This window comes from Schistocerca gregaria, chromosome 5 (assembly GCF_023897955.1).
Source record: "Schistocerca gregaria isolate iqSchGreg1 chromosome 5, iqSchGreg1.2, whole genome shotgun sequence".
Taxonomy (NCBI): Eukaryota; Metazoa; Arthropoda; class Insecta; order Orthoptera; family Acrididae; genus Schistocerca; species Schistocerca gregaria.
In genome coordinates, this window is record NC_064924.1 from 608670765 (window position 1) to 608814943 (window position 144179).

Genomic DNA, 144179 nt, shown 5'->3' on the forward strand with positions numbered 1-144179 from the left:
TTCGCCTCAAAAGATCATTATTTTGGAGGAACGAACTGTCACCAGTAACTGGAATCGCCGTATCTGTTTTAAGAGTCGAGAATTATTCCTGCACCGATTAACTAAAGTTACCGATACGACACTAACATTACGAAAACAGTTCACTAATCCTTAAACAACTAGCTCTATCAATTACCATAGAATAAGAATTAGACTTACTCTACATTTAAAAACAATAAAAAGAAATTAAAAAGTGATAGTTGTGTAGCCTACCAATAAAAAACTGTGTAATAAATTTTACAAAGTTATTAACAAAACCCAACATAGTGAAGAATTACTTCTTTAAATTCTCGGACTTCTTTCTGCATCAGTTCAGATCTGTCGACGATTACCTCTGTCATCTTCGCCAAGACTTTTTGGAAAACGACGATTCAAACCCACACCCACCCTTCCAGATTTGGGTTTCCCATAAATCGCTCTTGGCGAATGCCAAGATGGTTCCTTGGGGAGGTCACTGCCTATTTCCTCCCCCTCCTCGACACAGTCTGAGCTTGTGCCTCGTCTCTATTGACCTCAATGTCGAACGAACATTAAACCCAATCTTTCTTCCTTGCTTTTTCGTCAAGAGCAACTAACTGTCTAAACTCGTGCTGTAGTGCCCTTATAAAAATTTTCGAATGTGTGTGAAATCTTATGGGACTTAAATGCCAAGGTCATCAGTCCCTAAGCTTACACACTACTTAACCTAAATTATCCTAAGGACAAACACACACACTCATGCCTGAGGGAAGACTCGAACCTCCTCCGCGACCAGCCGCACAGTCCATGACTGCAGCGCCTGAGAGCGCACGGCTAATCCCGCGCGGTGCCCTTATACAGCATAGAGTCATCTTGTGATTGGTCGATAACTGAGCAGTGCTGTCGCAGTTGGTGTCAAAGTCCATGCACTCCTAAGATTGTATCCGTTGTCACTGTTGAAGCTCTTCTCGCATATTGTTATTTCTGCATCCTCTTTAATTATAGAATCCCACAGTGTAAGACCCTTGGACAAAATGTTCGTTTCATCGAACAGTATTTAGTGTTTACTTTTGAGGCTGTGCCCAGTAATTACAGGTACCTCCCGTCCTCGATTTTTAATATGCCGCTGATGTTCTTAACAGCGATCAGGAAGGGTACGAATCGACTGACGGTTGTAATTGCTTCCGCGTTCGCAAGGGATGTAATAAATCACAGGAACCCTGAAGCAAAGAAGCAGTAAATTTTATGAAAAAACCGACTGAATGGCAACGGGTTCTCCATTGTCCCTGTCTTTGTCAATGGCCAACTTTTTAATGGAACGTTTCGAGGAACGTGCATTACATTTAGGTCCTCTTGTAAACGTATTGTCTTAACGCTGGCTAGGTTGCGGAGTATCTCTACGAGTGGCTGCATTTGCAGAGTAGAGGACGGGACACAGAGATCCTACGTTGTGTTGTGGGTAGCTCTGCGTAATAAAGGTGTTATTATGGAAGTTCAAGTGTGGCTGCAAGTACTATTATTTTAAGTAATGAGATATGGAAGTGATTTCAATGAAAAGTACATAAAGAAGTAATTAATAATGAGCAGTGCCGCCGATAACGTATTTGAGTATCTGCCCCCTTGCATATCGTACCGTACAACATCAAACATCCGCGGCGTGTTCGGCCTCCCAGAATGAAGCTACTGTGAACCAGTAAAATACTTTAGCACAAAGGAGAGCAATTGAGTACTAGTGTCTTGTAAAAAATGGCTCTGAGCACTATTGGACTTAACATCTGTGGTCATAGGTCCCCTAGAACTTAGACCTACTTAAACCTAACTAACCTAAGGACAACACACACATCCATGCCCAAGGCAGGATTCGAACCTGCGACCTTAGCAGTCGCGCGGTTCCCGACGGCGCGCCTAGAACCGCTAGACCACCGCGGCCGGCTAGTGTCTTGTAGCGTGCTTGAGAACGTGCGTACGGTCATCGCGTTTCCGCATCACTAACAATCGGCCGCGTCGCTTCTGTTACGCGCACGCTCGTACGAGTGAGAACGCTGAAGTGTAAATTAACTTTCATGAACAGTGTTATATTACTATAAGTGTCAAGAAGGAATGGTAGCGGCGCGGGATTAGCCAACCGGTTTAAAGCGCTGCTGTCGTGGACTGTACGGCTGATCCCGGCGGAGGTTCGAGTCCTCCCTCGAGTATGGGTGGGCGTGTTTGTCCTTAGGATAATTTTGGTTAAGTAATGTGTAAGCTTAGAGACTGATGATCTTAGCAGTTAAGTTCCATAAGATTTCACATACATTAGAACAAGGAATGGTACCGGATATCTGTGTGCACGCGGCGAGCGTAAGAAATTTCGTTCGACCATTTGGCTTCCGCATCATCAACAATCGCTCGTCCAAATGATGATTGTCGACAGATAATCATCATCATTGGCTGTGTATCTATCACCGAAGGTTCGGCCAGAGTAAGACTGCGGAATACGTATGACGGTGTCAAGTACAGCAGTGACAGACATCTACATCGTCAAGAATAGTGTACAGTGATAGGGAATGATAATTGTGACCTCTCATCAAAACAGCAAGAATGTTGATTGGCATCAACACTTACGACTTAGTGTTTAAAAATCCAACCTGAGATTTTCTTATCATCCCAGAATATACCTCAGTAGTGTGCGGCTCGCGTTGATGCCGTTCATGGCTTGGCATCTTGTAATAGCGATAGTGGCGCCTCGTTTTCATAGTGTGTTCACTGGCGGCACTACGTTCGCTCGCCTTGTCTGTCCGTGAGTGGCACCAGCAGAGCTTATCGATAGAGCGTACTGTGGTAGCATCTCTGGAGTGGCCTCTAGTATTTCTGGGTCGTAGTGTGTCGAGCGAGTTGAGTTGGGACGGAGCAGCAGTGAGGTCCGGACAGCCAGTACCGCTGGCGGCACACATGCACTGTCCTAAGGAAGGATGTGGTCGCGAGAGTGCACGGCCACGTCCAGGACCTGATTCAGCCACTTTTAGTTGAATGGACCGTCATATTCGAGTAGCGCTACTTTCACTTGTATGTGTGTGTGTCCGCCCATCGAAGTGACCTTGTGGCAGTAAGTGGTCAGTCGACGATTTATAGTTGGATCTTTCCCGTGCCTGGCTTGAGTGGGGACGACCGTTGGTTAGTCGTTCGGTCGGTCGTCGCAGCGGACGACGTGCATTTGGTCTCCCGAGTTTCTGGCTTATCTGTGTTTGGACGACTTATAATTCGTCCGTGTTTTTAACAGTGACTGGTTTTAGTATTGTGAGTTGTTGGTGGAATTGTTTTCCCGGATCCTTGTGTATCTGGTGGTTTTGAATGAGCAGTATTTTTAATGCTGTCTGAGTACTGGATTTTGTGAGGAGTTGCGAACGGACACCAGGTCGGTGGGGGCGCAGCGCAGGCAGGCCCGTGCAGCCGGGGGCAAGCCGGGAACGCTGTCGGCGTGCTGCCGCTGCCGGGTAGAGGAAGGGTAGCTGCGAGAGCGACCACTTCGTTGCACACCGAACCCTGGACGTTTATGTTAAGTGAAGAGCTAACTGCTAGTGAAACCTCGACTATTGTGAGATCTCGCCTTTGGTCGGCGGGTTGTTGCCCCCAGAGCCGCTGAGCCTGGCGGCAACGAGTGAAGTGTTTTGAAGAAGTGAAATATGGCAGCCATCTTTCTCTATGTGTTATTCATCAGTGAATTTAGTATTATTCTTTTTAGTGAAGTACAACCAGCAGTAATTTCTGCCTCGTGGCCACTAACGCCCCAGTTACCTGCCCTGGGGGCTAGCGTACTTTTCTGGCAGTGTTCCTTTCCTCGTCACGTTGATGGTGTCCTACACGGCGTGTAGTTCGACAGTCTCTTGTATTCTACTGTGCATATTTTTTTGTGAGGTCTGCCTTGGTTGTAGTGTTTCCCTCTGCTTTGGGTGTTTTATGAAGACGTAGTGCTGTATGTCTCTTCGCCCTTGCCTAAAAACATTCCATCGTTGTACCAGTGATCGGACGTTAGGTGAATTGGATAGTCGGTCGGTCGGTCGGTGCTTAACCTGCCCCTAGTTTGGGTTGCAATCCTGTTACGTGAGTACAGCTCTTGGCTCTCTGTCTCACCTTGTGTTTGAGTTACCTTCCCAGGCTGACTCTTGGAACACTTACTGAGAACCGCTTGTCCTGGTTCCTTAGACTGTGATGTTTTCTTAAGGATATTTTGTAATTTTCTAATTATTGTTGGTGTGGCCTTCAGCCGAGCAATAATTTCACTTCATTGATGATAAGGCCTTCAGTCGTGTTACAGTAAGTTTTTTTTAAAATCAAACTTGTTTTAAAAGCAAGGGAATTATTTTAAAGGTTCTATTTGGAATTGTTTACCTGACTTCTAATTCAGGCCTCCAGCCGTTTCTTATTTGAAATTGTTTGTGGCGTTCAACCGAGTAATAATTTCACTTCCTTTATGATAAGGCCTTTAGCCATGTTACAGTTATTTTGAAAATGAAGTATTTATCTCAATATATGCTATTTGGAATTGTTCTTCTGACTTCTAATTCAGTCCTTCAGCCGGTTGTTGTTTGAGGTCATTATCGGTGGCTTCAAATGGTTCAAATGGCTCTGAGCACTATGGGACTTAACATCTATGGTCATAAGTCCCCTAGAACTTAGAACTACTTAAACCGAACTAACCTAAGGACATCACACAACACCCAGCCATCACGAGGCAGAGAAAATCCCTGACCCCGCCGGGAATCGAACGCGGGAATTATCGGTGGCCTTCGGCCATAAAATTGTGGAATTCTTTTTCTGTGATAAGGCTTTCGGCCGTCACATAGTCAATTGTGGTTTTTTAAGAGATCGTTTTAAAATTTCAATTTCTTTAAATAAAGTTTACGTATTTGTTGTGCAACCAAGAGTAACCGATTACGTCCCCATCCACAGTCGTAACCTTATCATGCCACATCCTGAGAATCCAACTCTCAATAATTGTTCACACCAGAGGTAGGACATGTTGTGTTTAGTGTTGAGTGGCTTCACTAATCCCTGTTGTGTATTTATACACATAACGCAGGCAAGCAAGCAGCAGTGTGGAGCAGAAATAAGACCGCCGCGGGAGTACCAGGTAGGTGGTGTGGACACAGCGCACGGTCAGAGCGAGAACAGTTGAAGGGTCCCGACCAGTTGCACCCCCTGTCGTGTTACACTCTTCGTCCATCTACATTTTATCGTTATGTTAGTGTCACGTTCATGTATGCACCCAAACATCCAGTTCACTGTCGAGGTAGAGAAAGAAAGAAGACTGACATTTTTAGATGTTTTTGTACAGCTAAAGTCGAACGAACGCTTCGACTTCTCATTGTACCGAAAGCCAATACACACCGATTTATATCCTAGCGCACAGCCGGCCGCGGTGGTCTCGCGATTCTAGGCGCGCAGTCCGGAACCGTGCGACTGCTACGGTCGCAGGTTCGAATCCTGCCTCGGGCATGGATGTGTTGATGTCCTTAGGTTAGTTAGGTTTAAGTATTTCTAAGTTCTAGGAGACTGATGACCACAGCAGTTGAGTCCCATAGTGCTCAGAGCCATTTGAACCATTTGAACCTAGCGCACAGAGCTACTTTCATCCAATCTAGCAGAGAGTTGGCTTAGATGTATTCCTAAACAGAGGAAAAACAGTCTCTGACAACGGCCGCTTGGATCCCGAATTAATCATCTGACGTACGTGTTCAGAAAAAAACAACTATGGATCACATGACATGGAATGAAGTTGGCTTTCACCAAGAAACAGAAAGTGAAAATGTTGAACATACGCGAGATGGGCCACCGATCATATTCCTTTCTCTCTGTGGCGCTACGTTTAGAAAAATAGGTAGAGTGCTGGGAAGACGAGATGTAAGATCTGTTCTCCACCCTCCTAAGAAGATAAAGAGGATGCTACGCCCTGCTAAGGGTAGGCTCGGTTTGAGGATACTAGTGGGACAATGACGTCGGTCAGTCGAGCGGTACTGCTTCCTACGACTGGGTAGAACATCAACGGTATATTAAGGACCGAGAACTGGAGAAATTTGCAGCTGCTGAATACAGCTTCTCAGCAAACACAAAATACTGCCTGACGGAAAAGAAGGTTTGGCCCAAGGCTCCTACATAGAGCGACTGTTAATCAAAGAGGATGTAGAAATAAGAACTTGAAAGAACTTCAACTGTGGCAGTGGATATAATTTTAGTGGTGTATGGAAGCGAACTCTCGATGCAGAGAAGAGCCAGAGATATCCGTCGCAGTGTTTACGGTACTAGGGAAACGGTGGCACCACCAACACAGACATTGAGGCGATAGCATTACGTGGTCGCCGAAAAACCAGATGTCGTCTGTGGACTTCCAGAGATCACACGGGCAGCAGTTTAGACAGTAAGTTGCTCCTGACGAAGACGATGGAGGTTACTGTCGTAAGCTCGAGGGCTTACGCTGAACTGACGGTGCAGGAAGTCCTAGAATGTTTATACAACAGCGCCTTCGCCAAAAGGTACGTTCTCACAAAACATAATCAGAATCGTCATCAGACATCTCCACTGTCGGACAGACGACACTTGTATACTTCAGATTTGTAGATTTCAGATTTCACATTCATGCGGTTAATGGATTTTTCTAGTATCATACACGCATCTTGCATTTCGGGGTCATTAGGCCTATTATCACAAGTCGGAATACAGCAAAGAACCTGCAATCTACACTCCTGGAAATGGAAAAAAAAAAAACACATTGACACCGGTGTGTCAGACCCACCATACTTGCTCCGGACACTGCGAGAGGGCTATACAAGCAATGATCACACGCACGGTACAGAGGACACACCAGGAACCGCGGTGTTGGCCGTCGAATGGTGCTAGCTGCGCAGCATTTGGGCACCGCCGCCGTCAGTGTCAGCCAGTTTGCCGTGGCATACGGAGCTCCATCGCAGTCTTTAACACTGGTAGCATGACGCGACAGCGTGGACGTGAACCGTATGTGCAGTTGACGGACTTTGAGCGAGGGCGTATAGTGGGCATGCGGGAGGCCGGGTGGACGTACCGCCGAATTGCTCAACACGTGGGGCGTGAAGTCTCCACAGTACATCGATGTTGTCGCCAGTGGTCGGCGGAAGGTGCACGTGCCCGTCGACCTGGGACCGGACCGCAGCGACGCACGGATGCACACCAAGACCATAGGATCCTACGCAGTGCCGTAGGGGACCGCACCGCCACTTCCCAGCTAATTAGGGACACTGTTGCTCCTGGGGTATCGGCGAGGACCATTCGCAACCGTCTTCATGAAGCTGGGCTACGGTCCCGCACACCGTTAGGCCGTCTTCCGCTCACGCCCCAACATCGTGCAGCCCGCCTCCAGTGGTGTCGCGACAGGGGTGAATGGAGGGAAGAATGGAGACGTGTCGTCTTCAGCGATGAGAGTCGCTTCTGCCTTGGTGCCAATGATAGCCGTATTCATGTTTGGCGCCATGCAGGTGAGCGCCACAATCAGGACTGCATACGACCGAGGCACACAGGGCCAACACCCGGCATCATGGTGTGGGGAGCGACCTCCTACACTGGCCGTACACCTCTGGTGATCGTCGAGGGGACACTGAATAGTGCACGGTAGATCCAAACCGTCATCGAACCCATCGTTCTACCATTCCTAGACCGGCAAGGGAACTTGCAGTTCCAACAGGACCATGCACGCCCGCATGTATCCCTTGCCACCCAACGTGCTCTAGAAGGTGTAAGTCAACTACCCTGGCCAGCAAGATCTCCGGATCTGTCCCCCATTGAGCATGTTTGGGACTGGATGAAGCGTCGTCTCACGCGGTCTGCACTGGTCCAACTGAGGCGCCAGGTGGAAATGGCATGGCAAGCCGTTCCACAGGACTACATCCAGCATCTCTACGATCGTCTCCATGGGAGAATAGCAGCCTGCATTGCTGCGAAAGGTGGATATTCACTGTACTAGTGCCGACATTGTGCATGCTCTGTTGCCTGTGTCTATGTGCCTGTGGTTCTGTCAGTGTGATCATGTGATGTGTCTGACCCCAGGAATGTGTCAATAAAGTTTCCCCTTCCTAGGACAATGAATACACGGTGTTCTTATTTCAATTTCCAGGAGTGTATATACTGTACATACAACCCGCTCTATGTGCTACTAACCTCACTACAATTTGAATTAAGTCTTAGCCTCGAATCAGTTCTTTGATTCATTTGTTTGTTTTCCTATTCTCCTAGAAATTCTCGACACGCTTTTCTGCAGAGCTTGCCGAACGACCCTGAGTTTTTCAATATACGTCAAATTAACCACTGTCATAAGTAAAAGCTTGTAATACACACTGATTTTAAATTTTCGTTTGAGACACACACGAATCTAAATATATTTTCTTTATTTGTTTTGTAAATAAAAACTTCTTCTTCTAGCTGTACGGTGATTTATTTCTTCCAAATGCTATTCGCATTTTTTTCGCTGTAGGATATTATCTGTGGGATCTAGCCTTGATAAAATGTTGTTCTGGTATGTGTTACTTGTAGATTATAAAAAAGGTCACATCTCGTTTCTCATGTAAATAAGTGATTACTTATAATTCTTCGCGTTTTTAGTAAGCATATGCGTTTCCTCTCTTCTGGTCACATATGGAGGTGGCATCGTCTTCGTCAGGAGCAACTTACTGTCTAAGCTGCTGCTGTGGTTACCTTCTATAGCCCACAGCTCCATTTTCAAAGCATTAGCACGTTTTCATGTTCCTAACTTTTTCTTCCCACTTTTCAATTTGTTTGCTCTTACTGTTGTGGTAAACTATCGGTCTTTAGTCACTAATTGTAGGTATTTGATTGGAACTGATATGTGCAATTGTGGTGTGCATTCTGTAAGACCTTCAGTACACACACCATCAGATTATTTAACTTGTCGCTCTAACGGAGTAGGCGAGTGTTAGCAATATGTCTCGTGGTCTTATCGTGGCTTGTTTATCTTCTGCCAGTAGGTCAGATGATAGAAATGACACTTGCACACTTAGAGTAGCAGATTGAAGGTGACCAACTTTAAACAGAACTTGATTAATTTTCACACACATTTATTAAAATAATAACAAGCGTAAGAATTACTTAATTTGTTTCTGGATGCTATTTACAATTGACAATCTGAAGTTCCTTTGGTATTGGTACGTTAATCTTATTCTCACATATATCTCTGATACTTCACAAAAGTGTCTATACATGTATCTTCATGGCTATGTATAGGAATATGTTAATCTTACTAGGCGCATACCGAAACTTGAGTATAGACTGGTACAGACTAATGCAGGCTGGTACAGACTGGTGCAGACAAATGCAGACTAACTAATCAGAGGTCTTTACACTCGTTAAATACCTCGCGTGTTTAGGTATCACTGCGCGAGTGTGATCCGTGAGGAGAAAAGGTTCTACTTTAGCAGCAATCTCAATGGGTGCGTTACATATTAATATACAGATCGGCGGAAGCAGATTTTGGTCCGTCTCTATGGCAGCGCCATCTCGTAGTGCGGATACGGACGTGTGCTGCGCCTGAGCTGTTGTGCTTAGCGAGGCGCGCTCTAGTGGCAAAGTTGTGTACGCGCTGACTCCGCAGAAGAGAAAAAAAGTTCGCTTGAAAAGCCTGTTTTTTTTTTCGGCGTGCGTATGTCTGTGTGTGCACACATGTTGTTCCTCGTGTCATTCACCTGCGGTCCGCTAGGAAAACCCACTGATAACCTACGGAGCAGGGAACCGGAGAAGCAAAAATTTGCATTTCAGCATCGGTACATTCGTCATAGCTTAAATCTAATTTTTCTTCGACGTCCAGCTTCTCTGGGGATGTCGGCTGTGGACCGCTGGTGTAGTCGGCTGCCCATGAAGGTGCTGCGTCGGCGTCGGCGGCGGTGTTTGTGTTGGCTGCGGCGTCGGCGTCGGCGTTGGCTGCCGGTGACTGTGTCTGATAGCCTGCGAGATGTTCGGTGTTTACATCTTCGGAGTCTGCAAAATGAAACAGCCTAGGACTGCTACTATATGTGACTGCTGTCTTTGCTGCCGTAATTGATAAGAATGGCGAATAACTATGTCGCTTTGCATTCTTATTCTATACATGACATTTCCAATACATTCTACAATGATTCTTTGTGTCCAGGTATGTTTTCCTCGACTGTAGACATATATGAGGACTTTATCGGGTACTTTGAATTGTCGTCCTTTCGACGTTCGTTGATCATTTTCTGGATCCATTGTAGGTTTTAGGACAGACATCAAAGTTCTGTGTTGTCGCCAATGCAGTTTTTCTGCTGGTGACTGTGCCTCGTGCGGAGTAGCTATGTATTGTGAAAAATTAATAAGGAATTCTCTTTGTTGTACTGTTGCACCAACTTTGTCATGTGTGCCCTGAACGTTCGTACGAATCGTTCGGCGAGTCCACTAGCCGCAGGGTGAAATGGTGCCGTCCTGTAATGTGCAATTCCGTTCATCTGACAATATGACTGGAATTCTTGCGACGTAAATTGTGTGCCGTTATCAGTCAGTATGGTTTGAGGCAATCCTTCAATTGAAAATATCTGTGACAACGCTTGAATTGTTGCCGCTGAAGAAGTTGCACGCATTTGTAGTACAAAAGGGAATTTTGAAAATGCATCAGTGACAATTAACCAAGAAGTTCCAAGAAATGGACCTGCATAGTTAATATGCAATCTTGACCACGGTTCTGTTGCCTGTGGCCACGTAAAATATTGTCTTGGCGGAGCTGATTGATGCGTCTGACATAATTTATAGTTGGAAAGCATTTTTTCAATATCTTTATCAATGTTCTTCCAGTAGCAATGTTCTCTGGCCGTGCGTTTCGTGAGTACTATGCCCCAATGACATTGGTGTAACATTTTTAACACTTTATTCCTGAGAGCTTTGGGTATAACTACCCTTGTTTTTCCCATTCACTGTGAACTAATATGACGCCTTTGTGCACTATGCGAGCATGTCTCATGTTCCAATAAGATTTCACTTCTGGCTGAGCTAACGTATTCTTATCGGTTGGCAATTCCTTAAGAATATACTGCTTTATCTTTGGTAACACTGGATCTTTGGTCAGTAACTTAGCTATTAAGGTGGCATTGACGGGGAAATTTTCCACGACGACCTCACTGATTACGTCTATCTCAAAACATACGTCCTCTGATTTGTCAAAATGTTCATCTTGACCCGCCAGTAGACGTGAAAGTACATCGGCGTTGGCATGTTTTGCCGTCGACCTATATAAGATCTCGTAGCTGTAATTAGACAGTAGCAATGCCCAATGTCGTAAACACTGTGCTGACTTAGTGTATGGTCTGTGAGCAGAATACTTTTTCTTCCGTATACGTAGTCATGAAATGTCTTCACTGCAAAGATAATTGCTAGTGCCTCTTTTTCTACTTGGTTATAGTTTCGTTGACTTGAATTTAACGCGTATGCAATCGGTCGTTCAATTCCTTGATGTTTATGGGACATGACTGCTCCGATCCCGTAATCTAAGGAGTCCACTGCAATAGTGATCAACTTTTGTGGGTCATATGTCGTAACACATTTTGCGTCTACTAAACTTTGTTTCAGTTTGTCGAATGCGTGCTGGCTTTCTTTGGACCAATTCCACGTGGTTCCTGTGTGAAGCAATCTGTGCAACGGTTCGGAAATTTCAGGAGCTTTCGGCATGAATTTCCGGTAATAATTAATTTGGCCTAATAAAGCACTTAGTTGTTTTACGTCTTTCGGAGCTGGCAATTTATGTATTGCTTCTATATGCTGTAGTGTCGGACTGATTCCGTATTTGACAATATATGTTCTAAATACTAAATTTTCTTGACAAAAAATATACATTTGTCCTTGTTGCACCTGAGATTGACCTTTCTGAGATCCTTGAACAGTTCTTCCAGGTTATCTAGTTTTACGTCTTTCGGAGCTGGCAATTTATGTATTGCTTCTATATGCTGTAGTGTCGGACTGATTCCGTATTTGACAATATATGTCCTAAATACTGAATTTTCTTGACAAAAAATATACATTTGTCCTTGTTGCACCTGAGATTGACCTTTCTGAAAACCTTGAACAGTTCTTCCAGGTTATGTAGTAAATCTTGTAGAGATTTTCCCGAGACGATTTTGTCATTGAGATAGTTAAGTGCGTTACGACAGTTTCTAATTAATTGTTCCAAGTAACGTTGAAAAATGTGTGGTGCGCTAGCGATACCAAATGGTAAGCGCTTGTATCTGTACAATCCATAAACTTTTGTGTGTCTTTGTCTAAAGGGATCTGCAGATATGCTTCCTTTAAATCCAGTTTGGCGAAATACACCCCGCCCCCTGCTAATTTATACATCAGTTCTTCCGGTTTCGGAATCGAGTATGTATCTATAATGCACTGTGAATTGACAGTATTCTTGAAATCTCTACAGATACGTAATGATCCATTTGGCTTTTCTATTACAACGATTGCTGTTGCCCAGGCGCTACATGTGACTGGTTCGAAAATACCATTGCCTTCTAAACGGTCAGTTTCTTGTTTTACGCGTTCTTTAATTGCGTATGGGACAGTTCTAGCTTTGCAAAACTTCGACACTGCAATCGGTGTCAGCGTAATGTGTGCCTGGTAGTCTGTTGCACTGCCTGTCGCGGAGGAAAAAATATGTTCGTTCTTCTGCAATACTGTAATTTTCCTTTCGGAACTTCATGTGTGACCTGTTTCGCTTCATGGATTTTGAAGCCTAATTCGTTAAAGAGATCCAGACCCAGCAAGTTTGGTGCCTTATGGATGTTAACTACTGATAAAGTAGCTGTCTTGGTAAACTCTTCGTAAGTTAATTCCGTCGTCAGTGCACCTTTGACTGGAATTTGTTCATTACTGTAACTGTACAGTGAGCTTTCAAAATGCTGCAATTGAGGAGAACCTAGTCGTTTATGATAGAGATCGACGATCCTTTGTCAGTCTGGAATTTGATAGGTATTTTGTTCACCAGTAATGAGACATACAAAGATTGGTTCCTGTTTTGTACAATAGCATTAATTTTATGATTAACTTTTGAAACCTGAATATTGTCTTGCCTATGCATATCGTCATACGCATCAGAAGTATACTTCCTAAAATGAAGCACTTTCTCATTGCTAAACTGATTTCTAGACTGTGCACTTTTCTTATTACACACTTCTGATTTGTGCCCTTTTCGTTTGCAAAATCACAATGTGCGTTACGATAGTAACAGTTCTCTCTGTGATGATTGATTTGACATTTAAGACATGATTTCAACTTTAGTCTTTTATTTTGTGTGTGTAACCGTTCTTAGATGGCGTGAGCCTAGCCTTGCTGTCCTGTTTACGGCCTTGGGTACGCGGGCCTCGTTGCCCCGTTTCGCTTGCCTGTGTCACGAACACGTCACAACCGTCGTCTTGTGCCACACTCACAGAAGCTTGGCTTTGTTCGTGTGCACGAATGATTGGTAAACAATCTTGCAAGCAGGCATTGATTAAACTAAGGAGCTCTTTCCATAATTTCTCGTCTGGTGAATGCATTAAGAGCATATCACGTATTAAAGAATCTGCATTGGACTTCTTACAATTTTCGTTTTCACAAATAAATTTGCAGTTGCTAGTTAATCCTTGCAACTGTGTAATCCATTCCGTGTATGTCTGCTGTGCCTTTTTCTTGCATAAGTAAAATTTATGCCTTGCAGCAGCGACATGCGTTTGCTTGTCGAAGTATTTTTCGAGCAAGTCTTTAATAGCTGGGAATGACAAATTTGTCGGTTCACAAGTCGGATTCAGTTTTAAGAGAAGTTTGTAGCTAGCTGCGCCACAATTTGCCAAAAAATAAGATCTTTTTTCTACATCACCTGATATCTGGTGTGTGAGGAAGTGCTGTTCCAGGCGTGCTGCATAGTATGGCCACGCTTCTTCCTTTCTGTTGTAAACTGAGAAAGGTGGTGGCGGAAGTTTAATTTACAGCGGAGACGCTATGGCAGGCTGCGACTCCAAACGTTCCACTCTTGTAAGCAACGCCTGTTGCGTCTGTTGTATTTGTGCCATTAGACTTACGATCTGCGCCGTGAGGTCCATGGTTATCTGAAAATTCCAAGTGCGACTACATTACTTCAATAACGATATTTTAGCTGCAAGAGAGCGGGTTAGCAGTCAAGTATGTATCTTCCAGAAGTCTACTGTAATTCTATTTCATTTTAGGCTCACACGTGGTCATCCGTAATTGTGCTCCAAGCTTCCGTTTACTTAGAACCTCGTCGCCAATGTAAGACCCTCAGTACACACACCATCAGATTATTTGACTTGTTGCTGTAACGAAGTAGGCGAGTATTAGCAATATGTCTCGTGGTCTTATCGTGGCGTGTTTATCTTCAGCCGTTAGGTCAGGCGATAGAAATGCCACTTGCGCTCTTAGAGTAGCAGATTGACTTTAAACGGAACTTGATTAACTTTCACACACATTTATTAAAATAATAACAAGCATAAAAATTACTTAACTTGGTTCTGGATGCTATTTAGAATTGACAGTCTGAAGTTCCTTTGGTATTGGTACATATATCTCTGAGACTTGACAAAAGTGTCTATACATTTATCTTCTTGGCTATGTATAGGAATATGGTAATCTTACTAAGCACAGCCTGAAACTTGACTATAGACTGGTACAGACTAATGCAGACTGGTACAAACTGGTGCAGACATATGCAGAACTCGTACAGACTGTTGCAGACAAATGCAGACTGACTAATCAGATGTCTTTACACTTGTTATAATACCTCGCACATTCAGGTATCACTGCGCGAGTGTGATTTGCGAGGAGAAAAGGTTCTACGTTAGCAGCAATCTCAATTGGGTGCGTTACATATTTATACGTGGATCAGCGTAAGCAGAATTTGGCCCGTCGCTATGGCAGCGCCATCTCGTAGTGTGGAGATGGATGAGACTGCGCTGTTGTGCTTAGCGGGGCCCGTTCAAGTGGGAAAGTTGTGTACGCCCTGACTACGCGGAACTATGTACACAACAATAATGCACTATCAGTGTTCTGTCGCTAATTGTAGGTATTTGATCGAAATTGATATGTATATTTAATGACAGAAGACTGACAAAACATCAAAAGTGGGTAGAAAAAGGGCCAGAATATGAAATCATGCTTATGTTTCGTAAACACAGCTGTAGTGTGAACTCCAGCATGTGACCAGATGAGAAGAAACGCAGGTGCCAACCAAAAACCCGAAGAATTGAAAGTAATCACTTATTTACATGAAAAACTAGAAGTGAACTGGTCCATAAACTACAAATAACACACATCAAAACAAAATTGTGTCGTTCTAGATCCCACTATCCCTCTGGTGATGACTCAAAATGAAAAAAGTGCGACGTGTCTAGGAGAAATAAAATAGAATGTAGAAAGAAAAGGTGGTTTTTATTTACAAAACAAATATTTCTGTGCTTGCTGTGGAGGATGGCCTCGCAAACAAACTCGTTATATTATACTTAGTTTTTCATAACAGCTCCAAGCCATATTTACATATTTACTTCATTCACTGCCCATGAAATCTTTATATGAAATTGCCCAATATAGACAAACTCATCAATAAGTTATGATGTATCGACGCTGTGTCCTCCCTCGTAATCTTTGAATAGACTTGTGAACTAATTCTTCGAGGAAAGCTTTTGCAAATTTTGGTTATAGTGAATTACAATGACTGACAAAAACTGAAGCACCCAGAATGGCAGGAGGAACCTACATGATTTTTTGCAGATTGAGAGGATATATAGGATATATATTGTTATTTCTATTATTACAATACCTATTCAGATTTACAAGGAACTTGACACTGTGAGCGTATTTTCAATATGACGTTGCACTGCCTCTGGCCTGGGAAGATGTCCCTATTCGGTTATCTGCGCGGGGTAGCCGCCCGGTCTTCAGCGTCTTGTCACGGTTCACGCGGCTCCCCCCGTCGAAGGTTCGAGTCCTCCCTCGGGCATGGGTATGTGTGTCGTCCTTAGCGTATGTTTAAGTTAGGTTAAGTAGTGTGTAAGCTTAGGGACCGATGACCTTCGCAATTTTTTGGAAATTTGTGGTAAGGTCTTCTGGGACCAAACTGCTGAGGTCATCGGTCCTTAAGCCTACACACTACTTAATCTAACTTAAACTAATTTACGCTGTGGACAACACACACACCCATGCCCGAGGGAGAACTCGAACCTCTGACGGGTGGAGCCGCAGGGACCGTGACAAGACGCCTTAGACTGTGCGGCTTGACCTTATCAATTTGGTCCCATAAAACATTACCACAAAATTCCAAGTTTTTCCGATTCGTTTGGGAAAGGCTTCATACAGCAGATGTATCCTCTCCTGAGACAAGGTGACCCAAAATTATAGTATCATGTCCTCGATATCCCGGTTACTATCGCAGGAAAGGAGTGGGGGACTGATCTCGCTCGTGTTCTATTGAGTACAGACATGGGGATCTTGCTGGCCGCGGGAATACCTCAACATCACCCAAACACTTCATAAAGACACGTGCCATGTGCGAACGAACATTATACTGATGTAAAGTGGTACCACGGTACTGTCGCATAAGAATTCCCACTTGAGGACGCAGGTTGTCCGTGACGTACCGTTTGTAACGCCGGAAATGCATATCCTCCTATTTTCATCGATTGTACTAAAAAATTTTTCATTATTTTTTTACCTGAAGATATGACGTTTCTGAGTCTTTGTATATTGTAATTGTTTTACTATTTGTATATATATGCATTCATGTCGATGTATAATTGGTTTGTTGTGTAAAGATTATTTGTATTTTTACGCTGGGTCTGGCCTAGGGAAAACTATGCTATCGAACGATTACATCGATAGGTTGTGTGGAGAACCAAAGTGTTTAAGATCTTTGGTAGTGTTAACTCTGCCGCGTGGAGCGCGGGCAGAGGAAGTCTGGCTGGTGTGGAGAACCAAAGTGTTTAAGATCTTTGGTAGTGTTAACTCTGCCGCGTGGAGCGCGGGCAGAGGAAGTCTGGCTGCGGGGAGCAGGTGTGTTGTGTAACGCTCCCGTGAGTTGCCGCGCTTTCGTGGTTTGGCATCATGTAATTGCTCTCGATTTGCTATAATAATTTCTGACACGGAGTCGTGGACGGGAAGCTTTAGCTGGCGCACATCAAGAGCCAGTTTCGCCTGGTGACCGTGTCGAGAAGGAGGCGCGCCAACATCCAGCTTCTGCAAAAGCGACGGCCGACAATGAGTGACTGTCGCCACCTCCTCGATCGACGGCTTCAAACCTTCAGTCCTCCAACAAGGAAGACTGGAAGCATGTAAAGTTTTAGAACTGTATGGCAGACCTCAGCTTTTAAAACTGTTCAAATCACAAAATTACAGCAACGTAGCATGAATCTTTGGTGCTCATTGTCCCAATTGCATTACCAAGCAGGGTCCCTTCCTTTTCCGGAATGAACCAGAGTGTCGTTGAAATTCAAACGCCAGCATTAAAGTAATATCATTCCATTTCACTGTGTTAATTTCAAAGTTCAGTTTAAGTATTCATAGCTGGCTACAATATTTAGATTACACAAGCACAAATTAAGAGTGCGAGTATTGTACCATATTTTAGCTTACCTGTGACTGCAGCTCAGCTTGATACGTACTAAATATTACTATTGTTAATTATTCAGAATCATTTAATTAAAGTTCAAAGTTAAATCTCTTATTTCTGAATTGCGTAGATGCAGGTAGCTTTTGAAATGATTGTTGAGGTAGCCCAAGACTAACCTTATTTTAATGAATTTCGTAGTGCTTCAGAAACAAATCTGACTATTAATTTCGGTCACTAAATTAACTTTAAATTTTCTGGTTTTATTAATTCTTTTGCTAAATTAAGTCGGAGTGTAGCGAAATTTATTACTTCTGACAAACTTTCAGTTTTCACACTACACGTGTCAACCTTCAGTTGCCACGCTTCTAGTGCTAATTATATGTGCAATAACCTTTCTTTTTCAGTTACTATAGTAATTGCCCATAGGACTAGCGACCGTAATTTTCCCCAAATCTCAAATATCCAATTACCGCTAATTAACTGTTTACGTAACGGCCGCACATTTACTTTCTTTACTAACTTTAACCCTTTTGAAAATTAATTTCCACCAGTTTCATTTGCATTTTTCATTTCATTAAGATGTAACCCTTTTCTCCCTCTTTACCGAAAGATTAACTTCGGTGACGATTGCTTTTCCCAAATTTCCATTAGGTACACGCGGTTTACGTGTTTTACGGACTGCTTAATATGAACATTTGTGACTCTTTGACGTCCCCACACCCTCCGAAAGATGGCGCATGCTGTCTTAACCATAAAAGGGGAGAGTTTTAGCCGGACAAATTACTAAATAAAAGCGATAACAGTAACAGCAGTAACAGCAAAACACAAGGCCCGCACCTCATCGGAGAGTCGTCGCTGTCACTTCGGGGAGTAAAGCCGGAAAACCTGCCGACGATACGTATCTACGGTCAGACGTCGATTTGGAGCACCTAAAACGGGAAGCACAAGAGAGTTTGGGATGCTTCATACTGCCTGTTAGTAGTTAGTTTCACTGGAAAGACTATTACCCGTGTACAACATTTGTCTATGTGTAGAAAGATTTTCAGACATTTATACTTATAATCATATGATTTTAAGAACAGGTTAACAAATATTTATATCTTACGCCAGAGTTTTAAAATACTGTAACAGTATGCAAAAGCATAATTTGTACTGTAGCCCAAGAGGCAAAGTTTAAGCTCTTCTTTTATGTATTACAATGCGTTTTGAAAATTGCGAGAAAGTAGACACAAATATTAGTAAAGGGAAAATAAAAGGAAAAAGTGTAAATTTTCTTCAAAGAGATCCCTCTTAAGTGTGTAGTTTCTTTTACTTTACACTGTATACTTATTTTCCAGTTTTTGGAATAAATGGTTTAATACTTATTTCAAAAGACAGTTATATAATGCAGTAAAGAGTGACAGCAGGTAAGCAAAGACGCGTTTTCATAATATGGTCAGTTTCGGCCAATATAGATCATCATCAGAGCAAGCAGGAAAACATAAAAAGACAAGAAAAAAAGATATTAGGTACCACACAGATTACTTAAAGGTAACTAGTGAGCAGATAATGAGTAGATGTGTCTAAAACATAATTTAGATTACAGACTGGGCACTACACTTGAACTGGCCAATCGCTTGAGCAAGCTGGGTTCCACACAGCGTTTAGTACAACTGATCATATCGTCACTCTATGTGAATCAATTGGTCAATTGGTAGAAAAAATGAGTCCAATGTACCTATTTGCCTTGCTCTCACAGATTTTGAAAAGGCATTTGTGTCGACCAGTCACCAAAATGTGTTTGAAGCTCTAACAGAACAAGGAATCGAACAGGCCAATATCAAATTCTTATACAACATATACAAAACGGCCACAACTTTTGCGAGTGTAGTTGAAGAAGCCAATAAATCCTCCATCGAAAAGAGTGTGAAACAAATTGTGTCTACATCCGGCAGTTTTCGAGAAAACAATGACTAAATGCGATTGGAAAACAAAGGCAATCTAAATTTTGGGAAACATTGAATAACCTGAGGTTCGCTCATGATATTGTTCATTTTGCAAAGAAAATAACTGCCGGGCGAGGTGTTCGAGCGGTTCTAGGCGCTACAGTCTAGAACCGCGCGACCGTTACGGTCGCAGGTTCGAATCCAGATTTGGGCATGGATGTGTGTGATGTTTTTAGGTTAGTTAGGTTTAAGTAGTTCCAAGTTCTAGGGGACTGATGACCTCAGAAGTTAAGTCCCATAGTGCTCAGAGACATTTGAATAATTTTTTGAACAAAATAACTTCCCCGGGAAGTGAATATATGCTCCACGAGAAACTATTAATAATGTGGCTTATTTTCGGCACTTGGCGGTTAGTAACTGTTTTATAAAATTTGTTTGTTATTACTTATGATTGGAATTTCAAACATTAGCGAATAGAATAAATTTCTTCTATCAGTTTAAAAATTATTATGAACCTCCAAAATAAAAGCTTGTTCCTCCAAAATCTCAGAATTCTCAAAACGTTCCGTCAGAGTAAAAGTTTGGGAACCTTCCATATATACTACCCCTAATATGTAATGGCTCTCTAAACCATAATTATTTTAGATAATCTGATATATGAAGTTATTTCATCTACTACTTAAAAAATATCTTGGATAACGGGCCATCAGCTTTTTCCCCACTATTTTACCTGCAGTACTGAACACAGTCGAAGAAAGAAGAATGACTAGACCTTGAATCGAAAATTGTAATACTAGTATTTGTAATTGTAGATCTGGCGACACAATGCCACCTTTCTCACAGTTACCCTCTGTTTGTCGAATCACCTTACGTTGTCGTGCAGTTCTCTCTAAATGTATAATGACCAGCTTCCTGTCCTCAGGTCACGAAAAATGGAGTGAGTGCCATAACTCCACCAAAAATCAGAAAGCACCCTGCATGCGTGACTTTGTGTGTGTGTGTGTGTGTGTGTGTGTGTGTGTGTGTGTGTGTGTAAGGCCGTTCGTTCCCGTGCAGCAGCTGTTGCTGACGTGGCAGCCGTTGCGAGTTATTTGTTGCTCGCTGATCTGATCCGCCGGCGCTGTTACTTTCAGAGCAGAGCGGCGAGTTTCTTTGACACGCTTCAGCCTTACTGCGCAACCAATTTGTCGTTTACTCGCTGATAACCGTACACAGGCGCGGAGCTTGGCAGCTGCTATGAAACTCGAATTGCCTTTTGTCGTCAGGTCTTCAGACGTCATTTGGAACTTCAAAGCCCTGTTTCGTTCCGAGAGAAAGGGAAACTGAAAATAGCGCACTTTATCATCCAAGCACGTGCTTTATCGAAAAGTTATTAGCAGTCGAGAAAAAGCGTTTGTCAGAAGCAGCCGTAAAAAAGTAATCAACACGTTGTTTCAGGTGACACAGTAGAGGCGGACAATGTTGGCAATGTTTAAAATCGTCTTTTATTTCCCTCTCACTTCATGCCATGACTGTTTTACTTTCTACGTCGTCCATTTACCATGAAATACGTGAAATAAAAATGAGTAATGGAGTACATCAGCAAACCAAAGGTCGTTTCCTCCCAACCTAGGCGGTTATGTATACTGCAGAAACAATTTATAACAGTCCAGGTTCAGATTTCAAGTACACTCTTGGAAATGGAAAAAAGAACACATTGACACCGGTGTGTCAGACCCACCATACTTGCTCCGGACACTGCTAGAGGGCTGTACAAGCAATGATCACACGCACGGTACAGAGGACACACCAGGAACCGCGGTGTTGGCCGTCGAATGGTGCTAGCTGCGCAGCATTTGGGCACCGCCGCCGTCAGTGTCAGCCAGTTTGCCGTGGCATACGGAGCTCCATCGCAGTCTTTAACACTGGTAGCATGACGCGACAGCGTGGACGTGAACCGTATGTGCAGTTGACGGACTTTGAGCGAGGGCGTATAGTGGGCATGCGGGAGGCCAGGTGGACGTACCGCCGAATTGCTCAACACGTGGGGCCTGAGGTCTCCACAGTACATCGATGTTGTCGCCAGTGGTCGGCGGAAGGTGCACGTGCCCGTCGACCTGGGACCGGACCGCAGCGACGCACGGATGAACGCCAAGACCGTAGGATCTTACGCAGTGACGTAGGGGAGCGCACCGCCACTTCCCAGCAAATTAGGGACACTGTTGCTCCTGGGGTATCGGCGAGGACCATTCGCAACCGTCTCCATGAAGCTGAGCTACGGTGCCGCACACCGTTAGGCCGTCTTGCGCTCACGCCCCAACATCGTGCAGCCCGCCTCCAGTGGTGTCGCGACAGGCGTGAATGGAGGGACGAATGGAGACGTGTCGTCTTCAGCGATGAGAGTCGCTTCTGCATTGGTGCCAATGATGGTCGTATGTGTGTTTGGCGCCATGCAGGTGAGCGCCACAATCAGGACTGCATATGACCGAGGCACACAGGGCCAACACCCGGCATCCTGGTGTGGGGAGCGATCTCCTACACTGGCCGTACACCTCTGGTGATCGACGAGGGGACACTGAATAGTGCACGGTACATCCAAACCGTCATCGAACCCATCGTTCTATCATTCCTAGACCGGCAAGGGAACTTGCTCTTCCAACAGGACAATGCACGTCCGCATGTATCCCGTGCCACCCAACGTGCTCTAGAAGGTGTAAATCAACTACCCTGGCCAGCAAGATCTCCGGATCTGTCCCCCACTGAGCATGTTTGGGACTGGATGAAGCGTCGTCTCACGCGGTCTACACGTCCAGCACGAACGCTGGTCCAACTGAGGCGCCAGGTGGAAATGGCATGGCAAGCCGTTCCACAGGACTACATCCAGCATCTCTACGATCGTCTCCATGGGAGAATAGCAGCCTGCATTGCTGTGAAAGGTGGATATACACTGTGCTAGTGACGACATTGTGCATGCTCTGTTGCCTGTGTCTATGTGCTTGTGGTTCTGTCAGTGTGATCATGTGATGTATCTGAACCCCAGGAATGTGTCAATAAAGTTTCCCCTTCCTGGGACAATGAATTCACGGTGTTCTTATTTCAATTTCCAGGAGTTTATAATTGTCCTTCTGATCCATTTTATTCATTTTGTCCATGCTCGGCAGCTCTCAGGAGACCGTCCCTCAGTCAGTACAAACGAATCACTTCTTACCGCCCGTCTGTCTGTCTATTAAGAGGTAGAGGTAACAAGTTGAAATTTACGTCAAATAACTAAGGCCTACGGTCCCATGCCCATACAATCAAAGAGTACGGCCATGTATGTAACATATGTTGACATTCGCAAACTATCTCATCAAAACTTATAGATGAACTGTCGGACCTGGTGGCTTTCCGGTACAGGGCATGTTCGGAGATCGACAGGTAATGGGGCGGAGTAGGGCAGCGGATTTTCCAGTCTCCGTTCTAAACTAGCATTCACGTCTCAACGATGTGAAGAGTAGCTAGAAACATGTAAAGGATGAGCCAGACAACAGGGGGAGTTTACTTTATTATGTGAGCTTTCAAATGGTAACTTCATTTTTCCATGATGGCCCAGCCACGGCCGGCAGTGTTAGCTGCCTGTAAATTCGTTCGTCCCACGGTCCAGCATCAGGAAGTCAGCACCCAGGAAGGGCACCTTGGCCGCGCGTCTCTCTCATGTGCTTACGAGGTAACGCCTCCCAGGCGTCGCTTAGCAGGCAACGCTCTGGAAAGTTCCATGCCGCCCGCACTGTTTGCTCGGTCCTCACCAATCAGTGCGGAGGAATCCGCGTGGTGCGTCGAATATACCCAGGCCGCCCGTCGCCGGGCTCGCTCTCTTGTATTCTTGCTCACCCGCGGGTCGGAAGCGCGCCCTGTAGCATTGAACATCTCCCGCTTTTCCTGGTGCGGCGGCACTGGGGAATTAGTTTTGGCAGACAACAATTTTCGGTAGCCTCGCGAGCTGTGTTTCGCCAAACTCTACGCTCTGGCTGACCCTCACCTTCATAGGCCCATGTGACCATTTTTTGACATGCTTTCGCCAATAAATGATTTTTGTCTAAATTTTGTCCTATTCATTTCATAACGCCCACTGCCTGCCCATACGTCATCCTGTACAAATAGCACGTGACTCGGATTCAATGATGTTATGCAGGTCGTCATTCCCTAGTTGGATGTCTGGGCATGTTAGGGACAGGCAAGTCGCCAAGTTGGCGTCGAGTAGAATGACGTGCAATACGCCCTTGAGCCAGACGAAATTACCATAACTATCATCTGTATACACAATTAAGTTTGTACTGAACCCCCAAATGTTGGTCTTACTGTCACTCGTCTAATTTTCTTTGGGAAGGATGTGAGTGCCTCCAGAAGGAACACTCCTGTAACACTTAAATGTTGCTGCCTGAAGATGTATCAGACCCACCCGAAGCGTGATGGACCTTAACAAAAACTGTTGCACACACCGATAACCGTTTGGTATTAATTTGATTATTCTTGTGCCAACTGGATGGAACTGCATTTCTGACTTAATATTGCTACTCACTCTATCTTGTGTAAGGTCGGATGGCATTTCATGTTTCTGTGGGTTGTCGCACGTATCTGTAGTGGATCGTCTCTTACGAAAGTGAGAGTAGCGTAGCTTGGAATATTCTCGATCATGTTGTCAGTTTTCAGTTAAGCTGGATGTTTTTTTTTTAATTCTGTTACAGCCACTACCACTGCAAGTCGTAAAAGAATCTTCGATTTTTCTCTTACTTTAGTTTCATAATATCCATACCTCGCTATGGTTACTGTAATAGAGCGTAAATTTCGGGACAACACTACGCATTCTCATTTGAAAATATTCGACTACCTTTTTCTGTACTGTTGCTGTATCAACTGAGATTGTTGTATGTCGTAAATCTCCTTCTCAGTATCCGTTAAAGCTGTTTACAGGAGCAAAGCATTCCAAATATTTGAAAGAAATTTCCAACACTATTACTTGCTAGCTCAACGCTTTTTTGTCCCTTCTTAGCTATTTATAATTTTTAAAATATATGACTTTAATACTCTCTTATGTTATGGTACATTTCTTTATGCGCTGACCTTCGCATCCACTGTTAGTGCTTAATTAATAGTCAACCGGAGTATGGTAGTAAATTTGTTACTTACGGGGTGTAGATAACTTGGAGTTGTCTCGTGCCATTAAAGTAAAATTACGTCGATTAGAACCAAAACAAAGAACTAATTTGTTATTGACTGCAAAGCTTTGCTTTCTCGATGATGAGATGGGATAATTTTAATAGATCTGATTGGACTGGTTGCATTTTATATCTTCTAGTGTTTTCCACAATGTAACTCGTCTCACTGCGTCATTTACTAATACGTAACATGAAAGTAGCATCTAAAGTGACTAATTATTTGCTACTTCCTACGTGTTTGTCTAGCAGTTCTTTAACTATAAAGACTGCATCCAAGCAGCAGCTTCCCTTTACAAATCAGCATTTGTGCTGCCGTATCTCTTCAGCTATCGTTTGTAGTTGAAATGGCTCTGAGCACTAGAGGACTTAACATATGAGGTCATCAGAACTACTTAAACCTGACTAACTTAAGGACATCACATACATCCATGCCCGAGGCAGGATCCGAACCTGCGACCGTAGCGGTGGCGCGGTTCCAAACTGAAGCACCTATAACCGCTCGTCCATAAAGGCCGGCTATCGTTTGTAGTCTTTCTTTCTTTGTTAAAATATTAGATTTATCGTTGGAATTCATGAACGTGACACTTCCATACGAGTCGAAGCGTTTTGGTTCTAGTGGATGATAATCATGTTTCTAACTACACGCTACCCTGTGGCCTTCCCAATGTTCGAGATCAAATTGAGTGCATGTACCATACGGGCCTGTAGCTTTCAGTTTCATATTTAGACATTACAGGCTTATGTGATATTGCAGTGCCTGTTTTATTCAGATTACGGTGCAAAGCACCTTTGGACATGCGTATATGCGTGCATGTCTAAAGTAACTTTGCATCATAGTCAGAATAAGACAAGCACTGCAATTTCGTATTTATCTGCCGATACCGGGCAAGCGAATTTTAAGTGCAACGTCTAACCTGTACGGGAGTATGCATACTAGAAGCACGAGTACAGCACTTAGCCGCATGGTTGACGACATATGGAAGTTTGGGTGAGTCGTGCATGGGGGGTGTCCAAATGGTCATTCCCATTTCACACGCCGGGCGAGAAGGTTCGGCCTGTTCCCGCCTCTATCGTTGCGTTGAGAGAGCTTCCTTGTTTGTCCTTAGTGTCGTGTGCGTCGTTGTGAGCGACAGATCGTTGTCTGTCTCTCGGCGTCTCGTGTTTCTTTATTCCATTCTGACGCGGCGCTGTGTCTTGTGGCATGGTGTCGTCCATGGCTCCCACGAACATTCCACGCACAGGTACCGCAGTTTTAGTTTTGACAAGACCACGCGCCATGTGCAGCCGAGTTGGTTGGAACTTAATGATTGGCTTGCAGATAGGATCCGGACGGTACAGGAGAGATGTAGTGAACATGAACGCCGCACAGCCGATCAAGTCCGCCGTGGCAGAGCACTGCATCTCACATGGACATGACATGAACTACGATGGCACAAAGGTGTTACAGCAGTCGAACACCTTCTGGGATTGTCCCCTCAAAGAGGCAGTGGAGATCCGGCTGCATGACGAACTAATAAATAAAGACAGTGGTTTCCAGTTAAGCGAAGCCTGGGATCTAGTTCTGAGTATGAATAGAACACGGCGACAGTCTACACGGAAATCCGCTCCCGTCAGGACACCTGAAGAAGAAGAAGCATTGTCACCACTACGGCAGATTTCCGCAGGCGGCCGTAGCCGCGGGAGGACTGCGGCCCATGATCTGTCGCCTTGCGCCGCGCTTCCCCCACCACCCAGCGCCGCCCTTCCACCACCACCGGCCGCGGAAAGCTCGGAAGCGCCCAGACGGAGGCTGCGGGAGAGGGGTGGAGATTATATAAAGTCGGCATCCGCTGCTCGACTCGCCTCTGACCACCGGCCGGTCATCTACTCCATCGATCTCGTTGGAGTCCCGACCGCGCCGAGTGAAGGCCTGAACATCCGCGGTATTGACTGGCAGTCCTACCAGCGACGGGTCGAAGCAGCCCTACCCACAATCCCTGCTGCCGATCAAACTGACGCAGATCGCACCCTCATTCACCTCACCACCATAGCCCTAGATGCTGCAGTAGCAGCGACCCCTCACCGTCCACTTCGGCCCCCAGACCATCTGCGTCCGCTCCCCCCCCCCCCCCCCAACATCCTTGCTCTCATCACAGAGAAAAACCGGACCATCCGAGAATGGCAGCTCACTCGGAATCCGGCAACCAAGCGCCTCATCAATAGACTACAGCGCCAAATCAAGGCTGCGGTGCAAGACCACCGCAATCAGGCATGGGAGAACAAAATCTCTGCCATTGACCTGAGTGACCCGTCCGCTTGGCGGCTCACAAAAAGCCTTCTGAGAAGAGAGCAAAGGATTCCCCCCCTCCAGGTCGGCAATGATTTTGTGTCCGAACCAGACGCCAAGGCAAATGCCTTGGCTGATGCCTTCGCACGCAACTTCACCCCGGTCAATGACCCCGACCACATCCGCCTGGTAACGGCACGCCTCCCACAATTCCTTGCCGTCCAGGACCTTGAGGATGAAATCACCCCCATCAATGAAGAAGAGGTTGAACTGCAATTGCGGTACCTCAAATCCAAGAAAGCTGGCGGCCCCGATAAGCTGACGAATGCCCTCCTCAAGCAGCTACTCCCAGCTTCTATTCCCATCCTGACGGCCACCTTCAACAACATCCTCACAACCAGGCAATATCCCACTGCCTGGAAACATGCTGAGGTGGTCGCCATCCCCAAGGCTGGGAAGGATCTTCATTCCCCTGCCAGCTACCGCCCCATCAGCCTCTTGCCCGCCATTTCCAAGGTGTTCGAGAGGCTGTACCTTAAACGACTGCTCATCCACATTGCTCGAGAACGAGTCCTCCCTGATGAGCAGTTTGGCTTCAGGCAGGGACACGCAACCACTCACCAACTCCTGCGCCTTGTAGAAGAGGCACTGGGCGCCATAGAACGTAGGGAGTACTTCGGGGCCATACTCCTCGACGTGTCCAGAGCGTTTGACTCGGTCTGGCACGAAGGGCTGCTCTACAAATTATTTTCCCTTGGCTTTCCAGTGTCTCAGGTAAGGCTAATAGCCACATACCTGGAAGGTCGCACCTTCCACGTTAGGATCCCTGATGGGAAATCTACACGACGACGCATTAGGGCAGGAGTACCACAGGGCAGCGTACTTGGGCCGCTACTCTACTCCCTCTTCACAGCCGATCTGCCCTCTGCGCCGAGGGTACATTTAGCTCTCTACGCAGATGATACTGCACTCTTCTCTCGTTCTCGGAGTGCGGCAGGTCTACAACAGCGGCTCCAGGGGGCTACAGAATCCTTAACCGATTGGGCTAGGACCTGGCGTCTGGCATTTAATCCCTCCAAGACCCAAGCCCTTATCATCTGCCGACGCCATATTCCCATTCGGCTCCCTCAGGTGACGGTCCTTGGTACCCCAGTCCCCTGGACTCGTACTGCGAAGTACTTGGGTGTTACCCTGGACCAGCGTCTTACCTGGCGCCCCCACATCGATGACGTGCGTCGTAAGGCAATGGGGCGGCTCTGCCTGCTCTACCCTCTCATCAATCCAACCTCTTCACTCCCCACACACCTTGCTGTTAGATTGTACACCTCCCTTGTTCGTCCCATCCTTGAATATGCGGCGGTGGTGTGGGGCAATGCTGCCCCCACCAACCTCCGCCGACTCCAAACCGTCCAGAATCGGGCTCTCCGGCGTGCCCTCCACCTCCCTTTCGACTTCCCAACCCAAGAACTCCATAACCTGGCCGACGTGCCGCTCCTTCGCACCCGCATCCTATCTGCAGCCAATTCCTTCTACCAACAAACACGTCACTCTCCTAATCCCTTAATCCTCTCCCTGGGTACCCGTGTACATCGTCTAGCCACTACTCGTTTGCCAGACCTTCTTTTCCGCCCCCCCCCCCCCTCCCCATGAATTCGCATGCATAAGCCACCTCATCTCATGTCACCTACTCTTTCTCACATCATCGATCATCCACCAACATGTCATGTCATCACCCTCACAAGCACGCCACCCCCCCCCCCTTCCTCCCACTCTGCCCCCAATGATGGCCTAATCACGACAGGCCCTTCCTCTTTCCACTTCTCAAGCTGTCACTCTCTGACTACTTTCTCTTCCCCCCCCCCCCCCCCCAAACCATTACTTCAAAATTGTCTGCCACCATCAAGACGCCGCTACGAGGAAGAGGAGGCCAGGATAATGGCCTTTCGATTTCACTCACTCTAACTATTCCTCCTTCTATCTTTATTCTATAATTTAGTATAATAATATTCCTGGCTAGTCAACGGGCCGTTCCTTTCCCGCCATCTTCTACTGTCCCTTTCTCTGTCCTGTCTTCTTTTATTAAAAAAAAAACCAAGCACAACAGTCAAAAGCAACAACAACAAATCACGACATCCCATCTCCCAACATCATTCCAGAAGGAGAAGCACCTTACAGGTGCTAGAACTTCGGTAACAGCAGAGGGTTCAACCCTCCACAATGTGCGCGGCGGCGGTGGCGGCTCGACTCGCTGCGGCTCGCACCGTTGTCGTTGACCGTTACCGTTAACGCCACTAGCCCATCGCCATGCCGAGAAGTAGGAATGGAGGAAGAGGCAAGATTGCTGCTGCTGTGGAGCTCCTGCTAAACGCAGTCGGGAGCAACGGTTGTGGCAACAAGAAGAAGAAGCGGAAGCCTGTGGCACAATTACAGTGCTATAAGTGTCAAAAGCTTGGACACATAGCCAAAGAATGCGGCGGCGTGGTTGCGTGTGTCAAGTGCGGGAAACCGCACGACACGCGCAACTGCACAAAACCAAGAGGTACTGCAGCGCGGTGCGTAAACTGCGGTGGCACGCACGCCGCAAACGCGCGCAGCTGCAGTTACCTGAAGACGTGGAAGCAGCGGAAGTCGGCCACCACGCACGAAGAGGTGGCCCAAGAAGATGAAATGGTGGTCACCCCGCCCCCCTGTCTTAGTAAGGGAAGTGGGCCGCGCCACCAAGACGACGTGGACGCCTTCCGCCGAGCATTGCAGGAAGCCAACGAGGACGCAATCACCGCGCTCAAATCCGCCATGGCGGAGGAGAGAGCGGCCATGAGAGCGCAACTCGAAGAGATTCGCGATGAGCTGTCTCAACTAAGGTGCACCGTGTATCCCGCGGCCGGCATGTAGAAGGGCTTGGCGGGGGTAGACGCGGCAACACAAACGACCGCCTCCCTGGCCGACGCGGCAACGCAGGTTGCTAGGGAGGTGGCCATACAGTCGGCGAAGATCACCGACAACAAGAAGACGGATCTCTCGGAAGATGTCGTCACTCCTGTCTCTGCGGAAACGCAGACGACACGGGAAATGCCGATGGAGACCGAGGGAGAAGAAGAAGAGGAGCCATTCGAGTGCCTCCCCCTCCCCAACAAGAACTGTGTGAGGGAGGTGCTCACCAAGATCGCCGATTCCCTGCGAGACGGTAGCTATTACCCCCACCATCCGTAGCCTTTCACGGTAGATAACATCCCTCCCGTTCCCCACAACACTTATGATTTCCACTGGGGATGCGAACACTTAAACCAGAGGCTGCACGGGGGGTAAATCGTCAGGCGTGGAGATCTGGAGCTCATAAACAAGCACCCGATCTTCACGGACGAGGACTGGAAATACATGACTGAGGAAGCAGTCGAGTATATCCGGACGCATTCGCCGCCAGTGGACTTCTCTTGCCTGAAGAGAATAGAATTCGGGCAGACAGGAAGCAGTAAGAAGGAGAACAAGAAGCCGCCGGAATCAGCTGGCAGATAAGCTGCTACATCCATAGAAACCTGAGGACAGACCAACACGCGAAGAAAAACCATTCCAAACCGAGAGGACTTCAGGAGGAACAGCTCAAAACAGCTTAAACTCCGCTACCTCGGGCCAAGGCAGGCCCCTCATTATAGTGAGTGAGTGAGTGAGTGAGAGATCAATCATACACCAAGAACGCCTGAAGATAGTAAGAAGTAGGCTTGCCGAAGTATCGCGCCTTTTTGACGACGCTACCAGACTGAATACCCGAGAAATTTTCAAGGATCAAAGTCACCAGAACAGGTTCACACTGCTTTCTTCGATTTTGACCGTACCTGTTTTATGTCAAGTTTGTAGACCCGCTCCCGGTTGACAGTTTCCTTTTGAGGCACGCACAAGAAGTCCCTTTCACTTATCGCGATGGCTCCAGTAGCATGTTTATTCTGGTCAACGTGGAGGTAGAATACACGAAAGTTAGTGTGTTTAACCTACCGCCCGAAGTTGATGACAGTTTCCTCAAGTCCGTCCTGCTTCCTTTTGGGGATATACGGAATATACGGTGGGAACTCTGGGCCGCTCGAAATCGTTTACAAGTTTATAGCGGAGTTCGATCCGTGGACATAGTAATTAAGATGGTTCAAATGGCTCTGAGCTCTATAGGACAACATCTGAGCAGCGCGGGATTAGCCGAGCGGTCTAAGGCGTTTCAGTCATGGACTGTGCAGCTGTTCCCGGCGGAGGTTCGCGTCCTACCTCGGGCATAGGTGTATGCGTTTGTCCTTAGGATAATTTAGGTTATGTAGTGTGTAAGTTTAGGGACTGATGACCTTAGCAGTTAAGTCACATAAGATTTCACACACAGCTTTGAACTTAACACCTGAGGTCATCAGTCCCCTACAACTTGGAACTACTTAAACCTAACTAAGCTAAGGACATCACACATATCCATGGCCAAGGCAGGATTCGAAGCGGCTACCGTAGCGGTAACGCGGTTCCAGGCTAAAGCGCCTACAACCGCTAGGCCACACCGGCCGGTGACATGGTAGCCGAACGGAATATTTCCTCTCACTTGCAGGTGTGTGGACACCGAGTACATACAATTTCCACAGGACAAGGAGGCGCCTGTTTTACATGTAAAGAGAGTGGACAACTTCGTACAAATTGACCGCTTCCTGTCATGGTCTTAAAATATAATTATGAACAACTTAAAAGGCTAACCTTATAGGATCTGGTTCCTCAAGTGACTGCCATTGTGCCTAAGAACGTTTCTGAAGGGCAAGGCGAGTCATTGCGAGATGGTACTGCCTCGCATTGGGACTTCGCCACTGCAGCTTCTGTGCTGCCACCACCTTCACTAGCAAATCAACCGAAGACGGACGCAAGATGGCGAGGAGCCAGACGATTCCCTTTTCGCTTCTCCGGTCTACTGAGAAGATTCTGGGGTAGGAGGCCTCCCCCGCCCTGAGTTTAGACCGGATGATAACAGGATTAGAATTCGTCCAGCATTCCCTCCGACCTGACTCACGAGACGGAAACCGCCTCTTCAGAATAACAGAGGATGGACCTGTTCCGGAGCTTCGTACGATAATTACGGACTTGCCAGACCTCCCTGCGTCTAAAACGTATTCCCACCCTCCTTCTGCGCCCCGGAAAGAGCAAAGCGTATCACAAGCCGCTGCTGATCTAACTTCCATCGGTCCAAGTGTGCCAGCGGCACATGAGGTGACGGTACAAGACTCACCGTCATTTTCCGATTCCGTTGAAATCCAGGAGCCGGTCCGCACACACGCGGGATCCCCGCTCCACGTTTCCCTATGCGGCAGTCGCCTTCCCGCACAGCCGCAGCAATCACCGTTTTAACCTGAGGGCGCGGCATCGCGAAGAGAAGAACGTGATTGGAATAGAGGGATCCATTTCTTTACATTCGTACGATATAGGAGTGCATGTGTTATTATGATTACGATGCAAAGTTCCTTTGCTTGCATGTGCAAAGGAACAGGCACAGCGGCGACTGCAGCCGTTATGAAATACATTAAATTAATTCGCTACTGTGAATGAGGACAACCATCCGTTGTAGGATGGAATGACCACGAAACCTGGATTTCTCCTTATCGCTGGACATGCATGCATGTCCAAAGGAAATTTGCATCGTAACCAGAGCAACACACGCCCTCCAATATCGTATTTATCTTCCGATACCGGGCAAGGGACTTTCAAGCACAGCGCCCGAACTGCACTGGTATATACATAATGGATGTATGGATGTACGAGTACAGGTCGCAGACGCATGATTCACGAAATATGGATGTTTGGGTTTCGCCGGGAGTCGTAACGGATAGCCAAATGGTAAGGCGACCGCTCCCGATAAGCGGCGTATATGGGTTCGAGTCCCGGTCCACCACAAATTTTAGTTGTCGCCATTCTAGTCTACAGCTGATGGTTGTGCTTACTTGCAATTGCGGATTCATTTAATGTCTTTACATTCAGATTCATCCATTGACTCTGCCATGGACTGTTAACATCCGGCCGGCCGGAGTGGCTGTGCGGTTCCATGAGCTTCAGTCTGGAACCGCGGGACGCTACTGTCGCGGGTTCGAATCCTGCCTCTGGCATGGATGTGTGTGATGTCCTTAGGTTAGTCAGGTTTAAGTAGTGCTAAGTTATAGGGGACTGATGACCTCAGATGTTCAGTTCCATAGTGCTCAAAGCCATTTGAACCATTTGTTAACATTTGCAAGTAATGCAACTGCATAGTTTTGGTAATCGGTAGTCACAGCGCTATAGCTTCCTTAGGTCGAATGTGAACAGTATTAGTTCCGAGCTTAGACTCGTGGCGTTGCGGCAATTTATTTACGATTCAGGTCAGATATGATATTTTGCAAAGAAGTGTTGTTTGAAAAATTTTGTGTTCCCGGCCTTCCTAATTTCTTTAATTTGGCTGCCGAACTATCTACTGGCACTACGTTATGCTACAGAGAGGGAGTACCACCGACTGACCTCGAAGTTCTTGATAACGGCTGAGGAATAGTCTGCACTGTGATTCTTCTTTATGGCCATTCAGGGCCTGGTCATTCCACACATCGTGCGAGATTTTTGTGAAGAGGTTATAGGTTGTTTATTTCGTAAAATTCAGCAGAAAACTCAGTTAGGCGGAGATCTTAATTGCGTTTTGTCTCCTGTGGATCAGATCCCTAATTTTAACTGCAGTAAGGAACTAGAAGATTTAGTGCGCTCTTCGAAACTACGATATGCGTGGATCTTTCAGCATCCCACTCTCGTCAGGTACACGCCTCTTACAGCTACTTACAGCTCAATCGCTTTTATCTTTCTGACTCTTTGTCTGGACAGCTATCAGCGACAGACGTGATACCCGCTTGTTTCACTGGTCACTGTGCGTAGCAGTAACTTTAAATCATTTGCCGCAACCAGTAGAACTGTATCGCCTACCCTGGGTGTTGAACACATCCATCTTAAAGCGTGCTTCCCTCGAGATTATCTTTCGAATTGTTTGACCTCGTAGGTTGCGTTCGCACTACCGTTATGCTTCTCTTATGAAATGGTCATTAGGGCATGCCAAACCTTTGTTCTGGAAAGCAGGGCATGCCAAACCTTTGTTCTGGAAAGCGTCAATGTCATCATGTTAAAGGGAATCTTCTTGAGTTAAAGAGGCAACAAGTGGAAGGACTCAGAGTGCCATCAAAGTCCTTCTCCTTCCTACAGGATGAGCTGACGTCCTGATATCACCTTATCCGGTTGCGGACGCGTCGCAAACGGGCATGTTATCATGCCCCGTAACTCACACCGACGGTTACATGCTGACATCCCAACGTGACATATCCACAATAATCTGTAATTACAAATCCGACCTTTATGATGATCCTGCTGCTCATACGATTGTCCCTAATGGGTTAACTACTCCCTCATTTAATGATGACTTTCTAAGTGGCTTTACCTGCGATGGTATATGTCGTCTTATTGTTCATTCATCATCGCAAAAATCATCGGGACTCGACGGTATTCTTAAGGCATTTTATGTACGTTTTTGGCCTCTTCTAAGTGATACCATTATGTCATTAGTAAATGTGGTGATCGGGAGGGGGGGGGGGGGGGGAGGTGTTTGATTCCTGACCCCTTCAAGGCTGGTAAAATCCTGCAAATTCCGAAGACAGCAGGACATCCAGAAATTGATAAATCTCGCAATGTCGATTACAAAACTAACTGTCACCGAGGCGGTTAATAGCCGTTTGTCGATACCTCTCCTGAAAGCTGTGTGCCTGGGCGCACTATTCTGATTTCTTTAGTCGAATGTCGCGACGTTGTCTAGATGGCTGCAGTTACTTCAATCTCTGGAGCGTTGCTCTTTTTTGATTACAGTAAGGCATTTGAACGTGTCAGTCACTGTTTCGCAAGGCGACCGTTCTCAATTCCACTGCGTGTCAGGTATTATCCATTCTTCTTACTGGTATTCGCGCATCTGTAGTAGTGAATGGACAACTTACTCCCCAGATCAGCATCCGGCGGGGCTTACTGCAGGGAAGCCCCCTATCCATGTCACTTTTTGTCTTCCTCTTAGAGCCTCTGCTTCACCGTACCGCTGGTCAGTTATGCGGCTGGAAGATGTTAGGAGAAACCTTCTCGATACGAGCGTACGCGGATAATGTTACGCTATTGCTAAGTCAAGTCGATGGTACATTCGTGCTCAAGGACATATTGGACTCCTTTTGGTCTCTATCTAGGCCCCGCATTGATGAACGGAAATGTACCATATTGTGACTGCAAAGGTTTCAACATGTTGTCATTCCACTGACAACGGTTGTTGATCGCCACAAATCTTTGTGAATTACAAAGAATCGCTGACCGATGAAAACTGCTGCACTCAATTGGCGGAGGTAACGAATCGAATTCAAGGGGGAATCCGTGAACACGAATGCCGTTTCCTTAGTCTTCTTCACAAAGTGTGGATGTCACACTCGTATATTTTCAGCAAAGTGTACTATGGTGCACAAATATTCCCACTCCCCGCGATTTTGGCACGCATATTGATGTAAATGTCCGGTCGTTTCCTTTCAGAAAGTGGTATTTTTCGACTTCGACATGAAGCGGTTGCAATGCCCAGTCTCCTTGGATGGTTGGGATTTCCTTACATCCAAGTGGAGGCTTCAGTATAGTTTATACGGCGTACCGTTTTAAAATGTGCTCGAGCAACTCATTCTATTACATCTTACTTATTTACGTGTCTTCGCCCGGCCAGTCTGATTCCCTCTGCTGATGTTGGCCGGATGGCCTCGAAATTGCGGCAAGTACGTTAAATTATTATTATTATAATAAGTTTCCTGGGAGCTGACGTTTTATCAGTGACACACCTTACCACCAGATTCTTGCTTTCTCGTTGGAGAGTGCAATCATCCCTCTCCCCAGTTGAAATGGAAGCGGCATTCGTATTCTGGAAAACAGTGTGGTTTCACTTCAGCTTTCTTGTCATCCAAGTGGAATTCGCCTCACCGTCGTACAGGGTCATACACAATCCGATCCCGACCAACGAACATCTCCATCACATTGGTGTTAGTAGTACCGGTCTTTGCGTCACATGTCACCAACCTGATACAGTACCACACAGGTTTGTCGCTTGTGGACGACAACACTGGCATTGGATTCGCCGACAACTGGCCTTCTTTATTCGATTAGCTGAAGCTGCTTTCTCGGTTGATCTTCTTCCGAATCCCGACTTCTCCGCTTTCCCTCGGGCCAAGACTTATTCAATCGTAGGGCTTCTTGGACACTACGCCCACTAAGTAGCCAGGTGTGCCAGCCGCTGTGGCCGAGCGGTTCTAGGCGCTTCAGTCTGGTACCGCGCGGCCACTACGGTCGCAGGTTCGAATCCTGCCTCTGGCATGGATGTGTGTGATGTTCTTAGGCTAGATAGCTTTAAGTAGTTCTGAGTTCTAGGGGACTGATGACCTCCGACGTTAAGTCCCATACTGCTCAAAGACATTTGAACCTTTTTTTTTGTGGTCGGACGTGATAACGATCCCGAACCCGTTGTTTTTCGCCAATACGTGGTGAATGCACATTGAAAGCAGCAGAGGCTTCCACGTTATCATGTTTTATTTGCTAATTTGTTACACCTTAGTCGTCAAGGAATTGGGTAGCTTTCTTTCCTTTTGAGTCGACGAATTGTGGAATATTTGTCTATCTATTTTTCTTCCCAGAAAACAAATAACCACAAAAACAAAGAAGAAATTTAAGAAAATTAAAAAAAATGCAATAAAATAAAGTGGGATAAGAAAACGTGCCCTAGTACCATGTCCAAGTGAGGGATCAGCACAGTGAAACGCGGGGTGAGGCTCCGTGGCCAGGCCTCGGGTTTCGATCCCCGCCCACCTTGTCTCCACCCGGCCTGAAGCTGACTGTGTTCGTTCATTCCCGTAGATAGAAGAAAAAAAAAATATGTTAAGGCGACCGGTCGCGATAAGCGGGAAAACCCCGGTTTTTAGTCCCGGTTCGGCACAAGTTTTCATTTTCGTCATTCCATTGTACACCTAATGATAGACCTTATTCGTAGTTGCGAATTCATTTGATGTATTGCGGGTTTAGGCCAGCACGTCCTGCAAAATTCATGTTCCTTTTATGTCAGTAAGTACTGTTCCATATTTTCCACCTTTAGGGGACGGCAGCTTCCTTCATGAAGTCGACTACAGATGCTGTCAATTCGACGTAAAGCTGATACTGTTATCCGGTTCTAAGGAAAGATTAACTGATGAAACAGCAGTGCTCTAGGCTTGCATTACGTAACGGTGTAAAAGTATCTCGGCGTGTAAAACTTAGCAGCGATACTCATATTTCGTTACCATCTCCTTTTATTATTCGAGTTAATTAATGACAGGTTATACTGTCATTTTGCACGCGAGCGTAACACCAGCTTCTTCGCTAAACATAACGGTATTTTTACTTCAATGTCTTAGTAATAGATATTATCAACCGTCGTTGTTACGCATATAATTTGTCCTTCGTTATTCGCTATTTTCTCTTTTTATGCTCCATGCATTTCAACCCAAACATTTTCTGTCGAAATGGCCTACTTCAATTCAGCAAAATATATTCTCTGATCATTATCATCAATTTTAACAAATAGTTGGTGAACGTTAATAAAACCGACAAAATTCAGGGACTGATTAACGACTGGAAATGGAGGAAAAAAGCTCGTATGGACGTTTGGCAGGAAATGCATCGTTACCACGGTAGACGGTGCTGACGGATGGAAGTTTTTCTGTTCGCGTGCCGTGTATTCCGTGTTGAAGACTCTGTGTGATCGTCGCAGCGTACTGTAAGGTGTAGAATGGCACTGTATTCATGTTAGGAACAAGCCGAGATGGTGTTGGTGACGGCCAACTAGACTGAAACGGTCGAGATGCTGCACGGCTATAGCAAAACAGTTGTACTTACAGACACTAACCGCTACACTACGTTACACTGCACTATACTACACTTCAAGCCCTTTTTGGGCGTTTGTGTGATCGTGGGTCCTTTCAGAATGACGAACGTACAGGGAGACACGGACGATGCGCACACCAGATCTGGGGGACCAGATTCTAGAGAATATTGAGACAAATTCTAGATCAAGCTCCAGGCAAGTCGCCCGCCAACATAGTGTAAGCCAAAGAACGATTTTGTATATCGTGCATGACAACAGCTACTATCCCTGTCACCTGCAACGAGTGCAACGATTATCAGTAGCGGATTTACCTTTACGGGAAGGATTTTGTAGATGGTTTTTGCAGCAGACAATCACAAGTATGGCATTTCAGTCATAACTCCTGTTTACCAGAGAGCTATTTTGCTGCTTACGCTAGGCGGCGTCAGTCTCACAGCCCACAACTCACATGAAGCACACGGCATGTTGTCAGATGAACTTTCATTCGTTACCGCCACTCTGTTTTCCGTTCAAACGAAGAAATCTTTCTTTCGTTACCGCCATCTTCTGTGGCAACGTTGCATTTCCGGCCACATATTCTTACGACCTTCTTACCTCCATTTCCAGTCGGGAACCCGCTCCTGTAGTTTGTCGGTTTCAAAAATGTTTCAGATGGCTCTGAGCACTATGGGACTCAACTTCTGAGGTCATCAGTCCCCTAGAACTTAGAACTACTTAAACCTAACTAACCTAAGGACATCACACACATCTACGGCCGAGGCAGGATTCGAACCTGCGACCGTAGCAGGCACGAGGTTCCGGACTGAAGCGCCTAGAACTGCTCGGCGAACGTGGCCGTCTTGTCAGTTCCATTAACGTACACCCTGTATATATTTTCTTCGTTGTGATTCCAGAGCTTCTGTATATCTACTTATCCCTTACAAGCTGGTACGTTGTATTTATTTAATGTCGATGTAGTTCAGTTGACGTATTCTTGAATTGGTTTTCTTTCCACGTTCACATAAATCTCTTGTGGTTCTGGGTCATTATAGTTAAGGAGCAGCTACAAGCAGAGGCCCAGTATGGCTGATACTAATAAAATTGGTAGATACTGCAATGCGTTAATGCGAAACCGATTTATGCTAGAAAAACACTGTTCTAATTATGGCCTATAGGTGCAACTCTGACTCGTGATTGCGAGAGAGATGAACAGAAATAATTCAGTAAGTAATGGATTAGGAGCGGGACATGGGCAGGAAAGGACTAACTAGTGTCAGAGGCATAATGATGATTTAGTTACAAAGCGCCGCTTACATAACTGTTCAAAAGTAGCACCGGAAAAGTCGACGAGATATTGAATCTGCGAAAAAACATCATCAACAGTTGCTGTCAGCGTTTTCCTTAGAAAGTGACCGAAGCGGTCCTGTCTACTGGCCGTCAGATAAGGTGGAGAGCGAACGTGTCTCTAGTAACCGAGTTCTGTTAGATTTCTCCACAGCCAAAAGTAACATGAGTTCAGATCAGATGATCTTGCAGGCCATGAGATCTCCGCTGTGTGAGCGACATGAGGTGTTGCCCCATATTGCATGATAACAGGGGTTCCCACGTCCTTCCAAAACAGAAATCTCATGCTGTAAAAGAAGGTCCCCGTCACGTGTAGCGGTCACGGTACACCTAACAGCCCTCTGGGTGCATTCTCTTCAAAGAAGAGCGGACTGAGAATAATTGTGCTCGTGAATCCACACCACACTGCCACATGCATCGAGTGTAGTCGCTCTTCGTACACAACATGGGGTTTAACAGTACCCTAATATTCGCAGTTGTGTGTATTCACTGCACTCGACAGAATACTTCCTGCCCACATCGATCGGTGCCAGAAGCCAAAGAGCGGTTCATGAGGTTTCAGTTGCTGCACCGTCTGTGTCTCGCACGGATAACAGAGTGTCATGGACCACAAAGAGTAAACCAATGTTTACCATAGGATGGACAATCTCGTGCTGCATGGCCACTTACACTATCAGCAAAATCGTTGACACCGGCCACGGTGATATGACGACTTTGTCTTACAGCTGCCACACAAAGCTCACCCACGTTTTCGAATTTCAGTATCATCTTTTTATGTCATTAACATACGGCCTTCCGGTCAGCGGTACTTTCGGAGTATAAGATTGTAGTCGTTGTTGTTCACATAAAACAGTTTAACTAACACTGCACTGTCTCTCTTCTCGATAGTCACAGAGTTCAAGTAGGTTATGGCTTGTGACTTCTGAAATTTTCCCGGCGTATTTGTTCTTCTAATAATTTCCGGGTATGCAGCCGGATCCCGTCGACATTCTGCCACGATATTTCGGCCCAGAGACGTCCGGCCATCATCAGGTGAGTACACAACTACTGAAGAGCCCAGATGCAGTCGCGGTATTTATACCGATTCTCGCGCACGTGTTGACATGCGCGGCATAGCCGAGTTGTACGTGCTGCCCTCGGTGGTGAAAGTAAAAGATCATCTAGTCATTGAGTATCGAATGACGCTGTCTATTCCGCTGTGAATGTATAATTTTAATAACAGGATTCCAAGTTTTATCCAGTTGAAAGCCGTTGTCACGATTTATAAGATTATCGGCAAGACGTATTTCCACTGATTCCTTGATTACGGAATCCCAAAATCCGGAAACCGGAGCTAAAATTTTTGTTCCATTGTATTCCATTGAATGTCCCAATGAAATAAAGTGCTCTGCTACTGCCGATTTTGACGGTTGCGCCACAGTTCTTCTGACAAGGGAAGCCTACAACGAGAAGATATATTGTCAGCTAAATGATTCCACGTACCGCAGAATTGAAAAGGACCCAACAAGCCGAATATCAAGGAAAACTGCTACCCTTTTGAACGACTGTTCTCTACCTGAACAAATTATCAAGAGATTGAGACCACACAATGCAGTACCACCAAGACTCTACGGTCTTCCCAAGATACACAAGGATGGTGCCCCACTACGATTAATAGTGAGTAATATTGGTGCTGCCACCTATTCTACAGCAAAATATCTGGCCTCACTACTAAAGCCGTATGTTGGTAAGTGTTGCCACCATATACGTAATTCCGAGGATTTTGTCAGTCGCTTGAAGGAAGTTAAGCTTAGCAGCTCGGATTTATTAGTCAGCTTTGATGTGGTCTCACTATTTATCAAAGTGCCTTTAATGGAATCGTTACATCTTATTGGTAACTTATTCAGTGCAGAAATTACGGCCTTGTTTGAACATATACTCTCCTCAACGTACTTTCTATTCAATGACGAATTCTTTGAACAAACAGACGGCGTCGCCATGGGGAGCCCTTTGTCCCCTGTGGTAGCTAATCTCTTTATGGAGGACTTTGAGGAGAAAGCACTTGAGTCTGCTGTCTTAAAGCCTACGGTCTTCTGGCGGTACGTAGATGATACTTTTGTTGTATGGCCTCATGGCAGACAGGAACTGGAGAAATTCCTTCATCATTTAAACTCTTTACATGAGAACATCAAATTCACGATGGAGATTGAAAAAGATGGCACTTTACCATTTCTAGACGTGCTAGTATGCCGTAAAAATGATGGGTCATTAGGACATTCTGTGTACAGGAAACCGACTCACACAGATCTGTATCTCCAGGCGTCAAGCTGCCACCACCCAGCACAAACAGCCGGTGTTCTCAGTACCTTAATACATCGAGCGCATGTAATATCGGACGATGAAAACCTCCACGCAGAATTAGAACACTTGGAGAAGGTTTTTAAAGAGAATGGCTACACTTCACGCCAAATAAGAAAGGCCATGCGCAACTGTCATAACAAGAAGCAGCTCAATGAGGACGCTGATGACGACTTTAAATCAACTGCGTTTCTTCCATACGCCGGGAATGTGTCGTCGAAAATAGGCCGATTACTGAAGAAGAATAAAATCAAGGTTATCTTCCGTCCACCAGCAAAGAACCGGGCCCTGGTTGGATCCGTTAAAGACGATTTACAACTGAAGAAAGCAGGCGTCTACAAAATTCCCTGTGAATGTGGCTCTGCATATATTGGCCAGACGACAAGAACTGTCCATGAACGATGTACAGAACATGAAAGATACACCCGTCTGCGGCAACCGTCAAAATCGGCAGTAGCAGAGCACTGTATTTCATTGGGACATTCAATGGAATACAATGGAACAAAAATTTTAGCTCCGGTTTCCGGATTTTGGGATTCCGTAATCAAGGAATCAGTGGAAATACGTCTTGCCGATAATCTTATAAATCGTGACAACGGCTTTCAACTGGATAAAACTTGGAATCCTGTTATTAAAATTATACATTCACAGCGGAATAGACAGCGTCATTCGATACTCAATGACTAGATGATCTTTTACTTTCACCACCGAGGGCAGCACGTACAACTCGGCTATGCCGCGCAAGTCAACACGTGCGCGAGAATCGGTATAAATACCGCAACTGCACCTGGGCTCTTCAGTAGTTGGGTACTCACCTGATGATGGCCGGACGTCTCTGGGCCGAAATATCGTGGCAGAATGTCGACGGGATCCGGCTGCATACCCGAAAATTATTAGAAGGTTATGGCTTGTCAAATGACAGCATGAATGTCATACTGTAGCATATCTATGAAGTTTCGCTGCCATACAATAATTACAGCCCACGTTGGACCTCCGTGAGTTGCTCCACTTTAATTAAAACCACTGGTTTTTAGATTATGAGTTTGACGTAAATGAGTTTATATTTCACTATACTTTAGTAGCCTCTTTCTGCACTCCACAACTATTCCTGGACTACTGTCTTTGATGGTATTGTTATATTGTCCCGGCGGACTTGTGTTGAGGTCCGGTGATCCGGCCAGTTTGTGGATGGTTTTTGTTGAGCCCAACCTACATAGGTAGGAATGATCATCAAAATAAAATAAGAGAAATCAGAGCTCGAACAGAAAGGTTTAGGTGTTCGTTTTTCCCGCTCGCTGTTCGGGAGTGGAATAGTAGAGAGATAGTATGATTGTGGTTCGATGAACCCTCTGCCAAGCACTTAAATGTGAATTGCAGAGTAGTCATGTAGATGTAGGCGGTATTTCATCTGCCTCGGTGAATGCGGGTTGGTTCCCCTTATTCCTCCTCAGATACACTTTGTCGGCGATTGCTGCGCAAGTAAGTTCTCCACGTACGCGTACACTACCAAACACAGGGGTTACGCTCTTCTTGTGTGAAACGTTCCCAGGAAGGAGGTGGGGGGGGGGGGGGGCGGCCCGGCATGCCGGACCACACAATTACCCTGAAATAGTGGTTTGGTGTGGGGCGGTAGACGTCGTGGGGTTACGGACCACTGCGGCTACGGCGGGGAAGGAGCCTCTCCGTCGTTTCTAGACCCCTGGTTAACATACAGTACAATAGACTTGTTACATTGTCTCCCCATATACCTTAATTCATTCTCCTCGTCTAAAACATTTTCACTACATTTATTAGTAACTCATATTTCATCCCTATCTCCTTGGTGCATATTCGCATTCACCTATGAATCCATAATTCTTGTAATACATTCTATTCACAGAACCGAGGACCACAAATCTGTAATCGTCTTACATTCCCTTCCAATAACAGCTCGCAAAATCCCGTGTTACCAGTGGCAGTGGGAGACTGATGACCTTAGCTGTTTAGTCTCCCTTAAACATCCCAACAACCACCACCACCACTAGTGGCAGGACATAGACATCAATCTTGCATATCTCAGTAATTGTCGTCTCTCTCTCCACCCCGTATCATTTTGAATGCCCGACTCCACATTTACTTTTACGTTGGCCTCCTTGTAATGTACACTGAGAGGACAAACGTCATGGAATAGCAATATACACATGTACAGATGGCGGTACTATCGCGTAAACAAGGTATAAAAGGACAGTGCATTGGCGGTGCTGTCATTTGTACTCTGTTAATTAATGTGAAAAAAGATTCCGACTTGATTATGGTCGCACGACGAAAAGTAACAAACTTTGAACGGTGAATGATAGTTGGAACTAGACACATATGACATTCCATTTTGGAGATTGAAGGGAAATTAAATGTTCCGAGACTCGCAATGTCAAATGTGTGCCGAGAAAGCCAAAATTCAAGCGTTGTTTCCCACCACGGACAGTGCTGTTGCCTACGGCGTTCACTTAACGACAGAGAGCAGCGGAGTATGCGTATAGTTGTCAGTGGTAAACTATAAGCATTGCTGCTTGAAATAAACGTAGAAATCAATGTGTTGCGCACGACAAATGTATCCGTTAGGACAGTGTGGCGAAATTTGGCGTTAATGGTTTATGGCAGCAGACGACCGACCGCGTGCCTTTTCTAACAGCACGACATCGCCTTCAGCGCCTCTCCTGGTCTCCATATCTGTTGGACCCTAGACGAATGTAAAACTATGGCCTGGTCAGATGAATCCTGATATCTGTTGGTAAGAGCTGATGGTAGGGTTCGAGTGTGGCGCAGACCCCACGAAGACACGGTTCCAAGCCGTCAACGAGGCATGGTGGTAGAAGATAGTGGTAGCGCCATAATGGTGTGGACTGTTTTTGCACGGAATTGACGGGATCCTTTGGTCAACTGGCGGGAAACGGCTATGCTCGGACACTTGGAGACCATTTCCAGTCATTCACGGACTACATGTCAGCGATGTCTCCGAACAACGATGGAATTTTTATGTATGACAATGGGCCATGTCAACAGGCCACTTTCGTTCACGATTGGCACGAAGACCACTCTGGACAGTTTGAGCGAATGATTTGGCCACCCGGATCGCTTGTCATGATTCCCATCGAACATTTATGTGACATAATCGAGAGGTCGTTACGTGCACAAAATTATGCTCCGGCAACACTTTCGCAATTATGGGCGATTATAGAGGCAGCATGACTCAAAACATCTGCAGGGGACTTCCAACGACTTGTTGAGTCAGTCTCTCGTCGATTTGCTGCACTAAGCCGAGCAGAAGGATGTTCGTCACATATTAGGCGGTGTTACATGATCTTTATCATCTTATTGTAAATATGAACGTTGTAAGCCTCTGAGTGGTATGTGATGATGTGTTTTGATCCAGGTACATTTTACCTGCATCTTATTCTAAACTAAGATGACAGGAAGAAAGAGAGATCATCGATATTAGTTTTGTAGTCATTCTCTGATATTGTGTGCATGGTAGTAATAGGTTTCTTGACTCCTTTTGGAACGTGGGATTCTAGTACGGTTGTCATCACCTTCCGCAAGGACAGCAAACCGTTGAGTGTTCCTATGACACTCTAAGACAGACAATTGACCGCCTTACAAAACACGAAGCTCTTTGATTCTGCAACGTCTTTTTATTAATCCGACTTGGTGTTACTTTCCAGTATCTTTCAATAGTACTCAAAAACTCTTAATAGTGCCTTAGATTTCTTCCAAAAAATCTGAGTCTCACCCACGGACCGATTTATGTAATTGTTTGAGCTTAAATGCTTATGTACAGACCCTCTTAGACACTGGTTCCTCCTGACTAATTCAAGAGACGGATCGTTTCTTTAGGCACACTATATTCCATTCATATACCCTTCAAATATCCGGATTTGGCGCTGATCATCTACAAATCTGTCTGCGTGTGACAACAATGTCGCCTCGCTATACACAACTCCGTCGCCATTGAACAACTCTGTTGCTACAGACATTATCTGCAATGGTTTTTTTAGGTATAACTGTTATCACAATGTTGTGAGGCACACCGAGTATGAACTTCACTTTTGACTCCCTACGACATGCTGTACTCTGTTCCTGATGTAATTCTAAACCAGTACCATATCTTTTGGCATAGATCGTACGAAGACGTATTGTTTACCAGTCAGCTGTTTGCAGTTGTACCGAAAAATTTTCCGAAGTGCAGAAACACCTCATCAACGAAAGTCTCCAAATCTGATTTCTTCTGGATTGGATTAATGAACAGAAGAAGTTGCGTTTCACACGACTGCTCCTCACAGAAATGGTGCTGGCTGCTACATATCATTTGTTTGGTCTCCAGTAAAGTCACAACACACTAGCAAAAAGTATGTTCCATAGTTCTGTAACGTACTGAGTGGATCTCACGAATAAATTTTGCATGATTTGTGTTACACTACGTGCGATTCAGACGGCTGTGAATCAAAGGAAATGTGATCAGTATTTTAAGGTTCCCGACTCCCTGAGTGTTCACCAGAACAGTCAACAATTATACCCTGCAGGTATAGCAGTCCAGAAAAGCAAAATGTTCGCACAAGGACTGGCCTTCACAGAGAGGCTGAGTGCAGAGTTCGTGACTTGATACTTAATCCGTTGGCAGACGACGCAGAGCGATTGATCTGTCTAAGAGGGTTTTGCTCATATAATCTTGGCAGGGGAGGAAGGAGTCGAGGAACAGTAGTTACTACAAATCATTTTTTTTTTTTAAATGAGGTAGACGTTGAAGCACTCGTGGTAACATGATGGGCGTTCATGACGTAATTCCAGGTCTAAAGTAGAGACAAACACAGACTGTCACTGTTCCGTATGTCCAGAGTAAAGTCCAGTTTCTATTTTCTTTATCTAAACACCCGCAAGAGATGCTGCGGCCAATTGCTGCTAATTCCTTCCAGAGCTCTGAAAAGCGATGACATTATCCTATCTTCTGCTGGTAAATGCGCTGTCTGAAACCTTCCCCAAACCAACGGGTCCAGCATAGATAATTACACTCCAGCTGTTTTGTAAATCGTAGGAAAATAAGTAAAACAAGTATGTCTGTACAGTGCATGCGCCAGCTTTACAGTAGAAATTAGTTTCTGCAATTTTTTTTATTATTCGGCCGATACCTGCAACAGTCACAACACAGAGCACCTTTATTCATTATAATAACGATTCGTTTTTGTGTATTATGTTTGGCAGTTACTTTACGATGCAGTCGTCTTAGTATGTGTTTAACTGGACTACTGTCAGTGTAGAAGGCAGTTTATAAGTTTCTCTCTCCCTTATTACATCTGACAAAAGTTCCAACGTGGTAGGCCTTTAGTTTAACCTCTAACCAACTGCATAAACGGATACATGCTAGAGTTTAGTGCATTCTGTCCAGGGCTGTCTCATTCATTTACTGTTTAAAGTTGTCAGCAAACTACCTTCTCTTGACGTTTCCAGGTGCCGTGCCACGTGTTGGCGATCTTCCCAAAATCTTGATGGCAGTTGAGATATCCTTCTCCCTAGCGTCCAATAAATAATGAACAACAATGAAATTGAAAGAAAGTGCACGTTTTAGCTTACGTCGCAAAGCATGTGCAACTAATTATTAGGCGTACAAGGTAACTACTCAATATCTCTTTCTTACTCCTGAACTAGTCTGCCTCACTGTTAAAATACAGTGTTCATGTCTACTGGGTATCGGTATGTTCAGTGATGTATTTCCCACTCTGCTTCCATCTGTTTTTATCAGTTCTTCTATTTTCCTCCAAGTATACTTCCATTGTGAGATAAACATTAACCATGCTTGCTCCAGACAAAGCTAGTCGAATTTACAATCCAGTTGCTCACACCATAACTCGCCAACCAACTCACTCCTACGTTACGGACAGACTCCAAATTAGATGGTACACATAAATCAATAACGAAGACGCATGAAGTTGCAGTACAGCGATAATAAAATGCATCGATTTTTCCATCCGAAGACTCCTATACAATTAAATATCGTACTTCTTGTCAAACGTTTTGAGAATAAACCATGCGAAAATTGAAAATAATTTTAAATTATAATAAAAATATCATATTAAATTAGAAACATATGGCCGGCCGGTGTGGCCGAGCGGTTCTAGGCGCTTCAGTCTGGAACCGCGCTATCGCTACGGTCGCTGGTTAGAATCCTGCCTCGGGCTTGGATGTGTGTGATGTCCTTAGGTTGGTTAGGTTTAAGTTGTTATAAGTTCTAGGGCACTGATAACCTCAGATGTTAAGTCCCATGGTGCTCAGAGCCATTTGAACATTTTTTTGAATAAACCTTGTGTTTTTCTTAATATACAAATTTTTAGATTTACAAATTTGACTCCGTCGGATCGTGGCATAAATTTAACGTTAATATGGTGTTCTGCGATACGAGAGAGAGAGAGAGAGAGAGAGACAGACAGACAGACAGACAGACAGATTTACTGATCATTTGAATCACACTATGGACGGCAATCAATGGCAGTGCTAGTCATTCATGCCTTCTCAGCATCAGAAAAACCAGTAAACAACCGTCCGCCGTAAATCCCGAAATGAGAGCCAACAGGCAACAGAACAAGAAAAAGCGCGGAAGTCTTAACAGTTCTACATGTTTTAAACTCTAGTCATACCTGCAGTCGCAAATCAACAGTGCATTATAAGGGCTGTATTAAAATGTCTATATATTGTGTCCGTGTCCGTCTGTACTTGCGTGTGTGTGTGTGTGTGTGTGTGTGTGTGTGTGTGTGTGTGTGTGTGTGTGTGTGGCTGGGTGGGTGGGTTGGTGGGTGGGGGTGGGGGGAGGGAGATAGAATTTTGGTTTACAATACTAATTTTTTAATTTTAAATATTTTCATCGTATTGCACTCAGAATGCTTTGGCTAGTGCGCTAGTATTGCTATTAAGTTATCTGCACAAAAAACCAAAGCAATTTTCACCTCAGACCGTACATCACCTGGAAACAACATTGTTGTTGTTGTTTGCTAAGTGAACTATCGTCCTTAATTCTGTTTAAAGTCTTTGAAAAACCCATGAAGTAAATGTGTGAGGCCCGCCATATCAGGAGCTGTTCGCATCCGGGTCTGCAATAGCACGAGCTCGACTCGAAGACAAGCAGACTGCTTCACCTCTGGGGGAGGACAAGGCTGTTCCGCAGAGCGGAGGCGGAAACTGGACTCCAGGGTCCGGGGCGCCCCTCCGAGACGCTTCTCGTATTACCCTGGAAACGAGACGCCAGCACTAATATTAGGAAGGCAGGCGCGGGGCAGAGGGCGCCGAGGGGTCGTTACCGACAACTACGGCTCTCCTGTCACTGAACACGCAGCGGGACGCCTGGTAACGCGGGTCCGATACGAGCCGGCGGTCCTAATTACTTCCTTTCCTGGAATTAGGGAGGCACATCAACCTGTATCCAATGACTCATTTTTGCACAGAATTTTTCCTCACTACCCTGAGTGCATCGATGTCCCATTACCGAGCGTGGTGAATATTTCCACTACCCCATACTGATCTCTGGCAATGGATTTGACACACTGATCAATAGCGTAAAAGGTATCTGGAAAGGATGAGTTACCTACAAGATTACACAGAGATTTTGCGTAAGGCACCTCGTCTATATGTAGTGCTCCGTAGCTCCCTGTAGTAACGAACGGCTCCCGGCGACTGGAAAGAAGTTCGAATTATTTCCTTTTTCAAGCTATTACAAGCTTGTGAAGGATATTAGTGTCTTGCTCTAATTATGGAACGTGTTTTACACTCACCCTTTATGATAACTGTGGAAAAAAAAAAGATTGTGAATTCCGAAAACAGAAGTCGTGCGAAATTAATATCGTTGTGGGCATCCGTGAGATCCAGAACGCTCTACGTTTGTTTCATATTCCTTGACTTCATTTGATACAGTTCTACAGTTTAATGAACCCAATGCAAGTTCACAGAGTGTCGGAGCAGAATTGTTACTGGATTCAAGAAATCCTTGCACATAGACTGACTGAAATGGAAAGATGTGAGTATAATTTCAAAAATATCGCATGGAGGTGTGATGGCCTTGTTACCGTTTACAACGCGTCTATTAATCATCTAGGCGATGACTTTGTAGGCGCAGTAAGGCTGTTTGGAGGCGGTGTTCTTGTCTGTCCGAAGGTCGCAACGGCAAAAGAGTGCAGCGAAATGAGGGAAGAGCTCTATGTGCAGATACTGACATTTACGTAGTGCACACAGATAGGCGAAAGGGTCCACTACTGGCCGACTACGCCATTTACAATAAATGACCGGAAACAGCAACTACGGTAAAATAGCTACGATTAAACGACAGGGGCCGTCATAAGTCGAATTACCACAAAATATAAAATGTTGGATAAGCAGAAATCCATTTCAAAATTTTCAGTAACTGTACTCCAACCAAGAAACAAGTGGCTTACAAAACACCTCTTCGACTTACTGTCAGTATCGCACGTCACACCGGTATCTTTAATGTCTGATTAACAGAGAAGAGGAGTTCCAACAAATAACTGTTCATTTGATCACGGGCTCGTTTAGTCGGCGTGAGAGCCTAAGAGAGATGTCCAAAAACTGCTGTGGCAGGCGTTACAAGAGAGGCGTTATGTTTCACAGAGAACTGTTGAGAGTGTACGTTCCAACAAAACCATAGTTGAACATTACGTCTTGTACTTACATCTCGCAGAATGACAGTGACGAAAGAGTCAGAGAGTTTAGAGTTCATACAGAGGTTTACGAACCATCATTCTTGCCACTCACCATTCGCGAATGAAACAGGAAGGAAGGTAAATGACAGTAGTATCATACCGGACTTTCCTTCCACACACACTGGATTTTTTATCACGAAAAAGAAAACTGGCGTTCTACGGATCGGAGCGTGGAATGTCAGATCCCTTAATCGGGCAGGTAGATTAGAAAATTTGAAAAGGGAAATGGATAGGTTAAAGTTAGATATAGTGGGAATTAGTGAAGTTTGGTGGCAGGAAGAAAAAGACTATTGGTCAGGTGAATACGGCGTTATAAACACAAAATCAAATAGGGTTAATGCAGGAGTAGGTTTAATAACGAATAAAAAATAGGAGTGCGGGTAAGCTACTACAAATAGCATAGTGACGCATTATTGTGGCCAAGATAGACACGAAGCCCATGCCTGCTACAGTAGTACAAGTTTATATGCCAACTAGCTCTGCAGACGATGAAGAAATTGAAGAAATGTATGATGAGATAAAAGAAATTATTCAGGTAATGAAAAGAGAAGAAAATTTCATAGTCATGGGTGAATGGAATTCGAGAGTAGGAAAAGGGAGAGAAGGAAACATAGTAGGTGAATATGGATTGGGGCTAAGAAATGAAAGAGAAAGCCGCCTGGTAGAGTTCTGCACAGAGCGTAACTTAATCATAGCTAACACTTGATTCAAGAATCATGAAATAAGATTGTATACATGGAAGAATCCTGGAGATACTAGAAGGTATCAGATAGATTATATAATGGTAAGACAGAGATTTAGGAACCAGGTTTTAAATTGTAAGACATTTCCAGGGGCAGATGTGGACTCTGACCACAATCTATTGGTTATGAACGGTAGATTACAACTGAAGAAACTGCAAAAAGGTGGGAATTTAAGGAGATGGGACCTGGATAAACTGAAAGAACCAGAGGTTGTACAGAGTTTCAGGGATATCATAAGGGAACAATTGACAGGAACGGGGGAGAGGAGTACAAGAAGAATGGGTAACTCTGAGGATGAAGTAGAGAAAGCAGCAGAGAATCAAGTAGGTAAAAATACGAGGGCTAGTAGAGATCCTTGGGTAACAGAAGAAATATTGAACTTAATTGATGAAAGGAGAAAATGTAAAAATGAAGTAAATGAAGCAGGCAAAAAGGAATAGAAGCGTCTCAAAAATGAGGTCGACAGGAAGTGCAAAATGGCTAAGCAGGGATGGCTAGAGGACAAATGTAAGGATGTAGAGGCTTATCTCACTAGAGGTAAGATAGATACTGCGCATAGGAAAATTAAAGAGACCTTTGGAGAAAAGAGAGCCACACGTATGAATATCAAGAGCACAGATGGAAACACAGTTCTAAGCAAACAAGGGAAAGAAGAGAGGTGGAAGGAGTACATAGAGGGTCTATACAAGGGCCATGTACTTGAGGACAATATTATGGAAATGGAAGAGGATGTAGATGAAGATGAAATGGGAGATACGATACTGCGTGAACAGTTTGACAGAGCACTGAAAGACCTGAGCCGAAACAAGGCCCCGGGAGTAGACAACATTCCATTAGAACTACTTATGGCCTTGGAAGAGCCAGTCCTGACAAAACTCTACCATATGGTGAGCAAGATCTATGAGACAGGCGAAATATCCTTAGACTTCAAGAAGAATATAATGACCTTGGGGAAGATCAGTTTGGATTCCGTAGATATATCGGAGCACGTGAGGCAATACTGACCTTACGACTTACCTTAGAAAAAAGATTAAGGACAGGCAAACCTACGTTTCTAGCATTTGTAGACTTAGAGAAAGCTTCTGACAATGTTGACTGGAATACTCTCTTTCAAATTCTGAAGATGGCAGGGGTAAAATACAGGGAGCGAAAGGCTATTTACAATTTATATAGAAACCAGTTGGCAGTTATAAGAGTCGAGGGGCATGAAAGGGAAGCAGTGGTTGGGAAGGGAGTGAAACAGGCTTGTAGCCTGTCCCCAATGCTATTCAATCTGTATATTGAGCAAGCAGTAAAGAAAACAAAAGAAAGAATCGGAGTAGGTATTAAAATCCATGGAGAAGAAATAAAAACTTTGAGGTTCGCCGATGACATTGTAATTCGGTCATCGACAGCAAAGGACTTGGAAGAGCAGTTGAACGGAATGGACAGTGTCTTGAAAGGATATAAGATGAACATCAACAAAAGCAAAACGAATGTGGTCGAATTAAGTCGGGTGATGCTGAGAGAATTAGATTAGGAAATGAGACACTTAAAGTAGTAAAGGAGTTTTTCTATGTGGGGAGCAAAATAACTGATGATGGTCGAAGTAGACAGGATAGAAAATGTAGACTGTCAATGGCAAGGAAAGCGTTTTTGAAGAAGAGAAATTTGTTAACATCAAATACAGATTTTAAGTGTCAGGACCTCGTTTCTGAAAGTATTTGTATGGAGTGTAGCCATGTATGGAAGTGAAACATGGACGATAACTAGAGTGGACAAGAAGAGAATAGAAGCTTTCGAAATGTGATGCTACAGAAGAATGCTGAAGATTAGATGGGTAGATCATATAACTAATGAGGAGGTATTGAACAGGATTGGGGAGAAGAGGAGTTTGTGGCACAACTTGACAAAAAGGAGGGACTGGTTAGTAAGACCTGTTCTGAGGCATCAAGGGATCACAAATTTAGCATTGGATGGCAGCGTGGATGGTAAAAATCGCAGAGGGAGACCATGAGTTGAACACACTAAGCAGATTGAGAAGTATGTGGGTTGCAGTAAGTACTGGGAGATGACGAAGCTTGCACAGAATAGGGTAGCATGGAGAGCTGCATCAAACCAGTCTCAGGACTGAAGACCACAACATCAACAACCTGGTTTCTGTAGCCTCTTCTCCGCCTGTCTTTTCGGTAGCACGCCAGTCTGTGGTTGTGACACTGAAATTCTGGTAAATTCTATGTGGTGCTTGCTCAGTAATGTTCGTAACGTCACAATCTTGGTTTCGGTATTTCACACATTTATCGTGCTTGATCTCCTATTGCTCGGATGATGAAAAGTTTCATAATTTCCTAAGATATATAGCACGCATACCAGGTTGCATATTACAAAAACCCGAGGTCCAATAGCAGAATTCATCAGATGAAGTATAACGTTGTTTAGGCACAGATTTTTTGGAAACAGTATCGAAGGATCTATTGTTGCTCTAACAAGTCTACAAAACAAAATCGTTGAGTACAGCACAGAACGCAGTTAATATTTATATCGTACCACAATCCGTTAAAGAAAGTTACACAGCAATATTTCATATAGTCTAGACCTCATTAAAATGCCCAGTAGTACACACGTGTGGACAGAAATTAATGATGCAGCTAACGAGGTAAAACTATCTGAGATATTGTCAAATCGGAGACAGGGAAGCCATCCAGCGTACAAAATACCATAACAAACAAAATAAATGACGATACAGTGTAATTCACACTTTGCAAGTACTTTTAACAACCACTTCCAAAATGTAGCAGCTAAAACTGGATTAAATGGTTCAATTGAAGGAGGAAGGGAAAATGATAAAAATGTCATCCAGAAAACTTTAAGCAAATAGAGGTAGCACCCACGTCCTTCACTGAGATTAATAGAATTATTAAAATAAAAAGTTCTCATCTGGTATTGATGGAATTTCAAACAGAATTCTGAAAAGCTGTCCCTACTTAATAAATAACTCCCTTAGTGATACATGTAATGCGTCTTTAACATAGATAATTTTTTCACACAGGTTAAAATTGCAAGTGTTGACTTTCTTGATAAGGTACATGACAACACAAATTTCCTTATTGAAACCTTTTCCCAAAATGCTCACAGAAAAGTCATCTAAACAAAAGAAGTCTCGCCCTTAACTAGAAATAATTTACTTAAAATATCCCTGATGTAACTGACGATGGCCGAAGTAGAAAAGGTATAAAATGTGGACTAGTATGGCAAGAAAAGCGTCTGTGAAGAAATTAGTTAACACTGAATATAGATTTAAGTGTTGGCAAGTCTTTTCCGAAAGCATGTGTTTCTAGTGTAGCGATGTATTGAAGTGGAACATGAATGGGGAACAGTTTGAACAAAAAGAGAATAGAAGCTTTTGAAATCGGGTGCTACAGAATAATGCTGAAGAGTAGATGGGTAGATCACGAAATTAAACAGGAAGTACATAATAGAATTGGGGAGAAAAGAAATTTGCGGCACAATCTTAATACAATATTGAATCTATTGATGGGACACATTCTGAGAACACTGTGGGGAAATGTTGGGAAAGGGCAAATGGGGGGGGGGGGGATAAAAATAGTAGAGTGAGACCAAGAGGTTAATACAATAAGCAGGTACCAGGTACAGAAGGATGGGGGTTGCAATAGTTATTCGGAGATGACGAGGCGCGCACAGGATAGAGTAACATGGAGTGTTGCATCAAACCAGTCTTCGGACTGAGGACAGCAACTACAACAAGGCAGGTCGGATTCTAGAATGGTTAGACAACAAAGAATGCTTTTTATTCATTGATTCAGAAAATAATGAAATCATTAATTTTAATAAATTGTGGCCATCTTGCCTTAAGAAGACTTCTGTATCCAGAGAATGTGAAAGACTTCGAAGAGGTAGGAACTAAGTACATCCCACTTAAAATTCAAGAAATTCAATTACTCCATTAACATGATCGGAGAGATTGATGCGTCTGCTCATATCAACTGTCCTGTTAAATATAGATTATTTCTCGTAAAGCCGATGTCACTAAAAAACCTTTGCGTGCAGTCTTGAAAAATATTCATGGACAAAGTTAGCAAAATATGATAGTAAATATAGTACAATATATTCCTCACGATAATGTGAAACTTTATGAGAAGATTCTGAAATGGCCAAAAACGGGTAGTTCAAAAATGTTCAAATGTGTGTGAAATGTTATGGGACTTAACTGCTAAGGTCGTCAGTCCCTACGTTTACACACTACTTAACCGAAATTATCCTAAGGACTAACACACACACACACATGCCCGAGGGAGGACTCGAACCTCCACCGGGTCCAGCCGTACAGGCCATTACTGCAGCGCCTTAGATGGCTCGGCTAGAAACGGGTAGTCTAAGTGAATCTGTAAAAAGACATTTATAATTGATTGTTTGTTTCTTTCTTCTGAGTATAAATTAGATTCAGTCAAAGTCATGCCACATTTTGTAATTAAAACCACTCTTGCAACTGATACGTATTTCATTAACACATATAATCAATATACCTTATTGAACTTATTAATCAACACAGATCGTGAATTTATAAGTGATTGACAGCTGAAGGGCACTAACAGCGGTTTTGAGAACGAAAGTAAATGCGGATTAAAAGTTTTAATTGTACTGTCACTAAGAAATTTTCAAAAGGAAGAAACAATCTTGTTCTTAATGACAGCAGAACTTTATCGACAAGTTTTGCGTTTTTGCGGAATGTTCATAATTTGCTTAGGAACTGAGGCTGAAGCATTAGTGATAAGTAACCAAAACTTTTTCCATGCAGCTTTGTTGGAGGCATACAGATATGCTAAGTTCGGGCCACACTTCTGATCTTGACATGTAAATACTATAATACAAATAGCAGTGTCCGTCAATATCTGACCGCATATGTGCAAGCTACATGTTTCCTTCTGAAAATATATCACGGTTGCGAAATCTTGGGCATACACTGGGAGGTGCTAAATTTCACTGAGGAAATTTATATTCTAGAAACTTCTTGTGTAGGTATACAGTTTTTTCTTTCTCTCGAAAAGCTGTGAAAATTCACGTAAAGCCTTTCAGCGCCGATAACTTCAAGTACTCTTAACATCTGCTGTCCACTGTCCTGCTAATGCAGTGTATACGACGAGTGATTGGTAGGTTTTAAGAATGAGCTTGTAATTGTTCAGTGGTGGTATTTACATGCTACTGTGATGCATCGCCTTCAAAATAGTCCCCTTCTGACTGAACACACCGACTCAAACGTTGTTTCCACTTTTGGAAACATTCCTGGAAACTTATTCCTGAAGTATGTTAAGGTCATTCTCCGAATTTTCACGGATATGTTCAGTAGAGTCAAATCGCTTCCCTTTCAGTGAAAATTTCAGTTTAGGAAACAGGTAGAATAGTACCCAACCCCTGTCTTTCCACAATGCAGCCCTTTTCTTCCGCACCTTTTAGCACAAACGCATTTGTAGTATTCCTGGTTAATTTTCTGTCCTCCAGGGCTACACTCATGATGCACAATACCGGTAGAATCGAAAAAAGTCACCAACATTTACTTCACCTTCGACAATCTTTGCCGAGAATTTTTCGGTCGTGGTGAACCCGGAGTCTTCCAATGCGAAGACTGCACTTTGGTTTCAGGATCATATCCATATACAGGGTGAGTCACTTAACATTACCCCTGGATATATTTCGTAAACCACATCAAATACTGACGAACCGATTCCACAGATAGAACGTGAGGAGAGGGGCTATTGTAATTGCTTAATACAAACCATACAAAAATGCACGAAGTATGTTTTTTAACACAAACCTAGTTTTTTTATGGAACCACGTTAGTTTTGTTAGCACAGCTGAACATATAAGCAAATACGTAATCAGTGCCGTTTGTTGCATTGTAAAATGTTAATTACATCCTGAGATATTGTAACCTGAAGTTGGTGTTCCGCACAGCGGTCGGAAATGGTACGAATAGTCTGACCTATATAATTGCTTCCAGACTCACAGGGTATATTATAAACTCCAGGGACCCTGAGGCCGAGATTGTCCTTAACAGGGCGCATCATCTCCTTAATTTTCTTAGGAGGACGAAAAATCGGTCTTATACAGGTCTACGCAGCACTTTTCCTATTTTGCTCGAAATTGCGCCACAAAAAGGAAGAACCGCAATCGGCGTTTCATCCTGTGAGGTTGCAGGTCTAATATCAGTAGAGAGGAGAGGGAGGGGCTCCGTTTACTTCGGAAGGATGAAGATCTTGTCATATTACCAGCTGACAAAGGAAATGCCACCTTGGTCCTTAATAGTACCGAATATCATACAAAATGACTTCACTGTTGAACCCAACTTTGACGTACAGCAGAAAAACCATGAAGTTACTGAAGAATTCTGGGCTGCCAGACGATATTACAAAAATTCTCAGAGTCCGAACTCCTAGACCGCCCAGGTTGTACGGACTACCGAAGCTCCATAAGGATAATGTTCCCATGAGACCTATTGTCAGTGCAATTGGTTCTCCTACTTATAAGCTGGCCAAATACCTAACAAAGTTGATGACTCCTATAGTTGGCCCGTGTGAACATCACATCAAAAACTCCCAGATGTTCATTGAGAAAATCAAAGATATTAGAGTTGGTCGAAACGACGTTGTTGTCAGCATGGATGTGGTGTGGCTGTTCACCGAAGTTCCTGTGGAGGACCCTTTGAAAATGCTGGCGGATCTTTCTCCTCCTGAAACTATAAAGTTGTTGAGGTACGTGATGACGAGCACCTACTTCTTGTATGGTAATAAATTTAATGAAATGACAGGCGGTACGGCAATGGGCTTTCCGTTGTCTCCGTCACTGGCTAACTTTTTTGTGGAGAATTTTGAAGAGCGTGCACTAAATTCGGCTCCCCTCCGTCCATCCTTGTTTTATCGTTACGTTGACGATACATTTATGATCTGGCCACACGGCGAAGAAGCTCTCAAACAATTCATGGAACACATGAACAGCATCCATTCAAACATCCAGTTCACTGTCGAGATGGAGCAGGAAGGGAGACTGCCTTTCTTAGACGTTTTAGTTCAACGACAGGCGGACGGGCGTCTTGGCCACTCTGCACACCGCAAGCCGACGCATACAAAACTGTACCTGAATGCACAGAGTTTCCATCATCCTGCTCAGAAGAGAGCCGTTTTGAACACGTTGGTATATAGAGCCAAAACTGTTTCTGACGAGGACCACTTAAGGACCGCGATTAATCACCTGAAGAACGGCTATGGTGCACGCGATATAAAGGCAGCGTTTTCCAAAAGAAGGAAACGTGAAAATGCTGCAACTTCACAGGATAAAACACCGATTGTGGTTCTTCCTTTTTATGGCGCAATTTCCAGCAAAATAGTCCTGCGTAGACGTATATAAGACCGAGGTTTCGTCCTCCTAAGAAAATTAAGGAGATGATGCGCCCTGTTAAGGACAATCTCGGCCTCAGGGTCCCTGGAGTTTATAATATACCCTGTGAGTGTGGAAGCAATTATATAGGTCAGACTATTCGTACCGTTTCCGACCGCTGTGCGGAACACCAACGCCATATTAAAAATAGAGAGCTGGAGAAATCGGCAATTGCGGAGCACAGCCTCACGAACAAACATAAAATATTGTTCGATGAAACTGAAATTCTGTCCAATGCCTCAACGTACTGGGATTCTGTTATTAAGGAGGCTGTTGAAATAAGAATGAGCCAAAAGAACTTTAACCGCTATAGCGGATACCATCTGAGCTGTGAGAGGAAACGAGCGCTTGATGCAGAGAAGCAGCAGAGACGTTCCTTCCAAGGTTTACGTTCCAACAGAAGCGGTGGCGCCACTGGCGAACACAGTGACATCGTCTGCGACAACAGTACGTAATCGCCGACCAATCATAAGCCGACCAATCAGAAGCCGTCTTCGTGCTATATAGAGGCTACCATAGCAGCAGTGGAGACCGATTCCGGCATTCTCGCTCGCCGCGCCATGTCTGGACGCCAGAATAGAAGACGAGGAGAACAAGTCGCCGCAATCGTTAGCCTCCTGGGCTAAGCGCTTGGACTGGACAGCAAGCAGAAGAGGAAGAAACCTGTACAATTCTTCCGCTGTCAGAAGCTGGGGCACTTCGCCGCGGATTGCACAGGAGTACTCGCGTGTTTGAAGTGTGCAAAGTCGCACCTCACACGCGACTGTAAGAAGCCCAGGGAAGCCGCTGCTACATGTTGTAATTGCGGCGGTTCTCACGCCGCCAACCACCGTGGCTGCAGTTACCTCAAGAGCTGCGGCCGCGGGAAGGAGCGGCACACACACCGACGGCGAATTATTGCGCAAGAAGAGGTGACAAGGAATCAAGAAGCTCTGCCCGCGCATCGCGCCACTGGCACTTCTGTCGGTGCTGGTGCGAGTGGAGGGCCGCGCTGCTGCAACCCCTACAGCATTCACAACATCGACGATGCTGTTGCCAACGCAGTTGCTGCTCTCAAATCTGCCATGGCAGGGGAGGGGGCTGCACTTCAGGCCGAGGTGGACGAGGTACGCCTCCAGCTCGCGCAGCTCCGCGAGTTGCTGGCCAGCAAATCGCGCAAGGCGCGAGAAGTTACGACTGCCACCATCGCCACGCAGACGGAAGCTCTCCCAGCTCCTGCGCTAACGCAGTGTGCTGTGGGGGCGCCCATGGACGTGGCAAATGAGATGTCTGCCCCCTCCTCGAAGGAGGAGGACCAGCGGAAACAAGATTCCGAGCCAGCTCCACCAGCAATACGAGATGACGTGACCAAAGGCATCGAAACGTCCTTCCGAAGACAAGGCGGGACTGCCGCTGCTGGGAGATGAAGTCACAACTGCTGCGCCCATCCAAGAACAGGACACAGAAGATGGAGTCCACACGCCGCCAGCAGAGACAGAGATCACTGCGCCAGAAGTGCTGAAGATGGTCGCAAAATCAATGCGTGACAAGACGTTCGCGCATCTCAATACCCCGTACCCTTTTACCGCCTCCAATGTTCCTAAACCACCTCTACCCCATAAGCCTTATGATTTCGGCTGGGCAATTGCAAATCTGACCGACGTCATTCCTAAGAGGGACTTGGACTTTATAAACCGCTTCCCTATTTTTACCGACTATGACTGGCAGCGTATAATCGCTGCTATTCCGAGAGTCAAGCAGAAGAAGAACAAACATTCCTCTTCCTCTCGCCGCTAGATCCCTAGCACCCATTGTATTTTTTCCTGTCGAGCTCAGACAAGTTTTAGTAAACCCTTTTTAATCCCAGTCAATTCTACTTTTATACATGTGGAGTAAATGTCAACTGACAACAGACTCCGATATTGTAGACCACCTCAGGGGAGGTTGTCCATACCAGAGAGCTGCAAGCAAGCAGTGGAGACAGTTAGATCCTGACGATGACGATGGAGGTAATCGTCGAAATCTCTAGATTTTACCCAGAACTGAACCGGCAAGAATACCGAGAATGTTTTATACAATTTTGTAGATGTTCGACGCATGTCAGAACTTCAGTAAAAATTGCTTGAACTGCATAGAAACTTAATTAAATTCATGTGCAATCTCCCTAATGGTAAGTCTATGATCAGAGCGCACTAAGCCGCGATCTTTCACAACATTTTCATTCGTTTTTGAGGAGGAAGGACGGCCGGACCGTGGTTCATCTTCATATGATTCGCAGCTACTTTTAAATTTTTGAACCCGAAAAAAACATTTGACTGGTTCATACAATTATCTCCAAAAACTGTTTTTAATAGTTTGTAAGACTCAGAAGCTAACTTCCCGGTTTTAAAACAAAATTTTACACAAACTCGTTGCTCCGTTCTTACGCCCACTTTCATGCAAACAGAATCCGGCAACAAGTCCTAATAGACCCGCACTCAACCAGCTGCCACAACCAACTGAATAAAGGAAACGCAGTTTTCTGTCGGAGAGCGTTCAAGGACAAGGCAACGACTCACTCCCCAGCCTTCGTGTACCTGCCCACAGAACCAGTAAGCAGTAGCGATTACATTCTTAAAACCTACCTCAAAACTTACTAACCACACCTTGTACATCTCAATACAGATGTGGTATGTATCTCTGAGCGTGTTCACTGTATAGATATTAAGAGGTGCTGCTGATCGTAGATGACTGTGAACGGAAACAAAAGTGAGGCACTGAGCGATTGACAGGTGTATGGCATGTAGCATCGCTAGTCAATAAGCAATAGCATTTATTGCACTACTTTGTAGTACGGCTCGTAGCTTTGGAGCCGTTGGCGGTGATAGAAACAGCCGCTTGTGTCTTAGCGTGACCCATTCACACCTGTCGCTAGCCTAGCCGTGGGAAGCGGTACCTGTGTCAATTCGAGCGACATAATATTCAAGCCCCTAAGAATCTACGTAAACTACATTAAAAATAATTCAATTTAGTTAAAAGTCATTGCACTGCCCTTTGTTATTAGGAAGAAGATTGTGTAAAAATCTCAGCTATCTAACTGGCATACTTTCAGAGTTAGCGAATATTACCTAAAACACCCCAAACCGACACTTGTAAGATTAAAGTCAGTTAAGATTCTTACAAGTTTGTCTTTTAGTATCATTTGGAATCACTAATGAAGTTCATAAAATGTAAGGTCAATTTGTTTGAATTTTCATAATTAAAAAGGTTAACTATTTTTCATTTCAGTGATATAAAATTCAGAAAAGATCAGTATTTATTTAATGTGTTGTTGTGAGAGTAAATGAGAAATAGTGAGAGTGTGTATGTGGGACATACGAAAAAATTCAATATTATCTCATGTTAAACATTACGTAACTATGTGGTGGGAAAGTGTTAAGCTAGCAAGTTGCAATGATAAATGTAGTTTTCCCACCGTGCTGATGACGTATGTCCAAGGATACTTGCTTTTGTAAGGAGTCAGCGAGAATAGCCATTTTCAGAGTAATAGTTTTTTAAAGTTATTTCAAGATTAGTTTTCTTTTCTTATGGTTTTGTTAAACATTTTATTAATATTTGCAGGATGAAGTGAGGTAAAGGCATATGTGAGTGTTCATTGGCGTAAGACAGCTTAAGCGCGATAATGAACTCGAAAGATTGTTTTCATTGGCTGGTCATTTTGAACAACCAATCAGAATTTTTCCGTTCCCGCACACTGCCAGGTAGTTATAGGTTGTGGAAGGAGCAGCATTCAGAAGCCACCGGGTAGCTATCGGACGAACAGGTCATCTTGGACGTGTCCGTCGACGTTATGAGTAAAATGAAGAAGTTACTGGTATTTCTCGTCCGCATGGTATTGCCGTGTAAGCAGTTGCATTTACAGACATATTGTGAAAATTTGACGTTGATGAAGTAATTTGTTAGGGAAATGAACTTTTGGCCTTTGTAAAATACCGCGTCGTATGTTTCATACCCGTATATGGAATAGTTGGCGAGCAGTTTCTTTATCAAAAATCCACTGAAAAGGACCGAATGTGAAGCTCATATATTGTAGCAAAGCAATGACTGTCAATCGCGTAATAATTCGAGTCGGACGTAAGTAGATTTCTGGGTGCCTTGTGTATACTGGGTTGTATGAACAGTGACAGTGACAGTGATAGTATTCGTTGATTATATACGGGCTGATGTCAAGTGCTTAGTTTTGAACCTAAAGAAATAAAAGAACTCGTTGCAAAATTATGACATTTTTCTAAAGAGATGAAGCAATCACCCTCCACCCGAAATTTGCTATAAGATATTACAGGATAGCTTGCTACCCTAGTTACGCGGACTTTGCAAACGTATGTATTGACGGTGTTTCTCTTCAATGCTGCTTTTAACATCATCTGGACATTATCTACATATTCAGAGAAATGGGCTGGTGTTCAGACGCCGTACTGAGGCTGGTGTAATTTTGTAATGCACAGTACGACGAAAGACAATCATCAAACATTAACGCGAATCAAAAGCCCACCCCGCCGCAGGAAGAATCTTCACGTGCTCTAGCTGTGACTTAACTTATCATATCTTTTAAGGGAGTCTCATATGCATCAGTACAGGATGGACCGTAATCGTTGAATTTGTGCTTGCAGTATAGTATTGGCGCTTATAACATGGGTGATGTTGATAAAGACCAGTTGTTCGTAAGGGGTATTTACCTCAATGTTTTCCTACGTGATATTTGAGACTACATTCTCTGGGCTGATAAGGTTTAATATGCTGCCAATAAACCACTAAAGAATGCTGAACTCCACATGCACTCATTTCCGTCATCCATTAAATATAGGTAAATATTTGCTACTTAATTAAGAAATGCAGCAAGGAAATGAGAAATCGTGTCCACAAGGTTCTTACCAAAGACAGTGAAGGATAATTATATGTATTTGATTTAAAAGCATATCTATATCTTGATGGGATGTACTTGTTTTGTTCGCAATTTTTATATTAAATCTGACGGATTACTCTATTAATAGATCATTTTTTTCTGTTTCTGCTGCCAGAAATGCTTCTGTGTTTATTACTGAGATATCCGATTCTGATTCTTCGTACTTGTGCTAAATTCAGGTCGCTGCTCATCCTCTTTGTGGTAACCATATCACCGAACTCCTTTAGCGTACTGATGAGTGCTTCATGTAATCTGCGATAACTTTAAGTTCAGCATCGAACTTCCCAATTTTATTATAAACTTGTTGGGAGATAATTCGGACTATCTTAAATGTGTCAGTGGAATTGAAGTTTCCATTGTGGAACTCAAAATGAGGTTACCAAAGTCATGAGTTTCTTGGACCTTTTGATTATTCGGAAGTCCTAAATCATTACTCAAGGCCACTTGAATCAAATTTTTCAAGACTTCTTCATCGACAGTAAAATTTAAATTTTCAACCAGTCTTGCCAATTTTATCAGTGCTTTATGAACAGTATGTACGATAACTGACTGGAAAAGAACTGTCACATGATAAATTCCACGACCATCACACAAGTTCATTGTTTCAGAACTGTATCACAATCAACGTTGGTTGAACCTCTACTTAACGCCCGTCTATGCGGGTTTATTTAGTAACCGCCATGTCACTGAATTAAATAGACCGTTAAAAATACTTGTTGTCCAGTATCGAATCTTACTACGCTATTCATCTGTCAGATACATGTGCTACTACTAGTTTATATGATAGGGCTGGTTTTTCTCTAGGGATGGAGCCGGATTCGGACATTGAAAAATAAAAACCGCTGCACTAATGTTGTTTGTTTATTCAAACACCCTTCAAAATTAAAAACTTCGTGTAAACCATTTACAAAGGACGTAGTTTGTGCTGTCGCCCTTTCATTATACTGGAACGAAATACTTTTCACTTAATTACGTTTCGGCACATTTACTTCATACTTTTCGAACAAAACTGTTACTTGTGAACGACACGAAACCGCGTTGTGTATTTTGTAGTGAATAATGCAGCAGGAATTATTGAATTTCATGATGTTGTATCAATTTATGTCTAATTACGTATTATTATACTCGAGGATAGAAATTTATAGGGCAGTTGACCTTACAATAAGCAGTTTGATACCGAATACTTATTTCCAATGTCATGGTTAGTTACACGTAGGGACTCTAATCTGATGATGATATGGTAGAAACTGGCTGCGAAGAAAGTGACTCGTCTTAGCAGTTATTGATATTTCAACATGCAAGAGGGAGTAGCAAATACTCCCATTAATTATACACTCCTGGAAATGGAAAAAAGAACACATTGACACCGGTGTGTCAGACCCAACATACTTGCTCCGGACACTGCGAGAGGGCTGTAAAAGCAATGATCACACGCACGGCACAGCGGAACACCAGGAACCGCGGTGTTGGCCGTCGAATGGCGCTAGCTGCGCAGCATTTGTGCACCGCCGCCGTCAGTGTCAGCCAGTTTGCCGTGGCATACGGAGCTCCATCGCAGTCTTTAACACTGGTAGCATACCGCGACAGCGTGGACGTTAACCGTATGTGCAGTTGACGGACTTTGAACTAGGGCGCATAGTGGGCATGCGGGAGGCCGGGTGGACGTACCGCCGAATTGCTCAACACGTGGGGCGTGTGGTCTCCACAGTACATCGATGTTGTCGCCAGTGGTCGGCGGAAGGTGCACGTGCCCGTCGACCTGGGACCGGACCGCAGCGACGCACCGATGCACGCCAAGACCGTAGGATCCTACGCAGTGCCGTAGGGGACCGCACCGCCACTTCCCAGCAAATTAGGGACACTGTTGCTCCTGGGGTATCGGCGAGGACCATTCGAAACCGTCTCCATGAAGCTGGGCTACGGTCCCGCACACCGTTAGGCCGTCTTCCGCTCACGCCCCAACATCGTGCAGCCCGCCTCCAGTGGTGTCGCGACAGACGAGAATGGAGGGACGAATGGAGACGTGTCGTCTTCAGCGATGAGAGTCGCTTCTGCCTTGGGGCCAATGATGGTCGTATGCGTGTTTGGCGCCGTGCAGGTGAGCGCCACAATCAGGACTGCATACGACCCAGGCACACAGGGCCAACACCAGGCATCATGGTGTGGGGAGCGATCTCCTACACTGGCCGTACACCTCTGGTGATCGTCGAGGGGACACTGAATAGTGCACGGTACATCCAAACCGTCATCGAACCCATCGTTCTACCATTCCTAGACCGGCAAGGGAACTTGCTGTTCCAGCAGGACAATGCACGTTCGCATGTATCCCGTGCCACCCAACGTGCTCTAGAAGGTGTAAGTCAACTACCCTGGCCAGCAAGATCTCCGGATCTGTCCCCCATTGAGCATGTTTGGGACTGGATGAAGCGTCGTCTACCGCGGTCTGCACGTCCAGCACGAACGCTGGTCCAACTGAGGCGACAGGTGGAAATGGCTTGGCAAGCCGTTCCACAGGACTACATCCAGCATCTCTACGATCGTCTCCATGGGAGAATAGCAGCCTGCATTGCTGCGAAAGGTGGATGTACACTGTACTAGTGCCGACATTGTGCATGCTCTGTTGCCTGTGTCTATGTGTCTGTGGTTCTGTCAGTGTGATCATGTGATGTATCTGACCCCAGGAATGTGTCAATAAAGTTTCCCCTTCCTGGGACAATGAATTCACGGTGTTCTTATTTCAATTTCCAGGAGTGTATTTATTCTTTTAAACTAAATTATTCTTTAACTCATTGTAGCATATCGCCTTTGAGCTTAGCCTCAGCTACATTAATAGGCTCTGCAACAAACAAATACATATTAACATCACAATGTTTATTTCTGATACTCGTAGATTGAAGACTGTGAAAGGAAGTAAATTGTTACTGCGTAGAAATTTATAGATTTTACAAAAGTATATGATTCAGTTTTGCAGTCAAAATTGTACAGAATTCTTTTGGAACTTGGAATAACAAAGAAGTATGTTAGACTCATAGAAGCGAGTTTGAAGAACACAATAGGTAGAGTACGCGTAGGGAAATTGGAGTCAGAAGAATTTGTAATAAAGAACGGACTTAGGCAGGGAGATGCCCTTTCTCCGCCACTTTTTAATTTAGTTCTAGAATTTATTGTACGAATGGCAGCAGATAATTCAGAGGGTGTGGAGTTAAATGGAAATATTAAGATATTAGGGTATGCTGATGACCTAAAAATCATTACCGATAGGATAGAATCTGTAACAGCAAATGCGAATGCGTTAATCAAGGCTACTGAAGATGTAGGTCTAAGGATAAGTGAAGACAAAAGCAAATACCTGGTTAGTACTAGAACTCCAACTGCAGTAGATCAGGAAATGTTAAGAGTTGGAGACATGCAGTTTAAAAAAGTGAACACATTTAAGTATCTAGGCGTGGACATCACTTCGAGGAATGAGATTGAATCCGAACTGAAGAAGAGATTACGGGGAGGAAATGCGCGCTACTTCTCACTGAATAGATTGTTTTCATCACTGATATTCTCTAGGAATTTAAAGATTAGAATATACCAAACTATTATTCTACCAGTTAAGCTGTATGGGTGTGAGACTTGGTCTCTCACTGTGCAAAATGAAAAGCCGTTTCGAGTATTTGAAAACAACATTTTGAGGGAATTTTTCGGAACAAAAAGGGATGATATTAGCGGAGAGTGGCGAAAACTGCATAACGAAGAGGTTCACTAACTCTATTCAATCCCTGATATAATCTGTATTATTAAATCACGTAGGCTTCGATGGGCGGGTCACGTAGCTGGAATGGATGAGGGCAGGGCAGCGCGCAGAGTACTGGTAGGGCACCTAGAAGGAAAACGTCATGTGGGGAGACCGAGGCGTAGATGGGAGGACAATGTGAAGGCTGATTTGAGGAGCCTAGGTATTGAAGGTGAATGGAAGGAAATAGCCCAAGACAGGGACAGATGGCGAAAATTTGTTGCTGCGGTAATGGACTCGCGAGTCCGGTATGACCAGTGAGTAAGTAAGGAAGTAAGGAGAAATTTATTGTTGTTTAAAGTAACGCACCTCTAAATGCAACAGGGTAGTACAATTCCTGTAATGCTTTTAATTAATTTTTTGACTGACAGTTTTGACTTCGTAGCGTGGTCTAGTCTGACCTACGTTACGTTAATTTTTTCATGTCTTGATCCTTTCTGCTTGTTACCTTTACAACTAATGCCCCTAGCAATGGCTTAATATAATGTTTGAAATTCGTGGCTGTAGACACACCGATAATGAAGTAACACTTCATTCTCCTAAATGTACACACCAAGGGGAATATTTGGGACACTAACATATTTTCTTTCTGTAGCACATGCTGAATGAATTTGTGACAACGGGAAATTACAAATAGAACTGTGTAAACCAAAAACTGTAAAATCAGTTTCGACAGTGTATAGTCTGCACTCGCACACGATCTTACGTTATTGTTACTGTTTTGAGAGAAATACATTAAGGTTTCCGAGAAGAGATAGAATATCGTGCTCTGCTTAAAATATCGCGTTGTTACATTGATCTGCGACTTTACAAAGTTTCATTATCAACGATTGTGATGTTCCGTATCCTTGAGGTAGGAGGTAGACTTTTTTTAGTGGAACACTGATATGAATGGTGAATCTCTTCTGGGGAATATGCTGTTTCAGTAAATATAGCAATGGTAGGGAACTTTACGTTCACAGTAAGCTACTCCATCTTACAGTTAGACGTCGGAACAGAAATTGGATCACTTGATTGCCCGCAATTACGTTTCAGCGAGTCTTAGGCCGTTGATCTTTACGGCGCTTTCTCCGCGCTTCTCCTTAATCAGAGAGTACTGCACAAAAGTTTTAAAATTAGAGCACTTTGCGATGTTTCTGCCCCAGGCAGCGTTTTCCTCACTTGCAAAGTCAATTTCCAGCCGCTCGTTGGTTATAGGCGAGCCAATCAACTCGTCAGAAAATCTCCACTTCTTTAAATTAGCTTTGTGGAGGCCGACTTGCGTCCTTATTTCCCGCAGGACCTATTAAAGGAGGCGGCAATCTCGTTTCACAGTTCGTTGGTCCCATTTGGAGCTTCGACACGAGCTCCAAATGAGTAAACTCCAGCGCGTGTCGCGGCTGCCATCAAATTTCCAGCACTACAAAAGCCACATAAGTCAGTAAACTGAATACCTCAGATTCGTTCTGCTCGCAGACAGTAGTTGTCTGCCAGTTTCGACTGTTTGTGCAGAAACTCGAAGAATTTAAATAAGGTAGACACAGGAAGCATTTACCTATGGAATGAGCTCAGTAAGCAAAACTGCGTTCTTTGCCTTCAGTTTGAAAAGACAAAGAAATACGTTTTGTGCTGTTGATAAATACATTTGTAGGCAGCAGTCTTAAGAGGGCGTTGAAGTGAAGTCAGTGCTGACTTTTCAAAAATGTGCCCGGTTGCTGTATTTCGCGAAATAATTTAATCACTGCCGCAGACCTCAACGACCATTATCAGGGATATCTGACGTGAGACACCAGTGTCTCCAGCACTTGTAACGAAGCAACTGCGCTACGTAGTACTGTATAAATATATTTTGAAATTTTATTTAAAGGCTTCAACAGTAATTTTAATAACAACGTGAGGGATCCTCCCAAATTTAAACCAAAGTAATTCACGCCACCCGTAAGGAGATGTGAATTAATATATTTTCGCTATTAATGAAAGTAAATGTAAACGATAGTATGCAGAAGGCACTGGGCGGCATACGTCGAACGATCGGTGTAGAAGGCACTGAGTCACTTCAAGTGGGAATGCGCACTAGTTGACATGGGTGGATGTAGATGGGAGTGCCAAAAGCGCAGAAAAATTATAAGTTTCTCGTACCTTCTCGAACAATTTCAGTGTAGTAATACCGTTGCCGTATCAGAGAGAGTGGGCGAGATTGTGAATGCTGAGGGGACCCCCCCCCCTCCCTTGGAGACCTTCGATGGCGATATTGCGAGGTATCGGCTTCGAGAGAAAATAGTCGCAGTTGCTCTTAACCTTTCAGGTTAAGAAAAAAAATATTTTAAATGTAATCTAAAGTACGTAATTGAGGACAAGGCTTAAGAAAACGCTGTCTTACCTGCCGTTTTGTTTCATTAGTTTGTAAAATGAGTAACGACGTGAGCACTCATTGGCGTGGAGGTACGAATAAAGCAGAGGGGAGAGCTAGTTTTGGCGATGGCGCTTTTGCTCTGGAGAATCTCTCGTGAGTGCTTCATAGTGGACAGGCCCGTATCTGAACGCTCCGATGAAATGCTAACTTCATTCGGTCAGTAAGTAATTTTACAGTACAAATGACTTTCCAGGCACTGCTCCGAGTGTCTGGGACAGCAGTTGAGTAGCGACAGGTTATTGCGCAAATTAGTACCCCAAAATGGAGGCGTTTGAGGAAACCTGCAGTAAATGCAATCTTTCAGAGTAGGGTGGTACTGTATTTTGTTAAAATGCAGTACCACCATACTCTCAAAGATTGCATTTACTGTAGGTATCCTCAAACGCCTCCATTTCCCTACATTTATTTATTTCTGTTTATCTTATTGATATTCCTTAAGTTCCTTATGCATTCTGTAGCTACATTGATAATTGTCTCTTCTTTTAATTAGTTTGTGTATCACTCTCCATGTTTCATACCTCCAGATGTAACCTTTTCTAGTACTAATTTTATTTTATTTTATTAGTTTCGTTTATTAATAGAAACTGTTATGTAGGCATGCTATTCCTATTTCGTGTTAAAGGTTTTCCTGTCTACTCCATTGTTACTTATGTACTGTGTATATTTTACTTTTTCATTGCATTACCACCACAATGTCAAAGGTGTTACTTGCTGTATGCTTCTACTTCAGTCTATGTGTGCTACTTCTCTTCCAGACATTGTAACTTCTTTGGTGATAATACTCGGTAAATGTCTTAAGATGGCCTTGTAAGGCGAAAAACGGTTAACAATAAAAGTAATATTGTAGAACAAAAGGGAACTGGTGCTTATCATTTATTATTGGGAAAATTATAATTTATGCAGGAGGTTGAAAATAGCATATTATTGTCGTTTTTCGTGACAGAAACTCTTGGAAATTTTGGAAGAAAACGTCCTGTGTTGATTCTGTTTGTTAACGATTATCTGAGGTGTTTTTAACTTGTCAATGCAAAACTCTAACTATTCGAGTAGATCCATCTATAACCCTTTATCAGCAGTGTGTGGCACAGAAAGGTTGTCACTAATGTCACAAACAGAATGTTCATGATGGGAAACGAGTGACGCAAGGCTATACTTGCTTAAGTTTTTGAGTCGGAGGACACGCTATTTTCTTTGTCGATGGCTGAAAAGTTTCTCGCTGTTTGTTCTATTAAGAAATAATAACAATAGAATGTGAAACATCTCATGCCACTCTCCAATGAATTTGTCATTGTGAATAATTTTATTTTGTAGTTTTGTTACCTGTAGAGGAAGATACATTCCTGTTGTGTTATATGAAAATATTGGTATTCTGTATGGCATTTTATCGAGGATTGGGAGATATTTTTATTTGATATTCTGCTGTTTCAGGAAGGTCGTAATGACCTCGAGTTTTATCGTCGGATCGTGGAGTCAATTGCGGACCGTGATGACAGGGTAAAGGGGGAAGAGCGTCTCTATCGGCCGACTGACATACACAGTGTTAAGGATGGGTTACTGTAGGAACAATACTCAATGTGTTCAGAAAGATGCTCCAATCTAGTCAGAAATTTATTTTTGGGAATTTAATACAGAAGTATACAACTTATAGAGTATTATTTAATTTGACAAATGCATTTAAAAGACTTCCGACGTGTACATTTCGGAATAAGCCTCCTACCTGCTAGTTTTATCACTGAAATACTGGAATGTCAATAAAGTTTACTAATTTCACGTACTGCCGCGTTTCACCATTCTTAAAAAATTAGCAGAACGGGAAATATCGCGATTTCAATTTTGATGTGTACGTTAATTTACTTGTGAACCCGACAGTTGTTCACAGGTTTTTGAATTGTATATGAATTATATATACGTCCTAATCTCCTTTTTCCTCAACCTTTGTCTGACCATATCCTACTCCTTCGCCTCCCTCACTGTCCGTCACCTTCTCCTTCTCGCTCATTCTACATCCTCCTGTCCCTTTCTTTGTCTGTCCATCTCTTCCTTCAACTCTGCTTTGTCCATCTCCTACCCCCACCCCACCCCTATATGTCTGTCCAATCCCTATTCACCTCTCTCAACGACCTTGAAACTTGTTTGTTATTTTTTCAGCAGCGTAATCTGTGAGGATAGTGTCTTTAATGAGAGTATTTCGCATCTGTTTAATCTGCGAACGCATCCGTAAGATTTCAAGCTCACAGGCGGTTCAGATCCCTTATGCCGAAAACCCTAAAATACACTAAAGAGCTAAATAAACTGATACACCTGACTAATATCGTGCAGGCCCCCCGCGAGCGCGCAGAAGTGCCGCAACAGGACGTGGCATGGACTCGAATAATGTCTGAAGTAGTGCTGGAGGGAAGTGAGACGATGAATCTTGCAGGGCTATCCATAAATCCGTAAGAGCACGAAGGCGCTGAAATTTCATCTGAACAGCACGTTGCAAGGCATCCCAAATATGCTCAATAATTATCATGTCCGGGCAGTTTGGTGGCCAATGGAAGTGTTCAAACTCAAAAGAGTGTTCCTGGAGCCACTCTGTTGCATTGCGGACGTGTGGGGGTCGTATTGTCACGCTGGAGTTCCCCAAGTCCGTCGAAATGCACAATAGGCATGAATGGATACAGATGATCAGACACGATTCTTACGTACGTGTCACCTGACAGAGTACTATCACAGGTCCCGTATCACTCCAATTGCACACGCCCCAAATCACTACATGGCCCTCACCAGCTTGATCAGTCTCCTGCTGACATGCAGGGTCATCGGTCGATACAATTTGGAACGAGACTCGTCCGATCAGGCAACATGTTTCCAGTCATCAACAGTCCAATACCGGTGTTGACGGTCCTAGGCGAGGCGTAAAGCTCTGTGTCGTGCAGTCGTCAAGGGTATACGAGTGGGCATTCGGCTCAGAAAGCAGATATCGATGATGTTTCGTTGAACGGTTCACACGCTGAGACTTAATGATGGCACAATACTGAAACCTGCAGCAATTTGCGGATGGATTGCACTTCTGTCAGGTTGAACGATTCTTCTTTAGTCGTCGATGCTCCCGTTCTCGCAGAATCTTTTCCGGCCGTAGCGGTATCGGAGATTTGATGTTTTACCGGATTCCTAATATTCGCGGTACACTCGTGAAACGGTGGTTAGGGAAAATCCTCACTTCATCGCTATCTCAGAGACGCTGTGTCCCATCTCTCATGCACCGACTATAACACCACGTTCAAATTCACTTAAATCTTCATAGCGTGCCATTGTAGAAGCATTAACCGATCTAACATCTGCGCCAGACACGTATTGTCTTATATAGGCGTTGCCGAACCCAGCGCCATATGCTTCCTGTTTAAATATCTCTGTATTCGAACACGCATGCCTGTACCAGTCTTCGGAAATTACCGTTACAAACTTCTAGTACTTATAGGGGATAGTGAGTACATAAAGTCTGAAGTGGGATTCATGTCCAGAAATGTACAGTTTCCGTGCTACAACCGTTTGAAAACATGTTGGTAACGTGACCACTTTTACAAGTAACGGATTGGCAGTGACTCAGTACATCACTCGTTCTACAGTACTACTCATTAAAACCAGAGAAACTGCTCGTGTACTCGTCGTATGATTATCTTCAACGTGATGCAGTACTGCCTGTTCCAGTTCAGGTGTGCGGTGTCTCCTTGTAGCATCGCAGTCAGAACTGCGGACGGTGAAGGTATGGTTGCTCGAAGCCGTTACGTTAACTGTGGCGAAACAGGTACGTAGTGGAGTCAGACGTTGTAGAGAAGGATCTTGATAATGGCGAAGAGGTTAGCCATTCAGCGGTTCATGTCATTGTATTCTGCAACCGCGAAACGTGTTCACACCATGTTGCTGTAACACTCACGAACACGTGAATAAGGCCTAAACCCGGTCATAGAGATACCATAGTCCTCTCCGATAGCTGGATGGTCAGTGTGACGGACTGCCGTCCTAAGGGACCCGAGTTCGATTCCCGGCTGGTTCGGGGATTTTCTCCGCTCAGGGACTGGGTGTTGTGTTGTCTTCATCATCATTTCATACGATTCGGCGTGCAGGTCGCCCAATGTGGCGTCGAATGTCATACGGCCAGCACCAAGGCGGCCGGACCTGCCCCGTAAGGGGCCTCCCGGCCAATGACGCCAAACGGTCATTACCATAGAGATACAATAGACGTCAAATGACATTAGCAGAGACGACGTAAACACCCATCACCATAACTGTCCTGGTGCATAACTACCTAGCAAACATGTCTTCAAACGGCTGTAGGAAGGAAACGGTAAGTTTCTGGTCATAGGTTCCTATTCAAAATATTATCTCCTCATTCCTCTCTGGAAACTCTAGAAGGTCGTAACGGGAATTTCCGAGCACCGTGTATTTCCATGCTAGCTGTCGTGTTTGTGGCTCAAACTGGACCAGGCCACAGAAGTGAGCAGCAACGGCAGCTACTGACTGACACACCTCAGGCAACGAAATAAGTTTGAGGGACTTTACACCAGAACGGAAAGCTGCCCACATTAATCCTACTTGTAAAGTATCTTTCAACAGGAAAATATGTCTCTTTCCTAGCATTTTGCAGTGCTGCATCCGGTTGTGTCCTTACAACCAACTCCTGAGGGTGACTTTCCGTGTCGCTAAGCGATTTTTACAAGAAACTTTCATTGCCAGTGCGTAGTGTGCTGTTTACCTTCTCTAAAAATACAGTTCCCATCGATATTCATTTCTAAAACCAGTCCAGTCACAACTTATATCTGTTTTGCCAATATCTATGGAAATGAGCTATTGTTGTGTTCCACTGAGTCACGAATACTTTAAGGTCCTTACGGTGGTAGCTCCAGTGTTCTAACATGACTGATGTGCTGGGCAGTATCAAACCTTGTGCCAGATCATTCCTAGAAGCACTGACAATGGCTTTATGGTAGATGCCTCCAACATTATCGTCTGGTGCGGAGCTTCTGTTTTTCTCTCCTCGTCTTTTAGGCCTCTTAGACTGTGGAACAGTTTGCGACATGAGTATTTCCAGACTGTGTATTACTGAAGGGACCAGTTAGACTTAAATCGATATAGTTACCTTTGCGTTTCGCCGAATGAGTGCTGGCCACCGAAAGTTTTTAGAAGCCAGGGATCGTAACAGGGTACTTTTCGACTATATCCATGTTCCTTATTATTATTACGTGATCAGCATTGTTCCTTGAATACATGGACTTTGTTCTCATGTGTGGCTTTGAACCCGAAAAATAAAGTTCAGTTGCTCGTTGTTACGTAGGGAGTAGGATTATACACTTCATTTTATTAAAAGTGACGAGATAAATGCCCTGAACATTCAACACAGATGTTGCAGCATGTAATTTCCCTTCGGTGTACTCGTTCAGATACCCAATACATTTAGTACGATACGCGACATAATTCGAGTGATTTTACCGCTCGACTTGTAGCCTAAAAATGTGAATGTCGTCTGACAATGTTGGCTGGGGGAACCCAGTGGTTGCGTTCACCAGGCTGATCGAAAGAGTGCTCCTTCTTGGGGGATATGCGGATATGTGAGTGTTGAGTAGCATATTTATTTGCAGAGCGTGTGTGAAAGTAATGGATTCTTGTATACTGTAGGGTTATGATTCTGCTGTATGGGGATGGTGATGACGATGATGATGATTATATGAGAGGGTGAAGGCCAGCGCCGGCACGTAGCCGGTTCCTATCGAATGGCACGAAAGGGGCCGCCAAGCGTAACATTCCCACCCAACCGATGGATCGCCATTCCCAGTGTCACAAGCCTTCACTTCATAAGCCACTGAACTTAATCCGGGACGTTGACTCTAGGAGTGCTGATCAGAAGCTTCGCGCCATCATCTCTCTTGATGGTCAAACACTGCCACTCAAAATTGCATTCACCATAAGAATTCGAACTGGCTTAGCCCAGGGTCGAACGCCGTCTCACAGGTGTGCGTTCACGACCTCGGCTACAAAGGCGAGTGTTAGAGCATGGTCCACTGGTATCTCGTGTACTGACTATTAGGGATCTAGACTGCAGGTATCCTTGGCAACAGTCAGAAGAGCGTGATCATTTGTAAGAGCCCAGCAGTTAGCCAACTTCTGTCTCATTGCATGTTTCTTTTGTGTGGATATTAATCACTTAGCGTAGAATATACACTCCTGGAAATAGAAAAAAGAACACATTGACACCGGTGTGTTAGACCCACCATACTTGCTCCGGACACTGCGAGAGGGCTGTACAAGCAATGATCACACGCACGGCACAGCGGACACACCAGGAACCGCGGTGTTGGCCGTCGAATGGTGCTAGCTGCGCAGCATTTGTACACCGCCGCCGTCAGTGTCAGCCAGTTTGCCGTGGCATACGGAGCTCCATCGCAGTCTTTAACACTGGTAGCATGCCGCGACAGCGTGGACGTGAACCGTATGTGCAGTTGACGGACTTTGAGCAAGGGCGTATAGTGGGCATGCGGGAGTCCGGGTGGACGTACCGCCGAATTGCTCAACACGTGGGGCGTGAGGTCTCCACCGTACTTCGATGTTGTCGCCAGTGGTCGGCGGAAGGTGCACGTGCCCTTCGACCTGGGACCGGACCGCAGCGACGCACGGATGCACGCCAAGACCGTAGGATCCTACGCAGTGCCGTAGGGGACCGCACCGCCACTTCCCAGCAAATTAGGGACACTGTTGCTCCTGGGGTATCGGCGAGGACCATTCGCAACCGTCTCCATGAAGCGGGGCTACGGTCCCGCACACCGTTAGGCCGCCTTCCGCTCACGCCCCAACATCGTGCAGCCCGCCTCCAGTGGTGTCGCGACAGACGAGAATGGAGGGACGAATGGAGACGTGTCGTCTTCAGCGATGAGAGTCGCTTCTGCCTTGGTGCCAATGATGGTCGTATGCGTGTTTGGCGCCGTGCAGGTGAGCGCCACAATCAGGACTGCATACGACCCAGGCACACAGGGCCAACACCAGGCATCATGGTGTGGGGAGCGATCTCCTACACTGGCCGTACACCTCTGGTGATCGTCGAGGGGACACTGAATAGTGCACGGTACATCCAAACCGTCATCGATGCCTAGAAAACGTTACCCGCAATCACGGATAATACCAACAGTGAAATATGGAGGAAGTGATGTTACGGTTAGGGGGGTGTTTTTCGAGGTTCGGATGTGGTCCACGTATTGCTCTTAAGACAACAATAAATGTTGAATGATATGAACACATTTTGCAGCACTGTGTACTAAGTATGCTAGAGGAACAGTTAAGCGACGATGATTCTATCAGCATGACAATGCACTTTGTCATAAGACACCATCTGTCACCAATGATTTGTGGGCAATATCATTATCGAAATGGATTGGCCTTTCTAGAGTCTCGACCTCAATGAAACAGCTTTGGGATTAGTTCGAGCGTCGGCTTCTCTCTAGAAAACAAAGTCCAACATCTCTAGCGCCTCTGGCGTAGGCTCTACAAGGTGAACGGGCTGCCATCCCTCCACATTCATCCAGATACCTCATTGAACGTGGCTCAAGCAGAGTTCAGACCACCACATAGGCGAAGGGTGGACACGATCTATATAATACCCACTAATAGGTTCGTATGTACGTACTGTCCCATGAACCACAGTCATTGCCGAGTAGAGTGGCTTCGTGCCTCAGTGATACAGATGGCCATACAGCAGGTGCAACCACGATAGAGTGGTTTCTGAGGAAAGGGTAGACAAAGTGTGGTTTCCGAAGAGGAGGAGCAATCTTCTCAGCAATTGCATGGAGGAAAGAGTGGATGGCTGTGTAATCTGGCCTTGTAACGTCAGCGAACATGGGCTTGCCGTGCTGGTACTGTGAATGGCTGAAAGCAACCCATACAGTCATTACTTTTCCTCAGGACATGCAGTTCTACTGTGTCAGGAGGGTGCATCAAATCAGGCCTCAGACTGAAGACCACAACAACAGCAACAGTAGTGTATTTGCATTCTGAGATGCAGCACCATGTAACCTACATGAGTAAATAAAATCTGAGTGTTTCTTGAGAAGGCCGCTGTAGCCAACACATACCTAATACCTTGATCACGGTTTTTGCTTTTTAGATTGTCTTGAGTTCATTCATTTATACAATACAACCCCTTATAATAGAAATAATGTCATCTATAGTAATCTTGCTATTTTGTTGGGCTAGAGGTATGTTATGGGTCTTACGTTTAGGAGACAGTGGTTTAAATCCCTGTGCAGTCATATGCGTGAATGTTTGCTGTGGTTTCTCTAGATTAATTAAGGAAATGCAGCGGTGGTTTCTGTGGCAACATTGTTGCCACTTTCTTCCTCTATCATTTACCAGTCTCTAATGACCTCGTCGTCGACTAGAAGTTTAAAATTAGACTGCTTTCCTTCCTTACCCAAAAAACACAAAAATAATATTTAAGGGTCACACCAAATATAAATATGTAGAAGGGTAAGTTAATTACCTGCTGTACCGTGGCTTAACGCCGTCGTTGTCATTTACCAACAACACTTCATTGCTTCGAAGACTCTTAACACTCAAGGGACAATTTTTCGGTAGAAATATTTTCGTCCTCCGACTGTCCATCATGAGGCGACCCAAGCGCCCGCACAGGGGACGGGCCTCACGGAACTGTTCTCTTCCGGAAGAGGCGCTGTCGAAAACAGGCCCGGTTGTATGCTGGCGCTGAATCGTACTTGGGGCAGCGTCAAGCACGACCAGATCAAACCAGTTCGCCCCGAGTGAGTCTGCTGGGACAGGCGCCGATTCCGCAGTGATTCCATCCCTCAGGCCTCTCACTCGAGAGCCGTTTCCACAACAACGCTGCATGTTGATGTCCGACTTCGCAGAGCTGGGAGTGCCAGGTACGGACTTAGAGCGTACGTTTCCTCCTCGAAAACTAAACTTGTGGACTTGTAGAATCATTTCTGTTTAACAGTCAAATTGCTACACGCTAGGATTACATAATTTTGTTCACTGAACGTCCTAAGTGACACTTTTATACAGTGAGTGTGTAATGAACTAGACTCGGTGGCAATCGCGCCAGCGTTCAACAGCCAGAATTATTATTGTTCTATTTCGAGAAGAGATTTAGTTTATGTTTTGTGTGATCCGAGGTTTCCCCGGTGTACAGAAATCTTGAAAATTTCTCGGGTATTCAGACGGGTAGCGTCGTCCAAAAGACGCGATATTTCGGAAAGCCGACTTCTTGCCATCTTCAGGCGATCTTGGTGCCTGATTGATCTCTGATGAAGCCAACTTTATATAATCTCTACCCGTCTCCGGCAGCCCCCGTCTGCCCTTCCCCCTCCACCTGCCGCGGACTGCTCGGAGGCACCCTGACGGAGGTTGGGGGAGACGGGTGGAGATTATATAAAGTCGGCATCCATCAGATATAAAGTCGGCATCCATCAGAGATCAATGAGACACCAAGAACGCCTGAAGATGGCAAGAAGTCGGCTTGCCGAAATATCGCACCTTTCGGACGACGCTACCCGATGAATACCCGAGAAATGTTCAATATTTTAGGTTTTCTTTCAACTCTTGTCAAACTAACTGCCATTAATCTTTGATAAATTTGTTTAACGACTGCTTACTGAGTACTTTTTGTGCCGCTGTCGGCAGTCATATCATTTCCAAGATAAAATATCGTGAAATTTTACCTGTTATCCATCTTCAGAATTACTGGAATGCAAAGATAGTAGTTTTGTAGGTTTCTCTCTATATTTGTTTCTGTCTGTAACGTAGCCCAATTTTACAGAACCTAATGCGAACCGATCTATAACTAATGTGAATGCAAGTTGTCTTTAGGTTAAATGCGCAACTGACGTAAAACAATTATCTGGCCCTAATTAGTACTTCCGATTACCTCGCGTCTTGACAACTTGTTGCAGTTTTCTCGAAAACACAACAGCAAGTAGCAAGCAGGCAGTGCCTAAGTTAAATTTCGGTTTCTAGTGCATATTCTAACTATTTCATCTGGTAATGCATAGTGACGAACAAGGGCCGGCCTATGTGGCCGAACGCTTCTAGGCGCTTCAGTCTGTCACCGCGTGACCACTACGGTCGCGTGTTCGAATCCTGCCTCGGGCATGGATGTGTGTGACGTACTTATCTTAGTTAGGTTTAAGTAGTTCTAATTTCTAGGGGACTGATGGCATCAGATGTTAAGTCCCATAGTGCTCAGAGCCATTTGAACCATTTTTTTTGACAATCAGTGTGGTAGGGAGAATGATTATTCCTGTGAAATGATATTCCAAGACAACGATTTCAGAACGAAATACATATTCAAAAAGTCTAAACGAAATTTGAGTGATATTCACACTTAACACTGGTCTGGACAATTCTATGCTTAACAAGGTGAACAACGATTTAAAAAAGAATTTCAATAAAATACGTTAATCCATGATTCAGGAAAGTGGGGTCGTCTTTCTCTCAACTCAGAGCAAGTCAGCTATCTGACTAATCATTCCGACATTTTAGGGGCGTAGTGCTTCAGTCTTAACTCAAACTTCTTCTCTTCAAAACCACTTGCGTTATTTCAAATTTATATTCTTTCCACCTTTCATTGTCTACGTCATATTCATCCTTACTGTCCTTTCGTCATCGAACAGATAACATCAAAAGTCAACACAGCACTACTAAACACGTCCACCTGTAAAGCGACATCCTCCTCCAGCATTACTTTTACTCAACAATAGTAATCGATACCAGTAATATTTTTTTGAATTTTCTACAGGTCAATATTATCTCAGATGTTTTACAGAAAAAAATCATTTAATTTTACACAGTATGTTATATTTCAAGCTAAAATTTATAAAAAAGAATTACTTTCTTTTCGTTGTGACAATAGAAATATACTAGCCCTTAATGTACAGTCAAAATTGTTTTCTTTAGTAACATTTGACAATTACAGGAATACAAACGTCTCAAACATGAGATCGACAGGAAGTGCAAAATGGCTAAGCAGGGATGGCTAGAGGACAAATGTAAGGATGTAGAGGCTTATCTCACTAGAGGTAAGATAGATACTGCGCATAGGAAAATTAAAGAGACCTTTGGAGAAAAGAGAGCCACACGTATGAATATCAAGAGCACAGATGGAAACACAGTTCTAAGCAAACAAGGGAAAGAAGAGAGGTGGAAGGAGTACATAGAGGGTCTATACAAGGGCCATGTACTTGAGGACAATATTATGGAAATGGAAGAGGATGTAGATGAAGATGAAATGGGAGATACGATACTGCGTGAAGAGTATGACAGAGCACTGAAAGGCCTGAGTCGAAACAAGGCCGCCGGAGTAGACAACATTCCATTGGAACTACTGACGGCCTTGGGACAGCCAGTCCTGACAAAACTGTACCATCTGGTGAGCAAGAAGTATGAAACCTTCGAAATACCCTCAGACTTCAAGAAGAATATAATAATTCCAATCCCAAAGAAAGCAGGTGTTGACAGATGTGAAAATTACCAATCTATCAGTTTAATAAGCCACAGGTGCAAAATACTAACATGATTTCTTTACAGAGGAATGGAAAAACTAGTAAAAGCCGACCTCGGGGAAGATCAGTTTGGATTCCGTAGAAATACTGGAACACGTGAGGCAGTACTGACCTTACGACGTATCTTAGAAGAAAGATTAAGGAAAGGCAAACCTACGTTTCTAGCATTTGTAGTCTTAGAGAAAGCTTTCGACAATGTTGACAAAAGAAAAATTTGGAGTAGGTATTAAAATCCATGGAGTAGAAGTAAAAACTTTGAGGTTCGCCGATGACATTGTAATTCTTTCAGAGGCAGCAAAGGACTTGGAAGAGCAGTTGAACGGAATGGTTAGTGTCTTGAAAGGAGGCTATAAGATGAACATCAACAAAAGCAAAACGAGAATAATGGAATGTAGTCGAATTAAGTCAGGTGATGCTGAGGGAATTAGATTAGGAAATGAGACACTTAAAGTAGTAAAGGAGTTTTGCTATTTTGGGAGCAAAATAACTGATGATGGTCGAAGTAGAGAGGATATAAAATGTAGACTGTCGATGGCAATGGTAAGGAAAGCGTTTCTGAAGAAGAGAAATTTGTTAACATCGAGTATAGATTTAAGTGTCAGGAAGTCATTTCTGAAAGTATTTGTATGGAGTATAGCCATGTATGGAAGTGAAACATGGACGATAAATAGTTTGGACAAGAAGAGAATAGAACGTTTAGAAATGTGGTGCTACAGAAGAATGCTGAAGATTAGATGGGTAGATCACATAACTAATGAGGAAGTATTGAATAGTATTGGGAAGAAGAGAAGTTTGTGGAACAACTTGACCAGAAGAAGGGATCGGTTGGTAGGACATGTTCTGAGGCATCAAGGGATCACCAATGTAGTATTGGAGGGCAGCGTAGAGGGTAAAAATCGTAGAGGGAGACCAAGAGATGAATACACTAAGCAGATTCAGAAGGATGTAGGTTGCAGTAGGTACTGGGAGATGAAGCAGCCTGTACAGGATAGGGTAGCATGGAGAGCTGCATCAAACCAGTCTCAGGACTGAGGACAACAACAACAACAACAACAACAACAACAACAACATATTATTTGTTACGCTTAAAATCTTTAATATTAATTATGCAATCTAGTACTGATTACTATTGTGTTTATTTCTGGATTCATTAATACAATAATAATCTAAACTTCTGGAAATTTATATCTCTAGAAAATTTGTAAACTCTTTGGAATATAGTTATTACTGCAGAGTGAAGTAGTAATAAGCATGCCTCTGATATGATCGGAAGTATTTTTATTGTTTGGACGAACAAAAATGGCTCTGAGCACTATGGGGCTTACCATATGTGGTCATCAGACCCCTAGAAATTATAACTACTTAAACCTAACTAACCTAAGGATATCACACACATCCATGTCCGAGGCAGGATTCGAACCTGCGACCGCAGCGGTCACGCGGTTCTAGACTGAAGCGCCTAGAACCTCATGGCCACACCGGCCGGCTTCGACGATCAACGTAATTTCTGTTTTGTTAATGTGAAACCTCAAAAGACAGTATGATATAGTAAAATGTGAGACAGTAAATAATTGTAAAACCAAAATTTCTGCAGATACAGTCTTCAGAATTTTTACATCAGCTGAACCATGAGAACCTAAAATGTGAGAATATCAGCTTCAAGAATCAGACCCCTAGACATAAAGGACTGGAGCCAACAGTGCGAGAAAAGTTGAGGAAAAAGTTTATGTTAAATCTTACTCCTCCCGAATCTTCTGAAAAGGTTTTACCATAGTGGACAGTAGCAACAACAATGAAGGGAGGGAGGGATTACACATAACCTACCACACTTCAACTAAGAATGTATCAGACTGCGCATATTCAAAGGTTGTGCCACGACGAGACAGGAGATTGTTTGACAGTAACGTAACTTGCTCTCTCTCTGACATGCACACTGATGACATACAAAATTCAAAATGACATGATCACCTTACTGTTTTCTGCTAACGTAACGTGTAGAGCTTCGAGTGACTGATTTTGACCAAGACAATGAAAAAACGTTTAATCTAAATATTTGTTATATTTGTCTAAACCTTGGTAGTTAAATATCATTCGAATACAATGCTGTATCATTTTAAACGTAGTTCAGGGTTGTTCAAACTTGAAACCACTTCCTTCAAAGGACGGTGTGTCGACTTTGCACATTAATCACCACAGATGACATAAGGCTACACCTGACACTTCGCATAAAACATTGCGATAACGAGGCGGCAGTAGCGGGCTTTGAAACTCGACACCGCCGACTGATGAAAGCACGCTGGACACGCGGAGTAAGGAACGATCCCGTGCCGCCAGTACAAAGTTAACGAAGTCGGAGAATATAATGAGGCTGGGGAGGTGCGAGGGAACAGTAGGGGGACACAAGACACCGCGGAAACAAGATAGCAGCGAACGGGGGAGGGGGGGGGGGGGGAGCGCAAGGGGGAGCCAAGTGCGGCGCCGGCCGCTTGACCGACCTGGGGGAGCAAAAGGTCACTGGGGGGCGAGCAGACAGCCGGGCAAACAACCTGACGAGCAGATAAACACAGCGGTAGCGGGGGCGGATAAAGCTGCAGCAGCGTCAAACTGACGAGTTGTAAGAGCGATATTTGCGTGTGAGCAGTGAAATAGAACCCTGCGACGTTAGTAAACAGCAAGATTAAGCCTAAGTTGCTTTAAACCAATTAACTGTATTACGTAGGTAATCACCTAGTCCTTCAGAAGAATTGTGAGCAATACAAGGCGAGTATTATATACACTCCTGGAAATTGAAATAAGAACACCGTGAATTAATTGTCCCAGGAAGGGGAAACTTTATTGACACATTACTGGGGTCAGATACATCACATGATCACACTGACAGAACCACAGGCACATAGACACAGGCAACAGAGCATGCACAATGTCGGCACTAGTACAGTGTATATCCACCTTTCGCAGCAATGCAGGCTGCTATTCTCCCATGGAGATGTTCGTAGAGATGCTGGATGTAGTCCTGTGGAACGGCTTGCCATGCCATTTCCACCTGGCGCCTCAGTTGGACCAGCTTTCGTGCTGGACGTGCAGACCGCGTGAGACGACGCTTCATCCAGTCCCAAACATGCTCAATGGGGGACAGATCCGGAGATCTTGCTGGCCAGGGTAGTTGACTTACACCTCGTGGAGCACGTTGGGTGGCACGGGATACATGCGGACGTGCATTGTCCTGTTGGAACAGCAAGTTCCCTTTCCGGTCTAGGAATGGTAGAACGATGGGTTCGATGACGGTTTGGATGTACCGTGCACTATTCAGTGTCCCCTCGACGATCACCAGAGGTGTACGGCCAGTGTAGGAGATCGCTCGCCACACCATGATGCCAGGTGTTGGCCCTGTGTGCCTCGGTCGTATGCAGTCCTGATTGTGGCGCTCACCTGCACGGCGCCAAACACGCATACGACCATTATTGGCACCAAGGCAGAAGCGACTCTCATCGCTGAAGACGACACGTCTCCATTCGTCCCTCCATTCACTCCTGTCGCGACACCACTGGAGGCGGGCTGCACGATGTTGGGGCGTGAGCGGAAGACGGCCTAACGGTGTGCGGGACCGTAGCCCAGCTTCATGGAGACGGTTGCGAATGGTCCTCGCCGATACCCCAGGAGCAACAGTGTCCCTAATTTGCTGGGAAGTGGCGGTGCGGTCCCCTACGGCACTGCGTAGGATCCTACGGTCTTGGCGTGCATCCGTGCGTCGCTGCGGTCCGGTCCCAGGTCGACGGGCACGTGCACCTTCCGCCGACCACTGGCGACAACATCGATGTACTGTGGAGACCTCACGCCCCACGTGTTGAGAAATTCGGCGGTACGTCCAGCCGGCCTCCCGCATGCCCACTATACGCCCTCGCTCAAAGTCCGTTAACTGCACATACGGTTCACGTCCACGCTGTCACGGCATGCTACCAGTGTTAAAGACTGCGATGGAGCTCCGTATGCCACGGCAAACTGGCTGACACTGACGGCGGCGGTGCACAAATGCTGCGCAGCTAGCGCCATTCGACGGCCAACACCGCGGTTCCTGGTGTGTCCGCTGTGCCGTGCGTGTGATCATTGCTTGTACAGCCCTCTCGCAGTGTCCGGAGCAAGTATGGTGGGTCTGACACGCCGGTGTCAATGTGTTCTTTTTTCTATTTCCAGGAGTGTATTTTCCTGATATCAAAAATTTATTTCTAAAGACTTAGCTACCAAGAGTTACGTGGATAGTCCCGAATGGTAGCTTCACTCATAAAGAGTTTATGGATACAGTTTCTTCATATCCTCTGACAGCGCCTGATTTTATTTCTGTTTGGTACAGATAGCATAATTTAGGATTGCTGCTTTCCCAATAGCCTCTATGCAGAAGAATGCATTTCGTCTTCACTTGAAACTTCCGGGCTGATAGGCCGTGGTCGAAGTATAAAACTCTGCTCAGACGTTTCGTCTCCGATTGCGGGAGACATCCTCGGAGGTATAGCGGCGAACTGCGAAGAGAAGTCGAGGAAGCGCTGATTATATAGGCAGTACAGAGGGTGCCACTGTCCATCACGTGGCGTCGGCTATGAGATTGTCTCTGGTAACGCAAACATTCTCGATTGAAAGTAATCGATCGTCACGCTTGCGGTGCAACGCTGACATCCAAATTTTATCCAGCTTAACACCTTCGTCTTTCCTTTTAAAATTATTACGGTGTTTATCAATCTCGATAGCCTCTCTATACAAGCGTGCATAATAATGCGAGGTTTCTGTTATGACGATCGTCTCGCTGAATTTTATTTCATGACCACCTTCCTGGTAAACATTTTCCGCTACGGCCGACTTATCCGTGTAACCCAGGCGGCAAATTCCTCTTATGTTCAACAAGACGGGTGTTCACACTTCTCTTTGTAGTACCGATATAAACCTGTCCACAACTACAAGGAATTTTATATACCCCCGGTGTAGCCAGAGGGTGTCGTGCATCTTTTTCCTGGTGGGTCTGCAAAATAGTTACCACCCCATACTTACTTCAAACTTTCCCAATGCGGTATGCGACCTTACTAGTGAACGGAAGAAAAACTTTGCCCATGGGCGAATGTTGTTCGTCGTTATTCCTGATCCTCTGCCTAGAGCGAAGTTCTCGATCTATATCCTTTCGTCATGAAAGTTGACCGTAGATGTTCAATCTCATCTTTTAAATAAACAGGTTCACAAATTTTGTACGCCCTGTCTACCAAGGTTTCCATCACACCTCTTTTCGTCTAGAGTGGTGGTTTGAATTTTTATGTAGATAATGATCAGTTTGTGTGGCCTTTCTATATACCTTATGGCCCAACGTTCCGTCCCGTCGTTTAATCGCAGACGTATCCAGGAAATTCAATTGCCCATTCGTTTCCGTCTCCATAGTAAATTGGATTTTCGGATTAGTGCTGTTTAAATGAACAACGGGCGTTGCAGACTATCAGTAAGAGACCAGCCAGATGGTATCGCTAAGTCGATGACACGTTCGTAGTATGGCCACACCGAGCAGAGGTGGTGGATGCCTTCCTGACACATGACGATCGATTACTTTCAATCGAGAGTGTTGGCATTACCAGAGACAATTCCATACCCGACACCACGTGATCTACAGCTGCACTCTCTGTACTGCCTATATAACCAACGCTTTCTCAAGTTCTCTTCTCTGTTTGCCGCTGTACCTCCGAGGATGTCTCCTGCAGTCGGAGACGAAGCGTCAGGGGAGAGTTTTATACTTCGGCCACGGCCTGTCAGCCCGGAAGTTCTAAGTGAAGACAATACCGGCCATGAAAGCTTACATTCTACGATCAATGCATTTCGTGTTTTGTGGTTTCATGAACTATTGCAGTTCGGAAATGGTTTCGAAGCGCCTGTGGTTGAGATCCGCCAGGTGTGAAGAGCATCAAAGGATGGTACGGAAAGCTGTGTTGACGACAAGGCAAGGAGCAGTGGACCACGAGACAGAGACGACACGCTTCATATCTGGCATACAGTTTTTCAACGCCATCTCAAGAAATCGACGCGTCGCGTTTACAGAGAAACAGGCGTACCACACAGCACTGGGGAGAAGATTTTACACAGACTGTTGCATCTTCAAGCATACAAACAGCAACTCCTTCAAGACTTAGAGCCAAATGGTACACCCAGGCGCGCTCAGTTCGCAAGGAACGTACTAGTTCGAATCAGCGCAGTGACTACTGTAATAAAATTAGTTTCTCCGATGAAGTGACTTTTCACATTTCTGCGACAGGAAACAATCATAATGTGCAAATGTACCATTCTAGGTGTCAGAGAACGCATATATCGTGGCGTAGCAAATAATGGACAGACTGAAAGTGAATGGTTGGCGTCGCTTAATGCACAACACAGTTACTGGGCCGTTCTTTTTACTGAGCCAAACATTACGGCTTCAGTTCAGGAATTTTAATCGTGAGTAGTGTCTGAACGCAATGATTCGCCGTTACACTGAGTTTTATACGTTCGCCACTTCTTTCGTTTGAATTTGTTTTTTGTTTTTTTGCAGATGCATCTGTAGAGACGGTCCAGCATCGTGTCACCACGGTCACCGGATATAACGAGATGCTGTAGAGGTGATAGTGGAAGAGCTCGAGAAACAGTGTGTCGCCTAGACATTCTACAGGCAACAAACGTACACCATGAGGAAGAGTATCTATAAAACTTTGAGTTAAGCTATCATTTGGAATAAAACTCATGGCCTTATCTAGCACAGTTCATTGGAAATAAATTTTTATAATAATAATTTTTATAATTTTTCATGCTCCACCTGTAGAACCATTTTTAATTATTAATTCTTGAAACAAGCTGCTAAATTTTGTGTTAGGCAGTTAATGACAACGACAGGAGAGACCTCAGTTAAATGATCAGAAGAATAAAAGTGACCGGAAGTGATTCTAGTAAATGAATCACAGTTTTCAAAACGAAAACAAACATACCAGAGTGTGTGAAGTTGCAGCTCACAATTAAGATATGCTACCAGTTTGGTGTTAAAACAGCGAAACATTAAGCTTTAACGTGAAAACTACTTAAAATCCCAAGATCAAGAATGCTGAGAAATCTGTTGATGATTACTAGGAGAGAACAAGGAAGCAAATAGAGGGATCAGAAAACAGACTGGAGTGGAAAACATAATGGTTTGCTGTGAAACTACAGTCTAGTGGAGGCGAGCGCGACGTGTAGTTAGGCGAATGGAAGGTACCTGGGCGAAGGAAGTACTCTTTTCCAATTTCAAGGGTTAAGAAATGACCGAGAAAATATAGAATACGACTGTCTAGTGGCGTTCTCAAAACTGCTGCCATTATCAGAATTTACACATCGTTGTAAGCTTCCAGAGTATAGCTTGCAGAGCCACGCAGTAAACTCTGCCTCTTATTTCATGAAATGTGCCGTCTCCAAATTTTGCACTACTTCACGCCTTGCACTATCTGGTTATCTAAAATTTAGCCTTTTATGTAGGTTCCAAACATTCATGGTGGTGTCTGTTTGTTCTATATCGTGTCTCCCTACCAATTTTGCGCAACGACACTCTGAGCGTGTTTTTTAGGGAATTGACTAGTTTGAACCTGGGACCTGATGCTGGTAAGGAGACGCCAGACCACACATGACATGTAGAATTCAGAAGAGTTCAGTGAGACTACCGATGATACAACCAAATACTAAATGATCTCAGCGTCAGCTCCACTGCACTCCCTGTAAATGAATCTTAATACTAACTAAATATAGTGGAAAGGGTTCAAGGCTTTCCTATTTTTAGTTAGCTGGTAAAATAACGTCGAAAAAGCAGTTAAGTTTACCATTGGAAATTTTATTCTACTCACAAAACATCATTTATAAATGGCACTTTTGATAAAAGAAAATGTTTTAATACAGGATGGTAAAAACCAACTGCGTTCAACAAAAATGTGAACGAACATTCCCTGAATGGGTTTCCAAGTTCTACAATCGATCGAAGGATGACCTATGCCATATCACATCTATAATCTAGGTTTAATTTAAGTTTCACAAAAGAGAAAACTATCAAAATGGTCTACAGTGACCCTCAATTATCTTTAATTACTTATCTGACTTGTCGTAAATTACAGTGGCTAATGTGGCTTCTCAATAACTATATAAAAGAAAAATCATCGCGTTTCAGATCTTTTCTTCAAGTGGCAAATGTGAACACCATGAGTTTTAATTAACGATCGACACTAGTATTACGCAAAAAGGAGGTGTAACAGATGAGACTTCTGCAGTTCTGAGTGAAGCCTTATGCACTCAAAAATGCGGATTCGCGTGCGTTCATTACCTTGTCGGTGTTTAGGCAGCGTCAGGGCAGCGGCTCCGCTCACCTCGCCATCTCGGAACTAACTCTCCTCTAACTTCTCCTTACTACAATTTACCGAAGTTAGTTTAAAAAAACTATCTGGCTATGTTTTCATCTGACCATTCAAGGTCTCAATGTTAACCTTAAGCACCGCCTACAAAAATTCTGTCCATCCAATTAGAAACGTCATACTTTTCATGGTGGGGCAATGTTTTTAAAGTTTGCAACGTAACAGAGACGCTAAAAAGTCTCACGCTAAAACCTGCAGCTGGTGTGGTCCTTTTTGCGTTATGGTAAGATCTATACTGTTCTTCTGGAGGGCTCTACCTTTTAACATGGGGTGGGGGGTGGTCCTTGACGTACCTGAGACGCGAAAAAGTCTCACGCTAAAACTTGATGGTGGTAGTGGCCCTTTTTGTGTTATCGTAAGATCTATACTTTTTTCTGGAGGGCTCTAGCTTTTAACATGGGCTGTGGGTGGTCCCTGACGTACCTGAGACGCGAAAAAGTCTCACGCTAAAACGTGCGGTTGGTGAGCCCTAGTGGTTAGCTGGCGACGTGGGTGTCCAGTCCGTCCCTTATCGTAGGGCCTTCTAGCTTAACACGGTTCTGCTCTCGGCTTCTGTTCTCGTTTCTCCCTTTGGAACTGCGTCAGTCTCTCGGTGGGAAGGTACGACATGCATTTAGGTATTCTTCTGTTAGTCTGTGGTATTCCATTTGCTCACTCATTACTCGTATTACTTTGGTTAATTTAATGTCACGATTTATTCAGAGCTATGTGACATACTACTAGATTTTCTTATTATGTCAGGGTTGTCATGGAAGGTTTTGGATTTGCCTGACACCTTACATATCACCACCCTTCGAACTTAATTTTTGCAGTGAATTTAGGCAATGATTGAATCGTTGTCTAAGTCAGTGTAAAATTTTCTAATTTAGTTTGTATTGCCATTTCAAATATACCGGTCATTTTTGAAACACCCTGTATCATGTACAAGTAAAATGTTTTTGTTTCTAGACACTCATTTCAATATTGATACTAACAAATAAGAATTATTTCCAAGAATTGCTTTGACAAAGAAATGTACACACACAAGTATTAAGATGTTATCCCAATAAATGGTACAAATGTAAAAAAAGGAAAAACATCCAACAAGATAATTTTTACTCTTTGTTTTTATAAGGAGGAAATAAGTAAAATATATTTATTCTTTTATTTTTATGAGGAGAAAATAAGTGGCATATTGTTTCTTTATATACCGTCCATTTCAGAACTAATGACTTATTTTTATCGATAGTCTATTTTTTACTTAAGTCCATAGTCAATGACTGTTATTTTGCAGTTTATTAGCTGTCTGGTGTGCTTAACTTATTTGGTTTTTCACACGTTTCTTTTGCAAAATTCCTACATCACATAATTTGATTTCACACATTCACACAATCCTATGAATGATGAAGCATGAGGTTGGCGAATGTTTTTGCACGAAACTGATGGACTTGAGCGAGCTGGATGTGGGCAAGTATTTGATGTACAGCTTCGTTCGTCGTTCCTTGTTGGCTGCGCAAGTGTGTGTTGCTGTTGTGGAGGTCCCATAATGGAATGGAGCTGTGAGTGCAGAATCTCGTGGTTTACTGACTTTGTGTGCGTGAAAGTCATCGTTATGTGTCGCTGAAAGCGGTAGTTTGTCGTTGTAATACTTCGCAGACGACTAGTTTACAATAGGATAGGGATTTGGGAAGGTATGTAGTCTATTCTTCACCCATCTTCATTCTTGGTCTCAATCTTGCGAATCTTCAACTTCTGTTCTTCCTGCTTTTTCTCTGCTTCTTACTTGCTTCTTGGTTCTTCTCTGTGCAGGATATGGAAATATTTATTGATAACTAGTCGCTTTGAAGTTCTCCTCCTGGTAACAGTTTGATAAATTTTTTGGGCGTGTCATTTTTACTTTGTGGAACTTTTCTTCAGTTTCGTGCATCAGCGTGCTGTTTAATAGCAGTAATGTGACTTTTACGCATATTTTTTGGCAGTGGTGGCTTGACCAAGTGGTCTATCTTTTCGTCGGGCCGATTTTTGCTCGCTCCGCTGAGTCGGGGGCGCCCCGGGGTTTACGAGCAGTGAAAGTGGGGTGTCTTCTTGTCTGTCCATACTGATGTTTGGCATTCCATCGCGTCTCTGCAGGGGTCTGTCACTGTGGGGCTCCGTGTTCCATCCCAGCAGGTTTCCTCCTAGCAAGCAAATTTATTGCCCACTTTCTATACAAGTGCCTTCTGTTGGTTTCGCTGTCCTTTCCCTTCTCTCAACGCTCCTGCTATGTAGGAATCATGTCTTGCTAATTATGTCCTTTTCTTTCTTAATACTTCTCGCATTGCAACTTTTGGGTCTTTGCATCTCTTCCTTGCTGGAGTTTTTACAATTGTTCATACAAAAGGTTTTACTTAACCTACTTGTTTCAAGCCTTCTTAAAAATCTTTACACATTTCGGCGCTCTTTCCAAGCTACAATTCTAAGATATTTGGAGTCTTAATGTCTACTCAAGAATCCTCAATTTCGTTTTTTATTTTTCTGTAGTGTCGTGGTGTATAGCATTTTAGTATTTCATGCTGTTAGACTCTCTACGCTTTATCCCTTCAACTTATTCTATGGTACTATTGGTGTTATTATTGAAACTACTTTCTTTTTCCCACCTTCCTCTCTCTTCATTCTTCTTTCTCCTGACGATCTTATCTGCAACATAATCTTGAAATATTGTGCTGGTTATTTACCAGTAATGAAATTAATCTTCAAACTTGTACTGAAAGTGTTTAATACTGCTAGTCTTAGATAAAAATACCTCTGCTTTATCTCGTAAAATACCCTCTAATTCTCTTTTACTGTGTTCCGAAATACCTTGAACTTCATGCAATTTTTCGTTGATTTCTTTATGGACTTCTAACATGAGTTGAAGCGATGCCTTCTTTTGTGCATACCATTCTAATTCTTCATCCTCTTTATCTCACGTTATTCTTCAGCATTGTTTCTAATAGGACCTCTTACTTTAATCTTATTTGTTTTCAGAACTGGCAATTCCTCATTGGCATTACACTGCATGAATAAATTTTCTGAGATCGCAGTCAGTTCACTTCGCTATCAATTACGGTATTGAATGGGATATGCTTTACCATGGCCTTCACAATTGGTTGAATTTGAAAGGGTTGGTTCTGTTCTTCTTCTTGCATCAACGAATCCTCCACTGAATCATACATGAGTCTTTTTAGGAATTTCCCTTGTGAATTCGAACTTTCTGTAGGATAAGTTTCGACTGCTACTTCTCTCTCTTTTATTTCCTCTTCTCTATTTCTTCCTTCATTTACGCTTTCTTCTACATCCTCTACTTTTTCCTCATCCTTGTCTATCTTCTCCTTCTTCGTCGCTACTTCCACATAATCACATCTAAATGCTCTAATTATCGCTTCATAACTTCCTTCATTATATACGTTGGGTTGTGTGCCCACTTGTAACTTATTTTCAACTACTGTCGACTGCGCATTATCCTCATTGAATTCGCTTTCCCTGGTTTCTATCTCAAATAGCTCTCCAATACACATTACTTCGTCCTTTCCTCCTGCATTCGTTGTGCATGCCTCTGGTAATTCATCTTCCTCATCAGTATTCTCCCAATTAATTTCGTCCCAACACGATATTGTTATTTTCTTGTCTTCGTTTTCATCTGGTCCCTGTGGATTTGTTTCTTCCTTCTTCTCTTCTCGTGATAGGATTTTTACTTCTCTGTTCAAGGTGCTGTATTTGTCCTGGGTCGGTGCGACATTCTCTTTGGCATGGGCGCTTAGCTGTCAATTCGAACGTTTATCGAGGTTTGGTGGTCTTATCTCCACCTCTTCTATCTGTATTCGCTTTTCTTGTTCAGCTTGTTGATAGTGGTTTCTTTGTTGATAATTTGTCGGTCTATTGGTTCTCCAGTATCCGTTCCAGTGGTCGTTATTCTCTCTGTAATAGTTGTTGCAGTTCCTGGGTGAATTAGAGTTATTGCCATATTCTCTTCTAAATCCATAACCGGTTCTTTGTTGGAATCTATTCTGGTTTCTTGGTGCGAAGTTATCACGTGGTTCGTAATTGTTTCTCCGTACTGTGTCTTGTGGAATCCACTGCGTTTTGCTTCTGAATATATGAACTCTAGTTCCCTTAGAATACCTTTAAATGCTTCGACGTCATTCCCTCCGCGACCTAATAATGATTACTGACATTTCAATGGCAGTTTCATCACGTATAATTTAATCAACTCTCCGTCACTGTATGGTACATCTAAGCATTGATTTTTGTTTGCCATTACTTCGAAAAATTTCACGGGACTCTTCTCTCCTGAATTTTCAAAATATGGGTTCTGCAATAATTCGTACTTCACTCTGTTCTGTGCTTCGCTGGACCAATATCGTGAGAGAAACTTCTCTCTGAAATCTTAGTACGATCGGCATGTCGCTGCAACATTTTGCATGGTTGCTGCGACTGTTCCTGACGTGTGTGCACATATAAAGTCTAATTTGTGTGCTAGCGTCCAGTGTTCTGGTATTCCTATTCGGAATCGCTCAATAAAAGTTCGTGGATGTAATGAGTTTCCTTCTCGAAAGTGTTGAAATTTTCTGACTGTGAGGAAATGATCGTTGTCGTACTTCGTCATGGTACCATATGAAATTCGCGATTCTTCGCCACTTTTGTTTCTGATCATTTCTCCCGTCGTTCTTTCCGGTTGTGGTAGATCCATTGGATATTGTCCACTGTGACTTTCGCCTACCCTTGCGTAGTATCTTTGGAGTGGTACGCAATAATTTTCTTCTGTCGGTTGTCAATGTGTAGCTGAATGCATTTCACTGTACTCTTCGCTACCTGGCTTTCCATTGTCACGTATGTTACTTTCCGCCTGTGATTGGAATCGCAAATGCGTAATATCTTCGTTAATTGCCTGTTTTTTCCGGTGCTGTTACAGATACCGATGTGGTTGCAGACTCAGTGATTGTTCGATCCTGTTCACTACGCTCTTCAATGGTTTGCAACAACTCTGTTCGCAATTTCTGAAATTGTTGCTTCGTTTGCGCTTCTATTTTGACTATGCGGTTATCATATCTTTTAAGCGCTGCTTTTGTTACACGTTTGTGTAACACACTGTTTTCAACAATTTCACGCGCTGTACCTGTTGCTTGTCTAGTAATTTCGTTTGTCTGTTTCTCTAATTTCTTGACTTCTCCGTGGGTGTTGTTACGTAATGTTTTGATCTCGTCCTCAGTGTCATTACGCTATGTTTGTACGTCCGCTTGTACCTTGTCAATGTCTGTTCTCAATTGATTACGACCTTTTATTAAGTTTCCTATCACTTCTCGAGATTCTTTTGCCTCGTCTTCAATATGGCTTAGCTGTAACTGTTTTTTTTTTTTTTTTTGTTCTTTAATCTCACGCTTTTTTCTCGTGGTTTCTGCATTCTGAATTTGAATTTGGTTCGCAATTTCTTTATTCTGCCTGGTCATGGTTTCCGTAATTTGTTGTAATAATTCTACCAGATTTGTGGGTCCTATTGCGTTTTCTTCCGACGTCCTACGCTTTGTGTTTTCGCCAAAGTGTAGGTTCGCAACCGATTGCATTGAACTGTGCTGTGACACGTTTCTGCTCGCGTTCCTTGTACTCTGTGGTGAGGGAGCTCTGATTTCTTGTACTATGGGTTCTACGTATTCAAGACGCAAGTTAGAATCCTCATCGCCTGTCTCACTACTTTCCTGCTCCTCTGTCGTACGCTGACTTAGGTGTTCTGTGCCTTGGCGTACATTATCCTCGTTATGGTGCGTTATCTGTCCTGTTTCTCGCGATACTGCATAGTCTGTTGTACTATCCTCTACTCTCTGTCTATTTTCATTCTGGGTCTCTACCTCAATTCGGTCAAGGTCTCGATCTGCCATTGCTAATCTTTCTGAATCCCCTATTTTCTGTTTTAAAAGCAATTCACACGCCCTACTTCGCGTCAACATGCGCTCATACGATCTCACGCGTTTCATAAATTTTTTGTTCACACGACTTGACAAACCATTCACTTTCTTGTTGGGTCAGAACCGACTTGTCAACGATGTATCCGCTACCTGTGCACTTGCATTGGAGAGAAAACTTAATTCTAACAATTTTCAAAACTCATAACTTAATTATGCTATTGTCAATGATACAATTCTCACTTTTTCCTGAATACTTTTACTATCTATCGCTGCAGCTACTGTCTTTGACTATGGATAAGGTTAGAATTTTTTTTTTACAAAAATTTTTAAACAAGATATTTCTCTGACCTACTTAGGCATGTGGTCGACCTTCAATCATGGTATTTTACCATCCTGGCAGGGTCGACATTTTCTAAACATTCATGGTGGTGTCTGTTTGTTCTATACCGTGTCTCCCTACCACTTTTGCGCAACGACGCTCTGAGCGTGTTTTTTAGGGAATTGACTAGTTTGAACCTGGGACCTGTTGCTGGTAAGAAGACGCCAGACCACACATGACATGTAGAATTCAGAAGAGTTCAGTGAGACTACCGATGATATAACCAAATACTAAATGATCTCAGCGTCAGCTCCACTGCACTCCCTGTAAATGAATCTTAATACTAACTAAATATAGTGGAAAGGGTTCAAGGCTTTCCTATTTTTAGTTAGCTGGTAAAATAACGTCGAAAAAGCAGTTAAGTTTACCAATGGAAATTTTATTCTACTCACAAAACGACCCCTTAATTTCTCCTCTGCTATGGTTCTTGCTAACGTCGTTTCACTTCACATCTTTTGTGTATTTTTATCGATAATTCTGAAGACGTTTCCCCTTACAGAGGTCGACAGTCGGAGTATAATTTTTGTAACATAGAGTGGAATAAAAGATACAAATTATATGATTCGATCTTTTGGTGTATAGAATTTCTATTCTGTCATACAAGATATCTTCGATGTCCCCACAGTCGACGATTCATTATTTTTTCTTTTTTAATTTCTTCGTAGGATGAGTATGGCAACTGTAAAATTACAATGTCGGATCGCCTCTACAGATCCATCTGTCGAAGGGTAAAAAATGACGTTCTGAATTAAAATTTCTGCAACAGTTGAGACTTGAACCAAGGTTTCCTTCTAGAAGGCAGTTGTGCTAGCTATTACACCTCTATAGCGCTGTGGATACCACAGGCAGGACTGTTTGAAGTCGAGTGCCCTCTCTTAACACAAATCACTTGAAACCTTCAGTCCATTTGCCAGTATAACACCCCATCTTTGTACGTAATGAGGCAATCCAGCCTGTATCCCAGGCATAGGTGATCTATTGATTAATGGACTAAAATTTTTTCGGAGAGATGTGAGTCTCAGCTATATTCAATCAGAGGACTAGATCAGTTGTGTTTGGATACAGGCAGGATTTCCCTATTACGTAGAAAGCCGGGGCGCTATTCCAATGTCACGTAGTCTCAGCAATACTGACTATGCAGGAAACAAAAACAAGAAAGCGTGCGAAAAGGCTCAACGGCACCGATCGGCCGCCGTGTCATCCTCAGCCCTTAGGCGTCAGAGGATGCACATATGGAAGCTTGTGTGTTCAGCACATCACTCGCCCGGCCATTGTCATTTTTCGTGACCGGTGTCAGTGCTTCTCAACCAAGTAGCTCCTCCATTTGCCTCACAAGGGCTGAGTGCGCCCCGCTTGCAAACAGCACTCGGCGGACCTGGACGGTGACCCATCCAACTGCTGGCCAAGCCCAAAAGAGCTTATCTTCGGCGATCTGACTGGAACCAGTGTTACCATTGTGGCGAGGCCGTTGCCAATAGTGACTATTTGAGAAGGGAAAATTGGGCTGAAGCTTCTAACTGAACCTACGATGTGGAAGCAACTGAACATAGGTAGTCCGAGTAACTGCGGCAGCTGCAATGCTATGATGGTGTAATAGCCGGCAAATATGCCTAGAAAACAAGAGACACGGGTTCAGGTCCCACCAGAGAGACATACTTTAATTCAATGCTTCAGTTTCTATCCTTGCATCCAGAAAAATTGTTATTCCAACACATCACTAAATTATCACTCGAACTTTACCAGTATTGTAGTTCTCTATTTATCGTACATTATTATGCCTTTTAAAAACCATAAAGATTCGACTAATTTTGAATGCCTCTTGAACACCACAAAGATTCGACTAATTTTCACTTTGTATGACGTGACTGTATATTGTTCATCCACACCTCAGTACTTAACTGTCACGTTCCACTTCTCTTTCAGTGGGACTAATACTGTAAACAAAGGAAAGAGCAGTTAAATTCACAAAATGATAGAATACTAACGTACAGTATCCCAGAAAGACTAGCATTACTCTATAAAGAAGCACACAGCATAATTCATGTTCTACTCGCTGTGACAGTAATTCAGTCATTCTTATATTACATTTTACAGCAGTTGTGTGTAGTAGCTTACATACTGTTGAGATCCCCATTGAAGAAGAGGTATTTACTGTCTTTTATAAGGGCCGATCAAGAAGTTCCCGTTTGTTGCCGATGCTGCAGGGTGCACACGATGTGGTACGGCTCCAATGCGTGTATGTAAGCACCGACCTGTAGTCAAGGGATTACAGTGGCATTTATGTCTTCTCGACGTGCGTATGATGAATGCAGAACAGTAAACTACGATGACGTTACTAACAAATGCGTCCAAGCAGGACCAACGTGCCGTTATTCTTTTCTTGGTTGCCGGAGGACAAACACCGGTAACCTGTTAGCGAATGAAGAATGTGTATGGGGCAGCATGTGTGTCGAAATCTACCGTTATGAAGTGGTGCAACAAGAGGTGCTGCTGCCTCGTGATCACGCATGTCACCATACCATAAGTGCCCTCCCAACTCAAGGGGGAGAGAGATTGTCACGCCCTCCGTCCCTTAAAAAAAAAACCTTGGAGATTCGAAAATTCCCGTTGGACGAGGATGTGTAGCAGGCCGTTGCGGACTTCTTCACTCAACGGGACATGGTGTTTCACCAAACAGGTATCTTCAACCTGGTGCATCCGTTGGATTGATTTTGGACTCTACGGTCATCGAAAGGAAACCCTTTGATCTTCCCTTAAAATATGTTGTGAAGGAATGTGGTGTTATTTGTGGCAGTTTCTTGATTATACAACTTTCGATTACTGTTTATTAACTTTGGGTTTAAGTCAGTTTTCCTTACATTTCAATGGACAACGACGAATGCGAAAGCTTTCTGGGCTTGAAATGTCTTTGGACTTACATATGAATATTCGCATAGTGCTAAACAGAAGAAATCACACAAGGCTGCAGAAACTATCGTTTTACCAGCAGGGACCGATATAGTATTAAATGTGTTTGGTGGATGACTCATTTGCTCAACAGTTGAAAAGTATCCCTGTCTCTAATGCCACGGTGATTAGAAACATTTTAGACATTTCTGACGATTTGCTCGAGCAGTTAATAGATAAACTGCGTAACAAATGTTCTGCACTTCAGGTGGACGAATCCGCTGATATTCATGAGGATTCTCATTTGAACGCTTATGTGCATTTCGTTGACGAGTTTAACACTCAGAAGGAACTGCTTTCTGTAGAGTAGCACTAAAAACATCTACAGCCCAAAACAATTCTGAGCTGAGTAGTTCTTTTCGTAATAAAAACAATACATGCCTTGGAGAATGCACAGACAGAGCTCGGTCATTGTGTGGAATTCATGGCGGACTGCAAACGAAAGTTTAAGTTGTGGCTCTTGATGCAGTATGGACTCATTGCATGATACAACGAGAGGCTCTGCCCGCTAAAGAACTTAGCCCATCCCTTTGTCAAGTGTTACAAACGGCCATAGTAACAGATAATATTAATCACTGATAAAATGACCATTGATAAATTTAACTGTATTATAAATACATTCAAAAATGCTCCGGAGCCATCATGTCTAAACATAATAGAGGAAGAGAAACATATTAAATTTGCTTATGATACTTCACTGAAGAGTACTTTTAATGAAGCCTTTTAGCTGGCGTTTTGGATGCATATTAACAAAGAATTACCAATGCTGAGCCAAACTGCAATGAAGATCCCGCCTCTTTTACAACAACTTACTTTTGTGAGACAGGTTTTTCAGTTTTGGTGCCGGTCGGTGTGGCCGAACGGTTCTAGGCGCTACAGTCTGGAACCACGCCACCGCTACGGTCGCAGGTTCGAATCCTGCCTCGGGCATGGATGTGTGTGATGTCCTTAGGTTCGTTAGGTTGAAGTAGTCCTAAGTTCTAGGGGACTGATTACCTCAGCATTTAAGCCTCATAGTGCTCAGAGCCATTCCATTCCATTCGGTTTTGGCAGCTATAAAGCCGAACTACTGTTCATAGCCAAAGGTAAGCAAAGAAGTTCGAATGGCTGTTTCTGCCAGTACATCATGTCTTTAAAACTATCTTCTCAAGATCTCGTCATATTGTACTCTGCAATTTAAATGTTTACCGGTCTTGTAATCATTTGTGCTGATTTCATTTCTTAGTTTATGAATAAATGAAAATGTGACAAAGGTAAACAATTTGTTGTGTAATTTCGTTATAACAACTCAGGTAGATTCGGTTTCTGCTGCGTTAAGTCTGTCTAAAGTGAATTTGGCAAAACTGATAATAAGCCAAAGAAAATATAAAAAATACTATTCTCGTTAATACAGTAGGGTAGGCGGCTAATACTAATTTTCTCGTGAAGAGGGCGCAGAGCAAAACAGTTCGAGAACCACTGAAAAATAAGTTATAACAAATTAATTTTCCTTAGTCGCTCCTCATTAGTGTCTTTGCAAAGAAGTTTTATCTTCCCTGTAGAATGCAAAGTCATTAATGTAATCCACGCAATTATTCATAATAGTGAAATTACTTCCGTTTCATTGTCCGAGGCGAACATCATCTTTAACGTCTCATGGTCATTTTTTAAATGTTTATACTACTTGTGAATGTTTATTGGTTATTGGTTCAAATGGCTCTGAGCACTATGAGACTTAACATCTATGGTCATCAGTCCCCCAGAACTTAGAACTACTTAAACCTAACTAACCTAAGGACATCACTCAACAACCAGCCATCACGAGGCAGAGAAAATCCCTGACCCCGCCGGGAATCGAACCCGGGAACCCGGGCGTGGGAAGCGAGAACGCTACCGCATGACCACGAGATGCGGTCTTTTGGTTATTCTTTTGAGATATTTGAACATGCAATTTATGAAGAATAGTGATCCATTTCATTGCATTAACAAAGGTCAACCAAACCCCAATTACCTCTTCATCTTTTTCCTATAGTCAGACGCCGCTGGACATGCCACATGTTTATCCATAACGACAAGATACAGTAAAAGGAGGAGGAAATTAGTGTTCAACGTCCCGTCGACAACGAGATCGTTAGGAACAGAGCACAAGCTCGGCTTAGGAATGGGGAAGGATAAGCTCAAATGGCTCTGAGCACTATGCGACTTAACATCTGTGGTCATCAGTCGCCTAGAACTTAGAACTAATTAAACCTAACTAACCTAAGGACATCACACACATCCATGCCCGAGGCAGGATTCGAACCTGCGACCGTAGAAGTCCCGCGGTTCCGGACTGAGCGCCTAGAACCGCGAGACCACCGCGGCCGGCCGAAGGATAAGCGGCCGTGCCCTTTCAAAGGAACCATCCCGGCTTTTGCCTCAAGTTATTTAGGGAAATCACGGAAAACATAAATTAAAATGGCCTACTGCGCTACCCCGCATTGTTTACGGTAAAATACGGAACTAGTAAGGATATCACTGTCAAAATACGCGTGCCCAAGTCTGCCATACGAATAGGTAAATACTACCAACTGTGTTTCTACAGTATCGACAGTAAAAAAATTCCATACTTTTTTTGACAAATCTACATATGTTGCTGTAGGGCACGTAACAAACCATATAACCCCTTGGCGTAGTGGGAATAATATTAACATTATGTAGTGGTGTAAAGAAAGGCATCGACACAAGTACATTGGCTGCCGTTGACTGAGAAAATTGATTAGTTACTTGGTTTGTGGAGAAATAAGACATAAAATTCATCATGCCGCTTTGATTTGTGCACTCCAGAGCATCCACGTCACATGACGATCATCAAACTTAACGTAACGACTAGTTTTATCCCAATTCCGATCAGAATGGAGCCGCATTACATTATCTGAGAAAGTTACGATCGTCACACACAAAGTGCACCGATGAGCAACACATTACGACCACCTGGTCGACAGCGTTTTGGTAAGTCTTAAGAACACAGTGCAGCAGTGATTCCACGTGAGAGGTTGAATTTCTACAATAATAATTATAAAAGGTGGCAATTTTATTTACGCACTGTCTTTTAAATAGATATGATGGTATCTGATACTCAAGTACTAATGCAAAGAAACGTAATTATGCTAAAATACTTTAAATTCTTGCTATGATTTAATCTTTAAAATTTAATAATTCTCTTCCTGTTAATATTTAATTAATTAACTTACGTCGTTCAGATTTCGTAACGCTGACGGCGTTAAAATTTAAAGTTGTTCAGTCCCTGTTTTGTTTTCTTTCAATTGTTGCGAGCCAGCGATGGTGCAATGCTGTTCGCTTTCAAGTATACACATTTATAAAAATCATGTCCAGGAAACACTTTTATGATCACGGTTGCGATTTAGACTGTATTCGCGTAATTGTACTGATTAAGAGTTATCGTTTCCGAAAGATGCAGGTCCGATTAAAGCTGTGTGCACTTTTGCTAGTATAATGAAAATATTCCTAACACGTCACGTAACAAAAAGTAACATGCGAATCACAACCGTGCTCAAACAAAGAAAATATATGATGACATAAATGGTCTTCGCTGTTATTCAGGACAGGTTTATATTAAACACCGCAATTTTCAGTTTTTAGAGATCACAAGACGATACATTTTAGAGATATTTGTTTTGAATAACTTGTATTTACCTTTTCTTATACAATATGGTGATTGTCCGCAAGGATTATCTCTCTGTCTCTCTCTCTCCTTTTTCTAGCCTTTGTACATTCAAATTACATACATAGATTAAGAAACTTTTCTTTCTCTACCGACCAGTACGAGAAGAAAATCCACCCCTACAAAATGTCTTACATAGAATCAGTTCTCACTTAACCATCACATATAGTTTCGTAGTACAAACAATTCTAGTTTATTCAGTGCACTAGAAAGTCTTTGATTAACTGAGCACAATAATTAAAATAATAAAATTATAAATACATTTTTAATATCGTCAATTCTTCTTTATATCATGAAAATAAGGTTTGACGTCGTCGTAATATTATTTTACATCGTTGTAGCACTATAAGTTGCGTCACAACGTATGTCTACGCATAGCTCACACCATTACCGTAAATTACTCGCTGGCTGTTGGTAAACGCGGAGCTGTCGCCCAGTTGTGTCCAGGTATCTTCCATCGGGTACAAATCAGGTCAAAATTGTGCCCGAGACATCAACGTCAGTTTACTACTGCGCTCTTCTACCCACAGTGGCAACATTCTAGCCTGGTGGCAAGACATCATGCAAGATGGGACGTATTACGTGAACAAAACCATACATATCTTAATTTACTACAACTTTTCGGTTATCACCATCATTATATATTTAAGAAAATAGAACTGTCAAAATGAAAAATCAAATTTATTGAGTGATGTAGACGGTTTTATTCATAAAATATTCAAATTGATAGGCGATTTATACAAGAAATTTATGTCCTTTATTAATTAAAAAAATGGCTCTGAGCACTATGGGAACATCTATGGTCATCAGTTCCCTAGAACTTAGAACTACTTAAACCTAACTAACCTAAGGACATCACACAACACCCAGACATCACGAGGCAGAGAAAATCCCTGACCCGCCGGGAATCGAACCCGGGAACCCGGGCGTGGGAAGCGAGAACGCTACCGCACCACCACGAGATGCGGGCTTTATTAATTAATGAAGGGATAAAGGCAGTTTGCCGTAATGTTCATGTAATCCACAGCTGTCAGAGTACCATAGGTCCCGTGGGAGCCGAGGCGAATGCATAATGTTGCCCCCACGGGCCTTCATACATACAGTAGTGCGGTGCACGTTTCGAGCCGCCGCTGTCCAGGATGCAGCATATTCTGATCCAAACATCGACTTGGTGTAACGAGAAAAGTGATTTATCTCACTAGGCAACGCGTCTCTATAGATCCACGTTCTACTCTCGATGACCCTCGTGCCGATAGCATTTTGGGTCAACATGGGAACACTTCATGGTCATCAGCTTTAGAGCATCATGTTCGACAGTGTGCGCTGAGCAGTCTTCTGCCTACATCACCGTTGTACCCTGTCACCAAATCTGCCACAGATCCTGCTTTACAAAAATGGTTCAAATGGCTCTGAGCACTATCGGACTCAACTGCTGTGGTCATTAGTCCCCTATAACTTAGAACTACTTAAACCTAACTAACCTAAGGACATCACACACATCCATGCCCGAGGCAGGATTCGAACCTGCGACCGTAGCAGTCGCACGGTTCCGGACTGTGCGCCTAGAACCGCGAGACCACCGCGACCGGCCCTGCGTTACAGAAGGTACATTTCTCCGAGCTCCACGTTCCGTGATGATACACGGACGTCCAACACCTTGTCACCTACCAGTGTTTTCATCGTCCTTGACTCAGTTCCCACAGACGTTCACTACCATGGCACCCGAACAATCGACTAGCTTCGCAATATCCGAGAAGTTCGTTCCCAGGCGATGTGCCCCTTCTCAAAGTCACTTCCGTCAGCGCATTTCCCAATTTGAGCCCATATCGTCGTTAGGATGATTCCCTATTTACCGCTCCTCCACTTGTATGCTTTGCTTACCGCCTCACGCGCACGCATCTCCACCACGTGGCGCTCAGTATCGCACTGGACAGGGGTCACAATCATTTCGCTCACCAGTATAATGGACGCAGGACCACTGCCTGTATAGAATGAGGTAACAGAAGTCAAAGAGTACCTTGCAATATCCTGTCGGACCTCCTTCTACCCTGCGTAGTGCAACAACTCGACGTGGCATTGACTGAACACGTCGTTCAAAAATTGTTCAAATGGCTCTGAGCACTATGGGACTTAACTCCTAAGGTCATCAGTCCCCTAGACCGTAGAACTACTTAAACCTAACTAACCTAAGGACATCACACACATCCATGCCCGAGGCAGGATTCGAACCTGCGACCGTAGCGATCGCGCGGTTTTAGACTGTAGCGCCTAGAACTGCTTGGCCACTCCGACTGGCCCAACACGTCGATATAAGGACCCTGCAGAAATATTGAGCGATGCTGCTCCTTTAGCATTCGTAATTATGAAAGAGTTGTAGAATTTTGGAACACGTATTATGTTCGAGTATAGTGACTTTTCTGGAGACTAGAAATCTACTCTGTAGGAATCAGCATGGGTTTCGAAAGAGACGGTCGTGTGAAACCCAGTTCGCGCTATTCGTCCACGAGACTCAGAGGGCCATAGACACGGGTTCACAGGTAGATGCCGTGTTTCTTGACTTCCGCAAGGCGTTTGACACAGTTCCTCACAGTCGTTTAATGAAGAAAGTAGGAGCATACGGACTATCAGACCAATTGCGTGATTGGATTGAGGAGTTCCTAGATAACAGAACGCAGCATGTCATTCTCAATGGAGAAAAGTCTTCCGAAGTAAGAGTGATTTCAGGTGTGCCGCAGGGGAGTGTCATAGGACCGTTGGTATTCACAATATACATAAATGACCTGGTGGATGACATCGGAAGTTCACTGAGGCTTTTTGCAGATGATGCTGTGGTGCATCGACAGGTTGCAACAATGAAAAATTGTACTGAAATGCAGGAGGATCTGCAGCGAATTGACGCACGGTGCAGGGAATGGCAACTGAATCTCAATGTAGACAAGTGTAATGTGCTGCAAATACATAGAAAGATAGATCCCTTATCATTTAGCTACAAAATAGCAGGTCAGCAACTGGAAGCAGTTAATTCCATAAATTATCTGGGAGTATGCATTCGGAGTGATTTAAAATGGAATGATCATATTAAGTTGATCGTCGGTAAAGCAGATGCCAGACTGACATTCATTGGAAGAATCCTAAGGAAATGCAATCCGAAAACAAAGGAAGCAGGTTACAACACGCTTGTTCGCCCACTGCTTGAATACTGCTCAGATAGGGTTGATAGAAGAGATAGAGAAGATACAACGGAGAGCAGCGCGCTTCGTTACAGGATGATTTAATAATCGCGAAAGCGTTACGGAGATGATAGATAAACTCCAGTGGAAGACTCTGCAGGAGAGACGCTCAGTAGCTCGGTACGGGCTTTTGTTAATGTTTCGAGAACATACCTTCACCGAAGAGTCAAGCAGTATATTGCTCCCTCCTACGTATATCTCGCGAAGAGACCATGAGATTAAAATCAGAGAGATTAGAGCCCACACAGAAGCATACCGACAATCCTTCTTTCCACGAACAATACGAGACTGGAATAGAAGGGAGAACCGATAGAGGTACTCAGGGTACCCTCCGCCACACACCGTCAGGTGGCTTGCGGAGTATGGATGTAGATGTAGATGTAGAGTTACCCGTGCAAGATTTTGAGCGCGAACTGAACTAGCGACTAAAAACAAAAGAAAGTACTAAAATCCTCCTGAACAGGCCATGATGGCCAAGGCCAAAAGTATCGACCGGCCGCCGTGTTATCCTATCAACCTGTCATCCTCAGCCCACAGGCGTCACTGGCTGCGGTTATCGAGGGACATGTGGTCAGCACACCGCTCTCTCAGCCGTACATCAGTTTCCGAGACCGGAACAGCTTTTTCTCAATCAAGTAGCTCCTCACACTGCCTCACAAGGGCTGAGTGCACCCCGCTTGCCAACAGCTCTCGCCAGACCGGATGGTCACCCATTCAAGTGCTAGCCCAGCCGACAGCGCTTATGTTCCGTGATCGTCCTTGAACCGGTGTTACCACTGCGGTAAGACCATTGACACCTCGCGATTTCTCCCCCTAAATGTTTGATGGGATTCATGTCGGGCGATTTCGATGGCCAAACCATTCAATCGAACTGCTCAGCATGTTCGTCAAAACAATGGCGAACAATTGTGGCCCGGTGACATGGTGCATTGTCATTCGAACATGAAGACTTTGAATGGCTGAAATGGTCTCCAAGTAGAAGAACATAAACATTTCTCGTCAATAATCCATCCAGTTGGACCAGAGGATCTACTTCATACCAATTTAAACACAGCCCATACCATTATGGCGCTTGCAACGTACCTTGTTGACAAAAAAATGGTTCAGCTGGTTCTGAGCACTATGGGACTTAACATCTGAGGTCATGAGTCCTCTACAACTTAGAAATACTTAAACCTAAGCAACCTGAGGACATCACACACATTCATGCCCGAAGCAGGATTCGAACCTGCAATCGTAGCGGTCGCGCGGTTCCAGACTGAAGCGCCTAGAACCGCTCATCCAGAATGGCTGTCCCTTGTTGACAACTTGGGTCCATCCCTTCATGGGGTGTGCGCCACACTCGAACACAACCATCAGTTGTTACCAAGTGAAATCGGCACATGTCTTGCAAGGTCACGGTTTTTCAGTTGTCTGTGGTGCAACCGTGATGGTCAGGAGCCCAGGAGAGGCGCTACAGGCTATTTCATGCTGTTAGCAAAGCCTCTTGCGTCGGCCGTCTACTGACACAGCCCGTTAACTCCGAAGTTCGCAGCACTAGCCCATTGGATATATTCACCGTACGTTCCACATTGATTTCTGTGGTCTTTTCATGCAGTACTGCTTGTCTGTTAGCACTGACAACTTTACGCAAACTCCGCTGCTCTCGGTCGTTGTCCATGGTGAGAGGTAATGCTCGAAATTTGGTATTCTCGTCACACTTTTCACACTGTGGATCTTGGAATACTGAATTCCCTAAAGATTTCCGAAATGGAACGTCCCACGTGTCTAACTCCCACTATCTTTCCGCGTTCAAAGTCTGTTAATATCTGTCGGGAGGTCATAATCACATCGGACACCTGTTAACTTGAATAACAAGGGTACAAATGATAACTCCGCCATCGCACTGCCCTTTTATATCCTGTGCACGCAATACTGCCGCCATCTGTACGCATGCATATCGCTATCCTATGACGTCACCTCCATGTATGACCCAGTAGGTAGTGGCTTTCTGGTACGAAGCCATAGTTCTCAGTAAGTTTCTTCTTTTTACCACTATGACTAACACAGCGCAATAGGAGGCGCTACGCGAAGCGAGTCATGCAGGCAATTCACTTCCCCGGGCGACACTACATCAATGGCATAGTTCCATTCTGTATTCCACTTCAAACAGAAGGTAACTTTGTGCGCGTCTGCATTTGAAAGCGTGACAACTACGCAAATACCGGGGACGCACTCACAAGTGCAGCCAGCGAGCACAGCATAAAAGGTTGTTGAAGAGTTGCCCGCACCAGGCAGCTGAGGATTTAGTTGGCGCAGAGCCTTCCTCATGTCGCTCTACGGTGGACAATTCGCTCTGCCGGTAACGTCTGAAAAACGAAAAACAGAGTCCTCTTCACTATTCATGCAGCCTAGCGGCGGTGTGGTGTCTGTATTACTAGCAATACGGTAGGATTACGCAGCTGGGTAGGTGAAATAACGGGAGGTCCGCATAATCTCGCTGTCTCTTGCCGGCTTGATAACAACTTCTCTCTCTCTCTCTCTCTCTCTCTCTCTCTCTCTCTGTTTCTCTGTCTGGCCGCATTTTATCCAGTGATCCTGTTCAGCTACGAGACACGTCTGCCGCTTGTAAATAACACACGGGGAAAAACAGAACGACTATTCTTTCAAAATGTCGGGAACTTCCTACATTCCACATAATATACATTTTAATAATTCCCATGCATTACTGACTTGCTTTTGCATAGCCCTTTACTTTGTGCGTCGGTAGCTTTACACTCTAATGCCCCATAGCAAATACAGAGGCCTCTATCTCCTGCTGCATCTCAGCGTCTTTTCAACATTTGCATTATCTCCTGAAAGACAACCTCAAATGGAGTCCTGTCTCCTCATTAAAATGAAAGTTATCGTGCAAGCCAGTTGCCAGATTTGAGGAGAATGAGTTGAGAACAGATTAATGGTGTGTTTACATTTTTACCTCTCCGCGGGATACCTTTAATCCTTTAGATACTTTACGCATCTTAAAAAAATTGGGAAATTTGTGGTAAGGTACGATGGCAGCAAACTGCTGAGGTCATCGGTCCCTAGTGTTACACACTACTACTTAATCAAAATTAAACTAACTTACGCTAAGGACGACACACACATTCATGCCCGAGGGAAAACTCGAACCCTCCGACGAGAAGAGCTGCGCGAACCGTGACAGGACGCCCAAGACCGCCCGGTTACCCCGCACGGCTACGCATCTGCCATCCCTATTATAATACTGAATAAAATAAATCAGCGTGTTGTAATGTTCCAACCATAGCACTAGGTACAATAGAAGACATAGCCTAACTCTTTAATTTTTGTTTTTTCTATGATGTGTCATTAAAAAGCATTTCATACATACATTTGCTGATAGGTTCGCTTCTTGTTAAGTGTTCTAGAAGTATGAAGTGATTCTATAGGTGATGTGTCCAATCTCATACTATGTTTCTTTAAACACTGTAGCGCCTAGAACCGCTCGGCCACTACGGCCGGCTGTCAACAGATGGCATGGCCACAATTAATAACAACTTAGAAAATTACGTTCAAGTACAGCAGAATGAGAATGAAATAAGGTAAGTACCTGCTAAGACCTTCGATGCAGATCTTCCAATAATTTAATCGATACTTACAATCTTTCATACGCAACTGGATTGCCAAATGCAATCAGCGTGCACCACGTCCTTATACAGGCCCAGTATATTCCTTTCAACAAGTGACAATAACTAAACAGTTTAAAGCGACACACTACACACAGTATATCATCACAACCATAAAATTTTTCTTAATTAACGTCAGGGTCACTTAACAAGGTCATTTGCCAATCCAGATTTGTTAATCTCTCTCTTTCAAATGCAGGAAACACCACACGATATTTCAAATTATTAATTTTGTTATTTCTCATATCTACAATCAGTTTAGAGGAAGGTTATTGCAACTTGGAAGAGAGCAAAACTGTCATTGTCATTAAAGGTTTTTGTTTTACTCGTGAGTCTTCTGACAGGTTTGATTCCGCCTGCCCCGAATCCCTCTCCTGTGCCAACCTCTTCATCCCAGAGATGCCAGAGTAGCACTTGCAACCAACGTCCTCAATTATTTGCTGGATTTATTCCAATCTCTGTCATCCTCTCCAGTTTTTGCCCTCTACAGCTCCCTCTGGTACCGTCGAGATCATTCCCTGATGACTTAAGAGATGTCCCATAATCCTGTTACTTCACCTTGACAATGTCTTACCGGTATCCTCCCCACTCCGATTCTGTGCAAAACCTCCTCATTCCTTATCTTACCAGTCGACCCAATTTTAAACATTCGTCTGTAGCACCATATCCCAAATGCTTCGATTCTCTCCTGCACCGGTTCTCGCACGGTACAAGTTTCACTACCATACAATCCTGCCCTCTAAACATATATTCTCAGAAATTTCTTCTTCAGGTTAAGGTCTATGTTTAATATTAGTAAACTTCTTTGGGCCAGGAATTTCCTTTTTGCCAGTACTAGTCTGCTTTTCATATCCTCCTTGCTCCGTCTATCATAGGTTATTTTACTGCCCAGGAAGCAGACTTCCATAACTTCATCTATTTCTTGATTATCAATCCTGATGTTAAGTTTTTCTCTCTTTTCATTTCTGCTACTTCTCATTATTTTCGCCTTTCTTCGATTTATTCTCAATCAGTACTCTGTACTCATCCGACTGTTCATTCCATTGAGCTGATCATATAATTCTTCTGCACTTTCACTTACGATATCAATGTCATCGTATCGTAGATATATTTCGCCTTGGATTTTAATTCCACTCCTGAACCTTCCTTTTATTTCCATCATTGGTTCTCCGATGTACAGATTGAACAGTAGGGGTGAAAGACTACATCCCTGTCTTACACCCTTTTTAATCCTAGCAATTCATTCTTGGTCATCCAGTCTTATTGTTCCCTCTTGCCTCTTGTACATATTGTATTTACCCGCCTCTCCCTATAGCTTACCCCCATCTTTCTCAGAATTTCGAACTTGTTGCACTATTTTACATTGTCGAACGCTTCTTCCAGGGCAACAAATCCTATAGAAGTGTCTTAATTTTTCTTTAGCCTTGGTTCCTTTACCCACAGTAACGTCAGAATTGCCTTTCTGGTGCCTTTACTTTCCTATAGCCAAATTGAAAGTCGTCTAACAAATCTTCAAGGTCGTTTTCCAATCTTTCGTATAATATTCTTGTTAGTAACTTTGATGCATGAGCTATTAAGTTGCTAGGTGATAATTCTCGCACTTGTCAGCTCCTTAAAGGTTACAAAACGAAAACTCCACCTTTAAGCCTTATCCGCACAACAAAAGAAGCACGAATATGAATCTTACGTCATCAGGCAGCCGCTCATCACTGGTTCTTCACCTCGGCAACGTTCCAGGGGACAACGACAACAAAAGAGGCTACCATACCTCCCAAGCGACCAATCACTTACCGAATAACTCCGCACACAAGAGCTCGCCGTCGAATCAAAGCAACGCCGCTCTGCAAACTCCACAGCAGGACTCTCTCGCCGCAGGCGCCACCTTTCAACCGGTCGCGGAAAGCCGGCAGAAATCAACTTTTTGCGGTCGACGATTGACCGGCTCAAGTCGTCATGTCTATTGGATATATTGTAGTTCTAACTTTCCGTCTCACAGGATGATATGAAAACTGATTCTCATAACCTGACACTTTGATTGTTTTCTGCATCAAACTGGCTAACACCAGTTGCTGACCCGTTATTAACCCAGAATGCTGGAAATACAAAAGTTCGATCTGCTGATTAACTTAATTACATCATCAATATGTGTCGAGGTCCACTGCCGACTCCACTGACGTGTCAGAGGGTTGGGGGCCTGCACCCCCACCTCTGGAATTTTAAATTTCTGTTTTCAACGAGCATACAGCGTCAGCTGTCCTGAACGTAGGTGGTCCTTGTACATCAGCAAAAGTAGGTGAGAAAGAAGGAACTGCAGAGCCACACTCCGTAGAATAGGATCCTTGCAATTCAGATCGACGCTCAAGAGAGGGGTGAGCCTACACGACATCTGGATCGACAGGTAGGACATTCTAGTCACCAATCGCCTCCAGTGGAGTAACAGTAATTGGTCGTTCCGGACTGAAGCGCCTAAAACCACTCGGCCACTCCGGCCGGCTAATGTGAAGGCATTGTGGTTTATACTCTGAGAGTTCCTCTCTGAAGGCCCGATAAAAGTTTCTGGTGTCGTACATTTTAAATTCTTCATCCATCTTTTCCAGTCTTGATCGATCGTAAGATCTCTTCAAACGCCTGATGGTGTTTCTTGTCAGTTTCTGCACCATTGTGAAATTCTCCCACTCTTCTTGTCGTTTAATCGAGTTCTACTTCCTCCAGGCTGTGACACGGTCATCAACTCAAGGTCACATTCAAAATTCCTCAATCCATGACGCTGTCCGATGTTTTGGTCGCCTCGCTTACAATGGACCTCAGTTGGTCCCAGTCTTTCATTTCTTTTTGTGTGATGTCAGTTTTAAAGCGTTCTTTATTCTCTGTAAAGAATTGGGGTTTTTATTTGGTGGAATTGTGGTAGGAGGCACATTTCAATTAGTAGTAGTCTGGTCTTTATTTGTATGAAGAAATGTTCAGTCAACATTCCAACCTTTGCGTGCTCTGACATTCATGATTTCTTTCTTACTCTTTACACTGACTGCAACATGATCGATTTGAAATGATCCAATAGAAGTGGTCTGATATCTTGCCTTTCTAGGGAATACTGTGGGCAGAATTTTCAACTAATACAACCTACATAGTTGAATTAAACGTTTACAGTTAGCATTTGTCGGTCTGTGTGCAGTGTAAGGCCCCAGTATGTCTTGGTATCGTCGTTCTTTCCCCAGCTAAGCATTGAAATCACCTACCAGTAGTTTGAGGTGGTGATCGGTGATCTTACTGACTCATCTTCTAGCATATGCTAGAAACTTTGGAACTTTTCGGGGTTCTTTTTGTTGTCATCATTAACTGGACCTTGTGAATTTAAAGTACAGTATCCCTTGTTGCCGCATCTTAGGCATAAGACAGAGAGGCGTTCGCTACGTGATGTGAATCCACTGAAAGAATCCATCATATCACGTCTTGTTAAAAAGGCTGTTCCAAAAACGCTGGAGCCATGTGTGTTTTTAGGCGCCATCTTCCCTTTAATTATTCTATAACCTTACGACTCAAAAGCCATATCATCAGTGAAATTGGTTTCTTGGACAGCCGTTAATGAAATTTTGTGTTTATTCAGGATATCAGTCACCTGCTTGACCTTTCAGTTCTGTATAATAGTCTCTTTTTAGCAACGTTGCTGCCACTCGCAGCCACTATAGCTTTGAGTGTCAATATTACCGTCGCAGTTCTCTCTTACATTGATTGAAATTACCATTACTTTTAGATTCGTCACACTAAAAGAACGCTCGTCTTAACTTGTTAATGTTAAATTTCTCACTTATATTGAGATTTGTTAAATGTTTTCACGTTTTAAGCAACCAGCTTAGCGCCCGCTGCTTCGACTGTATGGCCAGCAGGGATTATTTTTTGTTAGTATTTAATTGCATTTTTATGTTGTTCACAAATTGCACCACCTCCTAAGCTTTTCGCTTAATTGAGGGTCACGACCATGGTCTTTTCCGAATGTTCTTCTGACCAAAACACGATACTGGTAGTAAGAGTCCAAATTTTTTGTTAATCACGCCTTTTGCTTTCTTGTGGAGATATTTCCATACCAGCTTTCGTTCCTTAATAAACATTTCTTTATATCTAAATGGGAAATGAACTACCAATTTCCGTTAATTTACCTTTAAAATTTTTTTAATGTAACGAAAAATTTTCTTAAAACATGTCATCCCCTATCAGACACCCTTACGGTTTGAATTACTAGAAACACTGAAACAAGTAGTTTTTTTTTTAATTTCTAACCTAGAAGTGAAATACCTGCTACCATAGATGTAGCCTTAAAATCCTTTAGTAGTTCCAGAGTGAGATTTTGATTCTGCAGCGGACTGATCGCTGATATGAAACTTCCTGGCGGATTAACCCTGAACTGCCCGAATTTTCCTAAATTGGATATCTAAATTTATTTTCAATTTTTTTTTACTTCTTGTGCATCTAAGTAGTGCATATAAGCTATTATTTGACTCTTCTCTGTCTTAGTTTCTCTGTAACATAACGTGAACATATCGACACACACTGGGCACTCAGATGCATATTTGAAATATTTTGTGTGGTATTGAAATACATTTGAAGATATGTTTCATTAATCAGATTTCTAATACAAGTAAGGCAAAATTTGAACAAAATAATTCTTACAAGCTAATTTATAACACCATACACAAAATAATTCACAATCATTTCGTTTACTGGCTTTCATGGTACACTTCAAAGCATTCTAGACACAGTCCTACATCACATTTCTCACATTTTGAGCGAACAGCTGATGATTTCTGTTTGCAGTACAAACCACACCTCTTCTTCTCAGTTTTCTTGATATGGTGCTTTATACCATCATATCTGATACCACTTGGAACACGCGATTTGATCCACACATAGGACTGATAGACGGCCTGCCTGCTCCTTTTACGGGATTCATACACCTTTTTAAGTAAACTTGCACCATTTCTCTTTAAAAATTCAGGCTGAGTAGTCATAGCTCCCATTCCTTTCTTCAGCTGCCACGCATTATGTACAGATACGTCAATCAGCCAAGAAAGTGAAGCCCAGTACCACTTCTTGTTTCGAATATTTATTCTGCACATGGCAATGTTTCCATCCATCCTACTCACTCCTCCCATGTGCTTATTATAGGCTGTTATAATTTGAGGACGTTGTACTTGATCTGTCTTCTTCTCCTTTGCGGAATATCTTTTTACAAATGATACAGGTTCAAAACCTTCACAGGTAGAAGCTACAGTAACCACTGATTTGTCCACCCATTTTGTGGATATAACACCATCATCCCTGCAAAGTAAGGATTCAAAATACCCCCTTTCCTTTCTAAGTAGCGCTTTCTTTCAGGAAACTGGGCACGATTTGGGAACTTTGTTTTCTCTGTTAATGCCTGTTGCTCCATAGCCCTTTTCTCTCATTTATGACAGAACAGAAAAACCTGTAAATAGGTTGTCAAAGAAAAAGAAAAAGTGGAATGGCAGTCAGTAGCTTTACATCCAGTGTCAAATCATCTATCATCTGAACGAGTAGGGCAGTAGCCTTACAAAACTGTGCTTCATATACACTATGCTTTATATCCTAGTCGTATCGGTTTCCCCCTGATAAATTTCTTCCAAGAGTGTCTCCCAAAATATTTTATCATTGATTCATCGTAAGACAGATGTTTCTGAGGAACAAACAGCTTATTACATTTGTCTCTTACTATTTCCTTTTCATCGAATTTCTTACCGTCGGTGCAGTGCAAAAATCTAAGAATTTGTTCAAAACGGTTTCTCCTCATGGCATTGCATACAAAATCGATTCGTGCGTCTAAATTGGAATCCTAGTATAACCTCTTATTAGGGAGAGTGTTATAACTACTTAGAATGAGCATCCCCAGAAAATACCTCATTTCTTCACAAGTTATATTATGATTAGGAAAGTTCTTCAAAAGTGCGTAGTTGTTTGACTCATCAACTAGGAATTGTATCAGATCGTCATCAAAGAATAATTAAAAAATTTCCATTGCAGACTTATCAACATACGTGTCAAAGCATGGATCAGGAAAACACTTCAAATTTGAAATTAGTGCACCATGAAACCAGTTTTTTTGCATCTTCTACATCTACATCTACATCCATACTCCGCAAGCCACCTGACGGTGTGTGGCGGAGGGTACCCTGAGTACCTCTATCGGTTCTCCCTTCTATTCCAGTCTCGTATTGTACGTGGAAAGAAGGATTGTCGGTATGCTTCTGAGTGGGCTCTAATCTCTCTGATTTTATCCTCATGGTCTCTTCGCGAGATATACGTAGGAGGGAGCAATATACTGCTTGACTCTTCGGTGAAGGTATGTTCTCGGAGCTTTAAGAAAAACCGTACCGAGCTACTGAGCGTCTCTCCTGCAGAGTCTTCCACTGGAGTTTATCTCTCATCTCCGTAACGCTTTCGCGATTACTAAATGATCCTGTAACGAAGCGCGCTGCTCTCCGTTGGATCTTCTCTATCTCTTCTATCAACCCTATCTGGTGCGGCTCCCACACTGCTGAGCAGTATTCAAGCAGTGGGCGAACAAGCGTACTGTAATCTACTTCCTTTGTTGTCGGATTGCATTTCCTTAGGATTCTTCCAATGAATGTCAGTCTGGCATCTGCTTTACCGACGATCAACATAATATGATCATTCCATTTTAAATCACTCCTAATGCGTACTCCCAGATAATTTATGGAATTAACTGCTTCCAGTTGCTGACCTGCTATTTTGTAGCTAAATGATAAGGGACCTGTCACTGTTACTGTCATCTATATTTCTGAAATCTGTTTCTGTTTGTGTGTCTGTTAATCTTATTTCAGCTTCAGCCCGGACTTGTCTAAGATTGACATTATCTGCTATTCCTCCTTCATCCTCATCACGAGAATCCTCATCCGTGAGGACTGCTGGATCAGGGGGCGCGATGTAAACTCCATCAGCCTGAAGAGCGTGTGAATCCTCAAACAGTATGTCTAAAACATCCTGCACAGTCAAACCAGGCTCTATAGATTCTGCCAAGCCTGTGTTATGATATGAACAGAGAAAAAGATATTTAGATATACTGCGAACAGTTTCGGTTGCCAGAATGAAGAAGCTCTTTACGACACATTACTTTCTTTACATCTACATGCTCCATTGCGGACGTCAAAGCACTCCCTGAAATACAGGCTGACACAATCACAGTGCAAATGGTAACAATGAAGTGTTACCACAATGTACGTAAAACTCAAACCCACCCTGAAAACAATATGTGACCGCCAACGCTAAAAATAATTGTAAGCCAACAATGAAGTAAAAACAAAGCTAGACCACAACTGTGTCCATATGGACACTCTCTGAAGTTATGGGTTAAAACTGTGTGCCGGACCGAGAATCGAACTCGGGACCTTTGCCATTCGCAGGCAAGTGCTCTACCAATCCTTTCTTTCCGGAGTGTTAGTCGTGCAAGTTTCGCAGGAGAGCTTCTGTAAAGTTTGGAAGGTAGCAGACGAGGTACTGGCGGAATTAAAGCTGTAAGGAGGGGTCGTGAGTCGTGCTTGGGTAACTCAGTTGGTAGAGCACTTGCCCGCGAAAGGCTAATGTCCCGAGTTCGAGTCCCGGTACGGCACACAGTTTTAATTCACCAAGAAATTTCATATCAGTGCCCACTCCGCTGCAGAGTGAAAATCACGTTCTGGAAACATTCCCCATGTTGTGGGCAGAGTGCGTGCTGGTATGAAACTTATTGGCGAATTAAAACTGTGTGCCGGACCGAGACTCGAACTCCGAACATTAGCCTTTCGCGGACAAGTGCTCTACCAACTGAGCTACCGAAGCACGGCTCACGTCCCGTCCACACAGCTTTAATTCCGCCGGTACCTCGTCTCCTACCTTCCAAACATTACAGAAGCTCTCCTGCGAACCTTGCACGACTAGCAATCCTGAAAGAAAGGATACTGCGGATACAAGGCTTAGCCACAGCATGGGGATTGTTTCCAGAATGAGATTTTCACTCTGGAGCGGAGTGGGCGCTGATATGAAACTTCTTGGCGAATTAAAACTGTGTGCCGGACCGAGAATCAAACTCGGGACCTTTGCCATTCGCAGGCAAGTGCTCTACCAATTCTTTCTTTCCGGAGTGTTGGTCGTGCAAGGTTCGCAGGAGAGATTCTGCAAAGTTTGGTATGTAGGAGACGAGGTACTGGCGGAATTAAAGCTGTGAGGACGGGTCGTGAGTCGCGCTTGGTTGTCTCAGTTGGTAGAGCACTTGCCCGCGAAAGGCAAAGGTTCCAATTTCGATTCTCGGTCCGGCACACAGTTTTAATCCGCCAGGAAGTTTCGGTTAGCAGTTCTTTACTAATTGTTTATTTTCAGAAAAACTATCACACGCTATTTTACCCTATTGTTGTCTGAAATTTCCAAAAATGCTGGAACACTTATTTTTTTATTTTCTGACAGAAGCCGAAGACCAGGTTTCGCAATTCTGGCTCAAAAGTTCCTTAACAGCGACATATTTTCTAAAAGCCTTTCATCCCATATAATACACCCTCAGGAGTGTAATTTCGGAAAATCTCTTCTTAAACACTGCCTACAGTATAAGATCCACGCCCTCTCCAAACTAGCGGTTTGGCCTGGGCGGTGACTCAGTCCGTCAGGATACTGCCTTTTATATGTAGAGTTTACCCACCGAATATAATCATGCATTTTTTTACTTTATCATTTCCGCAATTTTTATAAGAGAAATCACGCATTTGCATCGCTTAAAAGACTGCAGACCCATCGCTTGTGTATTATTATCAGACTTACAAATTGTTGCCGCTACACTGAAATGACAAGTTTCAAGATCAAAAATACAGAGCGTTTCAAAGAGGACGTTATAACTGAAATATAATATAAATTAATTCATAGTACCTACAGAGGCGATAGTAGTGTCAACTTGTCAGGAAATGCATCAAGTTTAGTTTAGCGTACTTCGCTAGTGCCGAATCGTACCGTAAGGAGCTCTAGCGGTAGCTGCATTGAAGATGGTTGCCTTAACTGGACCCCGAAAGAGCTAGCTGTGTATTTTGGTTTGAAGAATCTAAGTTGGCGACAACAGTTCAGCGTAATTTCCGTAAAACGTATGCTAAAGATCCTCCTAGTAGACGTACAATTTATGAGTGACAAATGTTTTGTAGAAACAGGGTGCTCGGCAGGACGTAGGAAATCTTCAGGTAGTGGAAGCATATCTGGCGACTTCGTTGAGCAAGTGAGGGAATGTTTTGTCAACAACCCTACGAAATCGAGTCGATATGCATCTCGCGAACTGCAGATCCCACATACGATTGTTTGGCATGTGGAGAAACCGTTTGCATTTCAAACCATGCAGACTGACGATCGTACAATCTGTAAAAGGGTCTGATAAAATTGATAGCAAGAACTTCTGTGCCGATATGTTAAATGGATTACATGAGAATGTACGTTTCTGGGACAAAATCATCTTTTCTGACGAGTCGACTCTCCACTTCACTTAAGTGGCAAGGTTAACACACAGAACAGTAGGATTTGGGGCAGTAAAAATCCACAGAAAACTTTGCGACTAGTTCGTGATAGCCTTAAACTGAACGTATTTTGTGCATTGAGCAGGAACAAAGCGTACAGCCCCCTTTTTTTTCAGTGAGAGAACTTTCAACGGTATAGTGTACCTCGATAATTGTAAATTTGTGGTAAGGAAAATGGGACCAAACTGCTGAGGACATCGGTTCCTAGGCTTACACACTACTTAATTTAACTTAAACTAACTTATGCTAAGGACAACACACATAGACTCACGCCCGAGGGAGGACTCGAACCACCGACTGGGGGAGGTGCGCGAACCGTGCAAGAGGCCTCAAACCGCATGACTACCCCGCGCGGCGTACCTGGATATGCTACAATTTTTGATACCACACATTGATGAGAATGACCAAGAACGAAATGTTTACTTCATGCAAGGTGGTGCACCACCCAACTGCCTGGCTGATGAGCGAAATTTTCTCCGTGCCCGCTTTCCAGCGGCCGTGATGCGACAATTACAGGACCGCACGCTCCCCAGACCTGACACCACTCGATTTTCTTTTTATGGGGATTCGTCATAGGTATCGTGTTTGTACCTGCTGTGCCGGCTTCTCTACTTGAACTTGGAGCAAGAGCTTAAGTGGCGACTGAGCAAGTTACACCTGCAATGCTACAGCTAGTTTGGGAAGAAATTGACTTCCAAAGGGATGTGTGCAGGATAACCAACGGAAGCCACTTCTAACATTTTTAGTTTAAGTTAAAAACAATTTGATGTGTTTCCATACCAAATAACACTAAACCCAGCTCTATTTCTTCTTTCAATAAATTTATATGTATTTTTAAAGTTGTAAAATCCTGTTTTAAACACTCTGTATACTGGTATAATGCATTATTCGGACGTGAAATAATAATAATGGGAAGAGAAAAAAAACTTTGAACAGATTTAGCTTTGTCGAGTAATAACTGTGGCCCTGTTCATCTCTGCTTCTATTTCCATTACATTTGTAGCTTTTTTTATATTTCACAAGGCGCACGTGTTTTTATTGCCAGTGGGTATATTCCACGAAGTGGCGGTGACGCACAAGCCGGCGTGACGTCACGCACAGTGCCCGGCGCTGCCCGCCCTCACGGCTGCGGCAGTCTCAGCCCACGGACGCTGTCCTAAGGCTCGACACGCCACGGCCGGCCCTCTGGACCGCAATGGGCCGTCCTCGCTCACCTCACGGCTGACGTAAAAACACCTGCTTTACCGTACTTGTTGTCTTATAACGTATTGAGAATGACTGTCTACTGTGAAAACGCTACCAACACTTTGGGTCAAACTTCATTTTTAAAATGCATTTGTGGAAAATTCATTCCAGCACAGGAGTTTAACTGTGTTATGAGAGAACAGTGCAGTTATTAGTTTTGCTCGTACCCTCAAGATTCGATTACAACGTAATTTCTCACAAGGGTAACTACCCATCACTTCCTCCTCATACTTAATGATAAGACGACCCAGTGAATAGCACCTCAAAAACCGTACACAGATAAAGCATGACAACAGGAGGAATATGTATGGAACTCTGAAAAAAGGCAAAATAAAAACAGCGAACGGTCCAAGTGAGACAAGTGCAACGTCGGGCGAAACGTTAGAACCATGGTGTCGTGGTTAAGTTGACACGGTGTAGGACTGCAAATCAAACGAGCCGTGTTTAAAACTTCCACGTGCTATTTATTTATATTTGTACTTCTCATAACATCATGAGCTGTCCAACCGGTTATTGAAATGTTTGTTGTCTTTCTGTTGTCATGGCAGTTCTCATACTATGCATTGGTTCTAAAATATCAATCAAGTGTAAGAATACGTTATCTTCGCCATAAAATGTGATGAATGACAATGAGAACAGGCGAGATACCACACAGACGTCTCACGGAAATGACAACAGCAAATAAACGGGTGTAAACTACATTACAACAAAGGAACTCATGAGTCAAAACTTCCAAACGTAACGTTAAAAACATATAGTTTTACAGAGTGCAGAGAAACTGTGTGATTGCGAAACGGTTGCGTTCATTTCTTGCAGCTTATGTGACAAACTATTATGTTTTCATCATTTCCTTGAAAGAGGCCACATTCGCATTCATACGAACACCTAAATCGGGCAAGGAGGCATATCTCACTCTCTCACCAGCCGCACACATTATGTCCTGTCATATGACACATGAACTGTCACTAATGCCATGTAAGACACACGAGTGGTGTGGAGGCATCTGTTGACTTGTTCCCTTGTCTTCAAACGTTTCCGGTTCCCATTCGAAAGCCACTTCCTTTCGGTTGCCAATAGAATAGTTGTGCAGAATCAACTTTCATTATAGGTCCCTTCCATAAACCTCGCTTTTGCAAACTGACGTTACACCACGATACAGACACGAATTTGAATACGGCGAAAAGCGGAGGAAAAATATTGGTACAAGGGAGCTTTGAACACGATTCGCCCGGTTTGCCGTTCAACATCGTGACCACTTTCTTATAATAATAAATCGAACAACCACACTAGTTTTGGGTACCATTCGTATTGCGAGCTTTTTCAGTATAAATGAAATGATCGTGTGGTATTTTTGGCTGCGAGGTCGTTTTATGGCGTCCCCCCCCCCCCCCCATATATATATATATATATATATATATATATATATATATATATATATATATGTGTGTGTGTGTGTGTGTGTGTGTGTGGGACAAAAGTTGCGGGGGACAACGGAGGCCATATATATACACTCCTGGAAATGGAAAAAAGAACACATTGACACCGGTGTGTCAGACCCACCATTCTTGCTCCGGACACTGCGAGAGGGCTCTACAAGCAATGATCACACGCATGGCACAGCGGACACACCAGGAACCGCGGTGTTGGCCATCGAATGGCGCTAGCTGCGCAGCATTTGTGCACCGCCGCCGTCAGTGTCAGCCAGTTTGCCGTGGCATACGGAGCTCCATCGCAGTCTTTAACACTGGTAGCATGCCGCGACAGCGTGGACGTGAACCGTATGTGCAGTTGACGGACTTTGAGCGAGGGCGTATAGTGGGCATGCGGGAGGCCAGGTGGACGTACCGCCGAATTGCTCAACACGTGGGGCGTGAGGTCTCCACAGTACATCGATGTTGTCGCTAGTGGTCGACGGAAGGTGCACGTGCCCGTCGACCTGGGACCGGACCGCAGCGACGCACCGATGCACGCCAAGACCGTAGAATCATACGCAGTGCCGTAGGGGAACGCACCGACACTTCCCACCAAATTAGGGACACTGTTGCTCCTGGGGTATCGGCGAGGATCATTCGCAACCGTCTCCATGAAGCTGGGCTACGGTCCCGCACACAGTTAGGCCGTCTTCCGTTCACGCCCCAACATCGTGCAGCCCGCCTCCAGTGGTGTCGCGACAGGCGTGAATGGAGGGACGAATGGAGACGTGTCGTCTTCAGCGATGAGAGTCGCTTTTGCCTTGGTGCCAATGATGGTCGTATGCGTGTTTGGCGCCGTGCAGGTGAGCGCCACAATCAGGACTGCATACGACCGAGGCACACAGGGCCAACACCCGGCATCATGGTGTGGGGAGCGATCTCCTACACTGGCCGTACACCTCTGGTGATCGTCGAGGGGACACTGAATAGTGCACGCTACATCCAAACCGTCATCGTACCCATCGTTCTACCATTCCTAGACCGGCAAGGGAACTTGCTGTTCCAACAGGTCAATGGACGTCCGCATGTATCCCGTGCCACCCAACGTGCTCTAGAAGGTGTAAGTCAACTACCCTGGCCAGAAAGATCTCCGGATCTGTCCCCCATTGAGCATGTTTGGGACTGGATGAAGCGTCGTCTCACGCGGTCTGCACGTCCAGAACGAACGCTGGTCCAATTGAGGCGCCAGGTGGAAATGGCATGGCAAGCCGTGCCACCGGACTACATCCAGCATCTCTACGATCGTATCCATGGGAGAATAGCAGCCTGCATTGCTGCGAAATGTGGATATACACTGTACTAGTGTCGACATTGTGCATGCTCTGTTGCCTGTGTCTATGTGCCTGTGGTTCTGTCATTGTGATCATGTGATGTATCTGACCCAGGAATGTGTCAATAAAGTTTCCCCTTCCTGGGACAATGAATTCACGGTGTCCTTATTTCAATTTCCAGGAGTGTATATATATATATATATATATATATATATATATATATATATATATATATATATATATATACTGAGTCACTAACTATTGCCACCCAGTATAACTTCGAAAGTATGATAGAAGCTGAAAATTTTGTGGAACAATAGTTGCGTGGGACAACGGCGGTCATAAAATGACGTTGGTTATTTGTTCCAAGGTGGGGTCGCTTCAGAGATATGAAAGTCAACTTTTTTTAAATGGGATGCTATAGTTTATTACTTATTTTCTGATATCGGCTATCGACACGAATTCAGTGATATGTGACAGTAAGGTTATGAGGGTCAACGGAGGTCTAAAAGGTGGCATGAACGTGCATCTACAGGTGTTCGAGGTGATGACCATTGGTATCAATGCACAGCTGGAATCTTCTTATCGTGGATCTAGTGGTATCATATCGGCACTTATCGAACCACATGCTCTGACAATTCTCTCTCTCGTATCTTCAGGTGTAGTTGGAACGTCTTAATAAACAATGTCTTTTACGAAGCCCCACAAGAAATAATCCAGAGACGTCAAGTCTGGTGAACGAGCTGGCCACGGCACATCTGCTCCGCGTCCAATCCAACAATTTGGGAATTGTTTCTGCAACTCATTTCTAGCCGTCACCGAAAAATGTGCCGGACACCTATCGTACTGATACCACTTTCTCTTTCTTGTTCCTAAAGTATTTCTTCCAATAACCGACTTAATGTTTCTAGCAGGAATGTGGTGTACTTCCTACCATTAAGATTTTGACAGATGAAATAGGTGCCTATAATTCTGTCCCCAAGAATCCCACACTTTACATTCAGCGACCATGGTTTGTGGTGTGCAACTTGACGCATCCAACATGGATTTTCAGTTGCCCCGTACTGCATGTTAGGCAAATTAAAATTTCCATGGTTTATAAATGTAACCTCGCCAGTAAATAAAATCTAATTAATAAATGTGTCATCCCTCAGAATCTGAAGTTGAGCCCATCGGCAGAACTCGATGCGAGGTTAACAACCAGTACCAGTTAATTCTTGGTGAAGAGTGATATGGTAAGGATGATACATATGGCTATGGAGACCTGAACAACACTGCTCTGGCTCTTGCCAGATTCCCTTGCGATTTGACATGAACTAACACAAGGATCTCGAACAGCAGTTGCAAGAGTACCTATTTCCGTTTCCTTGTTAGTAAGTTTCCTATGTAGGAAATGATTCCGATGCGTTAAAGATCCAATTTTTATCAGTTTATGATACACATATTTAAATGTACGACGTATAGGATGAGTACGTTGAGGATATCGTTCAGCATGTGTCTCTAGCTCTCAGTACATGTCGCTGGCGTTTTCCGTAAATGAGAAGCATATCGACTTGTTCTTCGAAGGAATACTCAATTCACATTCGCTTGATTCGGCGATACTAGTCTTACCGTTGTTATTAGTGTTGTATTGCGAAACCATCGAATGGTGTTTACATGTCAATGACACATTAGATGGATAATCCCGTATTCGGCGAACATTTACTATTTGGACGACATACGAGACAAAGTTATCAGAGCATGTGCTTCGATAAGTGCCGAAGTGATAAGGAACACCACTCAGTCCATGATAACAAGATTGCAGGACTATATTGATACGAATCACTTCGAAAACCTTCTGTAAATAGACGTTCATGCCACCTTTTTGAACTCCGTTAACCTTCAAGACCTTACTGTTATACATCATTGGATTCGTCTAGATAGCCGCTATGAGAAAATAAGTACCAAATTGTAGCAACCCACTTAAAAAAAAAAGTCACCCTTCATATCTCTGACGCGACCCCACCTATCAACAAATAACTAACGTCATACTATGAACCCCGTTGTCCCATTCAACATTTTTCCCACAAAATTTTCAGCTACTATCATACTTTCGGTGTTATTCTAGGTGGCAGTAGTTAGTGACTCACCCTATTTCTGCAGCGGAGATGAAAACTGTGTGTCGAACCAAGATTCGAGCGGTAGAGCACCTGCCCGCGAAACGCAAAAGCCCCGATTTCGAGTCCCAGTGCGGCACATAGTTTTAATCTACCAGGAAGTTTCATGTATTCTGTTTTCCTTCGCTTTTTCCCGAGTCAAATACCATATTTTGTTCAACGTTAGGGCATCTATTAACTTTACGCTGTTTTTTTGCTGGCAAATAAAAAAAAAACTAAATACTTATATCCATCCATATTATAGTATACTTCGCAATGTTTTATCAATAATTCCGGAATACAATTAGTGTTTCTACCCGGAGAATGCAGATTGTGGCCTGAAATTTGAAAAATGTCATGTTTATGAGAAATCTATTGTAATATTCTGATAATGTTCGATGAGATCTATCTACACTCACTCAATTCATGAAAATCACACAAGGAATTTTCGAGCTACTAGTTTCAAAATTCATTGTAGTTAAAAACCATTTGACAATAACTACCTTAGGAACTGCTCTTATGATCACAGGTAAGTTTTCACCCACGCACTAGCCTCATTTTTCTCTTTATAACGATGCTCCTGGCCTTTCTATAACCAGTAGGGTTCAGCTTTTATTGATTTTCGTCAGTTCAGCCATGGCAGTTTCCCTCTCCAAGTTTTTCACCAACGGCTGAAGTCCATGGGTTTTCCCAGTCACGTGACAAACATTAGTTTACTAGCTTGCTGCTCTGAAGATACGTTATTTCTCTCACTCAAAAGTCCGCCAATTACTGAGGCTCAAAGAACCGCCATATGCTGATGACGGCGCGACGCAACAGTCGCTCGGCTGTTTGATCTCTACCTGGCGTGGCCTCCTCTCCTCGATACCTGTGAAAACACGCAGCCCAGTCATCCTTATAGCGTTGTACCCTCACGATATGGAGCCTTGTGGACGGTTCACGCTCTGTACTTACATCGTCCTGAACGGCAACGACTTTCCACATTGTTCCATAATGAATTTATGTCAAGTCATCTGTATGACCTTTGATACTTAGAGCTGAACTAGCTACGTCTTAAATTGGAAAGGGGGGTGTAATTGAGGTTCTTTGGAGACATTTTATATCAAATTTCCAAATGTAATTACACATATTGCCCGATTCTATGTTGATCATCATACTGAATTAGATCCTTCGGAATTCGTCATCCGATCCAACTGCCAGGGTACGCTACAAGCCATTCGACATGTGGATCCAGCAAAGAAATCAGTACAATCGTCCTGCACATAGTTTCTCACTAGTTGTCTTTGGACGGAGGGCATTTATTGCTGGCTAGCTCACGTGGGCTTTCGGGGAACGACCAACTCTTGCAAGTGCCAGCCACGGAGATCCTCTTCTGTCTGTGCAACAGCCTCGGAGTTTGGGCCATATGTCACTGACAAAATGAGTCTCTCGAAGTGAGATTCAAGAAGTAGCCTCTTGTGGAATAACCAGCACTGTTTCCCCCAGAGCTAGTCAGCCTAGGTATGCAAGAGAACTGTGATGTTCGGAAGGCACAAGATGTGGTCCTTGAGGGAGATCTGTGAGAGCGGCTCGAGCGTCAAGACTGTGTAACCTGCCTCTTACTAATCGGCCTCTCCTGCTTACGATATAAAATATGGCCGTAGATCGCGTGTATGCCTAATGGATTTTTTCTAATTGTATAAGCCTAGCTTTCCCGAAGAAGTGATACCGATAAGTAGGAAGAAAGTGTACAACCGACCCTTCTGATGGAAAGTCTACTAAAAATAAAAGTAATTAAACCGAACAGGGCTGTAATTTGAAAAATGAAAGTTATTTTGTGCATTCACTCACGAACAACACTGGACAGAAAGGGGTACCACTGACCATGAATCCAGAAGTTACATTAATGAACGAAAAGCAACTAAAGGTTGCCACTTTTCCTTTTTTTGTCACTAATTTTAAGTGAGTATGTAGTGACAAAGAAAACTGAGAAGTCACTCTTACGTTAAGTTTGATATTAAATTTTGAAAAAGGCAATCGAGTAATGATTTGAAAGTATGCCATTAAACTGTATGTTAGTATTGAATTTCGTTACGTGGACAATGACTTTCATTGACCTCAGCATAACTTCATCAAAAAAGTTTAGAAAAAAAGCAAGCACTTTTTACTTCGCCGTTACTTATTATGAAAATTGGATTACATATTATTGTCTGAACAAATGAGCCTTTTTTACTGACTTGAACAGAATTAAATACTAGAATACCTACCAAACCAAAGAGCCATGTGCTCCAAACTACTTTGGGCATTTCTTTAGATTTGGATTTTTTTCAGTGATTGATTCTCAAACTTGAAAAATGAAGTTACTTTACTTTAGTCATATACTGAAGCCAGTATTGTACAACAGTTAATTGAAAAATGACTGAGGCTAAAACTCTGAAAAGAGAATTTATTCATTAATAAACTAGCTGTAACCATTCAATTTGTTTCTTATGACACTCAGTTATCATATTAGCAAAAAAGGAACAAGGATCCTGCTTGGTAACAATGTCTGGGGGCAATGAGGACACAATCGCCCTGAGTTTAACTGATTGTTATTTAAATAAATTTTATCAATCAAATCGCATCCAGCTGTCCTGCTGGGTTAGCCATTAATACTTTCTGCTAATGAACAGTCTTACTTCAGTGCTGTGCATACGACGAAACTCGTAGCCGACGACGAAACTGTGTTGCTGGAACTGTTGTTGAAGACGGTAGCATATTGTGGAGCCACAGCTAATTATACGAACGGTCAATCGTATTTAATACAGCCCGTAGCACCCGTCCACGGTCAGTACTCCTCTAGACATCTGATCGGTGCGCGTACATGAGAGCGTTACACCACACTTCTGCACACTGCAAACGCTGGAACACGTCTCCCGCTCACTGCGTGCGGTCTGCGCAACAATTCCCTGCCCAAAGATGTTACGAGGTACAAGCACTGCTATTATCATTGCCAGTCAGTGCAAATAACAGTTCCTTTGGCTCTTTCCCAGAGCTTATAAGTTTCACAGAAAAACACAGATAAATACAATGAAATGTCAACAGACGTCTACTTAAATGTACACGCACAGTGAAGCAATGTCCTTACTTATTAAAATAAAGCATTTAAATTACAAATATTTACATACAATTTAAAAAAATGCTATATATGGGTAGCAGGTGCCATGCATCTAGCATTTTCGGTGCTACAACTGTATACATAGACTAATATTCTCACTATTTTTGCTTATGTATTTTAAATCATTTGAAGGATGTGCTGCTGATCGTTACGGTTTGTATCGACATTTGTACAGAAGTGTTACTCTTTGCATTAGAGCAGACTAAAACACTTTTTGTAAATGAGAAAATAGTTCAGGTGATAATACCATTCCCCTCGGCAGGTAAGGTTCCAGGGTTGTATACCGGCCTGGTACACTAATCCACCATGAAGTCTTAGAAAAGTGTACACTCCGTTGCAGAGTGAAATATCCACTCTGAATTTAACTGACTTCCATTTTTAACGTAAAACTACATACAGTATTTGCGCCGTTTCTATTGTGGTTAATCATGTGAATGTGGCGTACTTAAAGCTCTTTTTTCACAGGAAAGCCTGCTGGAGCACGTTGCGCGGTATGGTTTGACAGCATGTCCCCAACAAAGCAGTCATAAATAGTGTATTATTTGCGCAAAAGGTATTTTGGTTACGATACTCTCTGCGAGCCGGCCGGGTTTTCCGAGCGGTTCTAGGCACTAAAGTCTGGAACTACAAGACCGCTACGGTCGCAGGTTCGAATCCTGCCTCGGCCATGGATGTGTGTGATGTCCTTAGGTTAGTTAGGTTTAAGTAGTTCTAAGTCCTAGGGGACTGATGACCTCAGCAGTTAAGAACCATAGTGCTCGGAGCCATTTGAACCATAGAGGACGTCCTGTACTTACGTTTTCTGTCATTTTAGGCATCCCAGCTGTGCTTTAGGTGACGTTCATTCACATCTATGGCCACTCCATTGTTACTTTGTGTCACACGTCTACAATAACAAAACAATTTTAGGAAGCTTTATGGAACGAAACTGATATAGAGACATTATGCTTATAACGCAGCTGACTTGTTCGTAATGTTACTCTTGTCCAATATTGAACTAATTCGGTATGTTCCGCTCGAATGAGTGTATGGAGGATTTTCTTTAGTCATATTTAATTTTATCTGCGTATACGTGCAAGAAAGAGAGAGAGAGAGAGAGAGAGAGAGAGAGAGAGAGAGAGAGGCAGCTATTTTGTACTGTGTACGATACTTGAACGTTAGGTTCTTTTTATGTAGTTGTCTTCTAATTATTCTTAAATTATGGCAAATTGTGGTTTTTTTCTTTTTTTTTACGAAGAGTTGTTGCGCCTTCATTCACCACTTTTCTTCAATAAGTTGCTGCTTTCTGTAAATGGAAGATTCAACATGCTTGCATTTGACAGAAACTACTGCACTGTTGGTGGTGATTTGCAAAAATGGAGAGTGTAGTGTCAATGTTTACAGCATTGTGAAGTTTAGAATATTTGGTTTTATAATCCTCGTACGTATGGATTATCTTCAAAGTATAGTGCTGAAAAGATGGTTAAATTCTTTTGCAGAAAACTGCCATATTTAGACATCGACTGTTTAAAAGTATTGATTAATTCGTGCACAAAGGCAAATAGTTCTTCCCCGCGAAATGCAAGGTCCCGAGTTCGAGTCTCGGTCGGGAAGTTTCATATCAGCGCACACTCCGCTGCAGAGTGAAAATCTCATTCTGGAAACATCCCCCAGCCTGTGGCTAAGCCATGTATCCGCTATATCCTTTCTTTCAGGAGTGCTAGTCCTGCAAGGTTCGCAGGAGAGCTTCTGTAAAGTTTGGATGGTAGGAGACGAGATACTGGCAGAAGTAAAGCTGTGAGTACCGGGCCTGAGTCGTGCTTCGGTAGCTCAGATGGTAGAGCACTTGCCCGCAAAAGGCAAAGGTCCCGAGTTCGAGTCTCGGTCGGGCACACAGTTTTAATCTGCCAGGAAGTTTCATATCAGCGCACACTCCGCTGCAGAGTGAAAATATCATTCTGGAAACTTCCCCCAGCCTGTGGTTAAGCAATGTCTCCGCTATATCCTTTCTTTCAGGAGTGCTAGTCCTGCAAGGTTCGCAGGAGAGCATCTGTAAAGTTTGGAAGGTAGGAACGAGATACTGGCAGAAGTAAAGCTGTGAGTACCGGGCGTGAGTCGTGCTTCGGTAGCTCAGATGGTAGAGCACTTGCCCGCGAAAGGCAAAGGTCCCGAGTTCGAGTCTCGGTCGGGCACATAGTTTTAATCTGCCAGGAAGTTTCATATCAGCGCACACTCCGCTGCAGAGTGAAAACCTCATTCTACTAATATTGCTGTTATGAGCTTCTAACAGACACGTTCATCGTCAGACAGCTGTTCATATTTAAAATGTTGTCTGGCCCATGCTGATGAGGTGCTCTGGCGCCTGGTGATTAGGCAACCGCTTCGACTCCCTCGGGTGCAGTGTGCCTGCCTTCAGGCGCTAGACAACCCACTCCAATATAAGTTGGCGTCGAAGTTTCTAACAGGAACATTTGTCACGCTCAATAAATCTGCGTGGATGGCACCGAGGGTCCTGCCGAACGGGGTAGGGGGTCTTTGAGGGAACGTTTGTCGTTTTATTCGCGCACAACTTAATGTTGCACTCCTGCGTGATCACTCGACGACAGGAGGATGGGAAAAAAAGGAGGATTGGAAAAGCATAGATGCCCTTTACTGCAAATTTACTCGAATAGTTCTGAGTAGCCCCAACTGTTTCCAACGTGTAGCCGAGAGCAAAAATTTCAGTCGCGATGTGCTCCATAGGCGTCGCAGCGCCACAATGTCATTAGAGAAGGTTTGAAACGCCCACGAGCATCAGTAGTGTCAAAGATGTCAAGAACATCTTCGTGTTACTCATCGCACTGAGAACCGTTTTTGACTGCGAAACGTGTGGGAATCGACGCCACAGGGAAAGTGGTAATTTCATTGCCGTCACTTACGCCACTCCCTGAGGTCTTTTCGTTGCGATCCTCAGCGGCGGTGTGGCTGAAAGATTTTCCTCGGTCATCCATTAGAAGACCGCGTGATTCCAGCTCGGGTGTCACGGTTCAGACGTGATCAAGAACCGTCAAAATAAGGGGTGGATTTTGGATAATAGAGACTACGACGACTTTTTGTGCAATGGCTCGTCCGTGGTGGCGATGGGCAGCATTGTGGTCAAATCTGGTGCCACTGTGAGGCCATTAACCCTGCCACAAGTGCTGTATTCGTGATTTCTCTGACTTAGCTTTGTTCGTCTGTATTCTGGAACAGCAAAATTAACCGTATTACCTAGGGGAAGATTTGCATTTGGTGTGTGTCCGTAATCTGACTATATGAAAATGTATAAAGACAGTATAATATTCACATATCCCACAAAGTGCCCGTGCCGTAAGTGAATTCACTGCAACTAGCTGACAGAAACGCCATGCGAGTGGAAACTTCGCGTATAATGATGACGCAGGAACAGAATGAGTACGATAATGTCCGGACGCCACAACTGAGACAGGTCTCCACAACGTCATATACACAGACCAGCTTAGGATTGATTGTAGTGTAACGCCGAAGTGCGTCAGCGCTGCAAGAACCACCTACCCACTCCCTAAGGAGCCACCTACACGTGGGCGGAGAAGCACGTGTTATCCGGTCGTTGGATCACGCTGCGCTGAAGGACTTCGCATACGCGTGACTCATAGCGGCTGCAGCTGAATGCTGCTTTGTATTCAACTGCATTAACAATCTGAACAGAAAGAGACATTTTAGAAATTATTGTGTCTTTCTTGAATGAATCGTATTAACACTTTTTCCACGAATTAAGCAAGCACAAAACAAATGGGGAGTTACTACACTACTGGGCATTAAAATTGCTACACCACGAAGATGACGTGCTACAGACTCGAAATTCAACCGACAGGAAGAACATGCTGTGATACGACCGTATGTTGCAGGTCCTGTACAGGCCTTTCTGGATACAGAAAATGTTCGACTGCTGCCCTGGCAAGCACATTCTCCAGATTTCTCACCAACTGAAAACGTCTGGTCAATGGTGACCGAGCAACTGGCTCGTCACAATACCCCAGTCACTACTCTTGACATACTGTGGTATCGTGTTGAAGCTGTATGGGCAGCTATACCTGTACACGCCATCCAAGTTCTGTTTTACTCAATGCCCAGGCGTATCAAGGCCGTTATTACGGACAAATGTGGTTGTTCTGGGTACTGATTTCTGAGGATCTACGCACCAAATTGCGTGAAAATGTAATCACATGTCAGTTCTAGTATAATATATTTGTGCAATGAATACCCATTTATCATCTGCATGTCTTCTTGGTGTAACAATTTTAATGGCCAATAATGTATATACTACTCGAGGCGGGAAAGCATGTTGACTTAGAGGAAACACAAATCTATTCGTAGTCTCAAATACGGACAACCATCATGTATATAATGGGATGACGAGAATGAAAGCTTTTGCCGGACAGGGACTCAAACCTGGATCTCTCGTGTACCTCGAGCTGTCGCCCTACCGGTAGGCTATGCGATCACGAGCGCAGCCACACCCAAACTTCATACGTCGTCAACCGTGTGTCTACAACGTGCACTCGTACATCCATCACGTAAATTCCCGTTCATGGGAGACATTTTACTTGAAAGTTGCTTGCCCGGTGTTGTCAGATAAATACGGTATTGCAGTGGTTGTGTTATTCCGAAGTACTCTGCAAAGTTGCTACGGACATGCTTGCATCTCTGCACGAACAGGCTCTGCGGCGACTACGGCCTTTACGAAATATATGCGTGCATATCCGAAGGAACATCGCAGGGCAATTTAACACAGGGACTGTAATAAGGGTTGTTAAGTCCTGCTGTTCACTCTTATGACATTTGGAAAACACTACATAAAGCAACACGATTAACTTTTTGTAAAGTGGATAGGTCGCCATCTAGTTTCTAGGGGTAATCTGTAGGACTGTTAGTGCCAAACAAACTAGTTTTGTGGACAATTTCAGGAAGCAGTCGTACGATATTAAACCGCATCGTTCTGAGTCTTACCTCGCATGCTCAGCAAGCGGGGGCCAAGAGTATCCCAGTTTCCCGTGCATCAGAGACTGTCTCTTTGTGCCATTTACTTGTACAAGGCTTTCTGTTCGGTTGGCCTTACACGGTACAAGCTATCCCACTGGGTTACATGAAAGCCAGGTTTATAATGCCGAGGCTTCTGATTCGGGGACATTTGAAAGGGTTTCGGAGTAAAATGTATGTTTTCATTTAAAAACTTTGCCAGAATAATTTTTCCTCATAACAAATGTATCCGAATATCCGCGTTTGGTAAAGTAAGCTACTGTGCCTCGTCCCTGAACTCAGGAAAAGAGACAGTACTCCACTAGAATTAGAAAACAATATACATGACTCCACTGTTCTCATGAGGAAGCAATAATATTTAGTGGTGTTCTGTTTTTGTTTGTCGAGAATACACACAACATATTACTTACATCACCTCTCCTTAACTGATTTTTCTACCCGTCTAATAGTGAAAAACGCCTATTTCTCTGCTTCAGGAACCTTTGAAACAATGTTACATACCTGATCATTATTGTGCCACGCACAAATCATGACGTATCAGATACCAAGCGCATGTAAGCACGTCGATCCTGTTAGATACAAAGATCGTTTCGAACATTTGGCGAGGGCAGCTCGAAAGGTTTTCCATTATATTCTCTTTGTTTCTTCATACTTAACAACTACTCAGATGCTTAATGCCTCTAAATATCTTCCAGTATCTGCGACATTCATCACGGCATATCTACACAAGCTTTTTATTCGTAAGGTATCGTTTTTCTTTCGAGCTTTTACTTGTAAGACGATAAATGCTCCAGTGAACAGAGATTACGTTCTAAGGATCTTTCACAAGAGCTACGAAATCTACTATAGCTCGATATTTGCCAGAAGTCATTAATAGACGTATATAAGTGTCGCGGCGTTGAATCGCTCATGCACAAAAGTTATGAATGACCTACCGATTTCAAGCAAGTATTAGGGGAAGCAAAAGATTTCTTGGCTTTTTGTAGCGATGGCACTCATGTGAACGGAATATCATATTTTTTTATCATAGTTACAAGTTGGGCAATAGTATTAAGCGTGTGTCATTTGAACTGCAGAATAATTTTGTTTATACGGTTCTGTAAAGTAGGTGTGGTACGTGTGTCCCATGTAAATGGGTAGTCGGAGATATTTTGTAACCAATTTCAACAATCAGGGGAAACATAATAAAGAATTTCTGATGAGTTATGCAATAAGAGCTTTAACAAATATCCTATATCGACGAAGAAATAGCATACGCTTGGTAGCTAGACGTTTCGGTTAACGGGTCGGTGTAATGAGACGAAAAAGAAATCAATGAGCAAATAAGAGAAGACAGCATCTACCGTAAATATTCTCCATAGGTAACCGGCAAACGCAGAGCTCTTAACGGAAATACCCGATGGTTGACACAGACTTCAGATGTATTATAAAATTGAAGCCGCTGCGTGAAATGTAGTATAAATTCATAAGCATCCTAATAAACCGGCTTACTCGAGTTCGCCTTCTAGAAGATCTAGGATTCTGATGAAATAACGAAAGAATGAAGAACGTCACTGCTTCTCAAATCGTCAAAGACAATCTAACTGCAACTGAAGAGAGATAAATATGTTCTCCTTCAAAAGCAAGAGGAACTTGAGGATATCCTCAGCCAGATGTTTCTCCTTCCATAGCGCTACATCTAATGGCAAGTGTGATGAGAACAATTCGCGTTCAATGCAAACACAGCACATGACAACATCAAGAAATTTAGCACATTTATAGATATTGTATTTCCCCTGCATTTGTTATCAGTTCGTAGCTTAAATAATACGATAAAAATTTATCTGTTTAGTGAAACAGTTCAACCTGGACTTCGTTTGATTCATTAGAAACCATGTCAATAATTCAGAACCATTTCTAAACACAAATATAGTTAGGAAACGGGGATACTTACTCTGCCCATTGAATTTTCTACCTTACTGTAAGATGTCGTGAAGGAGAGATTGTCAAGTTACATAACATGAACTCTTCATAACAATCTCAAAAATGTGGACTTTGCTGCCGAAAATAAAATCATAAGGCAGTGTATGCAGCCGTTACATAACTATACCTAAACTATACATAAGTGGTCGTGGGTAGCAGAACAAGACTTAACATATTAAGGAACAATTCTCTTTTCTCAGATATCTTAGAGGAGAGGAGAGAAGTAAGATTAGCGGCAAGACTCGGATCGAAAGCAAGGCTCTTCCATTAGACAGAATGAGATGGAAAGTTTTTATAGATACCCTGAAGCCTATTGAGATACAAAACGAATGAAGTCGGTAATATCCTCGCGAGACGAATGCCCCTAAAGCGAGACTCGTTCAATACGTTTGCTCCGAATCTGAACTTACGACCAATAAAAAAAAACAAGTTACATAAATAGAAAGCGTAGCGACAACGAACACTGAAGAAATCCTTTGATATTATAGTAATATTCAAAGAAGCAGAAACTGGCACTTCCCGTTTAAAAGCGAACTCGGGTATACTGGAGGAAACGTTAAACGTAACTATAACACAGTAAAGAAGCGATGCTTACCGCTCACAGCATTGTAAGTCATGCCATGAGAGAAGACATTTCAGAAAATACCGAAAAGCAATGGCTCTAATTAAAATCGATCTCTGGGTTGAAAGCTTTTACGTAGTCCTTCATTGACCGAGCTGGTGCAGACATAAAGGATGAATGGTCTTTAAGAACGCTTGACGTTGAAATGTTTTGTTTATCAAGAAAGCAATACTACTCTACGACGGTTTAACCTGCACAAAAATTCTCAAGTGATTAATATGGCTCCAGCAGTATAGGAAACTTGAAGAAAAAAGTAATGTAAGAGACCAGTCTCTGATAGAATTCCATTTGCCTTACTCCGTATGATGACCTCAAAGACCGTACATTTATCTGTTCTGTCGCAGGCGAATTATTCCAACTAGTGAAATAATAGCGGAGATCGCTTACTTGCCAATCTGTATTTACCGATAGATAAACGATCATACAGAGTGTGTTCCTGTTAGAGAACATTAGAGTGTGTAAAACAAACGACCATACAGAGTGTGTTCATGTTAGAGAAGATTAGAGCGTCTAAAAGAAAGCAATGTGTTTCTTGTTCCACAAAAGTAGTCTTTCATTCTGTTCCAAGTTGTATCTGGTATTATGTATGTGAATAGACCGTTAAACGTGCTTGCCAATGATTCTTGATTTCTGGGGATGAAACGTGACAAACTACGCATGCTCGTGAATTGATGACAAGAAATGATAAAGGAGAAGAAAGAACTTTGTAAGTAGCGATACATGGGATCTAAAAGAAAGGGGAGCCTGGAGAAATTGGCTTCCGGTCATAATTTTCTCACGCCGTGAGCGTGGAGAAATTGTAGAGAGAGTCACTAAAGCGGTGAGAAATCTATTTTGCCGTGAAACGTCCCCTTTGAACAATTGTACATGACTGTGCTTAAACTGACACACAATATTTTTAGCGCAACGCAATCTGACTTTCAAAAATCCCTACAAAAGAATGGCCCTGACTAACATTAACCTATACCTTTCACAAATCACTTACCTCACCAAAAATCTTCGTTACTCGAACTACTGCAATACAGGTAGCGCCACTACTGCCATCTAAATAAAAGATTCAAACTACGGAAGGCACTAACTACTGATAGGCATAGTTAGCGAATGAAAGATTTTAATAGAGAACAAACAATGTATTTACCTTAATAGTCATAATATATATCTCAGTTCATGACATCCATTCTTACAAATTTCAAAACTCCGCCATCTCTCTCCCCACATCCACCACTGCTGGCGGCTCACCTCCATCTGCGCAACGCTACGCGCTGTTAACATCCAGCCGCCCAACACTACAGTGGCGAGTATTACAACAATGCCAACCAGCCACTGACTGCACACAGCACAGCCAGTGATTTTTCATACAGAGCGCTACGTGGCGTTACCAATAAGAAAACCTAAACAGCCTACTTACAGCCGCTATTTGTAAAGCCAATCCCGCAATATATGTATGTAGGTATTCAGGTGTACTCCAGTTGGTCTATTCGCCACAGACTTGTTTAATTGAACTTACACTGCCTCTACGTCTTGCCTTGTCAATTCATTACCTATCAGTTCTATTGCAGAGAAACCTCATGTTGTCCTGAAAAGTATTATTGCTGTACTCGGTATTAGACGATTTTTCTATAGGATCCCGCTGTCATTTAAAAGAAGTTATAGGGTCACACTTTTACTGAACTTTCCTCTCGTATCTTGCGGTGTTTTGTTTTTGAACATTATATATGTATAGTCCGCTATAAGTAATCGAATCTCGCCTTCTTTGTTTTCAAATCTTTATTAGTATCATGTCCAATATGCACTGGTGTCCAAAATTAAAGCAACAGACCGCTATTTCCCCGTCCAGTGTCTAATTCACGATGTAATCATACTAACTGCCAATCAGATGTCCTTACGGTCGTGTTCTGCATGGAAGATGGCATTCCGGTTGTAATTATGTAATAGGCGTATTTAAACTGTTTTAGCATGTAATTATCTGAACTGTTTCTTATTTAAATTGTTTTGTTAATTAAATTGCATTGTGTATTATTGAGAAAGAGCGGGAAACCGCGCATAGATACATTTTGAGAAAGAGCGGGAAACAGCGCGCAGTAATACATCTGTAATGGTAGCAGGGATTGTCTGCACCAAAAACCATTGTTGGCGGCGAGACCGCACTTTTGTAGCATTGAGCGTTGGAAGCGGGCAGTTTGTTAATTAAATTGCATTGTGTATTATTGAGAAAGAGCGGGAAACCGCGCGTAGATACATTTTGAGAAAGAGCGGGAAACAGCGCGCAGTAATACATCTGTAATGGTATCAGGGATTGTCTGCACCAAAAACCATTGTTGGCGGCGAGACCGCACTTTTGTAGCATTGAGCGTTGGAAGCGGGCAGTTGCGAGTAAGATGTGAGACGAGGCAGTCGTAGCTAGCGAGACATGAGAGGAGGTCGCTGTAAGCGAGGTATGAATTAACACTTTGAAAGAAGCGGTGTGCTCGCCAGCCACTCGCTATATGTAGCGCAATGCTAGTTTTTAAGAATTTTTGTAAAGAACTATGCCCCTTGTAATTGTTTGTCAAGATCGTTCTCAGAATATAGTTATGTAATTTTGATGGAAAATTAGGTATGTAGCGCAACACTACTTTTTAAGAACATTTTGTAAAGAACTATACCCCTTGTAATTGTTTGTCAAGATCGTTCTCAGAATATAGTTAACTTCTACCAGATTAAATGCATTAAGAATTTTCTATCCCAAAATCATTCACGTAAATGCTTTACGGAATTTATTGTTATCTTAAAAGAAAAGTCTAAACTGAGCTTCAGCTTTTATCAAATCTAAATTAACTTCAACTTAAAGAATTCCAGTCACAAAGTATTATGAAACTCCACCAGCAGCTTATAATTATGTTAAAGAGAAGTAAGTATATTCATTCCACAGTTTGCTGTAGCAGTCAGATGGCGATCCAGTATAAATAATTAAAGGTAAGAATCAGTCTTAATAATTTCAGGTAACGACTGAGGGCCACGGCGACAACACATTTTATGTTTCGTCGTAATAATCAGCAGGTAGTCTTGACAGAGCAGCAGTTAAAAGATTTTAAGAGACGCAGCGTTCAGTCAGCAAGCAAACGTTCATCCAATATTAGACGGGAAGGTTTCACTTGGCGATATCCATTCAGTACGACATTTTAGTGAATCTACTGTGGATATGAATATACTGACTTTGATAATAGTGTGAATAAGTTACTGTTAAGTGGCGCAACGCATATACTAAAGTGTATAACTTTTATTCACAGGTCATCGGCAATTCTGTTTGCTTTATTGATTCGGCGTTGAAAAGTGTTTGTTCAGTGTTGAATCCGCTTTGAACAGTGATATATTTTGTTGCGTGTGATGATTATAGACAATGTCCCGCAGAATAATTACTCGTTCTCGAACTGATAAAACTTTTTGTTGCGTGTGATGATTATAGACAATGTCCCGCAGAATAATTACTCGTTCTCAAACTGATAAAACTGTACAAAATACTGACGAGAGATTCTTTTCTGGAATAGGCAGTAATAATACGTGTAAAAACCCTGATTCTGAAACGTTAGGTGAACAGACATTTAATAACTGTAACAATATGGAAGCGTTTAACGAACAAGTAACTTCAGAAATGCCCACAGACAATGAAACGGTAGTGCAAAATAATTTGGCATTAAATGCAACAGACGGTACACAGTCACAAATTCCGCATAGTAGACATAACAGTTTCAGTAACGAAACCACTACAATGCAGTCAGACAGAGAGACTCCATTAAGCACTGATTTAGATTCAAACGGTACACAGCTACACAACCTGCGTGGAAGATCCAACAGTTCTCATGACCAAAATTCCGAAATTACGGAAAACGTGACGCAGTCACAATCATCTGAGGATGTTCAAATGAACACAGATCTACAGCCTTTAACAACGAATACAAATACACACAGAAGTCAATCCGAAACGGATCCAATAATGGCATTTTTGCTACAAATGAGACAAGACATGAATCAAAACTTTAACAGAGGGTCACAAGAATTAGAAAAAAGGTCACAAGATCTAAAAAACGAAATTAAGGCAGAACACGCACACACAGATCAGAAATTAGACAACATGTACCAAAATCTAAAACACGAAATCAAAGTAGAAATTCAAACAGTCGCTGAAAAATGTTCACAATCAACACAAGAATTACGCGACAAAATTCAAGAAATATCCGATAACCAAGCAACATTTGCAGTTAGTATACGGGAAACAATGACAGAAAACTTTGCTAAACAAAACGCTCAGATTGATGAACGTTTTAACAATCACACAGAAAACTGTTTGATACGTCACCGTAAACTGGTGCGATCGCAGGATAAAGAACGAAAAGAATTACTACAAACAATCACTAAACAGCGTCAGGACGACAAAAAGAAAGTGTTTGCCCAGGGCAAAACATATGTAGACAATCACATACAGTCGATCTCGGAAGAAATCGAAACGGTCAAAGAAACAAATAATCAAATACAAGACAGGCTTACAGAAATCCAAACACAGACAATCGATGTGAAAACTTCTACAGACACTGAAATCCAGAATGTTAAAGATAAATTAACAGAGGACGTTCAGACACTAACTGACAAAATAGAACACATAGAAATTAACCATGACACAGAAAATTTAAAGGCAGATTTTAAGAAAGTCACCAAAAGCAACCGTAAATTACGAAACGAACTGACAGAAAAGATCAATGAACTCACTACAAGAATAGATCTTTTAGATACTAACAATGACGAGAGATCAGACGACACTGCACCAGTCCCAGTGCAACAGAACTCTAATAGTAATAACACGCCATTGACAAATATACAACAAACTATCACAGATCTAAAATCGCGTAATGATTCATTGCATCAGCAAATAAATTCTCTACAGCAAGAGATAGCGGACGCACAAGAAACCGCCGCACATAATCATTTTCAACAGAACACACACCGTTACGAAATGCCTCAGATCCATAATACATATAATGTTGGTAGACTTCAGAGAGTAAGAGATTTTACCCAGGAAGAAAGACACCCGAATCCATATTCAAAACAATACGACAATACTTACACACACAGACATGACAGTTTTGATCACAAACATTTTCTTTCAGTTAGAAAGTTTAAAACATTTAAAAACGACAGGGCGCAAATACATCCGTTGGATTTTATCCAACAGTTCAGGGGAGCACTTCCACCATCATGGCCAGTACAACATAAGTTAGAATTTATTGTCAGTTTTCTTGAAGGAGAGCCAGCACGACGAATGCGACCAATTGCTAGACAATGTTTTTACGTAGAAGCATTTGAGGAAGCATTTTTATCAGCATATTGGTCTGACACTACACAAAACAGCATCAAAGATCGGCTACTTAGTTTGCCAAACTTTGAAAATTCTACCTTTCCAACAATCACACAATTTTTCGAGTACATGGTGGAACAGAACCAGTACCTCAACGAGCCATACAGTCAATCGGCATTAATACAGCTTTGCATTTCAAAACTGCCCAGAGCTTTGAAAGTGTCATTACTGACAGGGCAACAAAAGGACAATGTATCCGCTTTTAGAGACATCTTACAACTATTAGAAGCACACCAGGCAGACTACGCATTTGTTAACAAAAATTTTTCACGACAGAACGGAAAACAAACAAACTCAGCTACTTTGGAACAAACACGATTTGGTAATAACAATCCGAGTAAACGCTTTCGCAGCGAAAATGACAACGAAAACAGGAGTAATGAAAAACATTATACTGACACGGTAAATTTATATTCAGGACAGCAACAGAATCCGAGACTTAACACGCAACCGAATAGGTCAAATTTCCATATGAATCATCGCTCAGATAATGCGACCGGGGAAGGCCATTACGCGGGTCGACCGCAAAATGAACAAAAACAAACGTTTCTACGGGGTGCAGGTGGGCTGCCGTACAGTCACAGTTATAACGACAGGAGAAAAGAAAACGAACACAGACCGCCGAGGACGTTCCACAATGACAATTTTAACGGAAACTACAACAGGGCCCAACAGCTGCGTTACCGTATGAATGTACCAGACACCAGATTTCATCCACCAGACACTGCTAATAATCAAAACGGCAGAACTGTACAGTTGATAGAACACATACCAAACTCCCAAGCTGAAAATCACATATCGGAAGAATTATGACTAGAGAAAACCTGCAATGAATCTCTTAATGTCGATACTATGAAATCACACAGAGAAAACATAACGACCGAAAATGCCATTACATTTGACGACGTGAGAGACACATTGTTACAGGAAAAACCAATCCTACAGAAAACAATATATCACCCAATAATAGAGATAAATTTACAGTCGCACAATATTTTAGCGATAATTGATTCAGGTTCACCTATGTGCGTAATTAACGAAGACACATTTAACAGATGCAATAGCAAAAATGATTACCCAGTATTTCCTTTAAACAGAACGAAGGTCAAGGGAGCTTTTGCAGGAACAGGCATTGAAGTTAAAAGACAGACACAATTAACATTTGTTTTTGCAGGGGAAACGTTCCACAGTGATTGTTGGATAGTTCCGAATTTAACAACAGACATGATATTAGGAATAAATTTTCTTGTTCAGTACGATGCGAAGATTGACTTCAAATCGTCATACCTCACACTACAAAAGGAAAACAGGGAAGTGATCGTAAGATTTCAAAACACAGTATCCTCCGAAGAACAAAATATGCACAGGATCGAGATTATTACTGATTCTCAAGATAACGATTGTTATATCGCACTATACACGAACACACTTAATAATGACTTGGTAGAGGAACAGGAGTACAATATGTTCGAGACAATTACACGCAAGGTAGACAATAGTGTAGCAAAATGCGACGCAGAACGCACAGAACTTGAAAATATTCTGGTACAACACAAAGCAGTTTTTGCAAATGTTCCAGGAACAATGACAGGATTTATGTACGAATTTCAGGTGAAACCACACGAGACTTTCAAAGCAAAGCATTATCCAATCCCACACATACACACAGAAGCAGTTAAGAAAGAATTACGAGCAATGATCGATCAAGGAATAATAGAACCAGCAGCCAGCCAATATATAAATCCACTACACATTGTTGAAAAGAAGGATGGATCACTACGTTTAGTTTTAGATTCACGTCAAGTTAATAAAATAATCATTACAGAAACCGACCGACCACAGACGTTAGAAGAGTTACTGCAAAAATTTCATGGCACCTCCATTTATACTACACTCGACCTCAAATCAGGGTTTTGGCAAATCCAACTACAACCAAATTGCCGAAAATATACGGCATTCCTTTGCTTTGGGGAATGCTATCAATTTTCTAAACTTCCGTTTGGACTAACGATTTCGTCTGCCGCCTTTATACGAGGCATGAATACTATTCTACCACAAGATCTGAAAAACAAAATTACTACATATGTCGATGACATTTTAATTGCAGCAGAAAACTGGGAACAACACAATCATACTCTTCAACAATTACTGAATACATTCGAGCAGAATGGTATAACTATAAATTTGCGTAAATCTGAATTTGGTAAAGCCTCAATAAAATTTCTAGGGCACATTATCTCACAAACAGGTATCGCACCAGACCCTGACAAATTGCAAGCACTGAAAGACATCGACGTGCCAACAAACAAAAAGGAACTTCAGAGCTTTTTAGGTCTTATCAATTATTTTAGAAAATTTATCCACTACAAAGCATTAGACACGCCTTTGCTATACCAGCTTACAAGTAAAAACACACTTTGGTCATGGAATGAAGACGTTGAAGCTGAATTCGAGAACTTGAAAGAAGCGTTATTAAAAGCACCTTTGTTATCACACCCTGACCCAACACAAAACTTTTCCGTTGCAACAGATAGTTCAACCACAGCACTAGGAGTACATATTTTCCAAGAAATAAAGGAAGAAGATAAGACAGTCGTGAAACACATTGCTTTTGCAAGCAGGATACTTTCTCCAGCAGAGCGCAATTATTCTGTAACAGAATTAGAGACACTATGTGTAATTTACGCTTTTAAGCGATTCCGTCATTTTCTATATGGCCGACATACAACAATATATACCGATCACCGAGCAATCCAGTTTTTATTGTCAGCAAAACTTACGCACGATAGATTAAGCCGCTGGAAATTATACTTACAAGAGTTTGATTTTACCATTATACACATTCCAGGCACGCAGAATACTGTTGCCGACGCATTGTCGAGGTCCATTCACAATAAACGCATGGAGAAAGAAAATACCTTTTGCTACAACAACCATAGTATTATGTATATTAAACAAGTAGCTTTCGAAAACTTTATATCAGCAGCATTACAGGATATAGAGAGAGAACAGCAGAAAGATGAAACACTGAAAGAGATTGTAACGCTTTGGAAAG